Source organism: Eschrichtius robustus, chromosome 9 (assembly GCF_028021215.1).
Source record: "Eschrichtius robustus isolate mEscRob2 chromosome 9, mEscRob2.pri, whole genome shotgun sequence".
In the NCBI taxonomy this organism is placed as follows: domain Eukaryota; kingdom Metazoa; phylum Chordata; class Mammalia; order Artiodactyla; family Eschrichtiidae; genus Eschrichtius; species Eschrichtius robustus.
Window position 1 is genome coordinate 22,828,822 of NC_090832.1, and position 144,179 is coordinate 22,973,000.

General features: G+C 35.5%; 3 protein-coding genes across 4 annotated transcripts; 1 reads left to right on the top strand and 2 right to left on the bottom strand.

The window, feature by feature from the left end:
- Positions 1-300: 300 nt before the first annotated feature.
- On the bottom strand, positions 301-72,978 carry VTA1 (vesicle trafficking 1). 2 transcript variants are annotated; one of them, XM_068551436.1, is made up of 8 exons: positions 72,787-72,978; positions 54,636-54,730; positions 51,967-52,094; positions 51,249-51,324; positions 33,906-34,014; positions 20,064-20,237; positions 8,089-8,169; positions 301-1,396 (listed from the first exon to the last, which is right to left on the bottom strand). In XM_068551436.1, exons 1-8 carry the CDS (start codon positions 72,905-72,907, stop codon positions 1,251-1,253), a joined length of 930 nt encoding a protein of 309 aa, XP_068407537.1. In that variant the 5' UTR covers positions 72,908-72,978; the 3' UTR covers positions 301-1,250. The 2 variants fall into 2 exon arrangements, with proteins under 2 accessions (XP_068407537.1, XP_068407538.1); XM_068551437.1 differs by lacking the exon at positions 20,064-20,237.
- Positions 72,979-83,167: 10,189 nt separating this feature from the next.
- Positions 83,168-85,045, bottom strand: GJE1 (gap junction protein epsilon 1). Its single transcript, XM_068550818.1, has 3 exons — positions 85,007-85,045; positions 84,142-84,324; positions 83,168-83,575 (listed from the first exon to the last, which is right to left on the bottom strand). The coding sequence occupies exons 1-3, from the start codon at positions 85,043-85,045 to the stop codon at positions 83,168-83,170; spliced, it is 630 nt and encodes a 209-aa protein (XP_068406919.1).
- Positions 85,046-116,913: 31,868 nt separating this feature from the next.
- On the top strand, positions 116,914-132,238 carry NMBR (neuromedin B receptor). The gene is given in 4 exon segments (XM_068551383.1): positions 116,914-117,335; positions 128,985-129,333; positions 131,826-132,101; positions 132,104-132,238. Coding segments are annotated over 4 exon segments (1,182 nt in total).
- The last annotated feature ends 11,941 nt before the right edge of the window (positions 132,239-144,179 follow it).

Here is a 144,179-nt window from a genome sequence, read left to right on the forward strand (position 1 = left end):
AGGCCATATAATTCTGCCATCGTGGAAAGCAACCAAACACGAAACATAAATAAATCGATATTATTTGGTTTCAATAAAACTTTATTTACACAAATGGCCAGCCCATGGACCATAGTTTGCTGACCCCTATGTTAAAAGATTCCCAATATTAGTGGAATGAATGAAATGGACCAGATAATTTCAGGTAAATCTGCCAAATTTCTCTCTCTCTCTTTATATCCTTATAACTAAAAATAATGACTTTAGAAAACTGACAATTTTAGCACGCAAAACAGACATTTGGCTCTGTGATAAACTGAATTAGTTAAAAGAATCCTTGTATTTATTTTTTAAACAGCACAAATGCAGGTGACATAGTAAGTCCATAATTCCCACATAACTTATAAACTTAACAACTGAGAGTCTATGTTTTTATAATCTTCTGCATCATTCATAACTATACACTCTATGGAATCCATTCCATAGCAGCAGAGGAGAACCTTAACTCAAAGCACCAAGTTTCCAGGCATTATTACAAATGTCTTGTTTTCACTCTCTAATACATGCAGTCAAACTGCTTAGGAAGCAAATACCAATTCACCTTAAGCGTCAATAAGGGAAAACAGTTGAGCAACCAACATTACTCTTACGTCTAAAACTGATTCTACCTCTTTACCTTATTACATTTCCTTCCATGAACATTTTAACTTTTAATGTAGCTATATTTAACATGAATATAAATTGAAACTTGAACATAATCTCTTTCAGATTCAACTAACAGTTTAGGATGTTCGTATCTGTTTCAGAAGTCCTGAGGAAAACAAAAACATCTCTAGAATATTCTGGCAATCTTTATTATTAAAAGTTAAATTTAGAATTTTATAAGCAAAGTAATGTGGTCTGTTTGTCCAAATTATAGTTTAAAAAATTCCTTAATTTATGTAGATTAAGATACAAAGCTAATTCCCAATACATTTTATAGAAGTGTGTTTTCATTTTTTGAACAAGCAGGGTTCAAATGGGCATTTTTAGGACCTTGCTCACATCAGCCCTATCTACCCAGAGACTACTGAATCCACTAAATGGACAATGAAAACTGGTTGAGGCTGCTGATGAATGCTTCAACAGGAATCTGACACACAGACACAGATTCCATTGTTATAGTCAATGGAACTGAAGTCTTCCTTAAAATATGCTCCTGATAGGCTGAAGATAGAGTAGTGGACTGTTAGTTCTTTAAGCCAAAAATGCATGGATGTTGTACAAAGGCTTCATTCTCTGCCTGTAGTCAGTAACTTGAGGGCCTTCTGTAGATTCTGCACTGCAGTGCTGACATCTTCATACTGCAAAGCACTGCCAGCGTATTTGCAGTATTTCTGAGCTCTAGCAAAGTCCTCTGGTGTTAGTCGGATATCTCCTAAGAGAAAAACAGAGTAATTAAGATATTTACAAAGAATATAGGAAGCGTTCTTTTAGGCTAGGTAAATGCTTATATTCAAGATTATAGAAAATGTTTAAGGTTATATTAAAAAATGGAAGGTTTTTTCCCCCAATCCCCAGTTGTAGTTGAATAAAGTTTCTTTATGCTTTAAAATTTTTAAATTACTAATATAAACCATACAGATGTCAATACATAACAACTTATATGAGCAAGATTTTCCTACCAGAAGTCATAAACTGGAAGCCTTTATATTTTGGCAAATCAACTGCAAAAAAATTATATTCTGTATAAAACAAGGAAAATAGCTTTGGTGTGTATGTTAGAATTGCTGAGCCTCTCTTTTCATGGAACAATAAATACACACAGACTAAACCATTCAACCCTCATTTGAACTAGAATATAAATATAACTCAAAAAAAAATTAAATAACAAACTTTATGTTAAAAAGTTACATAAGTCATCTAACTTTTTTTAAGCATGAAAATAGTTTGCATTTTTGTGCTGTCCATATACAAAACTCTAAGGTTTAACTAAGATATATCATTAAACTACACAATTAAACATGTAAACGACCCTTACCAATTATTTGTCCAAAATTTATTCCAGCAAGTTTTCTAGTTACACATATGATTAATACGGATAAGAGCCCAACTAAATAATTCGGGTAAAAAAAACACACTGAAAACATTTCATTTAATCTAAGATTTGAATATACTTGAATATATATTTCTAAAGGTGAAATTAAAAACTGACTTTGTGTCGTACCTTTGGAAATAAATACCATTTTCTTTAGAAATTTTTATGAGGATTCTAAGGAGAACTGGTCAGAAGGCTGGGGGCATACAACATAACGAAAAGATAATACATTTCGATTCTGTTTCTAAATGAACATATAATACATATCGATCCTGTTTATAAGCTTGTAGTTATAAATACAATTACTTTTTTTAGTTGCTTTTAATTTTGCCAGATAGTACAGCATAAAATGAAAACTCTGACATTCCCTAGGCAAGGACTTCAAAGTATGTAGCAATTCCAGGTACTCTGATACTAAATTCTTATCCAAATTATTATTTTCTAAAAATTTTCAAAAAAGGATACTGAAACAATGTATCCTAAAGCTTCTAGCCCAGTGTAAGTGCTGAATAACTTCAACAAAGGAATATAAAAAAGCTGTCTGTACTTTAAATTCTTTCCCACATTTTAAAAGGAATAAAAAGTTCACATAGATTTAAACATTAATTAAATTTCAGATTTTAAGATAATGCACTTATACAACTACATATAGTAACTAGCCCAGTGTGCTACACATACAAAGCCTTCAAATATTTGTTGAATTAATATTATTAAAGCTTATATTAAGAGTTGGCCCTTACTGTTGTGAATCAGAGATTACACATTCCAATTTTAACAGAACTTATTTTAATTTCCCTGAATTCTGGTCTTGCTTAAAAGTAAGAAATACAAATGAATAAACTAGTAAAATGTAATTATATATTTAAAAAACAAAAAACAGTTTCTCCACAGTTCTATTTTTAGTATTTTAGTGACTTGGCATTTGTTACCCATTAAACCTAAAAAACAACTGTCCTGCAGTTCTTTTGACAATTTAGTCAGGCACACTTCTGCTTATTTTTTTTTGAAAGATTCAGCAATGTTTTTTCAAAGTATATTGAGAGGCTCTAGTCACCTAGATGTATACTATTATCTAGGTGAGTGAGACATATTATCTAGGCGAGTGAGACTTCTTTGAAAATTAAGTTTACCTTAATACTACTCATTTTGTGCTTTAATAGTCCATTCTTCTATCTCCAGGCAATGTTTAAATATGTAAGACATCTATCCAGAATTTACTGGACTTGCTGGAGGAAAGCCCTAATGCTCAGGACTAATTTTATTTTTTACAGCATCAGCTTTAACACTGTTTTGCTGACATACCACTTATTTATTAATAAAATATAAATGTGTACAGTAGTAAGAACTCCATTACTATTTTAGCTTTTATAAACTAAACTTATCTACTAATGATAAAACTATTTTAAAACACAAATATTGCATTTTTTTTTTCATGGAATAACAATTTCAATATTTATAAAATGTGAATAAAATATCTTAGCAGAAAACTATAATTACAGATACATAATATATAGCTTACAGCATGTATGACAAATTATGTAACTATCTTATAAAATGTAATAACTAGATGATAACCAACTTACAGATTTAGAGGCAAAATGTAATTTACAGATTTATATAGATGTTAAGATTTATTTTTACCAATTAAACACATAAATATTTATAAGTAAATATATATTTATGTAGAATATATAAAAATATTCTATATAAATATATAATATATATATAAATATATAAAGAACTTAAAAAGCCATGTCAAATAGTTACTTTTGCTATTTTGTAATATTTCAAGCTTTCTTTCCTTTAAAAATATTATCTATAAGTCATTAATAATAAAACGCATGAATTAAAATTTTATATTAAATAAAAATAAAATCTGCTTCCTAGTTAGGATTCTTTTAAATTAGCATTTAAAAACTAAAAAGAGAAAGTGAAAAAGACATAACAAAGGAAAACACATTTCAGGAAGAGAACAACTGTTCAATTTCAGTTTATCTGATTTTATATTCAAAATAGTAACTATTACTTAATGCACCTAAATGAAAGCTGGTTTTTTTTCTATCATTAAAATTTACCAGAAGCCATAATCAGAACCAGAGAGAGCACACTGTGGACCTAAAAGGTGTTTAAAGAATTAGAAAAAAAAAAAAAAGAAAGAAAGAAAGATCACATACAGCTAATCCAACTGTAAAAAAAAAAAAAAAAAAGAATTAGAGAAGTTGTCTAATTTAATATAATATCTCTTTTTTGAAATCTGTGCTTATAAGTTCCAGATGCCTTCAAGAAGACTGTCTTTATCACAGAGCTGCTTCTCCCCTTCACAGGGCAGGACAAGAACCGGGCAGAGGAGAGGTAGAGCCATCAGTTAAGTTCTCTATTCCGGGGGAAAGAGCCTGGGTCAGCATTGGATCAAAGGTAACATTATTTGGTATAAAGAGAAATCCCTGCATGCTCAGTTGCTAGAAGCATCTATTTCCAAGGTTGATTTATCTAATCTTGACAGAAGATAGAATACTTAATTGTAAATATTTCCAAAATGGGTCTTTAGAGATTTTTTCCTACTTAACTAGAAATTCATGGGAAGGACCTTGGATAATCGGATCCTAGTGTACTCAATTATCCTCTGACTTGAATGGAAGGCATAGGCAAAATCATATGGGAATCATCTGATTCCCTGCAGTAAATCTTGGAGGTAAATACAAAGTACAGTACTGATCCCTTAAATCCAGGCATCGCCAGGACACATCACTTAATAATGGCAACAGCAATAATAATGATTAGAGGCAGAATATTATTATGTCACGAACCATGCTAAATATTTTTCATATATTCCACTTAATTTTTAAAAAACCTTTAAGAGGTAAGTTGTTATTCACACTCTTATACTATCAGGTATATACAAGTTAAAAAAGTAAATACTGTACTTCAAATACCTACCTTCCCAATTCTATTCTCCTCTTCAGAGTGAGCCACAAATTCATTACAAAAGTATTTAACCTTTTAAAATATGTGCACAGTATTCCATAGGACAGATGGACCATAATTTCTCATTAATAGACACTTAAAATTGTTTTATACTAATACAAGTGATGCTGAAATAAAATATCCTTGTAAATACATTTTGTGCTCATGTCTAAATATTTCTCTAAGATAGATTCCCAAAAGTGGAACCGCTGAGTCAAAAAAACATTTGCAATTCTGACAGTGACAGAATGCTACTGAAGAAGGCTTTACCAATTTATATTCCCACCAACAGCATACAAGAGTTATTCCCTATGTTTATTTCTCTGTTTTTTTTTTCCTATTAAGTTTTATTTATTTGCAGGAGCTCTTTATATATGCTCTGAACAGTAATTCTTTATTTTTTTAAGTATTGATTTCCTCCTGGTCTATTAGTTGCATTTTAACAATATAATGCGGAGAGGAAATCTTTTGCTGTATGCAATTTATTACTTTTCATTAGTCCAACCTGTTAAGATACAACCAAATGAGATACAGGACTTGGGGGATAGTATCATATATATTTTTTTTCTAACATCAGTTTTGATGTTTTTTTTTTCTTGCCACACTGATCCAAATGCCACTTTTGTCATTATTTTAATTCCCATACTGTGTGGCCTGATTTCTGGATTCTTTATTCTGTTTCACCGTTCTGTCTAGTCTGCTTCAGATATTTTCACATCATATTTTAGGGAGAGCTTTTACAGGTACATGGGACTATAGAGAGGAATCTGGAAAACAAGTTTAACAGAGGAATATAGTATTTGCTGGGCAGGTTATCTGTCTACTAACAGACATTTTCCACTATGTTCTTGGGTAATTTGCTAGTTTATTATAGTTTCTTTACTCTTCTTACCTTAGCACTATGTTCCCCCATGAAACATACACATACTCGTAAACTAGGCCTTTCAGGATTCAAAGGCCATTGCAGCTCTTGATTTTAGGTTTTATAACTTATCTGCTTTTAATAAAACCAGGAAAAGTAGAATAAACTTAATGTAACTCATACATTTGAATAAGTCATCTACCTTGCCCCTCCCCACTTCACTTTTGAATTATTTCTATTTTTTGTTTTCTCTAGGTTACTTCCCTAACCCCAGTTGATAAGCTTATACCACCATTTCTTGATCTAACAGTTTTTAGGCTTTATCTACTGACACTCTGCTATGAAAGATAAAGAATTTACCTCACTTTCCTCCTCTCCTACCCTATCTCCTTCTAAATTTATTAGTGCTTTTAAATTTCTTAGTTGCTTACTTTTGTCTTCTATTTCTCATTCCATCAACTCTAGAAAAAAATCGCAACATTTCACTTTTGGACACTCGTCCTAATAACAGCTTTCTTTTATTCCACCTTTCAACTTCCAGAAATATCTCTCTACCTTCACTTGTCAGTGTTGATTTATATTCTGCCCTGAATAAAGTATTCTGTTTGTGATAAGCCTATGCCATTTCAAGGAGAATGTTCCTTGTGTCCAAGTCAAACAAAATCCCTTTTCTTATATTTCATAATTCCATTATTGCTCAAAATCATGGCATATTTCACTTTGCTTCTTACTTGAAACTACTTGTACGATTTAAAATGTTTTCTTGGATCTTTTCGTTCTTCTTGGGAAAGGAATTCTACAGCTTCTTATCCATTTCTTTCCCATCCTACAGCTTCTTATTCTATATATTGCATGGAATCCGCTTGATTTTTCTTAAAGGAGGGGAGCTCTGATTTTCTATTCTAATTTTAGAGCAATTGCTTTTCAAGCCTATGGAAAAGCTGTCAATGGAATTTTTCTTTAGGTGACCTAAGATTAATTTCACCATTTCTTGTATCTCATATTTCTTTTCTTGGTTATCATTCTTTTCTTGATGGAGTAACTTCTGATAACTTCCTTAGAAATGGTGTATGGTAGGCAAAACTTCAGAATCCTTACATATTTAATAATACCTATTTTGCCTTCACACCTGACAGTTTGGTTGGGTAAAGAATTCCAGGGTTCTAGTTCTAGATGGTAGACTAAGCATACATAATTGACTATTTTTCCTTCTGAAACTATATTAAAATGATAAGGTAAAACAAAAGGAACTAAATTCTAAAATTGAAGGAAAAGCAGAGAAGAGAAAAGAGTGTAAAAACTGGAAAGGATAATTGACAAGAGATTTAAAGAAACTTCTAGAAAAGCAGAAATTAAGTGAAGGTATGCTGTTAGATAAAACAGTGTCAAAAAAAATCCCAACTCAGAACATGTAATATAGGAGGCAACTGGGAAGCCTATCCAGAGAAACTTGAGAGGGTCTAGCTGTATGAGTGGGACCGGGGGGATCTTTACTGAGTCAGTCTAAAACAATTATCTGCACTAGTTTCACATCCTTCCCCCCTCTATCAACCTCTGCATACCTGCACACCCTCAGCCTTAATGGCTTCCCATCTCTCACATGAGACCTTAGGCAAAAAAGATAGAGAATGTCTCTCTAATATGGTGGAATTAACTCCCTGGACAGAGCTAGGACTGACAAGGTATGTGTGATACACCCTTTGCCATCCCCCTCCAAGAAAAGATCTCCTCATCCACGGCTGAGATGCAGGAGGAAGCTGAATGGCCTGTTCCCACTCACAGGGGAGAACAGAAAAATCAAGTGGGAAACAGACCTGCAGACATAGTATCGGGGGAAATTCAATAACATCTGCTGAAAATAATCAATCAACATCTTCATTCTAAATATAAAAGGACTAATCTCATCAGACATATGAAGAAAACTCTGCATAAGAAAGACCAAATTAAACAAACAGAACAACCAAGTGGGGGAAAAAAAAAGAAGTTGAAAAGATTAAAAAAAAAAAGAGAATGCCTTTGGATTTAGGTATTTTTGATAATAAGAAACAATCTTGGTTTACTGGAGAATCTAGTGTTTATAAAGGCATTCAAAGAAATGTGTTTCAAATTACCTAGACATTCAAATAGACTAAACTCCTAAGATAAAAGTACAAAACAATGCCCCCAAACAGCAGAAACACTATATCTCAAAAAACAGCTGACTTACCCTGGGAAACTGTATTGAAAAGTGCAGGATCAATGGCCGGAATAGTCTGTGGAGTAGGCTGGATAGTGTTACTTGTTACACCTGCAAATCAGAAAACCGTAAATGGGTATAAAAGTGTTACACCTCTCAGTTACATTCTAGGAAAGCGCTCAAAGGATCATGGAGGAATTTCATTACTTCACTTAATTACTTTCTTGAAACCTTAATGAACTGAAATTTGATACACTCATTTGATGGTGGAGGCTGCTACAGGAAATATGCAGAAAAATACATTTTGAGTGTTTACACACATGTATTGGCCACACATTTCTTACCATGTATTTTGCATTTGCTATCCTGTCTAATACTTCAAGTTGCTTCTCAAGTAAAGCTTACCTAATATCTGTCGAAGTAACAGACTCCCTTCCTACCTTTTAATTTCTTAAATAAATAATTAATTTTGGGGATAAGGTGGGATATAATTATGATTTAGTTTAACTTATGGGATGAGTCCCATTTCATCACTATGAATGAAATTACAAATTATATATTCCAGTTTTCCAGTTTATATGTTTTTAAGATAATATTTTTATATATCCAGTAAGCAATTAGTTTTGACTTCCTATTAGAACTTGTCATGACTGTCACATTCAGTGGATAACTAGCATTCTTGACTAATGCTAAGTAATATACTAGAGTTGAAGATTATTAATCATCTAAAAAATTAACACAAATTGTTGAAACTTCCCAAAAGAGACTTAGGTGATTCAATTAACAAGAAAGCAAATGAACAGGAAAAGTTGATTACTCTTGATTAATGGACTCAAATAGAAAACAGGACTCTTCTGCCCTAAGCTAAGAGGTTAAATCTGAATAGGTAATCTGTAGTAAAGGTAAAGTAGGATAGACACTAGGACAAGAAGAAGGGGACAGAAGAGAGGGAGAAAACAAATTGTGACGTTTTCAGGGTCACGGATACATAGCCAATGAGAGTTCTAGAGCTATGGTTTCACAAAGGTTGACTGAAGTTCTGAAATATGTTCTGCAGCTATGAAGTCTTGACTGTGAAGGATCTTCTCAATCCCTATCCAAAGGAAAAAAAATGGTTTAAATATATACTATTTTAGCTCATTTAATTTTGTCTTAGGACAAACTAGTTTCACTTTACAGGCTTGGTGCTATTAAGTCATGAAAATCTTACTTTTTAAATTAAAAATTGAACTAACAAAAATTTTTAAAGTACAAAGGGGTATGGATGAAAAGTCAAGTACAAATTTTAAATAGTAAAAAAAAAAAAAAAAAAAGAAAAAGAGAGAGAGGAAAAAAAAGGGTGAAAAGCCTGCCTCTCATTCCTATTCCAGGTCACTTGAGGGCTATCATTAGTTTTAGGATACCCTTCTATGCACATACAAACATGTGTGTGTCCAGGCCAGTGTGGGCGTGTGTGTGTGTGTGCAAGGAAATAAATGTACTTTGCTAAGAAATTTGTGTTCTAGCCTAAATCAAAACCCTCCGGACAAACTCCCCTCTCTATGGAGAACGCATTATTTGGTATGTATGTTTTGCCAATGGTAATATGTCTGCATACTGTACTATTCTGTGCATTTTTCACTTAATACGCCTTAGCAATAATTCCAGATTAAATATATTTAAATCCGCCTTTCTTTTTTTTTTTTGATGTGGACCATTTTTTAAATCTTTATTGAATTTGTTAAAATACTGCTTCTGTTTTATGTTTTGGTTTTTTGGCCGTGAGGCATGTGGCATCTTAGCTCCCTGACCAGGGATTGAACCTGCACCCCCTGCATTGCAAGGCAAAGTCTTCAACAATGGACCACCAGGGAAGTCCCTAATCCTCCTTGTTCTTTTTAATGGCTACATAGTGTTCCATTCCATGCATGAACCACAATTTATAATGCTATCCATTACTGACGAACATCTAGGTTCTTTCCAAACTTTTGTTGCTACAGCTAATACTACATGAATATTTTTATACACTGTAAACATGTATATGCATGAATATATTTACAGGAAAAAATTACAGAAGTATAACTGCAAAGTCAGGAGACATACAAATTTAAACTGACCAATTCAATGACTATCTTTTGCTTGATTTTGATAAATGCTTACAAAATATATTAAACTTATTATAAACATATGACATAATTCTCCCCAGAAAACTTGAACTTTCAAAGGCACATAATTTACATAACATATATTTTTTAAAGCTAGAATGCAAGATTTGAGAGGGCTCTTGAGACTACCTGGTGAAGTCCAGTGATTTGAAGCAGCTGAGCATAAAAACACAGGTAGGTGACTATATATATTCTTCACACAGATCTTTAGAAAAAAGGATAAGTTGACAACCGTCTCACAGACAATCTGGATATCAGTGCCATTCCTTACTAAGTAATTTGTGCTTCTGCCTGAATTAAAATTCTCCTAACAAACCCTTTTCTCTATGGAGAAGGCATACTTTCTTTGGTCAGCCTCCCGCATTAATTTTTAAATGCTTATTTGTACATCTCCAGATGATTAATTAAGTAGGTAATATTACTTAACAAGAACAAAACAGAATTTACAGAGAGATAATTTAGTTATGTAGTAAAATTTTACTTGAGAGATATTAAAAAAAAAACACAGGTAATCTGCATTTTATTAAGAACTCTGGTCACAGTCATTCAACCAAGACTTGAACTGACAGCACAGGTTGCTCGACGCGCCTCATGCAGCAGTCAGAAGATGCTGCTTCTCATTTGTTTCCACGCCCAGGGACCAAGGCCTGCGTTCTTGGCAGCCATCATGACATGTTCCCACGGGGGCCTAGCATACAGGTTCAACTAAGTGCATAAATATCTGTTAAATCAGTAAAAATGGTTTTTAGTTTATGTTATTTATTTTTTGAAATGCCCAAATCTAGTTGTTTTTCCTTCTTTCTTGATTTGGAAAGATTTCAATTGTCAATTTGTGAATGGGTTGCAGCCCCCTGGACTACAGTATGTTGGAATGATGTCACCATAAAAACACTCCTGGGGGAAAGCAGAACTGTGTTAGAAATTTCCTTCTTTCTATTACTTAACAAAAAGAAATGTTAACAAGTAACTTCTGGTTAATTTTTTAGCGGATGGTTGTTACACAGGCTATATGATGAGATTAATATATATTCAAGAATTAAATGCTACATGATTTCTAATTAAGTACTAAATTGTTCTACTGACTATGTGGTGTGGGGATTCTGAAAAGGGAGAAATGGGTGTTAGTTAGAAAACTCTAGAAGATGTTGTAAAAAGTATTAAACAGAACCCTGAAGGTCAGTAGCATTTGAAGAGGCAGAGAAAGAGAAAGACATGCTAACTACGAGGAACACTGTAAGCAAATGTAAGAAGATTGGGTTAAATAAACCTCAGAATAATCATGGAAAAATAGCACTGATAGAAATGGTTAGGCCAGAATATAAACCACTTTGAAAGCTGTAGAGCAGAATTCAAATGCAGTACTTCTGTCACTTAAAAGAACAACAATAAAAGAGCTAAGTTTTTGATTTACTTATGAGGTGAGCTGCATTTATAATTAAAAGGCTAGCATTAATTCTAAAATAACTCTTTTAATCTATTTAGATTTATTACTGACATCTTCAATATTTACAGACTGTGAAAAGCATGTTTCAAGAGAAAGAAAAAACCATAGGCTGTATTGCCTCTATCTGATATTACACAGTGGTAAAAGCACAAAGAGGTAAACACTTGGCTGTTCAAACAATCACTATCCCCGCCCTCCTTGCACCCTCTGCTTTTCTGTGGAAGAACTAAAAACTGTATATTAGTACATACTATTCTTTTCAGCTATCTTAAGGATTTCCCTTTGATAAAAGTGCATCCTGGACCTTTATATGAGAGAAAGTAAATCATTCTTAAAGTGAGTAAAAGGGGAAACATCTGCTATATTTATAAACTAAAACTGTTATTTCACTTTCTATTAGGCAACTATGAACTATTTTTTTTTTTTTTTTTTTTTTACTGTTTTAACTATAATAGAAAAAAAAATCTGCCAGCAAAGAGGAGATTCCCATATCTCAAGCCAACCTTAAGAGGAAAAATATTATGAGAAATGTAGGTTTTGATTTGATAGAACTTTAGTTCCTTGGAAGGGAAACAGAAGGGAGGTGCCAAAAACATGAACTCCAAAAGACTTGGATTCAAATTCTAGTACTGTCACTTATTAGGTATGTTTCTATGTGTATTTTTGGGGGATAACTGCTTAATTTCTTTAGTTTGTAAATTAGGGATAGCAATATCTAATATAGCTCTGTTAGAATAAGTTTATGAAATAGCTATGATAATTATTTTAATGCTAAGTCTATAAGAATGTACACCTGATGCCCTAAAGCAGTTCCAAGGTTTTTAGTTTTATGTCCCACTCTGAAGAACATAAGAGAGTGAAAAAAAAAAATAAGGCTCATGCCAGATTTAAATGGATCAAAATGAACTGTTCATGCCAGAAAACTTCCTAACAGAAATAGAAGACTACCTCCTGATATCCATCTTTATGTGTGGATATTCTGAGCAGGAGTCTATTAGTTTGAACATACGAAACTACTAATATTTTATCGCTTTTGTTGTACAAAAAGACACTTTGTTTGGTTCAACCTATTACAACCCTCCTACACTACAAGCATATTTTCCCTCTCATATATACACACAGTATGCCTACATATAAAATATATGTATATGGGCCTATACCACAGCTCTGCCCTAAGATACACTGTCTGAGCAATAAACCTTAGGCAATCTTTTTGTAAGGTCAATGTCCTACCCCAACAGTGACACTGTTCTTGATTCACAAAATGATTTTAAGTGTTCATTAACTTGCTATTAAATACCCTTTCTTTGGCACAGAAATAGGAAGGAACACTAAAAAAAAAGGAAGCACAACTAAGGCACGTACCAGGCACCCATGGAGGACCACGGACACCTAAGGGGACGGGAGGAACCCCCAGCGACCGGGTAGGACGTGGGGGCGTGGGGGGGAGTGAAGGGGGAGGAGAAGTGGAGGTGGGCGGGACTGGTGCCCCTGGGGGGGGGGCTGGGGGAGGGGAAGGGATCCCACTCCCGAAAGGGGAAACTGGGGAACCACTGGGAGGGCAGAGGATCAAAAGGGAGTGTGGCCAGGTTTCCCCTGCCCACTTGGGCCCCCAGGAGCCTGCAGAGATCCCGGGCCTGTCCTCTGCCCACTGAGGCCCCCTCCAGCCCTGCGGGTCCTGAGGGAGTGGGAGGGAGGGAAGGGGGAGCAAAAGTAAAGGCTGGACCTCTGGAACCAGCACCCCGAGGGGTGGCGGGGGGAAGGGAGGAGTTCCTAAACCCAGTGACCCACACATGGTTAGGGGTCCCGTGGGGACGGGGGGAGACCCTGGGGGGGACGGCGGGGGGGCCTGGAGGAACAGAAGGGAACAGGGCCAGTGCTTTCCCTGTCCACTTAGCTACCGGGGAGCCTGCTGGGCTCTCAGGCCTAATACTCTGCCCTCAGAGCCAACCTCCTGCCGTGCAGAGCCCAAGCCCCACTCCCACACCCTCACCCAGGCTCTACCTCCAAACTCCTGAACTCCACACTCCAGAGGCCCTCCGTTGGACATGCTGCCTCTCCCCTTCCCTGCAGGTCCTAAGCAGAGGCCCCGTCCCCAGGGCCTCTTCCAGCTGGGTCCTGAGCCTAGGCCCCGCCCCACACTCAAACATCACCCCCCCCACCCGCCTAGGCCTCGCCCCACCCTAAACCCCGCCCCTGCCTAAGTTCCACACCCGCCTAAATTCTGCCCCATACAAAGGCTTTTGTTTTCCTCTTTTAGACTGGGGTTCTGTTTTACCTTGTGGATTCACTGTTGTTGATTCATTTACATTTCTATTTTTCCTAATAAAGATTTTATTTTTCTAAATTTATTTTATTCTTTATAGTTTGTTATTGTTCTCTCCCTTTGGCTTTTTCCCCCCACCCCCCTTTTTTCTTCTGTTGTGGTTTTATTTTACCTTGTTGCGGTTGTTTCAATTATATTTTTATTTTTCCTAATATTTTTATCTTTCTAATTTTATTTTGTTTTCATTATTTGATATCGTACTGCTCTTTTTTTTCTTTCTTTCTTTTTCTTTTTTTTTTTGCTGTGCCATGCAGCTTGCGGGATCTTCGTTCCCAGGCTGGAGGTCAGGCCCTAGCTCCTGTGGTGGGAGCTCCAAGTCCAACACACTGGACTAACAGAGAACCTCAGATCCCAGGGAATAATAATCGGAGTAAGGCCTCCCAGAGGTCCTCCTCTCAGCACCAAGACCCAGCTCTATCCAACTGCCTGCAAACTCCAGTGCTGGATGCCTCAGGCCAAACAACCAGTAAGACAGGAATAAAGCCCCGCCCATCAAAAAAAATTTTTTTTAAATGGAAACGACAAAAAAATATGTTATAGATGAAGAAGCAACGTAAAAACCTACAAGACCAAATAAATGAAGATGAATTAGGCAACCTACCTGAAAAAGAATTCAGAGTAATCATAGTAAACATGACCCAAAATCTGGGAAACAGAATGGAGAAAATACAAGAAACATCTAACAAGGATCTAGAAGAACTAAAGAGCAAACAAACAGTGATGAACAACACAATAACTGAAATTGAAAATACTCTAGAAGGAATGAACAGCAGAATAACTGAGGCAGAAGAACGGATAAGTGAGCTGGAAGATAAAATGGTGGAAATAACTGCCAGGGAGCAGAATAAAGAAAAAAGAATGAAAAGAATTGAGGACAGTCTCAGAGACCTCTGGGACAACATTAAATGTATCAACATTCGAATTATAGGGGTCCCAGAAGAAGAAGAGAAAAAGAAACGGTCTGAGAAAATATTTGAAGAGATTATACTCAAAAACTTCCCTAACATGGGAAAGGAGATAGTCAGTCAAATCCAGGAAGCGGAGAGAGTACCATATATGATAAACCCAAAGAGAAACATGCCAGACACATATTACTCAAACTATCAAAAATTAAACACAAAGAAAAAATATTAAAAGCAGCAAGAGAAAAGCAACAAATAACATACAAGGGAATCCCCATAAAGTTAACAGCTGATCTTTCAGCAGAAACTCTGCAAGCCAGAAGGGTGTGGCAGGACATATTTAGAGTAAAGAAAGGGAAAAACCTACAACCAAGATTACTCTACCCAGCAAGGATCTCATTCAGATTCGATGGAGAAATTAAAACCTTTACACAAGCAAAAGCTAAGAGAATTCAGCACCACCAAACCAGCTTTACAGCAAATGCTAAAGGAACTTCTCTAGGCAGGAAACACAAGAGAAGGAAAAGACCTACAATAACAAACCCCCCAAAATTAAGAAAATGGTAATAGGAACATAGATATCGGTAATTACCTTAAATTTAGATGGATTAAATGCTCCAACCAAAAGACACAGACTGGCTCAATGGATACAAAAACAAGACCTGTATATATGCTGTCTACAAGAGACCCATTTCAGACCTAGCGAACATACAGACTGAAAGTGAGGGGATGGAAAAAGATATTCCATGCAAATGGAAATCAAAAGAAAGCTGGAGCAGCAATTCTCATATCACACAAAATAGACTTTAAAATAAAGACTATTACAAGAGACAAAGAAGGACACTACATAATGATCAAGGGATCAATCCAAGAAGAAGATATAACAATGGTAAATATTTATGTACCCAACATAGGAGCACCTCAATACATAAGGCAAAAGCTAACAGCCATAAAAGGGGAAATCGAAAGGAACACAATAATAGTAGGGGACTTTAACACCCCACTTTCACCAATGGACAGATCATCCAAAATGAAAATAAATAAGGAAACACAAGCTTTAAATGACACATTAAACAAGATGGACTTAACTGATATTTATAGGACATTCCATCCAAAAACAACAGAATACACTTTCTTCTCAAGTGCTCATGGAACATTCTCCAGGATAGACCATATCTTGGGTCACAAATCAAGCCTTGGTAAATATAAGAAAATTGAAATCGTATCAAGTATCTTTTCCGACCACAATGCTATAAGACTAGATATCAATTACAGGAAAAAATCTGTAAAAAATGCAAACACATGGAGGCTAAACAATACACTACTCAACAACCAAGAGATCACTGAAGAAATCCAAGAGGAAATGAAAAAATACCTAGAAACGAATGACAAAGAAAACACAACCACCCAAAACCTATGGGATGTAGCAAAAGCAGTTCTCAGAGGGAAGTCAAGAGAAATACAATCCTACCTCAAAACAAGAAAAATCTCAAATAAACAACCTAACCTTACAACTAAAGCAATTAGAGAAAGAAGGACAATAAACCCCCAAAGCTAGCAGAAGGAAAGAAATCATAAAGATCAGATCAGAAATAAATAAAAACGAAATGAAGAAAACAATAGCAAAGATCAGTAAAACTAAAAGCTGGTTCTTTGAGAAGATAAACAAAATTGATCAACCATTAGCCAGACTCATCAAGAAAAAAAAGGAGAAGACTCAAATCAACAGAATTAGAAATGAAAAAGGAGAAGTAACCACTGACACTGCAGAAATACAGAGGATCATGAGAGATTACTACAAGCAATTATATGCCAATAAAATGGACAACCTGGAAGAAATAGACAAATTCTTAGAAAAGCGCAACCTTCCAAGACTGAACCAGGAAGAGATAGAAAATATAAACAGACCAATCCCAAGCACTGAAATTGAAACTGTGATTAAAAATCTTCCAACAAACAAAAGCCCAGGACCAGATGGCTTCACAGGTGAATTCTATCAAACATTTAAAGAAGGGCTATCCCCTATGTTTCTCAAACTCTTCCAAAATACAGCAGAGGGAGGAACGCTCCCAAACTCATTCTACGAGGCCACCATCACCCTGATACCAAAACCAGACAAAGATGTCACAAAAAAAAGAAAATTACAGACCAATATCACTGATGAACATAGATGCAAAAATGGAAATAAAAACAAAACTAAACAAATGGGACCTAATGAAATTTAAAAGCTTTTGCACAGCAAAGGAAACCATAAACAAGATAAGAAGACAACCCTCAGAATGGGAGAAAATATTTGCAAATGAAGCAAATGACAAAGGATTAATCTCCAAAATACACACACAGCTCATGCAGCTCAATATCAAAAAAACAATCAACCCAATCCAAAAATGGGCAGAAGTCCTAAACAGACATTTCTCCAAAGAAGATATACAGACTGCCAACAAACACATGAAAGGATGCTCAACATCACTATCATTAGAGAAATGCAAATCAAAACTACAATGAGGTATCACCTCACGCCGGTCAGAATGGCCATCATCAAAAAATCTACAAACAATAAATGCTGGAGAGGGTGTGGAGAAAAGGCACTGTTGGTGGGAATGTAAATACAGCCACTATGGGGAACAGTAAGGAGGTTCCTTTAAAAACTAAAAATAGAACAACCATACAACCCAGCAATCCCACTACTGGGCATATACCCTGAGAAAACCATAATTCAGAAAGAGTCATGTACCACAATGTTCATCGCAGCACTATTTACAATAGCCAGGACATGGAAGCAACCTAAGTGTCCGTCAACAGATGAATGGATAAAGAAGATGTGGCACATATATACAATGGAATATTACTCAGCCATAAAAAGAAACAAAATTGAGTTATTTGTAGTGAGGTGGATGGACCCTGAGTCTGTCATACAGAGTGAGGTGAGAAAGAGAAAAACAAATACTGTATGTTAATACATATATATGGAATCTAAGAAAAAAAAATGGTTCTTATGAACCTAGCGGCAGGAAAGGAATAAAGATGCGGACGTAGAGAACGAACTTGAGGACACAGGGATGGGGAAGGGTAAGCTGGGACGAAGTGAGAGGGTAGCACTGACATGTATACACTACCAAATGTAAAGCAGATAGCTAGTGGGAAGCAGCCTCATAGCACAGGGAGATCACCTAGGTGCTTTGTGACCACCTAGAGGGGTGGGATAGGGAGGGTGGGAGGGAGATGCAAGAGGGAGGGGATATGGGTATGTATATATATATATATATATATATATATATATATATATATACACACACATACAGCTGATTCACTTTGTTATACAGCAGAAACTAACACAACATTGTAAAGCAATTATACTCCAATAAAGATGTTAAAAAAAAAAAAGATAACCAACAAGGACCTACTGTATAGCAAAGGAAACTCTACTCAATATTCTGTAATAAAATATATGGGAAAAGAAAAAAAAAAAAAGGAAAAGGAAGCTAATTTGCTGAACACTGATTTTGTGTTAGGCATAGTAGTCAATTTTCATACTTCCTCCCCTTTAATAATTAAAACAACTATGAGAAGTATGATTAATTTCGTTTTAAAAGAGGGAATAACCTCGGTCGGGAACTGAGTAACAGTTGAGTTTGTGGTTTAGCAAGAAGTAGAAACTAATAACTAATACTATGTGACTCCCAAGTGTATTTTATTCTCACTTCACCCTTCTGTAAGGATGCTTGTGTTGGAGGCTCTTGGCCAGTTTTTAAACTTACTACCAATAGTATAACTTGAGCAGTATTTATCAAAGGCAAATACATCTAAATATGCAGCTGGTTTTGCTTACTTCATTCTACCCTGGAAAAACTGAATATTCCCAAAAGATAATAAAATATTTAAAACAGTGTTCCATGAAATTTTACTTACAAAACTAATGGAAATTGGTCTATTAATTCCATCACATAGACCTGAAAGCAATGAAAAGTCAGGCAGGGTAAAATATACAGAATGATGATACTAAAGAGATCAGTGTTAAAATTATCATGTTCATCAATATGCTTAGAGACAAAAATGTTCGCATTATTTGTAGATGATATGAAGTTGAAAGCTTTAAAATAGGAGGAAATAAACTAATCATAATCGCTGCTACAGTGGTCAAAACAGAAAACTCTTAAATGTTATTCAACTCATGCAAAATAACCTAAATGGTTTGGGTGAACTGAGGCTGAAAATTTGAAAGTCAATGAGGTAATGGTGAATAACAAGCAATAGTAGAAATCAAGGCGCAAAGACAACTTTTATTCTATTAATTAAATATTTTGAAATATATAGGTTACTACCATAGATTACCCTTATGCCGAGATAAAAGTTTAAAAACAATTTTTGGAAAAAAAATTAAAATTAATTAAATTTAAGATTTATTTAAACTATGGTTTTAAATGCCCCTCTATTTGGAAGTATGGGTGATACTCTGTCAACAATACAAGTAAACAAGAGTATCTGCAACTTTCAAAAGTTTACCTTATGACCCTGACTTATTCCTGGAGACTAGTTTTGTCAGATCTTTTTTCTATGAAAACACAGACATACAGTACTAATTTATTCAAAGATAGCAGGCATCACTTCCGTGGTGTATTTTTAGACACGTTTGTAATATTAAAAAAACAAACAAACAAACCCCAAACCCCCTCCTTTCACTTGTCTGTGAATCCACTGCTATTGAGATTCTGTGCCTCAAAGCTTGCTCCTTCATCAATAACACCCATGTTGAGGGCGGAGGCGGGGTCCTAAGGGAATAAGTCAAGAGAAGTGAATCTTGCGATCACAGTGGGAACCTGACAGACACATCCTGTAATAAGCCCCACTCACCTCAGTGCTAGTCTTCAACAGTGAAGGGGGAAGAAAGGGAGGGGAAGAAAAAGAAAACAGCCACACACACGAAAAGCACAGGAACTTTACTTATTAATAAAACATAAGGTCAACAGTAGTCAATTACACATAAATATTTTGTCATTTCTTAAGAAAGTAAAATACGACTAATACTAAAACTTCAACAACGAAAAGGATTTAATTTTTTGGTGGGTTCAAACGGAACTTAAAGATCTTGTCATGCTTTAGGACCGTCATTATGAGGCACACATATGAGAAGAAGTGCAGTTGTTACTTATGAAAGGAGAGGTCAAACTCATGAAGCTTCAATTTCCTACCTGTGCTATGAGGCACTTCTGCTGGGGTATTAGCTGGAGCGTGGGCACCGGGAGGAATCTGTATTCCAGCACAGCTGCTCGATGGCATGCTGCTTGGGTCATACGTTGAAGGCGACGGCTGAGGTGGCTGAGTGGGCACAGAGGCTGTTCCAGCATCTTCATTTTCCTCAACATCTATTATATAATATACACGCAACGTTAAACGAGGTCCGGACAGTCCCTGAGTCACGGGTTGTTGTTTACGGTGGTGCAAAAGTGATAGGAATTCAGTAGAAACCATACTTTGAACTTCGATCTTTTCCCAGGCTAGCGATATGCGGTGTAGTACTCTCTGTGATGCTGGGCAGCTGCGGCCACAGCTCCCAGTCAGCCACGCAATCACAAGGGTAAAAAAACCGACACCCTTACAACCATTTTGTCCTTCACTTTCAGTACACTATTCAGTAAATTACATGAGATATTCAACACTTTATTATAAACTAGGCTTTGTGTTAGATGACTTTGCCCAACTGTGGGCTACTGTAAGTGTTCTGAGCACTTTTAAGGTAGGCTGGGCTAAGCTATGATGTTCAGTAGGGTAGGTGTATTAAATGCATTGTCAAATTATGTTTCCAATTTATAATGGGTTATCAGGATATAACCCCACTGTAAGTCGAGGAAGATCTGTATTTTGAAATAGAAATGCCACATATTCTTATTTTGCTATCCAGACATGACAGACATTTGAATGTAATTCTATTTAATGCAATTGATAAGCAGCTTCTCTTAAAATAATTGCTCTAATTTTTTTCCTTTTCTTAAAACACTTAGTTGTGCCTGGCAGTATGATCAACATTTCTTTAAATTAATACTTTCCAACTCTGTAAAATCTTTGCATATATTATACATATATATATATATATATATATTTTTTTTTTTTTTTCTGGAGCATCAAGTTTATTAACCAGAATTGGAAGAACCAAGGAGTTCTTGGAACAAGAACTATCCCCCTCCCCCACCAACACGGAAGACAGAAGAGTAGGGGAGGGGAGACGTGCCCCAGGAATGACAGTCCAGTCTCTGAAGTTTTCACCCAGGCGGGGGTTGAGGGGCAGACCTGCAGCCACGGTGGCCCCGCTTTCGGTCGCCCAGGCTGCTCCGGACCATCCTCTGAGCTGGCCAGGGTCTTGGATACAATGCTTCTGAAGGCCGTGCAGAGAACACACTATCCTCCACTGGACCGGGCCCCAGGGAGCGCGGCGGCCTGACCTTCCTGCCTCGGTCATCCATGGGGTTCACATGGGCTCACTTTATTATGACGCCTCTTGCGGGGCAGCTTGTAACAAAGATGTTTCAAAATAAAGTTCCAGATTCTCCCAGCCACCCCTTGCTTTTTCTGGCTGTGGCCAGAGAGAGTGGATGAGGACACACTCTCAGGCTGCCCAGTGTGGGAGGACCTTCCAGTGCTGGACACACACAGGGAGCAGCTGGTCCCCTCTGGGGCTCCAATCCTGCTGCTGCTGGAGGTGGATGTCCCAGTGCCACACTGGGGGGCTGGGCTGGGGGTGGCAGTCCTCGACTCCAGGCTGGGTGGGGGACAGGCAGACTCACCGGTCTTCTGCCCTGCCTGCTGGTCTTCCTGCAGCTGCACATTTTTTCTCTCGTAGAGCCACCTGGTTTGCAGGGAGGACACCACAGGGCTTGGAGGAGGCTCAAGTTCACTGCCACTGAGGTCCCCGAAAGACAAGGGCTTCACAGTTATGATGGAGACCCCCACGTTGGGTTTCATGGAGCTCACACTGCCTGTTCCAGTGTCCTGGCTCTGGTCGCAAGTCAAGCCCGCAGTCCTCACCATTGTCACCTCCAGGTCCTCTTCACAGGGTGGCTGGAGTGGCTCCTTCTGGCCCATGTTTAACCAAGCATGCCTCATGAGGTCAGGTAAGGTGCCTCTGTCACTGGGGCTGAGGGCAATCATTTTTTGTAATAGATCCCTTATCTCCAAAGACAGATAAGGTGGGATGGGGTATTGCCCTTGTAGGATTTGCTTCCGCAGCTGCTGTAAGTCTTTTCCCACAAAGGGCCGGGACCCAGTTACCATGGTGTAGAGCACTACTCCCAGGCTCCACACGTCCACCGCAGGGCCGCTGTAGCTCTGCCCCAGGAAGAGTTCCGGGGCAGCATAAGGGGCTGTGCCGCAGATCGTGTCCAGTAGGCCAGTGTCATCACACTTGTTGCTGAGGCCAAAGTCTGTAAGTTTGATATTCATGTTGGAATCAAAGAGGAGGTTCATTGGCTTCAGGTCCCGGTGCACGATGCCCCTCTGGTGGCAGTGCTGCAGGGCGGAGACCAGCTGCTGGAACGGGCCTCGGGCCTGCGCCTCTGTCATACGGCCATGGATCTTCAAATAGCGGGACATTTCCCCCCCACTGAGGTACTCCATCATCAGGAAAATTGTCTCCTCTGTGTCAATCACCCCCAGCAGTTTTACAATATTGGGGTGATTCAGAGCCTTCATACTGCACGCTTCCCGGAAAAGTGCCTGGGCACTTGAGAAGCTCTGACGCCTTTTCTTTATGACCTTCACAGCCACCTGTGTCCCGGTCAGAATGTGCCGGGCCAACTTCACTTTACCGAAGGTGCCTTCACCAATGGTGCGGAGGATCTCGAAGTCATCAATATGAACCTCCTTGCCAGCAGAGTTGGCTGTGAGGCCCTGCATCATGGTGATCTGCTAACTACACTGACTGACAGCACTACCTAGCAACGCTAACTATGCTAACTAACAACGCTAACTGTACTAACAGTGCTAAGTATGCTATCTCTACTAACAACGCTAACTATGCTAACTGTACCAACAGCGCTAACTAGTACTAACTACACTAACTATGCTAATCAAGTATTAACTATACCAACAATACTCACTATGCCAACAGCGCTAACGAGTACTAACTACACTAACTATGCTAATCAAGTATTAACTATACCAACAATACTCACTATGCCAACAGCACTAACTAGTACTAACTACACTAACTATGCTAATAAACTATTAACTATACCAACTGTGCTAACTATACCAACAATACTGACTATGCTAACTGTAGAAAGAACAATGAGGCAAATAAAAAAGAGTAGAGAAATGAGAAACAAAAATCAACAAAATGGCAGAAACAAGGAAAAAACAAGCTAACTGTAGGTCCAAGGCCGTCAGGTCACCAAAAGCAGCTTCCTGGGCTCTAAGGACCAAAAACCTGGGCCCAGCTTTCTCTTTTATAGGGCTTTGTGAAGTACATCACAGTGGTGCACTCTGAGGTCAGAGCAAGAAATGAACGCATCACAGCTGGGGATAAACCACAGTGGTTTTCTCACTTTTTGAGTTCAAGGCCCCTTTACACTTAGGAAAAAGGATCCCAAAGACATTTTTCTTTACGTGTGTTATTAGATATTGGTATTCACTTTGTTATAAATTAAAATCTGTAGGATACTTCAGTGGCCTTTTTATTTCTAGTTTGAAAATGGGTAATAATTTTAAAGAGCTCATAATGTCTACACTTGAAATATTCAATTCCTTTTCCTTAAATTCTGGTCTCAAAATAATGTTACAACTTAACTGACTTCACGATACTACACAAAATGTTCTGTTGCATAAGACACGATAAGGTACATTATGAAAGTCTATGAAGCTGAGAGATTTCCCAGGGAGGTAGGTCATGAGCAGATTTCTCATCAGGAGCCTCGGAGGCCAGATGGCATGGCTCAATGTACTTGAAGTGCTGAAGGAAAGAAACCATCAACCAAGAATCCTATATCTAGCAAAACTTTCCTTCGAAAATGAGGGAGAAATCAAGACATTCCCAGTTAATCAAGAGTTCAGAGAGTTCTTAACCACCAGACCCGCCTGCCACAGGGAGTTCTTCAGGTTGGAGTCAAGGACCCTGCACAGTAACTCAAAGCCTTATGAAGAAATAAAGACCTCTGGTAACAGTAGATAGACGGGCGATGAGAAAAGCTAGTACTATTGTAACTTTGGTTTGTAGCTCCACTTTTTGTTTTCTGTTTAAGAGACCAATATATAATAAAACACACACACATACAAATCATCACCTTGTTTCTAATACTGCCTTTTTTAATTTGGGGGAAAAGTCTGATTGGTCTCTAAAATGAATGTATGTGTCTGACCTCAAGGATTGCATTTGGAAATCATAGTGTCTCTGTCTCCAGTACAAAGGTTAACCAAGGTCGGGTCCCTTGGAATGCAGCAGCTCAATAACAAGCTACAAGATAGATGGATTTGAGGCAAGAGGGACAAGAGCAGTCTTCAAGAAAAGGAGCAGAGGAACACTAGTAACATGTGCACAGAAGTCTCAGAACTGGTATTCCAAATACCACCTTGAATGCTATTACAATAAAAAATACCTGGGAAAAAAATTTTCTTAAAAATAAATTTTCTTTAAACCCATTCTTTAAATTTATGAAAAATGGAGGACATTTTTGGCAAAACATGTCACATTTATGCTCTCCATAAGAACTCTACTTTCTGACAGCTGCCTTTTACTCAATATTTATTGTTTACTAGTTATTAAACGATTACCTGTGTGTTGTTCAACAAATTAATCAACAAAAACAAAGGAACAAATTTCACACTGAGCTGTCTATGTAGAAAGGAGTAATAAGAGAGCCACTTTTGGGAATTTTACTAAGTAAAGTTGTAGATGTACGTATACTTTATATACATATCATTTTCTCCCATATTAGAGAACTCTAACACTAATACATCTGGGAAGGAAAAAACAAACAAACAAACAAAAAACCCCCCAACACTTTTTAAAGATACTGGCAAGTGATCAAAAGCTGGTAGAAATTAAAGTGAAGATGGCCCTTGAGGAAGGAAATCTCACCAGGTAAAGTCTGCTTTCATGTGGTTTTTCACCTGAGGGCACCCAAAAGTCTATGCAAAAGAAAGAGTTGCAGAGAAGTGAGCCTTGAAATGTGTGTACGAACTTCAACTAAATATCTATATGGCCCTGAACTATGCATGCACACTCAGGGAAGATTCTAAGGGGCCTGAAGAAAGCAACAGCCTTAAAGCTGAAAGAAAAGAGGGGCAGTGTTTGAGTTCAGGCAAGTTAACCGTCTGCTAGAACAAGAATCAAGACTTTGCAGAGGAAGATAACTGAATGCAAAGCTACAAGATGTTATCAATAATAAAAATTATTAGAAATATGGGGGCGGGGGGGAGGAAAATGTGACCAGAGTCAGTAGAAAAAGAGAACCTACAGAAATAGACCCCAGCATGACCCAGATACTGAAATTAGCAGAAAATAACTTTAAAGCAGGTACTATAAATACATTCAAGGCCGCAGAGAAAAATGTAGTCATAATGAATGAAAGAAGAAAAATTCACCAGAGAAAAGAAAACTGTAAGAGGGAATAGAAGCAGATGGGACTAACAGAAAACAAATGGCAAAAACAGTAGGCTTAAATATAGTAATAATTACATGAAATGTAAATGGCTAAACACTATTTTGAAGGCTGATTTTGAAAGATTGAAAAATAAAAGACACACTTATGTGCTTTAAGACTCAGATATGTTTAAACTGAAAGGATGAAAATAGATACCATGTAAATATCAAGAGGCAAAAGCTGAAAGTGGCTAATTTCAGTAACAGACAAAACAGAATTCATGTCAAGGAATATTAGCAGAGATATAATTGGATGTTTCATAATGATAAAAAGGTTAGGTCGATTTAAAAAAAAAGCAATTGTAGGGCTTCCCTGGTGGTGCAGTGGTTAACAATCCACCTGCCAATGCAGGGGACACGGGTTCGAGCCCTGGTCCGGGAAGATCCCACACGCCGCGGCGCAACTAAGCCCATGCGCCACAACTACTGAGCCTGCGCTCTAGAGCCCGCGAGCCAAAACTACTGAGCCTGCATGCCACACCTACTGAAGCCCACGCACCTAGAGCCCATGCTCTGCAACAGGAGAAGCCACCACAATAAGAAGCCGGTGCACCGCAATGAGCACCGCAATGAAAAGTAGCCCCCACCTGCCACAATTAGAGAAAGCCCACGTGCAGCAATGAAGACCTAACACAGCCAAAAATAAATAAATATACATATATTAAAAAAAAGCAATTGTAAAGGTGTATGTGCCTAATAAAATAAAGTTTCTAGTGAAAAAAAGCTGACAGGACTAGTAAAATCCCCATAGTTGGAGAATAAAATATCAATTAAAATATTAATTAAAATATACCCTTATATAATTCATATTCACAGAACAGCACATCTAATAAATGCAGAATACATTCTTTTCAAATGCACGTGCAACATTCACAAAGACAGATAATATTTTGGGCCATGAAACAAACCTTAATGAACTTTGAGATGCTGAAATCTTACAAAAAAATGTTCTCTGACCAAAACAGAATTAAATTTAGACAGCTAGAAAAGCCCAAATATTTTAAAATTAAACAGTATACTTCTAAATAATCCATTCCCCAAAAAAGAAAACACAAAGAAAATAGAAGTTATTTTGAATTAAATGACGTCACAATTTGTGGGATGACATTAAATCAGTGCCTAGAAGAAAACTGATAGTTTTAAATGTTTATATTAGAAAAAAAGAGAGGCTTATTTATTTATTTTTTTGGCTACACTGCGAGGCTTGCAGGATCTTAGTTCCCCAACCAGGGATCAAAGCTGGTTTCAATAGCCAAAAGACAGAAACAACCGAAACACCCATCAATGGATGACTGATAACCAAAATGTGGTATACACATACAATAGAATATTATTCAGGCTTTGAAATGAAATTCCAGCACATCCTACAACATGGATGAACCTGCAGGACATTATGCTAAAAGAAATAAGCCAGTCACAAAAGGACAGATACTGTATGATTCCACTGAGATAAGTTACCTAGAGTACTCAATTCACGGAGGCAGAAAAGAGAAAGTTGGTTACCAGGGGCTGGGGGTGGTGGGAGTAAAGGGGAGTTATTGTTTAATGGACACAGAATTTCAGTTTGAGAAGATGAAGATCATTCTGGAGATGGACGGTGGTTACAGGCTAAACAGTCTGAGCGTACTTAATGACAGTCAACTGTACATTTAAATGGTTAAAATTGTAAATTTTATAGTGTATGTCTATTTTACCACAAAAAATGGGTAGAAGATTTAAACAGATACTTCATAAATAAAGATATATAAAAAGCCAATACACGCAGAGCTCAGTATCACAGTCATTGGGAAAATGCAACTTAAATCACAATGTAGAACCCTTACACATGGGTCAGAATGGCTATATTTAAACATACTACTGACAATACCAAGTGTAAGCAAGGATACAGAGCAACAGAAACTAATACACTGCTGATGAGAGTATAAGTGGTACACTAACTTCAGAAAATGGTTTGTGAGTTTCTTAAAAATTAAACAGCAATTCTGCTGTAGCTATTGACCCAGAGGAATCGACAATATGCCATGTGTTCACATATAGCATGTGAAATATGTCTGAAAAATATATGTATTTCAATGTCAAGAAGCTTGATTCATCATAACCTCAAATTGTAAACAACAATAATGTCCACTAGCAGATGAAGTGATAAACAAATTGTGGTATCCATACAATGAAGTACTACTCAGCAGTAAGAAAGAATGTACTACTGATACATAACACATGGGTGTATCTCACAGATGTAATGCTTAGAGAAAAATGCTGGGCCCATTTGACATTATGACTCCATTTATACAAAGCTCTAGAACAGGCAAAACTAGTTTTTGGTTAAACAAACAACAAAAGCATTTGCTTCTCAAGGTGGGAATGGACTGGGAAGGAGTACAAGGTAATTTCTAGGGGTAATGGAAATGTTCTAGAGAGCTGTGTGCCAAGTCATTGCATTACACATTTAAGATGCATGAGGTTTTACATTAAAAAATAATAACTAAGCAAACAAGCAACTAATTTGTATGTTTGCTTTTTACAGTGGTATGAATTAACGATTCTGACTCTATCATGTTTTTCCAGACATGAACAAATGAGTGAGTAAGTTAAAGATAAGGATTTGTAGTGCTGAAGAATCAATGAATACTTTCTTGTTCTGTCTTCTGAGAGGGACCAGAAGCAATGATATACCAGTAACAGTGAGTACAGCTAGTGCCCAGGACTTGGCTTCTAAATATCATTCTTCACTAAAAAAGGACTCAGAGCTCTTTAAAGAAAAGGCTCATTCCAGGGGCTGGGGCAAAGAAAGAACTAGATGTACTTGGAGCATTCTGAAGTGTTAGAAAGCAAGGAAGGAAGTACAAACCTCCAAGAAGGATAGGAATATATAAAAAAAGACACATAAGCCAGTTTGGAAAACTACCGCTGTATGATTCTGGCACAATTTCACCATTATAATAAGAATGGATAGTACTGGGTTATAATCACTGCATATAAATTCATGATCACATACTAACATAATTAAATGAATAAATATACAAATGGAGGAGACAGGAAAAGCTCTTCCTTATAGTATAATGCCAATTAATTAATATATAAGGAAGGATGGTATTAGAAAATCATCAGGAGATGCTTAACATAGTGGATAAAGTGTCATAAAAAACAGAATACTTACATGGTTTCAAAGTAACTTCCACAAACTACTTATTAATAACAAAGGAAAAAATAAATTTAAAGTGGAATGATCTAGATGATACCACATTGTCTGAGCGATCAGTTAATATCACCAATATTTCAACAGAATCATACTTCCAATATGGGGTAGAGAGAAATCTATATCATTGTGGTGTATTTCTGCTAAAAATGCACAACCTTAATCGAATTATGAGGCAAAATCAGTCAAACCCAAACTGAGAGACAGACAGTCTACAACTAGCCTGTACCCTTCAAAAACGTCAAGGGAAGAAACACCTAGAAAGGCTGAGGAACCATTTCAGATTAATAAGGAACTAAAGGGACATGACAACTAGATGCAGTGTATGACCCCAGGCTGGATCTTGGAGGAGGAAAAAAAAAGCTACAGAGGGCATTACTGAATCAACTAATCAAATCTGAATGAAGTACTTTTGGAGTAAAAGAGCATATCTCCAATGTATTTTCAAATACTTCAAAAAAATTTATATATGTAAAATGATACCTTCTTGTAGAACCGTAAGCCATTTCCAAGGAGATACTGTTAAAAGTTATGACATTAAAACTAGATTATGACACTTTAAGTTTTAGATTAACCATGTATTGACTTATTTTATATCTCCCATATTATCTAACCAACAATCTTAATAAATATTTACTGAGACTAAAAAATGTTGAAGTTAACTATACCTTAAGCTTTTCCAAAAGAAGGAAACTTTAAATCACTAGAAATTTGAAAGAAACAATTACCACCTTCATTAGTTTTTATTGCTGGGGTATAGGTTAATATTGACCACTTAAAAACAATACCATTTTGCAGATACTGAAACCAAGTGGATATGGAAACTTAGAGTTTGAATGTTAACAGATATCCCTTCAGTTGAGCCTAAATTTTTTCTAGAACACTTTTTTGTACCCATCATATGGCTTCCTTAAGTATTTTCTGACATAAGGGTGACATAGTACTGTTTTCAAAAATGAAGTATGCTTTTTTTTCTTACTCTAAATTAACTAAGGTATAGTATCTATTATTTTTTACTAGCTTTACTAGAATTCAATTCTAGAATGACAGAAAATTAGACTTTTATTAAACATAATACCTTTTACACCTAGAATATCTTATGAAATTTAAAAACACAAGAGAATATAATGCTACATTGAGAAAAAGAAAAATCAGTTTTAAAGAAGAGTTTTCGCATACATATTCAGATTTAATAACATCCTCTTTTAGAGCCGTAAGCCATTTCTGAGCAGACACTGTTAGATGTTATGACATTAACACCTAATTATGACACCAGGGTATTTTTTAAATTAACGGGTTGAAAAGTATACAATGAAAATATTCTCCTTTATATCTAAGAGGATTATTAGTATTCCATAGCTAACAATTTTCTACTATCCAGAAGCTCTATAAAAACTGAATGAAAATAATGGATAAAAATTACAAGCTCAATTTAAGCCAATTTTGGGAAAGCAAAATAAAAATTACATAGATTTAATAATCTATAGTATTATAGAGGGCTTAAAACAACCATTTCAGAACGAAAGAGATCAAGATAATAATCAAAATGTAACACTTTCAAGAGAAAAAGGTTAAAAAGTTTAAGATTAGAGAAAGTCACTGATGCTGAAAGAGTGCCTGAAAAACAAAATTGATCATTTATTAGGTATTTCAGTGTATCTAGAATGATACCTCTGAAATACTACTGAAAAGTAAAATGATATGTTTAAAACAAAGATTTTTTTCATGGTATATTTTCATACATAAGCATATATAAGCAGTAAAGTATCTTTCAAATCAAATGTTTGAGAGTAATTATGAATATTACATGCATTTTTACATTTACTACACATATGTGTATGTACCTTACATGTAATAAGATAACAGAAGTGCCTCTGCTTCAGACTGCAATTTAATATGATTACTAAAGGTGAAAAAAGGTTGGTTCCATCTTTGGTTTTAATTCTTAAGCAACCCACCCCCCTGGGTGATCCAGCATTTTACTTTGGCTTCACTTCTTCCTCTCAAACTGACAACTCCAAAATTCTACTTTCAGCCTTGACCTTTCTTCTGAAATCTTGGGTAGAGTATCTAATCGCGATTGAACTTCTTCAAGTAGTAATCACATTAGCATCTCAATGCCTTCCCTTGACTTTTCCCACCAATCTGCTCATCTTGTATTAGCCATTTCTTTGAATGGAATCACCATGCCTCTGAGCACAAAAGCCCAAAACAGGAATCATTTTCTGTTTTCTCCCTCTTCTCTCATATTAAACTGTTCCTTGATCCTACTGATTATACTTCCTTCTCTTTATTCCTCCCTGGCCAATATCTTACCCAGATTTTCATTATTTATTATTTGGATTGCTGCTCCTGGATTCACCTTACAACCTGCAGAATTATCTTTCTCCAATTCACTCTCAAAAACATTTTTCTTCTTTTTTTTTCTTTCTTTCAGTTCTTACAGTTGGCCAGTTCTCAATCTGCCTCCCTGCCTTTGAAGATGCTCTTCTTTTCAGTTGTAGCATCCTTCCCTTTTTTCTTTACCTGACTTAATTAGTTCAATTTATCTTTTAAGACTCAGCTCAGGCACCACTTCTTACCAACATGTACTATAACTACTTATTAACCTATAGCTCCCCATGAGAATGTAAGCTCTTACAGAATAGGACCATGTCTTATCCACCCCTAGTACCCAGGTAATGCTGACAAAATGACTTTAAAAGAGAAAAAAAAAGTTTCTTAAAAAATGAATGAAAGAAATGTATAAGATTTTAAAAATGCAAGCACAAGGGTATGTCCTAGGAAATGGGAGGTCATTACAAATTTGGGGCTCTATACCATGGCTAAAGCACAGAAGTGTTTCTCATAATGTTGGTACTATGTTCTCAAGGGAAGACTAGATTAAGTTAAGTTGATTGGTTGATTGGGACATTTTCCTGGAAGGCTCAATGGGGAAAATATATATGTATTAAGTCTTGTTATCTGGTTGAGGAAAAAATGCATCCACTTAAATGTAGAATAAGAGCATAGACGTTAGAATTAGAAAGATTTGGGTTCAAATCCTAGGTTCCATTAACTAGTCATTAGAGCTTGGATAGGGATGCCCAGCTACCGACAGAATTATATGGGGGCTAAATTAGATAATATATGTAAAACGTTTATCACAGTGCCTAACACCTAGCATGTGCTCTATAAATTATAAATATTATCATAAATTATGAAAATACTCACTTTATTAAACAATATATATTTTATAAGAAACTATAAATACATACATAAAATAGCTCTGCAGAAATTCACATGAAGGAAGACTTTTACAGATAGGCAGGATTAAGACAGGTAAAGAAAGATGAACATTTTAGGAGGGAGAAATGGTTTTAATTAAAGAAAGAGACAAAGGTACTTTCTTGCTGTTAACTTCTATGGATGTAATAAAGGGTTTATATAGGTGTTATGGACTGAACTGTCCCCCCAAAAATTGTATGATGAAGCCGTAACCCCCAATGTGACAGTATTTGGAGACAGGGTTTTTAGAGGTAACTACAGGTTAAATGAGGTCATAAGGGAGGAGCCCTAATCCAACAGGAATGATCTGCGCTTCTCCCCCTCCTTTGCCCCCTCTCCTTGACACTCCACCATATGAGAACAGAGAGAAGGTGGTCCTCTGAAAGCCAGGAAGTAGATCTTCACCAGAAACCAAACTCTGCTGGACCTTGATCTTGAATTTTCCAGCCTCCAGAACTGTGAGAAAATAAATGCCTTTTGTTTAAGCCACCCCGTCTATGGTATTTTGCTATGGCAGCCTTAGCGGACTAAGACAACAGGAGATAGGAGCAGGAAATAAAACTGGTCAGTGCCAGATCGTGGTGAGTCTTGCTTGGTAGGCTAAGGATCTTGGATCTTTCCTTTTGGACAACTGGAAGTGACTAATGGTTTTGTAAACAGTAGGACTGACAGAAAACATGCCTGACTGTGGTCAGTATTAAAGCAGCAAAGGAAGTATGTAAAACATTCCAAAATATTAAATGAAAAAGTGAGAAATAAGGTTGTAGCAATACGCTTGAAAAAATCCAATTTCACCGCCATGATGTAAATAACTCCAAAACTTAACCGTGTCTTAGAATAGTTAACTTTAAACACTTAGTAACAACTTAATATTACAGTATTCATGCTATAGTGTTAGTAAAAAGAACAAAGGACTTTGAGTAATAATTCAACTTCTGGTTCTCCTTCTCTGTGGTTCTATGACATTAGGCAGGCCAAAACCCAGAACCTCAATTTCCTCTTCTGTAAAACAGAAATAACATCAACTGTCTCTTGGAGATTTTTGAGGGTATGATATACATGAAAATGATCTGTCAGCTTTAAGGCATTATATGAATGCAAGGCATTTATTATATGACTGTAAGAAGCATTCTATGTGAAAAAGGCTACCTCAAGATTAAACAAGGATGTATCATGAAGTGTCCTTCAGGAATAGATAGCAAAAAATTCACTTGAAATGATGCAGAAAAGCTTGCTTCTCTAGGAGAAGAGCTGCAAAAATAGTTTACACATAGTATTTATATGTAGAACTGTAGTGTTGCTTTTTTACTGAGTGGCATTATAAAATTCTAAATAGTCCTCCAAATGAATGAATAAATAAACCAACCAACCAGATGTAGAACAGTGTGTGTATTACCAGTTGTGTGAAAAAAGTGAGGGTATATATTCCTATTTACTAGTAATTTATAAAAAATAATCTCTAAAAATACACAAAAAACTAAAAACATTATTTATTTATTTGGGTTTCAGTAGAATCTGGGAAGATAAAGGGTGTGGTGGAAAGGAGACATTCACTTCATATTTCTTATATACTGTATAAATTTTTAACCATGTGAAAGTATTACCTGCCCCCCTCCCCCAAAAAAACCCACCTCAGGTATATACAAAATAAATTCAGTGTTCTTTGGAAACATTTTATAGATTAAAAAAGGATTGCCTGTCCCACGTAGGAAAGAAATCTGATTAGAGGCAGGAGACAGATATTAGAGCAGTTGACACAGACAGATATTAGAACAGTTTGGCCTTAATTTTTCACTTGTCCCTAAGTTTATAATTTTACACCTGATTTTGGACCTGATGAAGGAAACAAAACTGTATCACTCCTTCTAAAAACTCTGAATAATAATATATTGAGCAATTATGATTCTACTAAATCATTTTACTTAGATAAATACATACCATTATCTTCTTCAATCCCAACAGGCCCTGCTTGAGGAGTCTCTCCATTCTTTAAACAATTGTGAATATATGTTGCCTTCCACCTTGCATACTTTCTGTGTTTCACATTCTAAAAGAAATATTTTTATGTCAATGTTAGACTGCAGTAAATAAGTCAAATAAAAATATACATTATGATGACCTACATCATACTTCTGTGATAAAACCTATTTTTGCACGGTACAGCTCTGAAATATTCTGGCAATCTCCCCACCTTATCACGGGATTCTACCAACTGCCTAGGGCTTGACAGACTTCATGAAAAGCCATCTTCCTCAAGACACATTACCAGTTCTCTTTTGTGGTTTTGTGCTTCAGAAAAGGTCTACAATGGAACTATAGGAGTGTCCTTTCAGCAAAACTTGCAACTTTTATGCATAGGACAGAAATAGGCTAAATTGAATTTAAAATTAAACATAAAATAACAACATACTAAACGATTTTCACTAAAGAGGGAAAAATTAATCTGTACAAATATACGAAAACAAACAAACAAAAAACTAAGATGCTATAGTGGTTACAGCAAACACATGAACATCAGACCGACAGCTACGCAAACTTGACCTTTTAACTTATGTTATTTACCAGCTCTAAATCTCAGTTACCTCGGTTCTAAAAAGGGGAAAATAATACATCACTGGATTGCTGTAAAGAGAAATGGAAAATCAGTGAAGAACCTGCTAGTTGCCTCTTCTATCCTGACTTAAAATTTATGCTACATGCTATAAAATAAGACAAAAATTTGCTTTAAAAATACAGGAGTAGAATCTGTTAGAATTTCGGATGGACTACTGATTTTCAGTTTATATTTTCATTTGACCTTTATTATAATCATGGACCAGTGGCACTGCTAACACCTGGGAGCTTGTTAGAAATGTAGACTCTTTTAGCCCACCCCAGACTTACTGAACCACAATCTGCACTACATCAAGACCCCCCAGGTGATCTGTATGCACATTAAAGTTGGAGAGAACACATGACTTTATTATGTTGAAAACAACTGCAATTTGCCTTTTGTAAAGATCCACTAAGTCATCAATAACTACAAGTACTGCATACAGTCCAGATACTTAGTTGAGTATTCTGTAATGTGAGATTCTGTACATACTACTATAGATAAGTAGTACAATATACAGAAACCTAAAGAAAAAGTAACCCTTCATATTACTGAATTTGTATATTTAACTTTTCTTCTCTTATAAAACAATCCTCTCATATATTCCATTTTTTTAAAAGTTCCATACGTTGATTCTCACTTTCTTCCAGGTACAATTATATTTTGCTCCACTTCCCCTTACCTGGTCCTTACCACAACCTTGAAATTTAGGCAGGTCGTGTTTTACTCACACTAAGGCTCTGAGACATTAAAAGACTGGCTCAATGAAAACACAGATTAACCTGGCATTCAAGGCCTTCTACATTGTGGACATGGCTTCAGTCTCATTTCCTACCATTTCCCTCAATCCAGCTGGGATTCTGCCTCACCTGCAGTCTTTCTCGTGCTATTCTCCCTGTCTCATACGGTTTCCTCTGCTGCCAAAAGTCTCCTCTTCTCTTAGGTTCAGTTCAAATGTTTATTCCCGTATGAGCTACCCTGACTCCCAGCAAGTCAACAGCTATTTATCATTTACTCAAGTCAGGCACTATGCTAAGTGCCAGAGGTAACGGGATGAACAAATTCGGCATGAGCTTTGGAGTCCAATGTGAAAGCCAGGCAATAACTTCCATCACTAAATGTGACACCTGTATTGTCTGAAGTCCATAATACTTTCTTCATCTTTTTCTCTTAGGATTCTATAATCCCAACATTATAGAGATGAGGAAGTGGCATTACAAAAGTAAAATGACTTACCCCATGTCACACTAGTAGTCAACCCAGCCATTCAATTTAGGGCTGTTCTGGTAAGCTACAATTAGCAAACTGCAATTTGCAATTTAGACAGGAATATATACAATAAGGGAAAGTGTGCTTTTTTTAATTATTATTTTTATTTATTATTATTTATTATTATTATTATTTTTTTTTAACACCTTTATTGGAGTATAATTGCTTTACAATGGTGTGTTAGTTTCTGCTGTATAACAAAGGGAATCAGATATACGTATACATATATCCCCATATCCCCTCCCTCTTGCATCTCCCTCCCACCCTCCATATCCCACCCCTCTAGGTGGTCGCAAAGCACTGAACTGATCTCCCTGTGCTATGCGGCTTCTCCCACTAGCTATCTACCTATTTATTTATTTATATTTATTTTTGGCTGTGTTGGGTCTTTGTTTCTATGCGAGGGCTTTCTCTAGTTGCGGCAAGTGGGGGCCACTCTTCATCGCGGTGCGCGGGCCTCTCACTGTCGCGGCCTCTCTTGTTGCGGAGCACAGGCTCCAGACGCGCAGGCTCAGTAGTTGTGGCTCATGGGGCCAGTTGCTCCGCGGCATGTGGGATCTTCCTAGACCAGGGCTTGAACCCATGTCCCCTGCATTGGCAGGCAGATTCTCAACCACTGCGCCACCAGGGAAGCCCTAGCTATCTACTTTACATTTGGTAGTGTATATATGTCCATGCCACTCTCCCACTTCGTCCCAGCTTACCCTTCCCCCTCCCCGTGTCCTCAAGTCCATTCTCTACATCTAAGTCTTTATTCCTGTCCTGCTCCTAGGTTCTTCAGAACCAGAAAATGGGCTTTTAAATGGTACTTTAAATATAAAGAGAGTCATTTTTAAAGTAAATGAATAAATTGCTTAGGAAAGTTTAAGTTACCTTCTTTTGAAGTCTTTTAAAAATGAGACAGATTTTCTTTGGTCTGAAATAATTTAATATTGTCTAAAGACTTAATTGGGTAAGCCGTACTGTAATGACTTTAGAAGCTTCCTTCATTCCTAATTTCATAGTATGAACAGTGTAGAGACATTTAAAACACCTTGGGTTCCTTCATTAGTATGTGAAGTTTAAAAAACATTACTCTAACCTGAAATGGGTTCATTTTAATAAATACATCAAAAAAAATTTCCCCAAAGAAGATAAGTCAACACAACAGTTTGATTTTTATTCCACACTATTTCCAAGACACCCCTAGAAACTGGTGCTTGTATTTTGAGCAGATTTTGGCAGTTGTAACTCAAAACTAATTCACCTTTACATTGTTTTCTTTAAAATAAAGGATGCTAAATATTAAACAATATTTGAAGAGAAGAATTTCAAGATGTCAATATTTTTGAAATCTTTTAACTTCTTTTGGCTGATTAGACATCCTTTCTGGGAAATAGGAATTACAAAAAGAACTTTTACTTTTGTCCCTGGCCTCTATGTTCCTGTTTTGTAACTGGATTGATGAGAGTCACTGACAACTGCAAATTTTAGCCACTAAGTCAGCAGTGGTTAAATAAGAATTTTCATTTAATTTTTAAATCATTTGCACTTGCTACACTGAAGAATGACTGGCCAGCAAACACCAATCATACGTTAAAACAGGGGTTCTCAAACCTGGTGCATGGAAGAATCATATTAGGGTGTAACAAAAAAATAAATTCCTGGGACTTCCTGGTGATCCAGTGGTTAAGACTTCACCTTCCAATGCAGGGGGTGCAGGTTTGATCCCTGGTTGGGAAGCTAAGATCCCACATGCCTCACAGCCAAAAAACCAAAACATAAAACAGAAGCAATATTGTAACAAATTCAATAAAGACTTTAAAAAAATGGTCCACATGAAAAAAAAGAAATTCTTGGCCCAAATTATAGAAAACCTGATATAAATCATTCTCCATTAGCATACCAAAAAGCCACCTTGAAAGAGAATACTTTATTTTTTATTTTTTTTAACATCTTTATTGGAGTATAATTGCTTTATAATGGTGTGTTAGAGAATGCTTTATATTAGCTGTCTCCAGTTCTTCCTCTTGAACCCATCCTAGTCAGGTTTTTACCCCTAGCATGCACTGCAACTGCTTTTGTCAAGGTTAAGGATTACTTCTCTTGCTAAATCCAAAGCTTAGATGTCATCTTACTTGTCCCCATTAACATGGAAAGTTGAGTACTCCCTCCTCCTTGCAACCCCCTTTTCACTTGCTTTCCTGGTTATCAAGGTCTTCTGGTTTTGCCTCACTGGGTGTTCCTTTTCAGACCTTCATAGCGATTTTTTCTCATCTCCAGGGTGGGGAGTGCCACAGACTTCAGTTCTTAGACTTCTTGTCTTGTTTTCAACACTATACGTTGATGATCTCTTCCAGTCTAATGGCTTTAAATACTGTGCAGTCAACTCCCAAATTCATATTCTCTGCTCAGACCTCTCTTCTGAACTTCAGGATGTATACATTCAACTCAGCATTTCACTTGTACATCTGATAGCTCAAAACATCCAAAGTTCAAAACCGATTTCAGATCTTCCCGCTACTCAATTCGTTCCTCCACGTCAGTAAATGTCTTGTAGTTGTTCAAGCCCCAACCTCTGAAGTCATTTTTGAGCCCTCTATTTCTCTCATATTCTACCAATGAATCTTAAATTCTGTCAGTTCTACATTCAAAATGTATCCAGTTTCTCACCATGTCTTCGACTGCAATTTCTGGTCTGAGCCACCACTGCCCTCACTTTGATTATTAATAATATACTAACGGTGCCCCTATGTCCACCCTTGTCCATTATAATGCAAGTAATAACACTTTAAAGATAGCAGTCAAATCCTGTCATCTCTATTTGAGCTCCCCCTCCCCACCATCACCTGCCAGCACTTTCCTCACTCTAGATTAAGCCACGTTGTATTCCTTGCTATGTCTTGAACTTTAACAGGTAACTGTGCTGTTCACAAATCTTTTGCACTTTCTCTTGTCTCTTCCTGGAACATCTGTATGATTCACTCCATTATCTTCTTCAGGGTTTTGCTAAAATGTTGCCTTCTTAGTGAGACATTCCCCAAATACCTTATTTAAATTGACCTTCCTATCCCAACCATGGGATCCCTACCATGATATTTATCATGACATACTATACATTTTATGTGTTTATTTGATTATTGTCTGTCTTCACCAGAGGAATGTGATTACCATGAGGGCAGGGATTTAATCTACTGTTGTATTACTACTGCCTAGAACAGTGTTTGGCATGTAGTAGACATTAACAAATATTTGGTGAATGAATGAATGGACAGTAGATTCTGGAATCCATTTTTTTTTTTTTTAAATCGAGTACCACAAACGATTCTGAAGCTGGCTGTTCTAGAACGGCACTAAGAAAAACACTGAACTGGAGTGAAACACTTTTTGCTAACGAATAAATGTGAACATTAAACTTCAGTACACAGTTTCACTTAAGCTTGCAGGGAGGGGTCAGTGGATAGGGTGAAGGGTGTCCTTGAAACCCCCTGAATTATATGAAAAAAAAGCAATACACATATGCATGGGAGAGAAGCCACAGCTTTCATAACATTTCAAAGTAGTTAGCGACACAAAAGAAAATAAGAATCTCTAAGTTGGTGGTAACATCACAGATAACATTTATACTCTTAGGCCCTCAAGTCTCCCAAGTATATTACACAAACAACAAGGGCTCTATATAACTCCCAGGAACACTGGACATAGCACAATGAGAAACACTTTAAAAATACATATTCAACAAACTTACTATCATGATTCAAATATTAAAGTGGTATCACAAATTACATGTATTTCCTGGAGACTTATTCAAAATTTTTATACCTTTGTATTTTTCAAAGCAACTAGAATTTCATAAAACAAATTTTAAAAATGAGAGTAAAACTGTACCATAAAATCTTAACTATAATACACAAATACTTAAATTTACTCTATTTTTATAATATTTGAAAGGTACACTCCAATTAGCTGAAAGATATCCAAAGAAGGTATGAACATTAACTAGAGAATGGACTTGAGGATATGGGGAGGGGGAAGGGTAAGATGGGACAAAGTGAGAGAGTGGCATGGACATATATACACTACCAAACGTAAAATAGATAGCTAGTGGGAAGCAATCGCATAGCACAGGGAGATCAGCTCTGTGCTCTGTGACCACCTAGAGGGGTGGGATAGGGAGGGTGGGAGGGAGGGAGATGCAAGAGGGAAGAGATATGGGAACATATGTATATGTATAACTGATTCACTTTGTTATAAAGCAGAAACTAACACACCATTGTAAAGCAATTATACTCCAATAAAGATGTTAAAAAAAATAAAATCCACCAGGGCAAGAAAAGAAGCCAATGCTATCTTTTGGGGAGGGGAAAAAAAAAATATATATATATATATAGTTTTGTGAAATAGCTTTACTTTATATAATTTCATCAAGCTTGGAGAAAAGTTTTAAAACTAGCACAGGATATCTTTCACTCAGATCACCCAATTGTTTACATTTTGTATTATCAATCTACTCAAATATGCACGGACTTACTATGCACATATTAATATGCAAAATGTTTACTGCATTTTTTTCTGTACCAATTAAGAGTAAGTTGGAAGTCACTCTGCCCCCTTACCCTTTCATTAATCATTTTCTAAGATCAAGGACAATCTCACACACAACGGTTATTAAAATCAGGAAATTTAACACTTACACAAGAATACTGTTTGATCCACAGTCCCAATAAATTCTGTCAATTGGCCCAATGATGTCCTTGGTAGTTCCTCCCCTGGGTCTATTTAACTTAAAAAGCATCCATTATTTAGTTGTCATTATCTTTTTAGCCCTTAATCTGGAACAGCCTTTGTTAGCGTTTCTTGACCTTGACATTTCAGTTTGGATTTATCTGATATTTCCTCATGATTAGGTTCAGATTATGCATTTTCCACAGGATTTGCACTGAAGTGATATTTGCCTTTCTCCCTTCATCTTATTAGGAGCCACATAATATCAGCTGGTCCCAATATTGATTGTGTTAGGTTTGACGACTTGGGTAAAGTGGTGTCAGACAGGTTTTTCCATTACTGGCTTACTATTTTCCCCTTTAAAATTAATAAGCAATCTGAGGGGAGACATTTCGAGACTAATATAAATATCCTGCTCATCACTAAATTTTCTACCCTCTAGTTTTAAATCCCATTAATCATTTCTAACTTTATCGTCATTTCTCTATTTATTAGTTAGAACGCTACTGTAAGGAGCTTTCTCTGTCCTTCCATTATTTATTTATTCATTCATTTATTTATTCCACGTATGTTTCAGTAGGGACCAATGAATTCTTATTTTATTCAATGCATTACCTATTAATATCATTCATATGTCGATAGTCAAATTGTCCCTGATGCCGACAGTGGGAACCCTTTCAAGCTGGCTTCTGGATCCTTCTGACATGTTCCTGTGATTATGTGAACCATTTCTTTACTTTCTGGCACAGTAAGAAGGTCCAGCTTCATTTAGTACTTTCACTTACCCAGCCCTAGATTCAGTCCTTTCTATAAGAGTCCTGGTTCCTTTTATAGATGAAGGGTATTTAGAACACAAAATCAGGCACTAGAGGTGCTCACTGTTATTGATGCATCATTGCTTCTAGGTTCTTTCAGTACAGAGATATAGGAACTATGTTTTATGTGCATGTGTACACACACCTATGTATATATGCTGTATATACAAATACATGCATATACTGTATATGCACACATTTATAGTATACATACATACTGTTTATAGAAATATATCTATTTTGCCTTATTTGTATATTTAAAAGCATGAGGTAATATGGACATCTCCAACTCCAATCCAACACTATAATACAATCTAGTCTTCGCCCATCCCCCACTGTAACTTCTTTCCCCAGAAGTGAGAAATCTGGCTCCCTCAATATATTTACTCATTTGCACAATCCTCGAATATAGAGTCACAAGTTTTAGAATTGCCAACTCAATACCATCAAGAAAAAGCAAACCTACAAACAATAGTTCAATATTTAACTTTTTTTTTGCAGTAAAACTGATATACCTTGAGATGTATAAATCTTAAGTGTATAGTTTGAGTTTTGACAAAAAGATCTACCTGTGTAAAACATACTCCTATCAAAATACAACATTTCTAGTTCCCCAGGAAGCTCCTTTATATCCCTTTCCGGATCAATTTCCCCTTGCCATACACCAAAAAACTCCTAATTTTCTTCACTAGAATCAAGTTGTCTATTGTAGTACTTTATATGAAGGGAATCATACAGTTTGTACTCTTTTGGGTCCTTTTTTGCTCAACATAATGTCTACAAAATTGATCCATGTTTTAGGGTATATCAGTAGCCTCTTTTTATACCTTAGTAACAGCACAATTTATTTATCAGTTCCTCTGCTGGTGGACATCTGGGCTGTTTACACAGCTTTGGGATATCATGAATAAAGTTCCTATGAGCACTCCTGAACAAGTCTTTTCTGGACATATGTTTTCATTTCTCTTGGATAAACACCAAGGAATTGCTGGGTAAAAAGGTAGGTGTATGTTTAACTTTATAAAAATCTGCCAAATCTTTTCCCAAAGTGGTTATGACATCTAACATTTTCACCAAGCGATGTACGAAAGCTCTTGTTTTCACACATTCTAGCCAATATTTGATGTGGGCAGTCTTTATTCATTTTAGATAATTTTACTGCTTTTAAACTATTTATCCTACCAATGACTGAGAGGGGGGTGTTAAAATCTCCAACCACAATTATGACTTTTTTTCTATATTTTCTTTTATTTTTATCACATTTTGTTTCATAAAGTTTAAAACTGCTATTAGGTACATAGACATTTATAACTGTGATATCTTCTTAATGAATTGTAATATCTTCTTGATAACAAAATGTCCCATTTTACCTCTGGTAAAACATCACCTTAAAGTTTACTTTATCTAATATTAATATGGCCACCTCAGATTTTGCTAACTTAGTATTTGCACTGAATATTTTTTCATCCTTTCATTTTCAAAATATCTGTGTCTCTGTATTTAAAGGATGTCTCTTATAAATAGTATACAGTTAGGACTTGCTTTCTACTTTTAAATTGGAGTGTTACTCCATTTACATTTATAGTATGTACTGATACAGCTGTATGTAGGCCTAAACTTTGCTATTTGTTTTATATTAGTCCTATCTGCTTCTGTTTCCCTCTGTTCCCTTTCCCTGCCTTTTTGGGGGGGCGGATTACCAAATATATATGTATAGTTACAATAAGTTTTACTTAAATGGCATATATATTTTTTTAAAGAAACGAATAAAAGAGGAAATATATAGTTTTTAATGTATTTACTTATACACTGTATCAGTGTACTTTATTCCTTCCTATAAATCCAAGTTGTCATCTGGTATCATTTTCTTTCAGCTTGAAAAACCTCCTTTCTGCTGTTCTTTAGTTCTTTAGAACTTTAGTGCAGATCTGCTAGTAATGAACTAATTTATCTAAACCTGTCTTTTATTTTACCTTCATTATTTGAAGGGTAGCTTTGCTCTACATAGAAGTCTGAGCTGTCAGGTTCTTTTGCTTGTTTCCTTTTTCTTTCAGTACTTTAAATATGCCAATTTCATTATCTTCTTGCCACAACTTTTTTAAAAAATGAGAAGCCACCCATCCTTCAAAGCATTGTTACCTTGTGCGTAATGTGTCATCTCCCAAGACAGCTCCTTCAAGATTTCCTCTTCCATCACTGAACTTTACTGGTTGGACTATCACAACCAGTAAATGCTCTCAGGTATGGTTTCTTTGTATTTATTTTACTTGAGGTTCACTAAGCTTCTTGGCTCCATAACTATTTTTTTCACCCAATTTAGAAAATCTATGGTCATTATTTCTTCAACATTTTCTTTCTAGTGTCTTTTTTGGGACTCCAATAGTACATGCTGGGCCTCCAAATACAGTAGTAATAATACATAATATGCCTATTTCTGAATAAATTTATCTTAATATATTAGATTGAGTAGATGAGGATAGATTCCATTAAAATTTTCATGTATTTTATGTGGATGTCCTCTCTAAATATCAGAACATTATCCATCAACTAATAAAAGCAAAATTAATGATTTTTAAGCGTTTACTATATGCTAGGTACTTTGTTAAAGGCTTTACATGTATTTTCTCATTTAAAATCCAAGACACCTTGAAGAAGTAGGCGTAACAATTTTCTTCATCTTACAGATGTGGGAACAGGCTTACATAAGTCAAATAACTTACCCAAAGTCACACAGTTATGAAGTGGCATATGGGATTTTGAGGCCAATGCCTGCAGTATTCTGAACCACATTATACTAACATTGCATACAAAAATATTTCATTCATTTACAACTATTTGACGATCAGGTACAAGACACTGTTCTTGGCAATTATTATACAGAAGTGAATACAAGATACATGAAATTCCTACTCTAATAAGAGAGACAATACTACCCTCATATCTTTCTATTTATTATTACAATTACTAAGAATGAGACCTTCAGTGTACAGTGAGAGCATGAAAACTTAAGGTATGGTGTATGTACAAAACACAGTTTTGTAAGTAGATGCATTTCTCCTGATCTACCATGGTTTTCTAGGCTCGCGAGAAGATGTTGCTTAATTCTGAACCTTACAGTGCAAATGAATACCTTAAACAGACTACCTCCTTTGCAGACAGCTATTCACGTACTACCTCCTTTGCAGACAGCTACTCATGTACATTATTATTCCAGTTATGTTGCAGCCCTGTTTTTCGAGTAGGGAGAGTCTCTGATTGAGATACAAACAGGATTCTCTGGGAGCTCCCATAGAGGGATGTAGATCAGTGCCAATCAAAATATGGTCCCAGAACCAGAGCTGGCCTGCAAACTGTTTACCACTTTTGTGACAAGACAGTACAGAAATTGAGAGCATTTAGGAAACTTATAGCAAATTAGGCTTGTATTTTATATGTCTTTTTAAGGTTTTATTTTTCTAGTTAATTATTACTTATATTTTACAAAACAATCAGTTTGCAACAGAATGGAAATTAAGAAGAAAAAAATGCTGGACCTTTATCACACAGAGTTTGTTAATACTGTTCTGGGCCATAGCATCTGGGGACAAGGAACTTTTATTTTCTGATTCTGTTTTCTCACTGTAATTCAGGGTTGTGAAAGTGAAACAAGATATATCTAAAGTGTCTAAGCACAGTGCCAGGCAAATGGTAGGACTGGATCGTGTCACTGTATTTTGTCATTACTACACCATATATCATCATACTCAGTTATTCTGCTTCCCTTTCCAAGTTGGAACACAAACCTTGTGAGGGCAGGAAAACATGCCATATTCATTTGACTCCCCAAATTAGCAGAAACTCAACAGATAAAGGCAAAATGGTATCTGCTCCTCAAACATTGCTAGAAGTGAAATAAATCTAAAATACGATAAAAGAAAGCCTATCAATACTGGCCGTAAGTAGTTAATACAAGATGTTAAAGTAGAAAAATAACTTATTTATATTTTGAACATCACTTGCTTTAAAATACAAAATTAAAAATTTTAATATATACTTCTGGTAACTCTATACCTAAAACTGGGAAACTGATTCCAAGACAGTTATAGGAATGGTAGAAGTTTACAATGACAACAAATTTAATCAAATTTTGAGATGGAATTGTATATATAAAGCACAGTTAAAAGAGTTAAATAACTAAACAGATAGGAGTGTTCAGAAACAGAATAGCAACAAAGTATTTTTTTTTTAAGTTGAAGACTAAAGAAAATACAGACTTTTAAAATTTCTGTGAATACTGCAAACTATGAATAATGACATGAAATTAAAAGGAAAAAATGTCAGGAAATAGACCAAGAAAAATGAGATCTATTACATTTTAGATGAGTTATGAAAGAAGTTCCATGTAAACAAGTCTGAACATTATCTTCATCTATAGACTGAAAAATGAAAAGCTAAACTATAGCAACTTTTGAAATATCTATAGCTAAATAGCTACTAAATAGCTACTGTTTTTACTCTGAGATTTTACCCAATGTGCAAATTTACAGCTACTGCCAGAGAAGATGTAAGAGTAGAATGAGAGTCTCCCCTTTGAGGACTTGCAGTGTAATCTATTCCAAAATACGATATACAAAACTTAAGTCAGGGACTTCCCTGGTGGCGCAGTGGTTAAGAATCTGCCTGCCAATGAAGGAGACACAGGTTCAATCCCTGGTCTGGGAAGATCCCACATGGCGTGGAGCAACTAAGCCCGTGTGCCACAACTACTGAGCCTGTGCCCTAGAGCATGCGCGCCGCAACTACTGAGCCCATGCACCGCAACTACTGAAGCCTGTGTGCCTAGAGCCCATGTTCCACAGCAAGAGAAGCCACTGCAATGAGAAGCCCACGCACCGCAATGAAGAGTAGCCCCCGCTCACCACAACTAGAGAACGCCCATGTGCAGCAACAAAGACCCAACGCAGCCAAAAAAATAATTTACAAAAAACAAAAAACTTAAGTCAATACATTTATAGTGTAACACTCATAAAGTTAAGATCCTAAATGAGTTGAGAGAATGGAGAAATGCATATAAGGGCTAGAATAATGGAGCTAAGACTCGAAGAGAAGGTAAGACTTAGACAAAGCAGGCTAAAAAACCAAAGTTTACAACGGTGAAAGCTGAGCGGGAGGTAAGCAGAATAGTCTGACAAACATACAACGGGACTGGTAAGAAGTAGCATAAGAAGGCGTCTGGACTTGCAATGCCAGGAAAGGAAAAGTCCCTGTTAGGTTCTTCAATAAAACAATGACAGAGGAGAATAGGTTCCAGGGTAAAAGAGCCTAAAATAGGAAAATTAATTAGGTAAACTGCAGTAATGTAGCTTGTGAACCAACGACCTTAAAAAAAAAAAGGCTGGAATGTTAAATAAAAGGAATTTAATTAGAAGACTCAATATCTTTACGTACAAATGCCATAAGAAGGCCCCAGATGTTCGTCTTGCTCCCTCCCTACACTGACAACCCCTACATTGCCATGTCATGTTTCTTCTCCTTTCTTCCTACTAGAAATTAGTTCTTTGCTGTCATAATTTCTGGTGGCTCTACTTTTCGTTATCGTTTATATAACTTAAATGGGTAATTTGTCATCCCTCCTTTTGGAGCTTCTAATCTAAAACTATTTTTGCTTCTCTCCTTTTCTTTTTTTGTCTGCTTTTTCATCTTTGCTTTTTATTCTCCTTTTCCCATCTCTTCTTGCATGCTTGGAACATATAATCATACACTGGTAGAGCTGCAAAGGACCTCAGAGATCTGCTCAACCAGGCTTCCCATTTTACAGAAGAAAAACCAAGTCCTGAGAAGTAAAATGACCTCTTGGTTTGGAGTTTAGGCTTGGATCTGACAACCACTGTCACTGTTCTTTTAAATAAATTTTCAGAACTGATAGGGAAAAAGCACACCATTTTTTAAACTTTAAAAAATATAATTAAAAAAACCCCATTATCTTGATTATAAAGATGATAAAATTAAAAGATAATTTTAAAATACACAAATAAAAACTACAAGATAATTATAATGCCTTTCCCTTCCTCATTTTCTGTTATTATAGACTTTAATGTTTCTCAAACAGCATTCTTTGAGAAGCAAGGGAAACAACTCTTTTTGAAGAAAGTTCCAGCTTTATTAAAAAGCTATGGGATACTATGCAGGTAATAACACCACCACATTTCCTTTATAAATGAACAAATAAGAAATAGCAATTCCTGAAATACACCTACAGGAGCATATATTAAAAAAAAAAAAAATCTGCCTACCTGAAATCCTTAAACTTATTCTTTTCCCACCTTTCTGTTTCCTGTCTTTGTCTCTGCTAGTGTTTTCAAAGTATAGGATGAAACTAAAGTGAAAGTGGAAAGGAGGGAATGAGTTACAATGCTTTGAGTAACCAGTTATACCCAGCTTTTAAAACATGTCATGTTTTTAATAGTTATTGTGAAATAAGAAATGTTCTGCTAGTTTGTGTCTTGTTTTAGGCATAGAGTGCTTAAATCACAAGTAAATAAATACAAGCCTGAGATTTCCTCAGACAACAGTGAGGACCTACCAGAGAGGGTTGATGCCGATGGCTACTTTGCTTATCTGTTTTGGTAGGAGCTGTGAAAGTCACAGCTAGAGTGTATTCCTCCCTATTCCACTCAAGTGGAGCATTATTTAAAGTTATGACATTTTAAATCATTATTCTGAAAAACCTGTACCTCAGTGATAATGATGAAGATGCCACTTCTAGAAATGGAAAATGATGGAACAAAAAACCAACATTAAAAGTAAGGGAAAATAGAATTTGAAACTAGGCTGATCAAACTGGCTGGCTGGGGGATTATGTTATTGGTGTATGGACAATCTTGCCAGTATTTCACTTTCCTTGTCGGCTGCCTTTATTTAGTCAACCTTAGTTCATGGCCAAAAACCAGTTCACTAGTCCTATAAGGATAAGATCACTGTTTAATGATGGATATGAGAAATGTCAGCATTGTATGCCAAACAAATTATAACTTTTGATATATACAACTTTCACTGGATGTATAAACTTTGCATGTTATAACAAACATATGTAAGTTAGTGAAGAGCACCCACATATAATTACACATTAAATGTGTGTACATACATTTTCTAATTTAAAATGCAGGATTTACATAAAGGCCCAAAGACTAAACCTCAGCCCAATCAAATAATTATAGGGACTTCCTTTCCATGCTGGCCTTACAATGCCTAATTTCTTTTTCCCATACCATTTCAGACCCCTCCTGCTCTCTGGATCCTTTAATCACCAACACAGATGCTATTTCCTACTTTAATCCCAATGCAAGGCAGAAAAACTTAGGTTGGGTGATTAGACAGGGAAAGAAAAGAGTGTAAACATTTTGGGAAAATGTCCCTTTCACTCTTGGGCCAGGTGCAGTCTTCAGTATCCTCAGTATCTAAACATCTCTTCCCCAGCTCCTTTTGAAGCCCTCTCATTTGTCCCATTAAGAGTCCTTGCCTTAGCTACTATGTTCAAATAACTAAGAAAGCTGTTCTTTGTTAAGGATACCTATATGTAAACTTAGATGTTTTTTCCTTCTGAAATGCAGATGAATTACATGCTAATTATGTGTGGAGGTATTTATGTGTCACTTAAGTAAAACAAAAACAAAAGCAAAAACAAAACAAAACCTACATTACTCACTTAAGACTTCTGGACATTTTGTTCTTTTTCCTGTATCTATTACTTTACCTTTTATCTGGGTTCCCCACTGTTAGCAGTTATAACTTCAAAGAACTGTGTGCTTGCGTCTGAGATACATGGGCAAAAGGAGCTCCTCTAAGTAAGAAGTAGGAGAGGCAAGAAAAGCCATCTCAGAAGTGTCTGGCAAACTGATCTGCTACTGTGCCTTATCATGACCTTCTCTTCTAATATCTTACATTTCTATCGACTTCTCTAATTGTGTTTCTTTATTCACTTCTTCCTCTAGCCTTTTAAATACAGGTGTTTATCAGGATGTTTACCTGACCATCTTCTCTCTCTTTCAAAACTATCTTCTTACCTGAGGGTTTGTCTAATCTCCTAACTTGAACTTTCATCTCTATTTTGCATATTTCTTGTCTTTTTATTTCCGAGAGTCTTGTGGTGATTTATTTTTGGATGCTATACCTGCACCTCACACTTTAAAATATAAGTCTAAACATATTATTTTTCCTCAGGTCAATGACAACCCACTTTGTACGAAGTTCCACAGTAATCATTAACTAGTTCTTTTGCCAAATGACTTGTAGTTCTTTCCTACCCCAGTTCATTCTATAGAGTCTTATCATACCAAGCACCCCAAAGTATAATTCTTTATTCAATAAATCCCCTAACTGAAGATGCCAGGCCTTTTATCATCTGTCTGATCTGGCTTATGACTTACTTTTCTAATCTGGTCTCATTATTCTCCTTCAGCCACCTGGTACTCACCAAAACCCTACTACCTATCTACAGCTTTCCATAATGTCATGCTTAAATCACCTCTATGTCCTCTGTATGCCCTATTTAGTATAGAGCCCCATACTAGTAAAACAGGAAAAAAAATCCAGATCAGTAGTAACAGGAGACAGGAGTAGAAAGGGAGCTAAACAGTGGATCCACAGGGCCTCTAAAATGCAAAAAAGTGAGACGCGTTTGTGGTTTTCACACTCCAGGCCTCAGTTTTCTCTTATATTTCTCTATTTCAAGAAAAGTTAACAGCAGTGGCTCTCAATGGGCATTTCCCTATATACCCTAGCGGGTGTTTGGAAATATCTGTTGGTGGATTCTAGTCATCTGACTGGGGAATGCTGTGTGGGCAAGAGCCAGGATGCTTGATGTTTTGAAAGAAAAGGGACAGTCACACACAATAAAAAAGTGTCCCTCATTCGGCACAATTTTGAAATGTTCTGCACATCTCTGCCAACTCAAAAACTCAGCTTATGATCATCAGGCCTAGAGCTTAACTACATTTTACATATAAACCAAGCATTTATTGCACAGTTTTGATGCACTGTTTTATGAACATGTAAAATATCTCATAGATAGATTGTACTTTGTTTTGTTTGGAACGATACACTGAGCTGCTCACCATTTTGAAAAAATCATTTCATAGATTTCAAATCACTAATATGACATGCCTCTATCAGTCTCATTTGTAACTCTCTTTTCTCCTCCGTTCCTCCCTCCCTTCCTTCCTCTCTCTCTCTCTTTTGTTCTCTTTCTAGATTAATATCTCCCGTCTCAGAAAACAAATTTTCCACGTCAATGGTAAAGCCTGCTACAGTGAAAACAACACTGAACTCACGGCAACAAGTTTGTCACTTAGCCTCAGTTTGCTCATATATAAAATGAATATGTGCTCTACTTAGAGTGCTTATGAGAAACAAACTGATAAAATGGATAGGAAGTATCTTGTAAAATGTCAAGTTCTATATGTATTTTACAATAGAGACAAATCTTTAACAATAATATTCCTGGCTAGAAACAAAATAGGAAAAAAACAGCACTAAAAAGTCTCTGCCTCCAGTAATGTTTACCAAATAACAGTACAGAAATTTAACAGCATCCAGGATCCGTAATATTTAAACACTTAATAAAATCAAACTCTGAACCTGGGGTTCAGAGACCAGTACAGTAGCTATGTACTCACTAAAGTATAAAATACATCCTGGATTTAAAGAACTTACTACAAAAAATAACATTTATTGTTAAAAATAATTCCATCTTTTGTTTTCACTTTTTAAAATGTGGCTAGTAGACAATTTAAAATTACACGTTTTGCTTATACTACATTTCTGATGGACATGCTGCTCTAAATAAACAATGTAATAATAAAACTAATAAAAAGCAACCATACTGATCTCCAGCCAATAAGACAATAAAGAATGTACACTCACTTCATCAGTGAGTTCTCCAAACACTGTTATGACATCTATTAAAAGACTTGCAGTATAGAAGGACTTGATCATGTTTCTGGAAGAGAAAAGAAAAGTTCATCTAATTCAAATGAAAAATGTAAGAATTAGTCTTGTAGCTACAAGACAAAAACTTCCAATGTTTATAAAAGCACTCTGAAATTAATGTTTTAAATAAAATCAGATTTCAAGAACACAATGGAGCTCCTTCTGTAATCTGTTATTAGGAGGAAGTTACAACACATACAACAGGTGACCATACTACAAGGTTTCATAGTATGCTTTTGATTTTAGAAAATGTAATGACAGTACTATCTGAATCCATATCAAGCCATGTGTATTTCTTTGTATTTAAGTATTATCATAATAATGACAAATCACTTGAATCGGTAGGGGTGGGAATTTTTAAAATCAGTATCATTGGACCAGGCTGTTTTTGGCTAAAATCAACACAGATTTTACTAAATGGCTAGTTAGGGTATATTTACTAAGAAAATGAATCTGCCCTGGGTATTCTTCGTTTAGCCATTTTCTTTAAAAAGCCAGGATTACTCTTGTAACCCAAACTCATTCTGAGATTCAAAAAAAAAAAATCTAAATCATTAATCAGGAAGTCTGAGAGTAATCAAGAGAAAACTGGATAAATTCTGGCTATACAGTAACTAAACTTATAATTTTTATTTTATCTATCTTTACTTACTTGTGAAATCGCCCAGCACGATCTTCATTATCTGCATACAAAAACATTTTCAAAGCATAATTCTCCAAATGGGCAGAACCAACTATTTCTTGAGTAACAGCTTCATTATCACCCAACTGTTTCTTAAGCTAAAATAAAATGAGATACAGAACTTATGATTCTGGGCTCACAGAAGTGTATACTTAAGTATAAAAATTCCCAATAATCAAATCCAATGTTCACAAAATTTTGAAGACACTCATGATAACGTGAAAGTATAATTTAGCTCTAAATATCAAAATAATCAAGAATAAAAAACATCCAACTATCTATGTAAAGCATCAGACAAATATTTCAAATGTACTAACAAGTATCCTAAAAATGGAATTAAGAAATTCTTTCCTAACCATACATAATTTAAATTTTTAATTTATTCCTATTTCAATTTCTTCTATCAAATATAGAAAAATACAATGAGAAGGATCATTATATCCTAAAAAAGTATCTCTCAGAGCACATTGCATTAGAGATCTAATTCTAAGTAAGGTATAAGAAAACAAACTTAGAATAGGATTACGGAAGTTTTAAAAATTTAGACAAATATATACCTCAAATCAACACAATTTACAACCATGTAAATTTCCAGTCAGTACATCCCTTTCCTACACATACAATAATTTAAAGTATTTTAAAAACAACAAACTAAATTCCTACATTTTACTCAGACTGTCATACTGGAGTAAAATGACCTTCTGGAATATTAGATCTGAGTACCACACTACTGTTTAAAAATTGCTTTTTTCAAAGAACATTGTAAAATAACAAATTAAATTTAGAAAAAGCAAGAGGATTTTTCATAAAATCAGCAAAGTACATATTCTCATAATTAAGGCCCAGAAGAGATTGAATACTGGAATTTAAGGACGTCTGGGCATGCTTATCCTGAACAAAAACAGAAAAAAAGCCCCACATATAACACTGGTTTACTGTATCCACACTGTGAAATGATTTAATTGTAGGCAATTTATTTCTAGAAAAATTTAGTGGGAGCATGTCCTTTCATCTCACCTTCAGCATAAAATATCTGGCAGCAAAAACATAATATACTTGAAGTGTTCCAACTATAAATATAAACATTATAGCACAAGCAGATATGTTCTCACCACGGAATGAAATTCCTTGTTATTTAATGTAGATTAAATAATAAATTCCTGGTAAGTCTCTTTATAAATGTGATTTTACATTCTGAGTATTATAAAGAACTGTTTGAGTTTTGTCTTATCCATAAACTATTGTTATTTTAGCTATTATTGTTAAGCTGTAAAATTAATAAAGAGATATAGTCTATATAAAATGTCTGTAAGAGATGGTATTGTACAAATGTATTGCTACGTGTCAGACACATTCTTCCTCCCACCTCTTAACCCCACCCTCCAAAAGAAGAGTACTCAAATTCTTCCTGCATCCACAGCAGTGTTAGAAGTAGAAGGCCAGACAGGCTCCAAGGGCAGCTGAGTTGTCATCAGTGGTGCCACCAGGCTACCTTGGATGGTTAATAGTAGCAGATGACAGGATTCCGGGTCAGAAGGCCAGGCACCCAGACAAAGTTAGAACACTACTGCCCATGGCTGCTTAATACAAGTAGGCTTTGATCTGAATAACTTTCAACATTTAAAAAAAGTTCTGGGCTGACTGGTATAAGTGTATTGATTTTTAATATGTCTGAATTTTGTTTCTCCAAACAAAATAATGCAACTGATCAAATAAATATTTAGGTTTCTAATTCTCTTGAGCAGGTCACATAACTAAATAAGCAAATAAAAAGTAAGCCACAGCTATGAATATAACTGCCTTGGAGGAGATGCATTAATGAGAAGTAAACCTTGACATTGTTAAAAAAGACACCGGGATGGCTGGGCACGGGAGGCACAGGGTGGAGCCCTGATTACTAAGTAAGGTTACTATGGTTTAACACTGCCTTCCTGATGCATTGACACCCAATCAAATCCTTCAATTTTCCCTGGATTCGTGCTTCTACATAACCTGTGAAGTTCCATCATAGTTCAAGATGACTTATTAGTCACCTACCACATTTCTGCTGGCAGAGGAAAATGCCTAGACCATAAGAGTATCTTGTTATGGGACCAAGAGTAGGAGGAAGAAACAATAGGCAACTTCCTTCATGGTCCTTTTCACTAAATAAATAGCCCGTTTCTTTTTTTTTTTTGCCATGCCTCACGGCATGTGGGATCGCAGTTCCCCAACCAGGGATCGAACATGCACCCCCTGCAGTGGAAGTGCGAAGTCTTAACCACTGGACCACCAAGGAAGTCCCCGATTTCATTATTACAAGAGCCATTTAAGAATTCCCAAATCAATCATCCGTGTGACTGCATGAAGGAAGGTTAGAAAGGGTTTGTCACTTACGAAAGAATGACTCAAAGATCATCTACAATAACCTGGGACAAGATATAATGTATACGTAAAGATACTGAAACCGACGTACACCTACTTACAACTCCCTAAGCAGTATGACGTAAATGAAAAAAAAAAAGTGTCTTATTTTTCCTCAGCTATGACGTTGCTGATTGCTGCCAACAGGAAGAACTAAAATGACAACACACACACAAATGAAATAAAACGGCATTTTAAACATTAATCAGAAAATAAATTTTCAGTGTTCAACTTACAGCTTCTAACTGATCCATTAGCTTTGATAAAAATTTACGACATTCAGGAGTTTTACTATCAATCTTCATTCCCGTTTGCATCGCATACAAACGACCTACAAAGAAAAATACGATTTGAACAATTTCCAGGACTGAATGTTTAAAATATGTTTTGTCTAATTAATAATTCAAAATTTAAGTGAATTTAGAAATAAAATAAAACTTTGATTTACTATGGCTCTTATTCACAAATATAAAGAACACAAAAATATTATCCAAAGAATGCAAGATGAATGATGATGATAACAAATTTTTATGAAGTAAGGCCTTCTCTTTTGGCATTATGTTTAAAAAATAAAAGGACTAGGTCCTAAGCTGTCAAAGGGACCTGCAATTTAATAGGTAAGTGAGGGCATTCAGAAAAACAACCACGTGTACAGGAGCACTTGCCAAGGGCGAGATAAGTAATACTGATAAAATACACAATATGGGCTGGGACAGTGGGAAATGCCACTCGAGCTGAGGCTAACAGGGAGAATTGTTTTGGTCATTTTTATATATACAAATAAGTATACCATCTCTTTAAAAAAACAGAAATATTAGAGATAAGGCTGAAGCTAAAAACCTCTCTGCTACCACAATCCTAAATAGCTTTCCCAGTGATAAGAGCTGTAAAGTTTGGTGGTAATTGTTGTTACCACTGGTATGTACATATACTGCCTATAATTCACCTCTTACATTCAACAATATGCTCAGGAGATCTGTGTAGCACTACAGTGCTCCACACTATGGCCACATCAAACTAAAGCACATTTGGGTAGTTCTCAGATTTTCATCATTACAAAACATGTTGCGCTACCAGACCTTCTTGAGCATCCATTCAAGAGTTCCCTGAGGGAGATACCAAGAATGAGAATTGCTGGCTCATAGTATATGTAGTACCTTTCTCACTTTAAGAGCTACTCTTAAAACTGTCTTCCAAAACGAATTACCACTATGCAGTTATATCTATAACACATGCAAGCACCCATTTCTCCTAAACTCACAAAAAATTGATATTAAATTAAAAATTGATATTAGACTTATCAATGTCAGAACTGTGTTATCTCACTTTGATTTTGCATTTTCACTACTCAAAAAGGTATTAGAGATTTACTGGATAGCTCTATATCCTCCTTTATGAATTAGGAATAGCTATCAAAATAAAAGGAAAAAATCTGCCAAATTTTCTGTTGGGTTGTTTGCTTTTTAACAAATTGCCATGTGGCAGTCCTTTATACAGTAGGAAGGAGGGATATCATGTTTCCCCCACCAAATGGAATCTTGTGAACACTATCCCCCTTCTCTGCTTTATTTTCTCCTCAGCAGGTAATCATCTTCAATTTTTTTATCCTCTGATTCTACTACAACTCCAACTTAAACTCCATGAAAATGGCGATTGTAGTCTACTTGGTTTGATGTATCCCTGGCATCTGGGATAGTGCCTGGCCTTCGATAAACATTTTCTGAATAGATAAATACATGAATGAAAGAATAGCGCATTCTGCCCCACTGATTTAAATGCCACTTTTATCATTCATTATCATATATTAAGCTTTCATAGGATAAAAGGGCCTAATTCTTTATATTGTCTATCTTGCTTTGTTATTTGTTAGTCTACTGGTCTATCATTGCTTTATTTACTGCAGCTTTAGAACATGGCTTGGTATGTTAGCTACTCTCAGGATTTCCAATTCAATTATGTCAACCCAATCATATCTTCTTTAAAGATGCATTAATATACAAATAATACAGTTATGTATTCTGCATGTATTTTTAATTTCAATAGCTGTATCTGAGGGAACTACTTTTGAAGGCTTAGGCTTTTAGAGCTAACTCATGTTACAGAGCTTTAAGCTTAATTAATTAACGCATTTATTTCTGTATCAAATTTAAGGGTTTGATCCATCTAGGTATTGAGAGGAAAAAAATGGAGTTCTAAAAGTGCTGTATAGATTTACACCGACTTACAGTGTAAAAAGCGTGATGCTTTCATTTTCACTGCACAGTAACCAGCACTGGATATCACTCTGACAAAAAAAAAAATTCTGAGAAGCAAAAAAAGCACTTATTATCCATCGCTTTAATCACAAGTGTGACTAAATTTTGCCTTTTTCTCTTTCTTTTAACCAGTCATATTTAACAACATGTCCAGGTCGTTTACCCATTTGAGTACCAGGTTCTAATCACCTCTCCCCACTCCACGCCTTTTGAAGCATGGCTGAACACCCTCCCTTCTTCGAACCAGTCCTATCTCTTGAGTTGTTCAAGCTCTGCCCCTGTTTCAGTCAGCTTTTGTTGTAATTGTGACTGAACTCCCCAACACCTCCTCTCTGTGAGCTGTTCTGGCCTTTTTTTCCAGCATTTTTGTTGCATTTTTTTTTTTTTTAAATTAAAAGTGCATCACATGAGCTCTTTGGAAAATAAACATATTGGCTGCAAATATTGTGCCATCTTTCAATTTTTGAATATTGTTTTAAAACACAGAAGCTTAAAATATTTATGTACCCAAAGCGATTTTTTCCCCCGATCAATTCTAAGCTTGGAAAGCTCTTTTATCTCTAAGAAACTGGATATTCAGTTATGATTTTTCCAGTTAAATTCCTTTTTGAATTTAACTTTTAATAACATGCATCCACCTCAGTTACTGGCATCTGTCTCAAATACACTCAATAAATAATCCTTTCTTTCTCTAATGATCTGTGGTTCCTTAATATGTTTTTGCTTTTTATATGTCTTGGCTATTTGATTTCACTGAGATCACAGATTAAATGTCATCTCACATGATAATACCTATAACTGATAATATGCTTTTTCTTCCTCCAAATTTAATCTTACTATGTCTTACGGTATTACAAATTTTTTTCTGAAGAATTTTAAGTGTTCTTGCTCTTATTTTTAAGGGGAAGGCTTTTAGTTGAGTGTAGGGATCAACTCTGTGCTAGGTTGCTCCTATTTCCCCTAAGAGTACCCACCTTAAGCTATACTGAGGCTGCAGCCTTTGAGACCTATAAGATCCCAGGGATTGGCAGGAGTGTGGGGAGGAAGATATCAGCATTTCTATTGATACGTCTATCTCATTCTTTATAAGTTCCTATTTTTACATATCTTTTATAACACATATAGTATTTTTATAATACATATATAGTATTAGTACATCAATACAGAAAAGTTATTTATAAATAATTACATAATATTGGAGATTTGTGTTTAATTATTTTTAACTCGTGGGTAGGTGAGCAAAAGGTTAAGAATCACTGCTCACTGCATCCTTACTCTTCTCAACTGTAAACTGTATTTTCTCCACACAGCCTTGTTCCTTCTACCATATTCCCTGGAACTACTGTTTCAGAATCAGCAAACTCCCCTACCTCTCCTCAGATTCCTTCTTCCCCTTTGTCTTAATTAAAACCTGAATGCCACTTGAAAAAATCATTTTATTTGCAGTCCTCTCAAGTAATGAGTTTTAATTCTCTTACATTCCTTCCAGTGTGTAAGAGAATTGAAAAAGAGAATTGGCAAGTATGATTGGTTTTCTCTTTGCATCCCACTATTACAGTGTTCTCTCAATGTTTTCTAAATACGCTGGTCTAGGGCTCATCCATAATTCTCCATAATCCATAATTCTCTTCCATTGGATTGTTATGCTTGTAATTGCCCATGGACCTCAGGGTCTTTCCTTGTCTTTCCACCATCTTGAAAATTTCGCTGTTCACATGGATAATCAACACTTCTGGCAAAGACTGCTAGCTGTCTACCTGCATCCTTTCTCCCCGTGTTCTTTACAAACTAGATCCCTACACATTATTAGGGAGTTGTAACGTAGCTAGCCAAAACAGTGTATTTCCCAGTATTCCTCAAAGCAAGATATGGCCATGTTATTACCTAAGACAAATATCATATAACCAGAAATTGTTGGGAGAGACTTCTGGACCATAAAAGGGGGAATGACAGCAGGGGAAAGACCTTACTGACTCCTTCCCCTTTCTCCTCCTTGCTGCCAAGAATAGAAATGGGATGACAAACTCTAGCAGACATCTTGGACCACAAGGCGACCTTGGTAATCGTGCTAGTTTGTAGACTTGAAATTAGAAAGAGCTTGGGTCCCTGATGACTTCATGGAATTGGCACACTGGCACTGGGTACTGCCAACATCAGACTTTCCTTTAAATGAGGGAATAAATCCTTATTTTACTTAGCAATTGTTAATTTTGAATTTTCTGTGATAAAAAAGCAAATCTATTTCTTATGCATATACAGTGCTGTGTTCTCAATTCTTATCAACAATGATCTCCAATAACTGTACGTACTCTCCTTTACATGCCAGTCACCCCATAACTAAATTACCATCTCAAACTGCTGTACTGTCAATATCAGTATATCAAGCACTCACTCTAAGCATAATTCCTTTTCTTCCAATTTTAATCTCTGCTTGTTACAACAGGCTTCCAGTTCACTGGTGTTGCCCTACTTCTTCATTACAACCAGTCTTTTCTCCTTTAACTTCCCTCTGCAACCAGCTTTGATTTTATGATAGATTTTTCTTGAACTTTATTGCCCTATCTCCTATCCCTGAATCTTTTTATTACATTCCTCTGGCAAAAGCACACTCATATATAAGCCCAACTATCCTCTCTCCCTATGCCTACATACTAGCAACAGAGACCACTGGCAGATCAGCATCACTATAAATACCATAATTATCAACCTCAAATGAGCTTAATACCTTTTTTTATAATTGAATATTTCAGTATTATTTATTCGACCAAAGTAAAATACACTTTCCATCACTATAAACTGAGCACAAGCTACAGTTGTTTAAAATTTTTATGATGTGCCGACATTTTGCATCCTATGTGAAACATTTGGTTTGAAAATATTAAAGTTCTCTATTTTGTTTACCATCTTCTCTCCTGTTTTCTCCATTCTCTGAAGACATTTTATATTAATTGTGTAAGACTGATTTCCTTATCTTCCCAATCTCTCAAATGACTTTTTCAAACATCTTTCAAACAAAACCTCACCCAAACACACACAGAGAAAATTCAGTAGACGTTAATTAATTACTCGCTATCTATATATACTATTAGTCAACACAATAACACAATAATGTGAGGAAATACAGTACTGACAGTTTGATTTCCCTAGGAGGTCTTTCTCCTTACTTTATCAAAGTAGTGAACAATATATGAATCCTACCATCTATGGAGTGTAGTTAGCTACTTAGTGGACCAACTTTGGGCATAAATGGTTATCCAGCATAGGTAACAGCCCATTAAGCAAACATGCAGAAAATTAATCAGCACTTTCTTGCTACCAAGCGAAAGTGATTTATTCCTATGTAGAAAGTACAAATCTGTTTCTGATTTGTTACTCTTAACTACTTCTACTGTTGCTTACAATAAAAATGAAGATTATCTGTATCTCCTTTGAAGCAAAAATCAAATTATTCCCAATTCACTATCACCACAACCATCATCAATCTCCCTCACAACACAAATATAAACAAATGTCAGCTTCTTGTTCTTTAAAAGTTAACCTTAATACAAATGGCTGATACTCAAAATATAGTGTAATGACAACATAGTTTAATGGTTTCACTTACACGCATTTTTTTCTTGGCTTACATGCATATTCAGTCTTTGCAATTACAAAGACATTATTATAAAGCAACACCTTTAATCGAAGGACTGGAAAGAACCATCTCAGACCCGGAAAGATTTAGGATAAAAGTTGGCCTTTTACATTTTTGAATATCTTACATGGTTTACAATTCTTAAGTTGTATCACAAGATACACTTTCTAATATTAATAAAAATGAAAAGACATTAAATCTACTTATGAAAATTAATAAATACACCAAAAGATCTTTTTTCATAATGGATGGAAAAAAGCATCACTTTCATATAGAACTCTGTTCAGGACAAGTAATTCACTGTAGCAGCAGCAGTACGACGAAGAATTAATGTCTAACATGGAAAGTTACCTACTGAAACAGAATAAATATGTAGCTAGAATCATGTATAAGAAAATATATTTGATTTATTTCATCAAGGAAATGTGTTTATTTTTATGAATAAATATTATTTGAAGATGAGTAATGAGGCATATTTGCAAAAGGATTAAATACTTTCCAACCTAACTTTAATGTGAAACATTTAGGAGACAAACATTTACTAATCCGGAAGGTATGAACATTAAATCTAAACATTAACATTCTAACACACCCTTGCTTATACATGAGAAATCTAAAAATATGAAATGCATGATATAAACACACAAAAGGTGTATGAAAACAATTGTGAAGAGTGATGAGTTAATAGGTTAAATTAATGTAGCACTCAAATAGGAATCATTATGCTATACACTGATGTGTAAAGGCAAATTTTATTCCAATAAATAGAACTGAATATATTACTCTACTCATAAGTATATTATAAATCCCTGCTATATGGTTAGTATTATCTTTTGAGAATGGACTTCCAAATCAAAGAATAAAAACAAAGTATGAATGAGTATATATTAATAAAGGGTATTTACTTCACTCATTCCTTCATTAAACAAAATTTTTTGAGCTTCTGTCATAATACAGTAGCTTTAAGAAAAAGTTCGCTATTTCTGAATTCCTACTAAAAGACCGTGCTGGTACTTAGCAAACACTAAGTGATGATTTGATTACTAAAATGAGAACACAGATTCTAATTCTGACCACATGGAGTAGTGAGATTTGCTATCTCACTGTAAACAACCAAAAAACTAGACAAAATATACAAAACAAGTTTTCAGACAATGGAAACAAACATGGTAAGACCAAGACATCTGAAGAAAGGAAACATATGAGGTGACACCAATATCAGCCTAGCATTCTGCCTGGAGGTACATCCCAGTCTAAGGAGTAGGAGGGGAGTCCAAAGCAGAGCACACTCCTCTAGCTGAGTTGAGAAAACAGACTGGAGTTCACGGAGACTGAGGCAGCTGTAAGTTGAGGGGCAGAGTTCTGAAGAGGATGAAGCTATGAAGAAAAGAAATCCAGAAATCTGTATAGGGGTAAACTTGAGGCTCAAGAGAACCCTACCATGTGCATGTGAAGGAGAAAACTCCACACGGCCAAAGAATGAGCAGAAGCTGTGAGCTGGATTGTCCCCAGAGCACACACAGGGCTGGGATGCATTCAAGTTCCAACCAAAAGGAGTGGAGAGAGCCCCAGATGCTTACCCAGGATATTCAGTAGAGACCCCCAAAGGGATATGCTTTAGTGATAGGGTTAACCTGTCCCTAAAGCAAAGACTACTTTAGACCTGCTCCCCAAAGCTAAAAACAAACAAAATAAAGCACAAAAGAATCTAACTGAACAGCAATTAACTTAATTGTTGGTCGCATTAAATCCCTTCAAGAACAGACATTCAAGAACTTAATTCACTCTGTCCTGCTACCAATCAAGAATGACTAATGATGGCAAATAGCAGAAGAATGTGAACCTAAGATAAAACAATAAGATAAGATAAAACAATGACAAAATAATGGAAATAGCAGACAATGACATTAAAATACTGGGGAACTATTATAAAGTATATTTAATGGAAACCATGAATAAAATGAGGAGAGAAATAGAACATACACAAAGGAACACAAATGGACCATCCAGAGATGAAAAATATACTATCTGAAATAAAAAATTTACTGGACAGGATTAATAGTAGTTTAGACACCATAAAAGAAAAAATTAGTGAACTTCAGAACACAGCAATAGGAACTACTTAAAGCAGGGAGAAAAAGGATTGAAAAGAGAAACAAAAACAAACACAAAACCGGAGTTTCAGTGAGGTGTGGGAAAACACCAAGTGCTCTAACATACATGTAATTGGAATCCTCCCCTCCAAAGGTGGGGAGGTGTGGCAAAAACAATTGACAAATTAAAATTTTTTAACCAGCAAAAATATCTTTCAAAAATAAGAATGAAATAAAAGCTTGTTTCACACAAGAGAAGCTGAAAGAATTGGTGGCAATCCTACAAATGAAATGATAAACTTTTCAACAGGAAAGAAAATGATACCAGATTTAAAATGATCTACACAAAGGAATGAAGAGTGCTAAAAATGGTAATTATGTGGGAATATATTAAAAATTGTATTTCCTCATTTTATGAATCTTCTTAAAAAGGATGGTTAAAAAATAAAAAATATATTCTAGGGTTTATGGTTTATGTATAAATAAAACGCATAACAACTACAGGCAAAGGACAGGAGAAAAGAAAGTGAAGTTCTTACCTTATATGTGAGGTGTTATATGATAGTAGACTGTGACAAGTTACTGTAAATGCTAGAGCAACCATTAAAAAAATTAAAACAAAGAGGAATATCTAATAAGCCCACAGTGGAGGTGCAATGGACTCCAAAGTGTTTCCAAAGAGAAACAATTAACTGGGATTAAAAAACACCTAAAAACCAAAAAACCTGGACAAGCCACAGAAAAATACATGATGAACTGAATGAAAGTGAGAATTTATCAAGCACTGAAACCTGTGCTGCTCAAGAGGATGTAAGCTTTCACTTTGAACAATCATAATTGTCATTAAAAAAAAGAATCTTATCAAAGATGGTTTAAACTTGCATGGGTGCCAAACATAAGACAATGACAGATAAGGACAAGTTACTTGACTACACTGATCCTGTCCCCTCAACCTCAGAAACAGGCTGAAAGAGTCTAAAACCAAAATGATTTACTTTACTCAAAAAAGGAGTAATTATTAAAAAGACTATTTTATGATATAAAATGCATGTCTGCACATATGTTTGCAAAAACAAAAAGAATGGAGTACTAATGGATAAGCCAGTAGTCCAGCTTTCTGTGCCTATTTATTAACCTGTCATTGCTACAGTAAAGTATCCCGAGTCAGCTTATAATAAAAAATGATAAGTACTTAGATAAGAGGACTATGGGCTCAAATTAATCGTTACAGGTTCAGAAATAAGCAAAAAAAAAAAAAAAAAAAAAGCCACTGCTTATCTTTATTGGCTTAGTTAAGCTTATCTGTCATTAAAAAATCCAATTTCTATGTGAGTAACAACAAAAAAATAACAGGCAACTGATTATTAATCCTAATATCCACCATCAATCAAAAAATCCAATATTTTTCAGCCTTTACTTAAACTAAATTAAAAATTTACACTTGTGCATCTTATAACATCTTGTATATGAAATATACCATATGTATTTACAACTTCCTGAAAACTACATTTAACTTTCCTATGATCATATAAACATGACTCTGAAAGAACACTTGTACACGTTCACTGAAGGTCTATTAACTGTACAATATCACCCCCTAGAGGAAACTTTAAAAAAACAAACTTGAAACTTTATGTATTTAGTTACTTAAGCAAATTTAAAAGGAAGGAGTCTTTCTACTTTTAGCTTTATCCACAACACCAAACTTCACAGAGTCAAAATAGTTATCATATGGTGCCCATGTTTAGTAGAGACAAGTATTTTCTGGCTTCATTAAGGAAAAAAAAAACAGAGAGAGACATACAGAGCTCAGAGATATGTTAATAACATCAAGCCTGTCCTCCATTTCTTCCACTTATTAGGAATCTTCATTGCTCCCCCTTTCTTTTTCACCAATTTAACTAGTGCCTTTACCTTCACTCTGTAAGTGGTATTCTAATTACTACCTACTATCAACAATTTTACATATAACCATTTCTCATCTAGAATCTGTCATTCAAGTCCTGGCTCCATCACTTACTAATAAAAGGACCAGGATAACTATAAGGTTCAAATCAGATACCCTGAAGAAAAGTATTGTTATTAATGCCAAGAGCTACATAAATGTTAGTCATCTGGCCTCTTTATTCAGTGACAGCTATAAGGCCATAGTTCTCTGTAGGGACCATAGTTGCCTTAAAATTCAGATCAATTTAACATTTTTGGAGCACCTATTCTTTATTGTGTAAATATGTCTAGTGGCCTAGCACTACCTGGTACAATAAATGAATAAAGAGCTCCCAGCAGGGTGCAGCCTTCTTAAGTTTACCATCTAGAAGACACAATAGGCAAATGAAAAGCAATTAGGTAAAGCCATACAAGGCATAATGAGGACACAGAGATAATGCACCTTAAAACTAGGGAGTTTAAGAGAAGGTCTCCCAGAAAAAGTGACATTCAAGTTAGTATCCAAAGGATAAAAATGAAGCGGGGATGGTAGAGAAGGGAAGAGGTACCAGGGGAGAGAGAACAATGTTGGAAGGCTTGGAGACAACAGAAAGTCAGTAAGGTTCTAGAAACGGAATGAAATTCAGTTTGATTAAAACTACAAAAGATGATGCCATGTTCAAATCATAAGTAGCTCCTAAAGGCACTTATATTTTTTCTGATAGTCAGATGGAGCTACCACAAGTACCCTTAAAAAAATTTTTGCTTTTAATAAAGCTTTTGTTTTTTAGTATTTGAGACATGCCCACTTACAGAATAGAAAACATTAAAAATAAAAGACAATCAAAAGAAAACCATACATAAACCTAAAAGCCACAATTTCTTCTCCAAGTATATGTATTTATGTACATATAAGAAAGTTCAAATCGTAGTATATATATAATTTTATATCCTGTATTTTTATATCAATTTTCTCCCATGTTACAAAAGATGCTTTCTAATTTTTAAATGATTACATCACTTTCTATCTAATGGATATACCATAACTTACTTAACCATTTCCACAATGATATATATTTAGGTTGTTTTCAGCTTGCCACAAATGTGTAAATAATCATTCAGAGAATTCTGCATAAAGTTCTTAATATATTAGTGATTATTTCCTAAGCACAAGCTTTTCAAAACTGGAATTACTGAACATCAGATAGTTTTACAATTCCAAACACTCTGACAAAATGCTTTCTAAAACTTTGAACCAACTCACACAGCCACGTCAATGAAAATTTCACCATATACTCATTTGCACTGAGTCATAACTTTATAGTCCAAAAAAGGTATGCCATTTTAACTTACCTGAATGTTAATAACTAGTATTCGCTCCTTTAGTAGTACATACATATTCTTTGTCCATTTATCTATGGGGATCTTAGTTTTGGTTTTTTTTAAATGGATTTATATGAGTGTTTTATATATCAGGGATATTGGTCCTTTGTCTCTCATCTATTGGAAATATTTTTTCCTAACGCAACGTTTTTATAAATTAATTGTACTGTTTGCGTCACATACAATTCCTAAATGTTTAGTTAACTTTATCATTCTTTTATTCTGTGTTTTTTTCCACTAAGCATTTAAAGCAGAACTTTTTAGTAGCAACAGGGATTACCTGCTTGAAGTAGAAGGTAGGAAGCTATGTCAATAGCTTAGATGTAAGGTGAGGGGATGATATCAGAGAAACTAAGGAGATAAGTAAAATTTTAAACGTTTGATGACTGGCTGATTGTGATAGGTATGAGGAAAGGATGGGAAGGTTTACTTTGTAATTTTTAACTAATAAATTTGAAAATCTGACAGATATGAAAGATATTCTAGAAAACTTTAATACATCAACATTAGCTCAAGTCGAATTTTTTTAAATGTAAGAAATTGACAAATATAAAAAAGAACTTCCCCCCAAAACAAAGTTCTGGCTGTAATAGGGTAACATGAAGGATTCTTCTTAGGAAACTGCTCTCTATCTTCACTACGGTGATGGATACATGAACCTACACCTGACAAAACTATTTAGAACTAAAAACACACGCACACGCAAATGAATACATGGAAAACTAGGGAAGTCTGAATCAGATTAGTGGATTGTGTCAATGTCAATGTTCTGGTTGTGATACTGTACTACAATTTTGCAAGATATTACCATTGGGGCACAATGGGTAAAAGGCACACAGGATCTTCTGTATTATTTCTCACAACTGTATGTGGATCTACAATTATCTCAAAATAAAAAGTTTAATGAAAAAAAAATCTAATGGGACTCTTTCCAGGAATGAGGAGATGTTCCAAATATGAGTAAATTTAATAATTTGTTATTACTTACTATATTAAAAGGTTCAGAGAAGTAAACACTAAGCATATTAGTCAAAAAGTAATTTGATCTATGCTATTTCAACAGTCATTCCTGACTTCAAAAGAAAATAAAAGATCAAACAATTTAGAAATGTAGGAATATTAAGGTAACAATTTAAAAAATGATAAAACACTAGAGTATTCCCATTAAGGCCAGATATAAATCATTTTTGGAAATCACAAAATACTGGAAAGGAGGAGGCACAATGGGCACATCCTATGACATATCTATGACTTAATCTAATACCCACAAGTCATAAAATACTGTGTTTTGAAATTCTTTTCATTACGTTTCCTTACTGTAGTAAGAGCATGTGAAAAAACTAAGAATTACCGTATAGTTCATTTATTCAATCAACAGATATTACATGTAAATTACATAATTTACAATTATCCACCATGGCTTAGGTACTGTATTAGGAGTTAAGAGATTCAACTAAGACATACTTCTTGCTCTCACAGAGCTTACATTCTAGTAAGAATGGAATATTCATAATATTTAGAACAATGGCATTCATTAAATATTTATGAATGCCAATTATGTGCCAGGTGAAAAAAAGGTAACAATCCCTGTCCTCCAGGAGAATCCAGGAGACAGAAAGATAACAGTGTTATAACACAATGTGATCAAGATGAGGGACATATGTGAAACCATTTCTAGAGCATTCTATGAGGTCAGGAAAACCAATCTGCAAAAAGTACTGAGTCCGTAAGCATAAGTTAGCTTAAGAGGAAGTCAGAGGGGATTCCAAGCAGACAGCAACATATATAAAGCCTCAGAAATAAAAGAGAATATGGAACTTTTATAAATCAGCAAGTACTTTAGCAAAATAATCTTGAATTTTTTTCTCACAAAAAATTCTTCCTTGCTCTAGGAATTTAGAATATTTTTGTTTGCTCTAAGTTTATAGAAATGTATCCCTTCACACATTTTTCAGTTGACATCTACCACTTTTCATCAGAAGTTTAAACAGGTAAAAAAATGTAATTTCTGTACTACATCAAATATTGACATCTAAAAATTATATCACTCTTTCAACTGTAAATACCATAGCAATTTGGTATCTATTATAATCTATTTTAAGATACAAAAAGCTCTTTTTTTAAGAGTCAGAAATAATACACTGTTGTATTTTCTTTTAACCCATATTTCTATTTACTTATCCTATAGAATTTTATTATAAAAAATGTATTTGTATGCTCAAAAGTCCTACTTGATTATCCTATCATACTGCTCTGCAACAGAAAGTATATAAAAATTGAAATTTTGACAAAACTTCCTGTGAGAGAAGGTACTATGTGTTAAAATGTTTCTTCTGGAATTGAGTTTTGGCAATTATGATTACGTATAATTGATCAAGACAACATGATTATTTATTTTAATAATCATTAAGTATAAATAGTACAATTTTCTTGGAAATGCATGAAATAATGAGTTAAACTGCCTATCTATGAATTAATATGATTCATCCTCATAATGAACCAGGGTAGAGTATTGGTTCTATTCCTACTTTCATTTTTATGAATTTAACAAGGGAGAACATTCATATAAAGCAGCAGATGAGAATGGAAGCTCTGTCACAGCAAAATCACTTTATTCTTTAAACTCCTTCTGGGTTATAGGCTAAAAACCACATCATCACTTATCATCAAATAATATTGTTAATAATCTCTTAGCTGACATTTTAATTAGGTCTGCCTCAAAATTTGTTTTAAGACTAGAAAAGAATCTGTCACCCCATCATTAGAGTATTCATTTTCTCAATTCTTGTGAAGTATTCAGAAAAGATCTTATAAAGAAAGACTCATCATTTTCTTTCAAAGGCTTCTTTTTATCCTAAGACAGTGACACAGGATTGGGAAAACTGAAATACTGTTCATTTCAACATCCGCTGGCAGGAAAAAAATTTTTTAATATTTTAATTTTGTCACTTGTTTTAAATGTATTTCTGAAAAAACAAAACACTTCAGAGCTAAAGATTTACCTCATTTAAGGAGAATGTCCACCATTTTACATAAATGGCAAAACCAGCTGTTAAAGCCAAACCAATCAGCCACTGGAGGCTTACTTTTTTCAGAAAAATATGACTTCTCTAATTCGAATAAATATGTTAACACGTACCCACCTCATTTCTGAATTCTAATTCTAAAATTTTGATAACCTACAGACCTTTACATGAGCTTGTGACTTGGATGAAATAAGGCACTGCCCCACTTCAGCATTTCCCTTTTGTTTCTTACCTCCGGAATGACACTTTAGTAAGGAACAGAGAACAAAAAGGTAAGGTCATATAATGAAAACTCTTACCATTTTGAAACTTCAGAACACCTCAACACAGGCCAATTTTGAACATGAGATGTTACCCTTAACATACAAGTGTAAGAGACTCTGAAATACAGAGAAATTTCCAATGTGGTACGTTCATGTCCTTGTCCCCACAGCTAACCCTTTCCACACCACCTTGCACTTGATCTTGGTCGCAAACTGTCCCTCTGCACTCCTCTGGATAAGATCCAAAATGACCAAACAATGGCTGCTAATAGCTAAGAACAATTCCTCCTTCTTCTGAGTTTCATTCTTGACCGCTCCCCTTATAAAAAGTTATATGTTAGAATATTCCTTTGACATCTTTTCTTTCTCATGCCCAGCATTTTAAAATAAAAGCTTATTCTTTGCTCTGACTGGTTTTCTTCCAAATAAGACAGAGAAAGGTAGGAAGCTCTACCTAATACCTTAATTAATGGGGGTTTCACTAATACCAGTAACTTATTTGAATTGTCCCTTTTTTCTGGACACCCTGGAGTATTTTCCACCTTCTCCTCCAGGGCAATACACCATAAAAATGCTAATGAGGCATCAGAGTATGTCCTTCTTCTTTAAAGTAGGAGAAGGGCAACTGAGAACAGGAGATGATTAAAAAAAAAAAGAAGAAGCATACTACTTTGCTACCTTGACCAAAGGAACTTTGTCAGGAAAGAAACATACAGAAGTTGAGAATTGTGAAAATGATTCCCGTAGAATTATCTGCATACTGAAGTTTGAAGAGCACTGGTTTAGTACGTCTAGAGCATAAATTACAAGGACAAAAAGTCATCATGAGCCATCTTCTGTTAGACAGCAGAATCACACCTAAAATATAACATGCACTGGAATTATCAGACAGCAAATATAAACGTTAAATATTTTTTAAAGCATTTAAAGAAGTAAGAGTGTTTTAAAAACACAGTTAACAAAAGATTATCAGAAATGGCTAGGCTGATTTAAAAACAAAATAAGAGAACATCTAGAAATAAAAAATGGAAATAGAAACTCAACAGATGGGTTCTACAATAGGACATGTGGAGGTGAACACAGACCTAAAGAAATTATACAGAATGTAGCACAGAAAGAAAATGGATACAAACTATGAAAGCATTAAGGGACAAAGAAGCTAAAGGAGAAAAATGCAACACATACCTAATTAAAACTGCAGGAGAGAACAGAGATAGCAGACAAGCAGTACTTGAACAGATGATAGTAGAAAATTTTCTAAATTTAATGAAAGACACCAACCTACAAACTCAGGAAGCCAAAGTCCCAAATAAGGTATACAAAAAGAAATCAAGGCCTAGAAAATCAGAACATGAACCATAAGGAAGAGATTAATAAACTGGCCATATTTTTAAATTAAGAACTTTTGCACATCAAAGGATTTCATAAATCGAGTGAAAAATCAAACTATAAACTTGGAGAAGACAATCACAATGCATATACAAAAGGATCAGCAGCTACATTATTAAGAAAAGATAATGAAATAGAAAAACGGTCAAAAGCAATAAATAGGTATTTCAAAAGGAAATCACAAATGGTTAATTAACACATGAAAAGATGCTTAACTTTATTAAGGCTCAGTGAATTGCAAATTTCACTCGAATGAGACATCATTTCACACTCGTCAGATCAGCAAACATTTAAGTCTAATAGCAGCAAATATAGTGAGTACATTAGCATTCATTTTACTGTTCCTTATATAGATTATATATGTTCTTTAACATTCATATGTTTCATAACAAAAATATTTTTTAAGTGTCACCTGGATTTAGCAATAAAAATGTTTGTTCATGACCCTGCTGAGAGCAATTACAGTGAAATAATGAGCATGAAAACCAGACTGCAATGGGCTGAAAAAGTTCTATGAGATAAGGATGTAAAGACAACTACAGACAATTATTTCAAGCTTACCTTTGAGGCTGGGCAGACAGGACTGCAACTTTAGGGGAATGTCACAGTGGGAGCTCCTTTTATTTTTTAAATAAAGGAAACTGGGGCAAGTTTAGAAAGAAATAGCAAAAGAGGGAAGATAATGACATGGGAAATAAAGGGTCTCTGGGCAGTCACAAAGGTATATAATACAGAACCCATAAACAGGGATTAGTTTTACACAGAATCAAGGGTTCCTATTTCATTGTTATAAGAGATAACCTCTTTGACTTTAATCACATCGTTTTTCTCCTTGCTCTATCACTCCAGTTACAATGGTCACCTTGATCCTCCTTCAAGCAAGACTTTTGTGCTTGTTACCCCCTCTATGGAGAGTACTCTTTCCCCGGTGATGCAAAGCCTGCCTTTCACTCCTTTCAAGTCTTGCTCAGACGTGAACCCAATGAAGCTCTCCCTGACCAGTCTATAAATGAAATCCCTTCCTCACTTCCTACCACCCTACTCCTGGTACTCCCTATACTTTCCCTGCTTTATTTTTCTTTGTAACCTTCTAATATTCTACATAATATACTCATTTTATTGCTTCATCTCCCCACCCCATAGTATGTACGTTCCACGAATGCAGGAACTGTAGTCACAGTGCCTGGTAATGCTCATATAGGTAGAATCTCAATAAATACAAGCTGAATGAAAGACTAATGGTCCCTACTTGAGGAACCTCAAAAACAAGTATAATGGAAAAATGCTGCTACGATTTGAACAAGCTGAGGTAAAGCCTTGAGAGTAATCAACTTACTGCCCACAGAAGTGGTGACATTTGAGTTAGACCCTGAATCATAAGGAGTCTGCCAAGTGGAGAAGAAAGGAAGACGGTCCAAGACAGTGAAGAACGTGGAGGTCTGAAAGGGCCTTGCAATTTGAGAAATGAAAATGGGGTCACCTGGAGTATGGCAGGGATGACAGTGGACCATATTTTAGCTAATCTCATAACGTCCACAATAGAGGACACATTATATTGAGCTTCAAAAGGCTAAAAATCCTTTTCAGAAGCTTTATAGTTGCTTAGCCACGTGTTTTATTTGCAGTAACGTTAGAGTATGGAATATGAAATAAAGTTCACCGGACCTACTCTCTTCACTGCGAAGGAAAAAGTGTCAACAAATTTAATCTGTGTTTTTCATCACCTGTAGATTATAAGCATCACAGTCAACCAAAGTGAGACTATTGCTACCAAATGTCTCAACCCCAGGTATTATTCAAAATCAAGACTATAAATTCTCATTAGTGGAACAGGGTAGTTTGAATGCAGAAGGGGGAATGGACAAATCCAAGTGCTTGTTTTGTAGCAGCTCCTCTCCATTTATGAATTTTTGAATGGGCTTGCATGTTGCCCTAATTCACCTGTACTTATTACTATAGTTTCAACTAGTCAATCTTCCTTTTGTCCACATCACTACTGTCTTTGGGACATTTACCTTCGTTTTAGCTCCAACTCAATTGCTTAACTACCCAGGTTATTATCAGGATTCCCTGGCGGCGATAGGAGGCTCTTGTTGTACATGCAGAATAAAAAAACCTTAGAACAGTGTGTTCCAGAGTTCATGAGCCCAAGTATTCTGTTTAAAAATATTTAAGCACAAGACTGGATAGGTCGTGGACACCATGGTGCTTTTGAAGTTTTGCCTTTCTGGGGCCTTCGAGGGGGCGGAGAGAAGGTGGAGATCCCTGAGGAGGGAGGGGCCCCAAAGGATTCCCAGGGCGGGTCAGAGGTCAAAGCTCAGATCTAAAGCTAGGGGAGCGGGGCCTGCCTTAAGAACCAGGGGGCGGTGTGTGGGCCCCGGAGGGTAAGTAGGGCCGCGGCGACTCGGAAAGACTCACAGTAATAGGCCACCACAGGGTCCCGCTTGTCATGCTCCTGAGCCGTCCTCAGATGATGCTGTATGCTCTTAAACTGTGGGGGCAGCGGGGGCAGCGGGGGCAGCGGAGCAAGCGCCGCCATGTCCACTCCAGGAATAAGCCCTTCTTACTCCAGGAATAAGCCCTTCTTACTCGCCGGCCAGCGACACTTCCGCTTCCGTCTGGGAGGGTGCGCGCACTAACGCGCAAGCAAATCCCGCCCACTTTCCCGTTGCTCAGCGGCACCGAGGCAACTACGGGTTCGCAGCAGGGACAATCTCAGTGCGCCTGGCTCGTAGCAGTTCTAGAGCCGAGAGGAGGTGGAGCAGCTTGGCGGTGATACCGCCTATGGCACCAGCGCTCCCTGCTGGCCGCTGGCCGGAGGGAGAAGAGATTTTGTTTTATTTCTCTTCTGTTTCCAGCCTCGAGCACCCCTTTTGTGGCTGAAGGATGGGTAGAAAGGGAAAAACAAAAAGAAAATAATGTTTGCTGATTGGGAGAAAAGGTAAAGACATGAATTGCCTTTGGCATCCTTCAGGAATTATCGTTTCCAGTACCTCAGATTATATTAATAGCGTCCACAGAAGCTTTTCTAATTTTAGAAACTTTAAGTTCAATTCTTGCGTGAGATGAGAGATGATGTGTTTCAATTTTAAATTACACTCTTCTGTATGGGCACATTGGATAAAATAACCAGATACTTTTTCAACATAAATACTAACACATTAAGCTTAAAGAAAATTGAGCTTTTGTTCTGAGCTGGAGAGCGTATACACTAGTGAATACATAATTTGTAGATCGTTTGTTTCTGGAGAGTAATGAGCGATTTGCAAAGTCATTTGACAGTTACGATCTTGTCAATGCACAGATAAGGCGTTCAGGTAGTAGCTCTTGCTCAATGCTGCCGACTCATACCATTGTAGGTAGGCGTCAACTTTTCCTTCTACCATCAGTGACATCATCAGTTCTTTTTCTCTCCTCTCCAGCCCATACTATCAGGACTTTACACTTTATTTACCTCCTCCAGTAACCTTAATCTTTATTTCTTTATTTTATCTCAGTCCCCAGTTTTGAGAGTTCATCTTAAAACTGGTTTTCATGGGAATCACACCATCTCCAAGAAACAAGATCTCAAGCTCTGAAATTCCCCTCTGCCTGCTATTTTCTAATCAACACTCCACCCTATCCCCACCCCCAACCTCAGCAGAACCTACTCCGTGTCCCTGTATTGTCTCCAGTCCACATTTTTGTCTATCCCTGTTTGCAGAGTACATCACCTCAGTCAGCAGGCTGCCTGTTTTACAAGAAACTTGAGTTCTGTATTCTCCCCGATTTCAGCAACACATTCATTACCAGTTGAGAACGTATGTACTACGGACTGAATATTTGTGTCTCCCCAAACTTCATATGTTGAAACTGAATGCCCAAGGTGATGATATTAGGAGGCGGGGCCCTTGGCATATGATTAGGTCATGCAGGCAGAGCCCTCATGGATGAGATTAATGCCCTTACAAAAGAGACCCCAGAGAGCTAGCTTGCCCTTCCACCATTTGCGGATACAATGAGAAATCAGCAGTCCTCAGCTTGGAAGAGGGCTCCCACCAGAACCTGACCATGCTGGCACCTGAACTTGACCATCCAGCTTCCAGAACTGTGAGAAACAGATTTCTGTTGTTTATAACCTGCCCAGTCTGTGGCATTTTGTTATAGCAGCCTGAACAGACGAAGATAGTATGGTTTCTTTCTCCTGCTCTATTCCCACTATCCAGTCGGAAGTTGCTAGATTGGTAGAGAAATTAATGAAGCAAAGCAGAATCATCTCTCTGTCCTTATGATGTCTCATTTATTCTTTCCTATTAGTTCTTGATTCTCAACTGTGGTTGTCCTTAAAGTTCACCCCAGAAAGTTTATTTTTAATTAATTAATTAATTTTTGGCTGTGTTGGGTCTTCGTTTCTCTGCGAGGGCTTTTTCTAGTTGCGGCGAGCGGGGGCCACTCTTCATCGCGGTGCGCGGGCCTCTCACCGTCGCGGCCTCTCTTGTTGCGGAGCACAGGCTCCAGACGCGCAGGCTCAGTAGTTGTGGCCCAGACCAGCGCTCGAACCCGTGTCCCCTGCATTGGCAGGCAGATTCTCAACCACTGCGCCACCAGGGAAGCCCCACCCCAGAAATTTTTTAAAAGCTCATGTCTAGGTACCCCCGCCCAGGCTTACGGATTTAACTGTTCTGAGTTGGATCCTAAATATCAGTAGTTTTAAAAGGTCTTTAGGGAATATTAATGGCACACTCAAGTTTGAGGGCCAGTGCCCTAGTGAATCATCAGTACATGGCTGATGTTTTAAGCCTTCTCCACTCTCTTCAAGTCAGACCCTCTAGCCTGATTGCCTTGGTCAGAAACTACACTTCCTGCTATTGAAGTTACATTCACCAAATATGAATTGTTTCAACTCTTCCCTGCCACAACAAAGCAATAATAACTAGCTAGCAGTTTGCCAAGCATCTACTGTGTATCGGCCATGTTTCTAGTGACTTTAAATCAACTCATTTAATCTTTACTACAACCCTGCAAAGAAGGTGTTTATCATTTTCATTATTTTACAGGTAAGAAAAATGAGACACATAGAATTTATTTAACTTGCACCAGGTCACAGCTAGTAATTATGAGTGTAAACAAAGTACATATTAACAACATGAAGTTGATTTTTCCAGTTGATGATTTACAATTAAGAATTTACTGATATTTTACTATAAAGAAAGACCTAACTCTCTTCCTTTCAACTCTGATCAGTTGCTGAAGGACCTGATATCACCCTCCAGGTTGGGGCTAGAACCTTGGCAAGTTTGGGGAGGGCAGAGATAGGGGATAGGAGCAACCACAGGAAGAAGAAAAGGGAGAGAGACCAGAACTGACTGGTGTTTTGGTGGGAAAAGTTAAATGTTCTGCACTATTCCCTGGACTGCAGTGTACTCGTGGTCTTCTCACAGCAAAACTTTCTAATTGTGGTCACCAATACTTTGATGCGAAACGACAGGGTTCAACCAATGTAATAAGGGTAGTATATACCTATAGCTCTCTCTTTTGGGTGCACTCTCTATGGTAGAAATTTGTCTTCCAGTATATGAGACTCACATTCTGATTGTTTAGCATCCCCTAGAATAGAGTTGTTTTTTTCTCCCTACAGTTGCTAGCAGAAGACTGAAAGAGAAGACCAATGACTTGGCCAGGTCCATTTACACATCCATGGCTGAGACAGGGGTAGAGGTAAAAAATTGCTGTTTATTTTTTCAACATGGATATCTGGTTGTTCCAGCACCATTGAATTAAATTGGAGAATTAAAAAAAACAGCAACTATATATGTGCTGAACTATTTTTGGTCTCTATTGTTCCTGTAATTAACATGCCTATCTGCATACCAAACCTACTCTGTTTTGATTATTGTACCTTTGTAGTAAGTTTTTAGAATACATAATGTAAGTCGTCTACTTTTACTTTTTTGAAATCACGTTGGCTATTCTAGGTCTTTTCTATCCCATATAAAATTTAAAAGCAGCTTATGAATTTCTACAAAAGCTTTCTGGGATTTTGACTGGAATTGTATTGGATCTACACATCAATTTGGAGTGACCAAAGTTATAAAAGATTAAGGCCTCTAAACCATGAACTTGGTTTATTGTTCCACTTATTTAAAATATCTTTAATTTCTTTTTTTAAAAATAAATTTATTTATTTTATTTTATTTATTTTTGGCTGCTTTGGGTCTTCATTGCTGTGTGTGGGTTTTTCTCTATTTGCGGCGAGCGGGGGCTACTCTTCGTTGCGGTGCATGGGCCTCTCATTGCGGTGGCTTCTCTTGTTGCGGAGCATGGGCTCTAGGCTCGCGGGCTTCAGTAGCTGTGGCTCACGGGCTGTAGAGCGCAGGCTCAGTAGTTGTGGCACACAGGCTTAGTTGCTCCGCGGCATGTGGGATCTTCCCGGACCAGGGCTCGAACCCGTGTCCCCTGAATTGGCAGGTGATTCTTAATCACTGCACCACCAGGGAAGCCCTAACATCTTTAATTTCTCTCAATACCATTTTGTAGTTTTCATTGTACAGGTTTAGCACATCTGTTGTAAAATTTATCTCTACCTGTTTCATACTTAATGAATATTATTGTAAATCTTATTTTTAAATTTAAATTTCATTTTTTATTGCTCTACAGAAATTTTAATCTTGATAACTTAATTACAAATTCTAGTAACTTTTAGCACATCCTTTAGAACTTTTTATTTACATGATTATGTCTGTGACTAAAGATGATATTTCTTCATTTCTAATCTGTATATCTTCTATTTTTTGTCTTACTGCATTTATTGAATAAGTATATATTAAATATATACGTAATTTTTGTTTTGTTTAGTCTTATTGGCCTTCAGTTCAATGTTAAACAAAAGTGGTAATAGTACACATCCTTACCTTTTTTCCCGATTATACGGGAAATTATTCATTCTTCCACTATTAAATAGGATATTTCCAGATGCTTTTTATCAAGTTTAGCTAGTTCCATTTTACAGTGAGAGATTTGGGTTTTTGTTTGTTTGTTTCATTATAAATGGGTGTTATGTAATCAAATGCTTTTATCCACATCTATTAGGATGACTAGGTGATTTTTTTCCTTTATTCCATTAATCTAGTTGAATTACATTAATTGGTTTTTGACTGTTAAAAAAACTTTTCATTCCTGGGATAAACCCCACTTGAACATGATGTATTATCTTTATATATATTGCTGGATTACATATGCTAGACTATTTTTGCTAAGAATTTTTTATATCAAGGTTATACTGGCTTCGTTAAATGACATGGCAAATAGTCCCTCCTAGTTCCTACAAGAGGTTGTGGAGTATTATTTCTTAAACATTTGAAGGAATTCACCAATGAAGCTATCTGGGCCTGATGTTTTTTTTCTGGGAAAGCTTCTGATTTTAAATTCAATTTCTTTAATAGGTATAGAGATATTCATATTTTCTGTTTATTGTTGAGTCAGTTTTTAGTAATATGTGTCTTTCAAGGAATTTTTCCATTTCATCTAACTATCAAACTTATTGGCGTAATATCGTTCATGGCGTTTCCTTATAATCATTTAAATGTTCTGTTGTGATGTTTCTTTCTTTTTTCATTTATGATATGAGTAATTTTCATTTTCTCTTTTATTATCTCAATCTGTCTAGCTAGAAATTGGTCAGTTTTACTAATCTTTTCAAAGACCAGCTTTTCCTTTCATTGATTTTTCTATTGTCTTTCAGTTTTCTATTTCAATGTTTCGTGCTCTTATTTTTATTTCCCTACTATGTAATTTGTATTTAAACTGTTTTTAAAAATAATTTCTTGAGGTGGAAGCTAAAAATTCTTTTTTTCTAACATAATATATAGAACTTTTAAAATGCTGTCGAGAACTGTTTTAATTGCTTTCCACAAATTTTGATAAATTGTGTTTAAAGTAGTTTAAAATTTTCCATGTAATTTCTTCTTTGATCAATGGGTTAATAAAAATGTATTGTTAGTTTCTCAAATATTTGGGCATATTTCAGATATCTTATTTTTATTAATTTCTAGTTTAATTCTATTGTGAATTAAACAAAGTCATTGAGACTTTATCATGACCCAGAAAATGAACTTTCTTGGTGAATGTTACACTTGCACTTGAAAAAAATGTATATTCTGCTGTTGTCTGGTAAGAGTGTTCTCTAAATATCAATTAGTTCAAGTTGCTTATTTGTAATGTTTAAGTGTTCTGTTTCCTTCCTGATGTTTTACTTTGTCAATTGATTACTGATGAGGAATGTCGAAATCTTTAATTATAATTGGATTTATTTCTCTTTTCAGTTCTAGCAGGCTTTGCTTCTTCTGTTTTGGCACTGGTGGCATACACATTTATAACTGTTATGCTTCCTAATGAAATTATACTTTAATCATAATGAAATGTCTCTTTTATCCCTGTCATTATTCCTTGCCCTGAAATCTGCTTGAGTTTTCTCATATTAATACAGCTAATTCAGCTCTCTGATGCTTACTGTTTGCATGATATATCTTTTTCCACTTTTATTATTATTTATTTGTAAAAATATTTAAAATTTTAAATATTAAATATTTAAATATTTAAAGTGGGGTCTTGTTAATAATTTGATCTGGATTTTTTTAAAAAATGCAGTCAGAAATCCCTGTTTTGGTTTGGAGTGCTAAGTTCTTTATATTTATTGTAACTGTTGATTTTTTTTTTTTTAATTAATTAATTTATTTATTTTTGGCTGTGTTGGGTCTTCGTTTCTGTGCAAGGGCTTTCTCCAGTTGCGGCAAGTGGGGGCCACTCTTCATCGCGGTGCGCGGGCCTCTCACTATCGCGGCATCTCTTGTTGCGGAGCACAGGCTCCAGACGCGCAGGCTCAGTAATTGTGGCTCACGGGCCCAGTTGCTCCGCGGCATGTGGGATCCTCCCAGACCAGGGCTCGAACCCGTGTCCCCTGCATTGGCAGGCAGACTCTCAACCACTGCGCCACCAGGGAAGCCCCACTGTTGATATTTTTAAGTTTAGTTCTACTACCTTGTTATTGTTTTCAATTTGTCCCATCTGGTTTCTTCCCTTTTTGTCTTTTTGGTCATCTTTTGGATTAATTGAATGTTTTAATTTCCTTTGTTGGTTTAGTAGCTAAAATTTTGTTGTTTTGTTTTTCTGGTTGTCTTGTATTTAATAGTATACATCTTTAAATTATCACAGTGTACTTCAAGTGATAATATATAACTTCATATATATTATAAAATCTTATAAGGATATACTTCCACACTTGATTTGATATGCCACACTTATAGTTTTTTCAAGAACAATTTTGGATTTATCCATCGTATGCTGTTTGTTTTCTAATTTATTACTTTCTCTCTTTTTATTCTTATTAAATTATTTTTCTTTTCCTTAGTTTTATTTTGAAGTTCTCACATTTGCTGTTTGAATTACATTTATTGTTTATTTTTTAAAAAGAAATGTATTTTCCACTGTCAATTGGCCATGCACTGCAATTTTGGCAATATCTTATAGGTTTTAATATGTAATATTCTGACTGTTGTTCATTTATAAACAAACTGAAAAACTTCAGTTTGAATTACCTTATTTGACCCAACAACTTTTTATGGAATAAGTTTAAATATATTTTCAAGTGGTTAGTTATTTGTTTAGCTTTGACATTCTTATTAATTTTTGCTACATTTGCAGTTTAGTTAGAAAAATCAGTTTTTATATTTTAAACTATATTACATATATTTAAATATATTATATTTTATAAATGCTATATTTTTATGTAGCATTTATTATCCAGGAGTATATAGCTGTGTGCTAACAATCCTGATATAGTTACTAACAAAATGAAATCATAGAATAGTATAGATCATTAAGGAATTGAAAAGACTGTCCAAACCAACTCTCACAGGATCTGTATCTTTACACGTAACAATATGGACTCTTTACTTAAAAGAAGCAGAGGTGACCAGGGTTCCTCTAGTGGCTTAGAAATGCTATCCTTCCTCCTTGTGAGTTGAGGAGAGAGAGTCCAGGGCTAAAGAGGCTAGTTTTCATAGGACAGACTACCTTAGAGGGAGAAGCTACAAAGCATGAGAGCTCCAGAGATCTGTAAAGGGTCTTCGACTGAGTCCTGATCAGTGTAACATCTTTAAACATCTTTGCAGAAAAAGAGCTACCTGAAAGGATTAAAAGGAACAATACCCAAGATTTGCACAGAACTGAGAATAGTTACTTTTTCTAACAGCTAAGGTAGAAATCCTCTTAAATAGGAGCATACTTTGACAATGTCCTAGGATGAATCAGAATAAGAATAAATCAAATTGTTTGCCTGTGCGTGGGCAATGATATTAAAGGGAAGTCTGTTGGTTTTTTTAAACAATGATCTTCCCTTAGAAAAATCCTGAGAGGCAAACAAGAAGAATGTCATTTTGCCCCTTCTCCCTTCTTTCCCTGGGCACAGCAAAAACCTGCTTCCTGTAGCTACAGCAATTTTTGTTGTAACCATGAGTGCAATGGGCCGAATGTTGTGTCCCCCCAAAATTCATATTTTGGAAATCTTAACCTCCAATGTGATGGTATTAGAAGGTGGGACCTTTGGGAAGTAAGTAGGTCATGGGGAGGGAGCCCTCATGAATGGGATTAGTGTCCTTATAAAAGGAACCCTAGGGAGCTCTCTGGCCTTCTTTCCACCATGTGAGGATACAATGACAAGTCTGTAACACAGAAGAGGGCTCTCATCAGAACCTGAACATGCAGCACCTTGATCTCAGACTTCCATCCTCCAGAACTATGAGAAATAAATTTCTTTTGTTTATAAACTATCCAGTCTAGGTATTTTGTAATAGCAGCCCAAATGGGCTAAGACAATGAGTCAATCAGCTTGAGGAAGGAATTCAAGAATTTGAGAATGGTGGAAAGCTAACATTTCCAAAGCACCAAAGAGGCATCTCATAGATCACTCAGAAAGGTTTTGCCTCAGTAACGGGGCAAAATTAGCCTTTCAGTAAGGGCTACACTGGTCCCATCTAACAAAGCTTAAAAGGAAGTACAAAGGATCAACTGTTTCCAAGTAATTTAACTGTGCCCCAGGATAAAATTTAAGAATTATTTATGAGAAGACAAAAATATTCAGCATCCGACAAGGTAAAACACACAATGTCTGGTATCCAATAAAAAATTACATGCCTTCTAAAGATGCAGGAAAATATGACCCATATTGAAGATGTGTGTGTTTGTGGGAGAATTGGTCGGAGCAGTCCACCCTAGGTACAGGCAATAAGGGGTATATTATCTACAGATAATTTAAAAATAAGAATAAAACATACTAGACATTGTTGCTGTTTATTATCACTAAGGGCCAGTGATTCTAAACAAAAACAATGAGCAAATAGTCTTTCCCTTCAGAGGGGGCTATTTCCAACAGCCCCCAGCCTCTTGTCATGCCACTGTGCCCCTCACTAGAATATGATCTTATAAAGGTACTACATCTTGTTTATCTTTGTATTTGAACTTGTAATGTGGTATGTGTTTAATAATCGATACTATGCAGCTATTTGTTGAATGAAGGTAAATTGGATTTTTTCTTGTGCTTTTCTGTGGAGAAAGCCTCAATGATTTAAAAATTAATGTAGAAATTCATGATATCAACCATAGGTTGAATAATGCTTAAGAAAAATATTGAAAACCTCAGTTTTTGACTGACTATACTTATTTCCCTAATAAAGCACCAGTATAAGGCAGCCCTACATAAAGTTTTTAAATGATATCGTATGGACGTGATTCTTGGTAAGACAGGCAGATAAAAAGAAATGCACTGAATTAATATAAAATTACCTTTGACAATGTTATGTGGCAGCCTGGATGGGAGGGGAGTCTGGGGGAGAATGGACACATGTATATGTATGGCTGAGTCGCTTTGCTGTGCACCTGAAACTATCACAACATTGTTAATCGGCTATACTCCTTTATAAAATAAAAAGTTTAAAAAATTGCGTTTGAAATCATTTCATAGCTATTTAGGAAGTCTAGCTTAATATAAATATAACTTACTATTTCAATAATCTTGAATATAGAAACTGTAGTTGTAGGATATCTATGAGCACAGAGGGTTTTTTTTTTTCCAACAAGCAACTAGGAAACCATGCACAGTATTTTCCATAGCATTTTTTATTTATTTGGTGGCCATATTACCATATCATTTAATATTAAAAATTCCAAGAAAACGGTATAAGTATAATATTAAAAATGTAAGTGCTCCATTTCTTCAAGTTAGTCATCAAATTATAGAATAACTCTTTTAATAATTAATTGACAACTTTTGCACTTAAATAAGTTATATTTTACATGAATACAACAATAATTACATCCTCAAAGTTTATGCTGCATAGTTAAGTGGAAAGGGAAATGGCTTTATAGTTAGGAAAGCTGAATCCTAGGATTGCATATATTAATCTCCCTGAGCCTCATTTTTCTACTCTGTGTAAAAGAGTTAATAAAAGTTTCTCTGGCCATAAAATACTGTGATTGATTAAGATGTTGTGTATGAAAGAACTCTGTAAAAGTACTATTTAAAAATGAGTTAACATTAGTTCCATGTATATTTCCTAATGTGTGACAAAATTAAAATGGAACAAAAGTTTTGTTCAAGAATCTCTGCCTTAGAACTGAGTATTGTATTTTATACTAGACATAAATTTTAGACACACTGAGGTTAGTTTGAAAAACAGATATTTATGTTTGAAATTGAGATACTCACTGAATGAGATAAAACTAAATAAAAATGGTTGATAAATAATTTTGGCATGACAGTAGGTAATCAACCTTTTGGTCGTTGCCTAATTAGAACGCATAATCTTCTAAATATTATCTCAAGAATCTCAGCAACACATAAGACTATTGTAATTACAGTAAATGTATACATTGCAATGAGAAAAATGGTCTTCTCAAAGTGTTCTGGCACCATGCATTTTATAGTAGTAAATTTTTTCCCGAGAGACACAGCATCACATAGGTAGAGAGGTTTTACTTGGAAACCAAAGAGGTGAATCTGAAGCCAAAATGCTACCGCTTCTAGACTAATTCTTAATAAAACAGAGAGGATATAAATCACAGTGTAGATGGGCTTTTGAAGAATGCATTCTTGATTGATGCTTTTACATGCAGCATAAAGGTGAAAAATAGCTCCAGGAACCAGGACGATCACTAGCTGTAATGCCCAGAACACCTAAAGTATGTCAGAAATATCTTAGTCAAATCAATCAACACGTAATGAAAAAATACACACACACACAAAAAAAATTCACTGACCCTCAATAGAGGCTAATTTAAAAATTCTAAGTTTTGTAAGTCTTATGAGGATAAAAATAATATAATGAAGGTGGTAATGCTGGACATAATCTCATTTAATTACCAAGATGTTTAGAGTTTAAAACTTTAAACACTTAGTAATTGTGAAAAAGTAGTCATATTTTACTGTCATCACCTACCAATTACTAATAATGATGAAATATATTATTTCAGTATCTACTCAATTTCCATTTTCTAATTACAAGCCTGGAGTATAATTCTAACATCAATAGATAATAGAATGCTGGACTTGGAAGAAACTCTTGACCAACTCCAATTAATTTACCTGAAATATACAGCTAATATGTAAAAAAGGTAATTATTCTAGAAATAATACCTGTTAGAATATTCTTCATCTTATTATGACATTATTTTACATTTAAAAGAAAACAATTTTATCTGGTGTAGAGTAAGGTTTACATTTGTGCACACAGAAACACTTACTTGTGGAGTGATTGGCCTGAACTGATTGTAACAGATGAGGTTTATTTCTCTCTTGTCTGGATCACAACTGAAGTGCAAAGCCTCATTCCCATAGACTGCAAAGCCTAACACCCCGAGGAAGAACATTCGGACCGATCCAAAGAAAAGGGTGTGGAATTGACCGATCACGGTGGGAGGCTTCATCTGTTACAGTTTTAGGAGAAAAAAAAAACTTTTGAGAACAAACATTAAAGGGGGATATTTTAAAGGATGTTTTCATTATCACATTTAAAAAAATTTAAGATTCATGAAGTTTCGAAGAAAGACAGAAACTTAGAGATCATCAAGCCCAATTCAAATCCTGCATTTTGAGATTTCTTACCCTTTTCACTTTGAAAATATGAAGTGCAACAGTCAAATAGGGACTTGTTGCTAATGACATAAATAATTTTGGAAACTTGTAAAAAGCTTTGAATTTAATTAATATCCCTTACCCCTGTAATCCTTTTGCAATAAAATCAAGGTAATCTTAGTATATCTAGTACCTTTTTAAAAAATTGGATAATAAATCCAACATTAAATTCATTAGTATACACACTATCTTAATAAGCAAATAATGTTTATTTAGTTGTCATTACAGCTTCTCTTCTCAATTATCAAATTGAGAGAGTGATCAGCTTTAAAGCACCAACAGCTAAAAGTACGTCCTGAATTATTCTAGTTACAGTTATTTAAATTCAGAATATTTTGAAGTAAATGGTTGATATTTATATTATTCTCCATACATGTAGAGAACCTTATTCATCAGCACTCATGCAGATCAGGTTAAAATAACAGATAGGGCTCATACAATTGTTGTTGCTGCTGCTGCTTGTATAATACTTACACATCCTTCATAGAAGTTTTTGATGTAATTTAGAGACATGTCTCAGGAGATGTTATCCCGGCATCCCTGTGGGTTAATCCTTGACCCACATTGCCAGTTTGTTTCTGCCAGAATCAAACTCTTATTTTCTGTCATAACTTTTACAACAGAAAACACTTATCACTGCACATTTCTCTCCCCTCCTCCTTTTCTGTCTTTTTTTTTTTTTTTTCATAGATCTCTGGGGCTCCAGTCAACTTTCCTCTCTCCCTCCCCAAACAAAACAAAAACAAAGAAACAAAAGACTAGGGCATGTGGTCAATCTGATAATCCCTTGATTTACACTGTCAGCATAGCCAGCCAGACAGACAGGAGTGGCAGTAAAGCAGGAGGCCAGGCCGGCAAGGGTTCTGACACTCAGTGCCTCTCAGTTACCTAAGAATTGTCTGCGCGTAAAGCAGTGGACTCTTTAGCTTAGAGTTTTCTCTGAAATGTCATGTGATCTTTTTTTTTTTTGGTTTCCTTTTAGGTATGTCTGAAAAGATAAGTATGTGGGTAATATTCCTGATTCTTTCTTTTTTACTTCCATGGAATAAAACTGATTTCTGGGAAGTTTAAGAAACTGTAAAGCAGGTTATGATAGCTATTACATCACTGAATATTACTGATGTGTTACTATCTTTGTCTTTTTGATGAATACTTACCACAGACATGGAAAAATCTGCAGTTAGATCTCGATTCTAAGGAAAAAGATAGGATACTGCTAACCAAGATAAGACCAGGATCTAGCATAAATCATGTGAATAATCCCACCCTCCCTTTCTTTTGTCCTCAGTAGACACATCATCTGCTAGACATGGTTATGGGTACTGAGAATGAGCAGGGGCCAAGAACGACACATGGCTGCCTTCTAACTGATAATACATCTGCTTGCTATCTTCCAGCCACCTATAACACTATTCAGCCAATGGTTGATCAAACTTCATTTCTTCACCTGCTTTTCTCATCTTTGTTTTGTTTGCAATCTGTGAAAGTGATAACTCCAATTGACTTCCTTGCTCTTGTCAGCAAGTGGAGAAGTGATTGCATAACACATGTAGTTATAACCAATGAGCAAGAGGCAGTGGCCTTGTTGAACCAGACTGTTGTACTGGATAGGAAAAAATAAAAATGGGCAGTGTAATCACCCCTCAGAACTGCTGAGTAAGAGAAATTGGTATATATCCTCATCTTCTGTGAAACAGAATTCCAGGTTCGCTATGTGTTGATTCCTTTGAAGGGGTATCCAAAAGCCAAAACAATCATTTGCATGAGAGGAATCCTGCTTTGACTTCTACCATTGTACAGCAGTAAATGTTTTTGTTTAGACAAATATATTCAAGTGTCAGACTTGTAAAAATCATCAAAGTTCTTCCTGTGTTTTTCCAGAGATGAATGAAATTGTCTTGAACCTTAATTGCATGTGTAGAAGAGGAAAATGCAGCATCATTTCATTGTTGGGATCTATGAGAGGCAAAATAAATAATACTGGTCTTCCTCTTATGGGTTATGACCCGACTGAGTCATAAGACAAAGGAATAAGGCAGATGGGCACCAAAATGTCACCTTTGTTACACTCTTACTACCATAAAGATTTGGTTGGAAAAGGGACATAGCTTAACTCTTTGGGAAAGTGTGACTTTCAGGCAGACACAGGTGCAGGCCAGGTCAATGCTGTATCATGGCTGCCTTTCTGGCATGGAGCGCCCCCCTCCTGTATAAGATTTATGCATGAAAAGAGCAGAATAGAACTATTGATCTCTGTGGGCAACCTGCTCCCAAGGGGAAGATGCTAAGAAATGAATGATGTATGCCAAGTTTTACTTTCCAAATGTAAGGTGAACTCACCAGATAAGATAGTGAGGTTGGCCTCACATGTATGATACTGGGTAGGGCTGTTAATTAGGGTGACAACCTGAGCTTCCTTACATGTTAATAGTTGCAAGTTTCCAAAAGCAGCAAAAGAGGGCAATCCCCAGTGTGCAAGCATTGTTTAGGCCTCTGCTTGCTTCATGTTTGCTGATGTTACATTAGGCAAGATGAATTACAATCCCAACCCAGATTCAAGAAATAGATTCTATGTCTTGATGGACCTTCAAAGTCATGTTGCAGAGCTGTGGGTACAAGGACAGAAAAAAATCTGTGGCCAACTTTATATTCTACCACAGTGTGTCCTATGATCACATATATTCATATCTCTCCTACACGTCTTCACCTTCATCCCAGGATGTCAGAACTCTCATCTAATTATAGCATTAAAGTTTGAGTCCAGGGTTCTGTGATTTGTCTCATGTGCAAATCTGGATGTGGCTCAGAGGTGACTCTTGGTGATCCAGAATCTAATGAAACAAAAGGAAAAGTTATTTTCCTTACAAAGTCAATATACAATGGTGATAAGGGGTAGGATGATTCCAATAGATGCTTCCACTCCAGCAAGAGGCACATCACTGTCACTGGTCCATAACAATTTTGAAATCTTGAAGGGGAAATGTTGCCAGTTCTTCCTATTCTGGAGTCAGAAAATGTCCGTGATTAAGGTATAGTAGTATTCCCCGAAAGCTGCTCCCTAGTTTACTGTACTCTACCGCTTAATGGAAGTGGGTCCTTGGCTGAAAATATCTTCCCTTTTGCATTTAAAAGAATGGCTGTATTCAAAGCTGATTATCTTCCTCAAACTGCTTCCTGTTAGAAGAAAGTTGGGGCACCAGAAGTCGTTTCTACAATTTCACCACTATTTTATTTTAATTGAAATTAGTAGTTCTTTTACTCGTACAAGTCTCTTAATCACTTTTTGAGTTTTCTATGTATTAGATTTAATGCAATCAATTTGGAAAAAAAAGTTACACCCACAATTATTTTACAGATATTTATTTATTTATTTATTTATTTATTTATTTATTTACTGCTATTTTTGGATTAAGCTTCTCTGAGACCATGCTTTTAAGATTTTTAGAAAACTTTTGTCTAATTGATTGAGATGATCATTAGTCATGCCTTAAGCATTTGAGTCTTATCAAGGCTGTTATAGTCACATGAATGATTTGTTTTTTACCCCCAAACCATGTTTTACATGAGAAAGTTTTACTGGCCAACACTAGGGATTAAAAAAAAAAAAAAAGAAAGGAATTCCTGTGTAGCAAGTCCTGATCCCTCTATATTTTCCCCAAATTTTCTTTGCAAACTCATCTCTAGGCTCCTTCACTAGGTAATCTCTCTCTTCTTATACCTTATAAAATGTGGCCAGGAGTACCAAACTGTTACCTTTAGTATTCTCTCTGGGATGTTACTTAGTCAAATCCAACATTTAATTAATACATTTTTTACCTTCCAAGTTATTTCAGGTGACCGTTGTGCTAATTGTCTCACTACATATAATAAAGGTTACCATATTTCCAGCCTGTCACAGTAGTTTCCTCACTGCTTTTCCAGCCTTCACTAATAGTTTCTCATTGCTTTCCCTGACATTAGTAATAGTTTCTTTGTTACTTTTCTACCTTCTGCCTCCTGCCTGGTCCCAAAGATGATGTCATGTTTTTTTAACATATTTGTTATAGTAGCCCCTGATCCTTGGTTGCCAATATCTATATCAGTTAAGAATTTTTTTCATAGCAAGCCACTCAATTAATGGTCAAACAGCAAACACTTATTTAGCTTATGGTTTGGGTGATTATTTTTCCTTGTCTGGGCTGGCTCAGTTGACTTCTGCTGGATTCTCACGTGTATGTGTGGTCAGTATGCAGATAAGCTGCCAGAAGGATTATCTAGAATGACTTCACTCATGTCAGGTGGTTGGCAGGCTTTGGGTGGAGTGATAAGGGTGACTATGGCACATGTTTCTTGTCGTTTTGGGGACTAGCCCAGGCTTCTTATTATGGTGGTGATTGCAGAGTTCCCAAAGCAGCAAGTAATGGAAAAGCCCAAATGGGCAAGAGCTTTTCAAGTTTCTGCTTGATTTATGATTGCTAACGTTCCATTGGCCAAAGCAAGTGTCACCGCAAACTTGGATTCCAGCTCGTAGTGGGAAGATCTGAAGTCACATTCCAGCGGCATGGATGTGGAAAGATGAAGAATTTGCCGTAATTTTACATTCTACCACATGACTGGGGGTGTAAATCGAGTAAATCTAATATTCAAGAATCTTGGCTGTTTCAAAATGCAATTTGAGAATCATGGATGTGTACTTTCTTTCGTAGAGAATCCTAGAATCAATTTATGAGAACTAAAGTTTGAGGTCAGGCTTGTGTGCTGTTACATTGAGCCCCCACTTCCTGATGTGAAAGGAACATGAGAAGGACTAGAACAGATGGGAAAAGAACTCTCCTGTAGTTAAAAGCTAATAATAATGCATTGCGCTTATTGAACGGTTTCTATTTGCTACTAAGTGTTTTAAACAAATTCTCTCTCTAAATTCTTACAACTCCGTAAAGTATGTACTCTTATTGATCTGTTTTGCAGATGAGGCTTAGAGGGTTTAAGCAATTTATCCAAAGTTACAGTTAGTAAGTGGCAAAACCAGGTAGGGACAGACAGTGAATGAGTTACTTGTTGTTAAATGACAAGCTAAAGGATATTATTGAGGATATTAATAGGTTGATTGCTAGGATCCTGAAACACAGGGAATGAAGGGGAAATAAGCTCAGACATTCTTATTTTCTCCTGAGAAGAGCTCAGAGAGTTATCAGGGCACACAGCAGCTGGATGGTTCTGCAGAGCTTGGCCCTTATCCCATGCTCCTGGCCAGATCTCATTGTGAATATGAAAGGCCATGCAGAGAGCTAACCAAGTATAATACATGCTGGGGGAGTACTTGAGAGACATGAAGGACTCCACAGAAATGAATTCAGCCAATGTTTCTTTCCCATTTGGCCTCAGTGTAAGGCGAAATGACCACATGGTATCTGGGATCAGGGGCTCTGGAGTCAGAAAATCTACACTGGTTTCACCATTTGGCTAGATTTGAGATCTCAATCTCAGCTTCTTTACCTGGGGATGACAATAGTATTTACCTCACAGGGTTGTTGCATGTGGATTATTAAAGCATTTGGAGGACTATTCCTCCTGTCTTTAATGAGAGCTTGAACCATCAATTGTTTTCTATTCATTTTTCCTTGTTGTGGAGACTACAGGATATTAACATATTAATAATCTTTCTTAAACAAGGAAGAACCACTACTTTCTTCAATGTAAAGAAACTTCGTGTTGGCCAGAGTAAGAATGTTTCAGGGAAGGATAAATAACATGCAAATGCCATGTCTATTTTCAGTGTCTCTCTCTTCATCTCTGTTTAATCTATTTGGGAGGCGTGTCTCTTCTGTTAGGGTCTATTACTAAGATGACAAGACATGGACTTTTGCTCAGCAAGGACTAGTGGGATTGAACCCCAGTGGGCTTTGAGTAAATTTAATCATTAAAAGCTACCTCTGCTCTCCAAGCCTCAAAGATTTTAAAAAATGACCAGGACACCTCTATCAATTTCCTGAGTAAATGGCCAAAAATTTGAGGCAACCATACCAGCTTACTTGCTCAAACTTGCTTAAAGCTTTTAACTTCAGATAGAGGGGTGAAGGCAAGCTCAGATTTAGCACTACTACTGCTGCTACTACTACTATACACATACACACAAATTGCTGGCATTTATTGATCGCTGTTATCTTCCAGTACTAATCTAAAGTCACATATAATCTTTGACAGATATTCTTGATGTCCTAAAATTTCTGAGATTAAAAACATTTAAGACCTTTGTGGTCTAACCCGGAAGGGGGATAAACCTTTGATTCTGTGCAGAACCCAAGACAGTATTGAATAAATTAAAAGTGTAGAAAAGCACTATTCATGACAGCTTACACTTGAAAATCAACCCATATGTTATTTATTATTACTATTTAATAATCTGCTCTAAGTTAGTACTTTAAAATTGAGTTATATGTATTGCTCTAGGTCTATGCTTTTCTATGTGTTTGTGCTTTTTCACCCATTTTTCTCATTCATACAATAAATATTGAGCACCTACAGTATCAACTGCTGTGTAAGGTACTGGTAATATGTAAGAACGTTGTGGCCCCTGCCTTCATGGGGCTTACATAAGAGCATGTGTGCTTGTGTTGTATGTACATATGTACATTTGTATACATGCATGTAGTTGACGTGTATACTGCTGAGAACTTGCTTAAAATGAGGCATGACATATTAAATCCTTCAGAGTAGTGTCGTAAACTATCTTGGCTTATTTTATATCTGGCAAACAAGAAGAAATGATCTCTATATAAGTTTTGTACTGTTATAGTATTTACCCCCCTCCACATGAGCTATCCAATGACTGTTGAATGGGATGGAAGAGAGGTCAATTTAGGTGCTCACAAGAGCGTGCTTCACAGAAGGACAGCTGAGATAAGGCAGTCTGGATAGCTGCCTCAATTCATAAATCACAATCCTTAACCAATTCACATCTCATTGAAACCTCTGACCTGCCAAAACTGGGTTTGTCCTTCTGCATGAATAATTTGTATTTTCTGGAATGCAATTGGGGATGGCTTAGAATAAAGGGTCAGTAACCAATGATGTTATTTTAGGCAAGTTATTTAACCTTCTGGGGTGTGTTTCCATTTCTCCAAAATGAAAAGACTGGATTCTATGATTTGTAAATAATTTCACAATCTATGTTTTTGTTTTTTGTTTTTTGATTCTAAGTCTTATAACCATACTTGGAGCTATTGTACTAGCTCTGAGATTTATTGTCAGTAATTTTTATGATGCCAGTAATTACTTGACCTAATGTTTAAATTGAAGGCCTTGTTTTCCATCTTTATCAATGAGTTTGTATTTTAAATATTCCTAAACTACATGGTTTCTAGTTCTATAATATGTATGCTTTACTTCTTTTTTCAGATACTCCATCCATATAGCCAAGCTCTATAGGAGAACACAGCCTGTAAATCCAGAAGACCTGAGTTCATGTCTTTTTCTACCATTACTGGTTGTTATTTAAACTTTCTGTCTTAACTGTGAGTTTTAGTTTTTCCATCTGTAAAATGGGGAAAATTATTCTTATCTAATAGAGATACTGTAATTAGATGAGAGAATATAGGCGATAACATGAAGCACAGTGCTTGATGCATATTTGGCTTCTCAATAAATATGATCTTTGCTCTTATTATGGAGACTAGAGTCATTCTATCAAGTTTGAGAGGAAGCCTACCAAATACGTAAAAACTTGGGTTCTTTAAACAGCAAACATGAATTTGAATCATAGCTTGTAATGAAAATACATTGGCAAAATTACCTAACAACTCTAAACCTCAGTTTCTTCATTTGCTTGGAATTTGTTGAGCTCTCTGTATCTGTAGATTTGTTTTCAACACATTTGGAAAAAAAAATCAGCCATTATTTCTTCAAATATTTTTTCTTTCTCCTTCACATCTTGTTCTGGGACTAGGAATATGTGTATATATCAAGACTGCTTGATATGTTGCCAAACATACCTGATTCTCTCTATAAATCATTGTTCTCATGGTGTTTCATTGTGAATAGTCACTATGTTAATTTCCCTGATCTTGTACAGAATCTTATCTGAAGCTAATCCTATTCAGGGCATTTTTCATTTCTGATATTTTTATCTCTAGGACAGGGGTCAGTGAACTATTTATTGTCCATGGATCAGCCCACTCCTTTTGTAAAATAAGGTTTTATTGCAGTGTAGTCATGCTCATTCATTTATGTGTTGTCTGTGGTTGCTTTCGTGAGAGTTGAATGTTTGCAATAAAGATCATATTGCCCATAAGCCCCAAATATTTACTATCTGACCCTTTAAGAAAAAAGTTGCCAATCTTTCCAGAGCCAACCCTGCTCTAGAGGTTTGTTTGTTTTTTTAATGTATTTATTTTACTCTATTTTATTTCTTTTTGGCTGTGTTGGGTCTTTGTTGCTGTGCATGGGCTTTCTCTAGTTGTGGTGAGCGGGGGCTACTCTTCGTTGCGGTGCACGGCCTTCTCATTGCAGTGGCTTCTCTTGTTGCGGAGCACGGGCTTTTGGTGCGCGGGCTTCAGTAGTTGTGGCTCGCGGGCTCTAGAGTGCAGGCTCAGTAGTTGTGGAGCATGGGCTTAGTTGCTCCGCGGCATGTGGGATCTCCCCAGATCAGGGATCGAACCCGTGTCCCCTGCACTGGCAGGCGGATTCTTAATCACTGCGCCACCAGGGAAGCCCTGCTGTAGAAGTTTAATTTGGGCCTTTTTTTAATCTTCCATTTCTCTGAGCATCATGTTCATATTTTTCTCTACCTTTGTAAATGTAGATGGAGTATATATTTATTTTACTTTTTGTCTTAATTGACAAATAACATTGCATTATTTTAGTTTCAGGCATACAGCAGAGTGATTTGATATTTTTGTATATTGTGAAATGATCACCACAGCAAGTCTAGTCAACATCCATCACCACACATAGTTACAAATTTTTTTCTGTTGTGATGAGAACTGTTGAGATTTACTGTCGTAGCCACTTTCAGATATACAATACATTATTATTAACTACAGTCACCATTCTGTACATTAAACCCCCATGACTTGTTTATTTTATAACTGGAAATTTGTACATTTTGACCCCATTCACCCATTTCACTTACCCCCCCACCCCATGTCCCACTTCTGGCAACTAGCAATCTGTTTTCTGTATCTATGAATTCAGTTTTTTAAAAAAAATTTAGATTCCAATTATAAGTGAGATCATATCATATTTGTCTTTCTCAGTGACTTATTTCACTTAGTGTAATGCCCTCAAGGTCCATCCATGTTACAAATTGCAAGATTTCCGTCTTTTTTTATGGCTGAATAATTTTCCATTGCATATATATTCTGCATTTTCTTTATTCATTCATCCACTGATGGACACTTAGGTTGTTTCCATGTTTGGCTATTGTAAACACAGATGCAATGAACATAAGTGTGCATATATCTTTTCAAGTTAGTGTTTTTGTTTCCTTCAGATAAATACCCAGATGTGAAATTGCTGGATCACGTGGTAGTTCTATTTTTAATTTCCTGAAGAACTTCCATACTGTTTTCCATAGAGGCTGCACCAGTTTTCCCACCAACAGTGCACAGGCGTTCCCTTTTCTCCACATCCTTGCCAAAACTTGTTATTTCTTGTCTTTTTATGATGGTCCTTCTAACAGGTGTGAGGTGACTTCTCATTTCTGGTTATGATTTGCATTTCCCTGATGATGAATGATGTTGAGGATGGAGTATATTTTAATAGCTGTTTAATGTCCTTATTTTCTAGTTCCATCATTTCTGTCATTTTTATGTCTCTTTTTAATGATTGATTTTCTCCTCATTATGGGTTATATTTTCCTGGTATTTATATAACTGATAATTTTTAATACTGGATGCCTGACTTGTTGGTTGCTGTATTGTATTGTCATCCTTTCAATAGTGTTAGAATTTGTCTGGCATGCAGGTAGGTCACCGGAATCAGTTGGATACCCTTGAGGCCTGATCAAAGCATTGCAAAGCTGAGTTTAGATTAACTTGTAGTATATGGCGTATTTAGGCTCACAACTCAAATAATATGTTTCTAAGTATTCTACAGGGTACACATTGCTTTACAAGGTCTTTCCACTCTCCTGTGGGGACACAAATTACTCTCAGCCCGGCTTGTACTTTAAATCTTAGTGGGTAGTTCTTTCTCTAGCCATGGGAAGTTTCTTCTCATGCATAAGCAGATCAGTACTCAGTCAAAGCCTTAAGTGGAACCCCCTGCAGATTTCTGAAGTTCTCTCTGTTTAGTTCCCACCTCGGTAGTACGCTGCCCTACAAATTCTAGCCATCTCTGCCTCCTCAGATGCTGCCTCTGGTTCCTAAATTCAGGGAGGACTTTGGGCTCTATTAGGGTTTCCACTTCCTGACCAGTGACCTGAAAACTGCCTCGAGGAAATAAGTTCTTGTGTTCAAGGCTCCCGTGGTTTGCTTCCCTCTTCTCGGTGATTATAGTCCTGTGCTGCTTGTTTTCCAATGGCTGTCTCATATTTTACAATGATGGTTACCTTTTTGGATCCAGTTTTCTAGTTGTTGTTATGAAGAAAGCAGAAAAGAATACCCAATCCTCATTACCCCATTTCTACCAGAACATAAAAACTTTTACACTGGTTTCATGGTTCTTGACAATGTTCCGAAGAGTTAAGATCATATGAGCTTTGAATAAGTATAATGTCAATTTTGCAATCTTTGTAACACAGTAGATCTAACTTTACATTTAAAATTAAGAAGTCAACAGAGTTCTTTTCAAGTGTCAAGTAGTATATGGTTAGTAATAAGTCAAGTTGTGTAGATAGTTTCGTAAAGTTCTTACAATGATGGAGTGTGAAACCCTAAGTTGCATGACTTATCAGTCATGTGATATTAAATACATTTGTCAGGTTTTTTTTCTAGGTTTCAATTTTCCATCTGTAATATAAAAATAACAGTACACATCTCATAGGATTGCTATTAAGATTAAGTAAGATAGATTAAATAGAAGTATTTAACATGGTACCTAGCACTGTATGTACCAAATTAACATAAAATACTATTTTATTATTGTTGTTGATGTGATTGTTATTGAGAAGTTGTACTGAAGATGAGTCTATAAATATTTAAGTACCCGTTTTGCTAGAGTCCTTGCTTTATGTTTTGGGTGAAAGCAGGCCAATTTACTTGGCTTCAACAGACCGGACAAGCTCTTAGGGCACCAGCTGAAACTGGCCATGAGTAGGTATGGTAGAGAAGGCCATGCCTAATGACGTGTTCTTATTTAGTGGAAGTAACCTGATTGAGTCAGAGCTCTCTTCTTGGGGTGGTGAACGCTATGGCGCTTTGCCTTTGCACCACACCCCTGCTGCTGGGAATATTGGCTGGTGGCAATGCATATATTCTTCACTGAACACAGCCCTCCATTGCAGGGAAATGCCTCACCCAAGCTTGTGTCCCCTCCCAGAGGGAAGGGATATGTGGCCAGAAACTGGCTGATGCAGAGCTAAGAGGCCTGCTCCCATCCCATTTCAGAACAACTCTAAAGGGCCATTCCAGCTCTGGAGCAACCCTTGGGATTGATGGAGACTTCAGTTGCAACCACATGGCAAGTGTTTCTTCATCTGCTCAGTCCTACTTTCCTCATTTGCTTACAGTGTCAACTCCTGAGAGCACTCTTCAATAAACCTTCTGCACACATGTCATCATCTCAAAGTCCATTCTTGTGAAACCCAATCTAAGACACTTGGGGAGCATGAATATGAGACATACCCAGGTGAGAGAATGGTAATTTGGCATACAGATGATCCATTGCTCTGGCTCTCTCTGAGACCAGACATAGGCCTCTGAATCAGGAGTATGGCGATCAAGAGTTACTGAACATCTGCTAAGATGGTTTCCTATGCCTTCCTTCCCTGTGGTTCTTAACAACCTTCAGCCACCCCAGTGAATCTGGAAGTGTTTTTTCTTTTTAAATTGGAAACCTTTATAATACATGTGTTCCTGAATACATTTCAATCTTAAAGAGGAAGGAAGGAAGGATATGGAGAAAGTGCAGAAAGAGAGGCAATAATTAGACCAACTTGCACAGTCGCTTTTGGAAAAAAAAAAAAAAAAAAAGATAGCTCTAGGTAGCTGAGGTGTTTATCTTTCAGATGTGCCGGAAGATGGAATATTTCTTAACTCTCAGATTCACATTAACTTCCCCAAAGCTTCCATGCTTCCTGACACTTTTTGAATAGTCCACATATTCCAAAAGATTTTCAGACATGGCCATTTCTCCTAAAAGTGATTCCTAGCTAAACCTGAAGGTGTGTTAGTGTAATTCTTCAATTAACAGATTCTCCCAATATGAGACAATCTGCATCAATAGACCTGACTTTGGAGGGCTCTTATCTGAAGTTATTACAAATTGCCATTAGCAAATGAGAAACTTAGGTATTAGGGTTGGCTATGTGCACAGGATTAATATTCTTAGTAATAACTTAGTGATGACTACAAATATGAGTGTATTAGCATATGCCTTTAACATGCCCAAGTTTTCATATTATTTCAAATTACTTCAATACCAAAGGAGTTAGTGAGCATTATGGCACTGTAACGGGACCCTTTAGATTTATTGATTGGAGGCTTTACTCATCTTCCTGAGAAATACTAAATTTTAAAATTCGTTCATGCTCAGTTTTATTAAATTATTTTCTGTTAACCAAGTATCTGCAGGGAACTAAACATCTGACAGTCAATGGGTTTTGTGAAATTATTTGCTATAGAGTCAAACTCAGAAGCCCAATCTTAATATTACTCATTTGTCGGTGCTTATCCTTGATTTCACCCTGATTTTCATCAGTATAGGTTCTATAAGTGATCAATTTGCTGTAATTTTCCAATGTTGGACACAATGAGAAATTGTAAGTGCTTCTGTTGCATGCTTTAGTGTGGAGAAAAGTAATGATTCTTTTATATTTGGCAAAGCAGTATACTCCAACTGTTTATTAATTTCAGTATATACTGAATCATATTTTGCATTGTTGAAATACATAGCATTCCTTTAATTTATGAAATGCTTGCAGAATCAAACTTTGGTGCATATAATCAGTCTTATGTGCATAAACTCCAGATTACTGAATTAAAACCCTGTGCTAAATTGCTGCGCTATCATTAGAACTTCCATTCTTTATTCCCTTTGTGACATGTTACCAGGGAAAATTCATTGCTTTGAATAATAATGAGCTTGAGACAAATTTAGCTTTTGAAAGTTGATTAATGCCTTTCCCTGCTATGAACACCTAATATATAAACCATATTTTCTCCCTTTTAGAAGAAAATTTTAACGTCCATTTTTCTATGAATTCCTACTTATTAAGTATTAGGATATGCTAATTTACCTTTAAAATGTTAATATAGATCTCAGGATGCAAATGTACTGGAGCTGGTAAAATATGAAACCATATGTGAGATGATTATATAACTATGCTACTGACTATAATTATTCGAGTTTTATGAGTCAGATGAACTAAAACCATCACATAGTCTCTGATAGTTTTAGAAGGAATGATTTATCCAGCTTTATATGTTCAGGGTACATACTTTTCAAGATGTAGTGAAAGGTTTTGTGAATGTCTAGAGACCTTTAGTGACCTTATCATCACAAGATCCTTGTACACTGCAACGAATGGAAACCAGTCCCATCATTTATGTTTTTGAGATACAAACAAGTTAAGATGAGTTTATGGGCTGCAAGTTCCTAATAACACTTTTTATCTATAAAATGTATGTAAGGCAACTTACTTTGGGTGAGGTGGCAGGTTTCTAATGATGATTTTATAAGTTAATTTGCTTAAAGCAATTATGTTAACAACAAAGAAAATAATTATGGGGTTATTTGCCTCACTGGATAAAATTTACAATAATAATAATCTAAAAAATGATTTTATGCCAATAGATCTTAAATCTATTGAGATATGTAACAGTTATGAATGGAGATTTGATGGATAAGAAAATAAAAGAATGCCTAAGTCACACCTGGCTGAAAATTGCTTATCAATTGTCAAGTGACACAAGGAGATCTTGTGAAAAAGCAAGACCCTGGAGTTGGTAGACAGAGTAATTTGGAATCAAGTGGTATCACAGATATGATATAGAGACCTTCCCCTGATTCCTGCTATGTCACAACTCAAAAGCATCAACAACCTTCTAGAATTTCAAGACTGTTAGTGAAAGTACTGTTTGAGCATGAGTTCTTCATAAAAGGTTCTAAAAATAGAACCCCTTGAAGAACTTTATCTGCATTCAAACAAGGTTTTAATAATGCTACACACTCCCTTTGAGCCAAATATTCTATGTACAGCTTCCTATAGTAATTGTAGGCTGAAGATTTCTTTTTGTGTGAGTGTGGGTGTGGGTGTATGTGTTTGGGTAGGTATATGTTTTTGTGAGATTAAGAGAATACACAGAACAATGGGTGGATCCTTTGCATGTTCCAAAAAATGTCCTGCTTTACCTTCCCACTCTTCATCTTCCTAGTTAAAATTCTATACTTTTTTTCAGGCTAAGTTTAAATTTTATGTGTATGATCCTATTTCTGATCAACTGAGCTAAAAGCAAACTTCTCCCTGAAGTTCTAGAACATTTGCCACCACACGGGGCTGGTACTAGATCCCTGGACATTTTTGTATAAATGAGAAAAACTCACTCAATTTGGGCAGACAGTCCCACAGGCGCATAGCTGGGTGAGCTGACTCTGATTCTAAGTGAATTAGAAAAAAGTACTTCTTAATCCTATCACATGTAGCTCCTTGCCATGATGCATTTTTCCTAGTGAATGGAGATTCACTAGACTTCAGTTCTCTCTTCTGTCACTGTCTAGCTGGATGACCTTAGATATGTTAGTTTACCTCTCTAAATTTAGTTTTCTTCCTGGTAAAACAAGCATAATAATATGGAGTTCATAGTGTTGGTAAGAATACGACATGAGATAATGAATGTAAACTGTCTAGCAAGTTATTTGGCATAGAAACCCTAATCAGTAAGTTGTACTGACCTTTGCAAATATTATGTTTTGTGCCACCATCCTTAGTCTCAGGACTAGTCTATTTTCTCCTTGAATTAAAGTTTCTGCTATGGAAATTAAATGTATTTGTAGACACAAGTACATTTTTGTTTTTTTGACTGAAATGTTTTCTGATGATCATTAGCAAGTCAGTACCTCTTAAATAAATATTAACAAGACTGCATTTCTTGAAACATGATGTTATTTTCTTCTGCTGTTGACATTAGCTAGACACAGACTGACATACAAACCTAGAGAGAGGAAATAAATATGAGGAAGGTAGAAGTCCTATTCATACCCTGACCTTGATTTAAAGTCATGATGGATTTTGAGAAAGACATTTGTTATCATGATCAATCATTCCCATTCAACTAAAGAGAACCCTTTCCATTTTTCGAAAGACAATTTGTGAAAAAATAGCAAATTACTGACCACAAACCACCTAGTTACGTGGAGAAAAAAAAGTGATAGAGATAATTCTCCACACAACACCAAAGAAAAAGGTCTTAGCCTTGACCCAAGGAGATTGCCTTCACGGCAACGAGGTAATTTATTTTTCCAACCTACGTGCATTCAAATTCTTGTCTTCTCTAGCAATATCACTGCAGGTTATATTCAGTGGACCAAATTCTTAGCAGTTTTTTAACCTCTCCAGAGCACTTTGTAACTGCATGTATAAGCTTTGAGTGGAGTTTTGCCTATTTCATAATTGGGCTCTTCATGCTGAGAAACCTCTGGGGCATCACCAGAGGTTTACAGCCAGGAAAATGTGAATGTAGGAAGGAATTGGGCCAAAGGAAGATTTCTGCTAAACATTCATGTATTTGCATTTGGAGACTACTAGTGACTTCAATATTTTGTCTATGTTTATATTTTCAAAACATCAACGGCTCTACGTGAAAAGGAAATGTTCAGACAAAATAGAAATTTCAGGGAAAAGTGGCAAATATTTAAATGTTTACAGATATTTAGATGCTTTCAAATTTAGTAAGCTGCTTATTATACGATTGGAGACTGTGGATGAGAAAACATGTAATGGGAGCATTGTTTGATTCCTCAATCCTGGTGTTCTACCTGCATTATGCATATGGTAGGAAAAAAACATGTAATGAATGTATTTAATCAGATATATGGAATTATTTAATTTTAATTTTATTATTAGTTATTATTTTATTATTTATTGTTATTTTATTACTTCAGACAAGATTTCCAGGAAGGTGGTAAAAGAGGTAAAGTTTGTGAGAAGAACTCTTTCCAAATAGAACCACTCTGTTTTATAAGACTTACCAACAGCTGAATATCAATAAACTTGATACTTAACCACTTTGAGTTCTTCATGTGCTTCCTGACTCTTTCAGTTGTTTCAGCGAAGTCAGAAGTTTGAATTACCACTCCATTTTCATCAATTGAGTCTTAATACACCATGTTCAGTGTGTATGATTCAATGCATTTTCAAAACTGAAAAATAAAATATGACTTTAGGCTATAAAAATACCCCTCCCTTTATTTTTAGATATGAGAAAATACTAAGAAAGGGGTTTAAACATCAAATATGGAAAATCTCTTTCCAGTGAAATATTTCAGCTTTCCCAAATTTTTTAATTAATCAAAGTTAAAGTAACAGCCTAGCTTAGATCATAAGTTCAGTGGTAGCATTTTAAAGTTTTTTGAAAAAAATTAAAACTGAAACTGGCATTCCATTTTGGGTTAAATTGTATAGAATGTTTTAAATTTTTTAGTGTTTTGTGGTTTGCAAAGATTTTTCACATGTATTTTTTATATAATTTTTATTATAATCCTGATGAGTAAGGCTGGTATGGCTTAATATCTGCTTTTGTCAAATATTTTAATCAAATTAAGTGTCATACTTATATAAATGAAATTTAAAGATAATTCTTTTTTTTTTTGACCTGACGGTCACTGCTCTGGTTACTGCATGTCTATTCAAATAGCGTGGGTTAAAAGAAATGCTGAGATACAATCATTCTATTGTCAGCCTTCTGTTACTTTGATTTGGTTCCTTTTGCATTTACTTGTAACTATTTCTGAAATGTGACCAGCACTCAGTAGGTGGAGCTAATGAGACACAAAATATTGAATTGTCAACTCCTATTGCCCATGAAGATACGTTATAGTTTAGTAATAAGAATTTAGGGGATAAAGACATGCTAGTCATCCTGTCTCTTATTTGAGGAGTGCTGATGCCACATCCAATGATTTTCGAGATTTATTCAATTCTTACCTTATATTGAATTTGAAGATAATATTTATTCTTTCATGTTTACTTCATAATATTTGAAAAAAATAAAGCACCTTCTACTGAAAACTAAGTCAAGTTGTTTGCCTGTATGAACTACTTTCCAGTCATATGCTGCAAGAGGGGAAAATGTTGAATCACATTGTGGTGATTCCTTTAAGCACAAAATTCAGAATTCAAATGAAATTCTTGGGAGCTACTAACTCCCAAGAAACTATAATCCTGCCTATTTTTGAAAGACACCTAGCAGATTATTTACCAGTTTCACATTCAGGCCAAGTTTTCCAATTTGGAATTTTTTTGTTTCGTTTTGTGGCTCTACTGAGCATTGAGAATGAAAACCTAATGTACTGTGATAATTAAATGGGCTTTTTAGAATAAGAAAATATCATTAAGTTAGAAAGAATTGAAGTATTTGCTTACTTTGTCAATTTAATAATTAAGCTGTACAAATCTCATTTCCTCGTGTGTTAGGTAATGCCTTGATGGTTCCTGAGCAAGTTATTTGAGAAATATCCCACCAAGAGAGAAACAACTTCATCTTAAATGGGGAGTTTCAGTGGAGTTTACTAAGAGCATATTAATGCATATTCTTTGAAGTCATATTTCTACACAGATTAGTTACTGACATTTCTGGTACCCTAAGTTTTTCAATCTTCAACTTTTTCATTAATATCCAATCTCATCCCAATTCTACGTCCTAATTAGCATAAAATGATCTTTTTCACATTTTTGTGAATCCTGTTTGAAACCAGCAGGTGGATAAAACTATTTCAAAGAAGTTTCTTCTGAATGACTAAGGTGAAGGCACTGCTACATAAGTGGCAGTCTAGTTAATTTTTTTACAAGTAACATTAACTGGAAAACTCATAGAAATCACCTTATTATACAACCAAAGCAAAGTTTTCTCATTAGGAAAATTATTTAATTTTTTGGTTTTAATCTACAAATCAGAAATTATAATGGTTGTATTCATTGCTCCTTCCTAACAGAAATGACCTCTTCCCAGGTACCAGGTTTTGCTGCATACGGTGGTGTAAACCAAAAGACATACATGGGTGAGTTCAGGATACAAGTATTTTGTGGCATAACCACAGATCTTTTATCATTTTACAGGACTGAGTTGAAATACTTTCCCAATGGGAAGGGTCTTCTAAAACAGCCAAGCCATTTCTCAATGGGATAATCTGAGAGAAAAGTAAAATATTTCCAGTCCCCACAAGGTCAGCAATGGGGTATGACTTATTTTGATCTACCCATGAAACCAAAACTGTCAAGGAGACTGATGTGAATTATATTCCCCATTTAGAAACTTCCATAATTCAGAGGGTTCATAGATTTTCCCTAAATGGATGAAGCAAGAAACACAGTAAGCTAATGAGTCTCCTCCTCCTTCTCTTCCTCCTTTTCTTTCTTCTTCTTAAAATCTTTAGTGATACATAATTCACAGACCATGCCTTTCACCCACTTAAAGTGTACAATTAAATGGTTTCTGATATATTCACAGTTCTGTGACCATTACCACAATTAATTTAAAAATATTGTGTCCCCTCCAAACAAGTCCATAGCTGTTAGCATTTCCCCCCATTTCTTCCCAACTCCCAACAGTCCTAGGCAACTGCTAAAGTACTTTCCATCTCTGTACGTTTGCCCATTCTCAACATTTCATATAAATTTCATAAATTCCATTTTATATAAATGGAATCATGCGTTATGTGGTCTTTGTGATTAGCTTCTTTACCTAGCCTAGTATTGATATTTTCAGGCTTCATCTGCATTGTGGCATGTATCAGTACATGATTCCTTAATGCAGTATAGGAATACCATTGTATGGATATATTACACTTTATTTATCTATTCATTAGTTGATAGACATTTGAGTTGTTTCTACGTTTTGGCTCTTATGAATAAAGCTAAGATAATTTGTGTAACATTTGTTTTCAGTTCTCTTGGGTCTATGCTTAGGAGTAGAATTGCTGGGTAATATGGTACTTTATATAATCTTTTGAGGAACAGCCAGAGTGTTTTCTACAGTGAATGCACCATTTTTCATTTCTCTAAGGGTTTGAATTTCTCCACATCCTTGTCATAACTTGTTTTTGTCTTTATTTATTTATTTATTTATTTATTTATTTATTTATTTATTGGCCACACCACACGGCTTGTAGGATCTTAGCTCCCTGACCGGGGATTGAACCTGGGCCCTTGGCAGTGAGAGAACATAGTCCTAACCACTGGACCACCAGGGAACTCCCCGTCTTTATTTTTTATTATAGTTAACCTAGTGAGTTTGGTGTGGTATTTCATTGTGGTTTTGATTTGCATTTCCCTGATGATTAATGATGTTGAGCATCTTTTCATGTGCTGATTGATCAATTATATATCTTCTTTAGAAAAATGTCTATTTGGATCCATTGTACATTTCTAAATTGGGTTATTTATCTTTTTATTATTGAGTTGTAATGGCTCTTTATATTTTCAAGATATAAGTCCTTTTTCAGATATATGATTTATAAATTCCATCCTGTGGATTGTCACTCCACTTTCTTGACTGTGTTCTGTAAAACACCAAAGTGATGCCACTCTTTCATATCTGATTTTGGTAATTTGGGTCTTCTCTCTTTTTTTCTTGGTAGTCTAGCTAAACTTTTTTCAATTTTGTTGATCTCTTCAAAGAACAAAGAACAAACTTTTAAAAAATTGAGGTAGCATTGGTTTATAACATTATGTAAGTTTCATGTGTACAACATTATATTTTGACTTCTGTATACACTACAGCATGCTTACCACTAAAAGCTTAGCTTCCATCTATCACCATACAGTTGACCCCTTTACCCATTTTGCCCTCTCCTCAAACACCCCCCTCCCCTTTCTCCTCTGGTAACTACTACTCTGTTCTCTGTATTTATGAGTTTGTTTTTGTTTGGTTTGGTTTGTTCATCTATTTTATTTTAAAAAATAGACCACATATGAGTGAAATAATACTGTATTTGTCTTTCTCTGTCTGACTTATTTCACTTAGCATGATATCCTCAAGGTCCATCTGTTTTGTCATAAATGGCAAGATTTCATCTTCTTTATGGCTGAGTAGTATTCCATTGCATATATACCACATTTTCTTTATCCGTTTATTCAAATATGGACACTTAGATTATTTTCATAACTTGGCTATTATAAATAATGTTCATGATGAACATAAGGGTGCCTATATCTTTTTGAATTAGTGTTTTCATATTCTTCAGATAAACAGGTGGATCATATGGGAGTTCTATTCTTAATTTTTTGAGGAACCTCCATATTGTTTTCCATGGTGGCTACTTCAATGTACATTCCCACTTATAATGTATGAGGGCTCCCTTTTCTACACATCCTCTCCTTTTGCCTTTTTGGTAATAGCCATTCCAATGGGCATGAGGAGATATCCCATTGTGGTTTTGATTCACGTTTCCCTAATAATTAGTGATGTTGAACATCTTTTCATGTGCCTGTTGGCCATCTGCATGTCTTCTTTGGAAAAGATGTCTATTTAGGTTCTTGGCCCATTTTTAGATCAGATTTTTTGTTGTTGTTGTTGAGGTGTATGAGTTGTTTATATATATTAACCCATTATCAGATGTATGATTTACAAATATCTTCTCCCATTTTGTAGATTGTCGTTTTGTTTTGTTGATTGTTTCCTTTGCTGTGAAGAAGCTTTTTAGTTTGATGTCCCATTTGTTTATTTCTGCTTTTGTTTCCCTGCCTGAGGAGACGTATCCACAGAGATATTGCTAAGACTGATGTCAGAGAATGTATTGCCCATGTTTTCTTCTAGGAGTTTTATGGTTTCAGTCTTTACATTCACGTCTTTAATGCATTTTGAATTGATTTTTATGTATTGTGTGAGACAGTGGTCTATTTTCACTCTTTTGCATGTAGCTGTCCAGTTTTCCCCAATTCTATTTTTTTTTTTTTTGACTGCTTTGGGTCTTTGTTGCTGCAAGTGGGCTTTCTCTAGTTGTGGCGAGTGGGAGTCACTCTTCATTGTGATACACGGGCTTCTCATTGAGGTGGCTTCTCTTGTTGCAGAGCACAAGCTCTAGGCACATGGGCTTCAGTAGTTGCAGCACAGGGGCTCAGTAGTTGTGGCACACGGGCCCTAGAGTGGGCAGGCTTCAGTAGTTGTGGCATGTGGGCTCTAGGGTGCATGGGCTTCAGTAGTTGTGACACTCAGGCTCAGTAGTTGTGGCTCGCGGACTCTAGAGCGCAGGCTCAGTAGTTGTGGTGCACAGGCTTAGTTGCTCTGTGGCATGTGGGATCTTCCCAGACCAGGGCTCGAACACTTGTCCCCTGCATTGGCAGGCAGATTCTTAACCTTTGAGCCACCAGGGAAGTCCCCCAACACTACTTGTTAAAGAGATGGTCCTTTCTCCATTGTGTGTTCTTTGCTCCTTTGTCATAAATTAATTGTCCATATATGTGTGGGTTTATTTCTGGGCTCTCAATTCTGTTCCACTTATCAGTGTGTCTGTTTTTCTGCCAATACTATGCTGCTTTGATTACTATAGCTTTGTAATATAGTTTGAAATTAAGGTGTGTGATACCTCCAGCTTTGTTCTTTTTTCTCAAGGTTGCTTTGGCTATTTGGGGTCTTTTGTGGTTCCATAAAAATTTTAGGATTTTTTTTTTTCCATTTCTGTGAAAAAAATATTGTTGTGTTTTTGATAGGGATTGTATTGAATCTGTAGATTGCTTAAGGCAATGTGGAAATTTTAACAACATTAATTCTTTCAACATGAGCATAGAATATCTTTCCATTTATTTCTGTCTTCTTCAATTTCTTTCGACAATGTCTTATAGTTTTTAGTGTACAGGTGTTTCACCTCCTTGGTTAGATTTGTTCCTGGGTATTTTATTATTTTTGATGCAATTGTAAATGGGCTTGTTTTCTTAATTTCTCTTTCTGCTAGTTCATTGTTAGTGTATAGAAATGCAACATATTTTTTTATATTGATTCGGCACCCTGCCCTGAAGCTTTACTGTATTTGCTTATCATTTTTAACGGTTTTTGGTGGCATCTTTAGGATTTTCTATATATAAAATCAAGACAGTAGCAAATAGTGATAGTTTTAGTCCTTCCTTTCCAATTTGGATGCCTTTTATTTCTTTTTCTTGCCTAATTGCTCTGGCTAGGACTTCCAATACTATGTTGAATAAGAGTGTCAAGAGTGGGCATTTTTGTCTCATTCTTGATCCTAGAGGAAATACTTTTACCTTCTCACTGTTGAATATGATGTTAGCTGTGGGTTTGTCATATATGGCCCTTATTATGTTGAAGAATGTTTCCTCTATACCTTCTTTTTTGAGAGTTATCATAAATGGATATTGACTTTTGTCAAAAGATTTTTTGCATCTATTGAGATGGTCATATGATTTTTATTCTTCAATTTGCTAATGTGGTGTATTATGTTGATTTATTGGCGATATTAAATCATTCTTGCATCCCTGGGATAAATCCCACTTGATTATGATGTATGATCCTTTTAATATCTTGTTGAGGACTTTTGCATCTATGTTTACCAGAGATATTGGCTTGTAGTTTTCTTTTTGTGTGTCGTCCTTGTCTAGTTTTGGTATCAAGGTAATGTTGACCTCGTAAAATGAGTTGAGAAATGTTCTCTTCAATTTTTTGGAAGTGTTTGAGAAGGACAGTTAGTTATTAAATCTTTGAATGCTTGGTAGACTTCACCTGTGAATCCATCTGGTCCTGGAGTTTTGTTTTTTTGGGAGGCTTTGATCACTGTTTCAATCTCCTTACTAGAGGTTGGTCTATTCAGGTTTTCTATTTTTTCATGGTTCAGTCTTGGAAGGTTGTATGGTTCTAAGAATTTTCTATTTCTTCTAGGTTGTCCAATTTATTGGCATATAGCTCTTCATAATATTTTCTTATAATCCTTTGTATTTCTGTGGTATGTGTTGTTATTTCTCTTCTTTCATTTCTGATTTAGTAGGCTATAAATGCTTTCTGATTTATCTGAACCTTCTCTCTTCTTTTCTTAGTGAGTCTACCTAAAGGTTTGTCAACTTTGTTTCTTTCCAAAGAACCAGATCTTAGTTTCATGGATCTTCTCTATCATCTTTTTAGTCTCTATTTCATTTATTTCTGCTTTGATCTTTATTATTTTTTTCCCTCTACTGATTTTGGGCTTTATTTGTGCTTCTTTTTCTAGTTCCTTTTGTGTAAGGTTAGATTGTTTTTATATGAAATTTTTCTTGTTTTTGAAGTAGGATAAACTTCCCTCTTAGTATCACTTTTACTGAATCTCATAGATTTTGGTAGGTTGTATTTTCATTTTTATTTGTCTTCAGGCATTTTAAAAATTTCTCCTTTGATTTCTTTATTGACCCAATAGTTGTTCAGTAGCATGTTGTTTAGTCTCCACATATTTGTGGTTTCTCTGGCTTTCTTCTTATAGTTGATTTCTAGTTTCATACCACTGTGATCAGAAAAGATGCTTGCTATGATTTCAATCTTCTTAAATTTATTTATTTATTTATTTATTTTGCAAATTTTTACTTGGTACATTTGTTTTTGGTTTTTTTTTTTACGTTTTTATTGGAGTATAATTGCTTTACAATGGTGTGTTAGTTTCTGCTTTATAACAAAGTGAATCAGTTATACATATACATATATCCTCATATCTCTTCCCTCTTGCATCTCCCTCCCTCCCACCCTCCCTATCCCCCACTTCTAGCTGGTCACAAAGCACCGAGCTGATCTCCCTGTGCTATGCGACTGCTTCCCACTATCTATTTTACATTTGGTAGTGTATATATGTCTGTATATACACTACCATTCTCTCACTTTGCCCCACTTACCCTTCCCCCTCCCCATGTCCTCAAGTCTATTCTCTAGTAGGTCTGCATCTTTATTCCCGTCTTGCCCCTAGGTTCTTCATGACCATTTTTTTTTTTTTTTTTAGATTCCATATATATGTGTTAGCATACAGTATTTGTTTTTCTCTTTCTGACTTACTTCACTCTGTAGGAGAGACTCTAGGCCCATCCACCTCACTACAAATAACTCAATTTCGTTTCTTTTTATGGCTGAGTAATATTCCATTGTATATATGTGCCACATTTTCTTTATCCATTCATCTGTCGATGGACACTTTGGTTGGTTCCATGTCCTGGCTATTGTAAATAGAGCGGCAATGAACATTGTGGTACATGACTCTTTTTGAATTATAGTTTTCTCAGGGTATATGCCCAGTAGTGGGATTGCTGGGTCGTATGGTAGTTCTATTTTTAGTTTTTTAAGGAACCTCCATACTGTTCTCCATAGTGGCTGTATCAATTTACTTTCCCACCAACAGTGTATGAGGGTTCCCTTTTCTCCACACCCTCTCCAGCATTTATTGTTTGTAGATTTTTTGATGATGGCCATTCTGACCTGTGTGAGATGATATCTCATTGTAGTTTTGATTTGCATTTCTCTAATGATAAATGATGTTGAGCATTCTTTCATGTGTTTGTTGGCAATCTGTATATCTTCTTTGGAGAAATGTCTATTTAGGTCTTCTGCCTATTTTTGGATTGGGTTGTTTGTTTTTTTGATATTGAGCTGCATGAGCTGCTTGTAAACTTTGGAGATTAATCCTCTGTCAGTTGCTTCATTTGCAAATGTTTTCTCCCATTCTGAGGGTTGTCTTTTCGTCTTGTTTATGGTTTCCTTTCCTGTGAAAAAGCTTTTAAGTTTCATTAGGTCCCATTTGTTTACTTTTGTTTTTATTTCCATTTCTCTAGGAGGTGGGTTGAAAAGGATCTTGCTGCGATGTATGTCATAGAGTGTTCTGCCTGTGTTTTCCTCTAAGAGTTTAATAGTGTCTGGCCTTACATTTAGGTCTTTAATCCATTTTGAGTTTATTTTTGTGTATGGTGTTAGGGAGTGTTCTAATTTCATTCTTTTACATGTAGCTGTCTAGTTTTCCCAGCACCACTTATTGAAGAGGCTCTCTTTTCTCCATTGTATATTCTTGCCTCCTTTATCAAAGATAAGGTGACCATATGTGCGTGGGTTTATCTCTGGGCTTTCTATCCTGTTCCATTGATCTATATTTCTGGTTTTGTGCCAGTACCATACTGTCTTGATTACTGTAGCTTTGTAGTATAGTCTGAAGTCAAGGAACCTGATTCCTCCAGCTTCGTTTTTCTTTCTCAAGTCAGTCTTCTTAAATTTATTAAAACTTGTTTTGTCTCCCAACATTTGGTCTATCCTTGAGACTGTTTCATGTGCATTTGTGGAGAATCTGTATTCTGCTGCATTTGGATGGAATGTTCTGTAGTGTATCAAATCCATTTGGTCTAATGTTTTATATAAGGCTGCTGTTTCCTTATTGACTTTCTGTCTGGATGATCTATCTATTGATGCAAGTGGGGTGTTAAAGTCCCCTACTCTTTTCTCTACTGTTATTGTGTTGCTGTCAATTCCTCTCTTTAGGTTTGTTAATAATTGCTTTCTACATTTTAGTGCCCCTATGTTATGTCCATATATATTAATAACAATAATGTCTTCTTGATGAATTGTCCCCTTTATCATGATATAATGTCCTTCTTTGTCTCTTGTTACCTTTTTTGGCTTGAAGTGTATTTAGTCTGATAAAGTAGGCTATAATTGCTTTCTTATGGCTACGATCTGCTTGGGGTATCATCTACCATCTTTTCACTTTGAGTCTATATTTCTTTTTTAGAGCTGAGATGAGTTTCCTGGATTCAGCATATAGTTGAGTATTGTCTTTTAATCTACCTAGTCATTTTGTATATTTTGATTAGTGAATTCAATCTATTTACATATAGGGTGATTATTGATAAATGTGAATTAATACTGCCATTTTATCTTTTTTTCTGGTTATTATCTATTTCTATTATTTCTTTTTCCTTCTTTTTCATTCTGCCATTTTAGTTTGGTGGTTTTCTATAATTTTTTTTTTTCAGTTTCCTCTTTTTTTTTTTTTTTTGGCTGCACTGTGTGGCATGCAGGAATTTAGTTCCCCGACAAGGGATCAAACCTGTGCCCCCTGCATTGGGAGCATGGAGTCTTAACCACTGGACTGCTAGGGAAGTCCCATTTTCTTCTTTTTTTATGTTTTGTGTCTCTGTTCTAGATTTACATTTTGTGGTTACCATGAGGTTTGTGTAAACTGTCTCATAGATAAAATAGTCCTTTTTCTGCTGATGGCATCTTATCTTCATTTGCCTATATGGGTTCCATCCTTTTCCTCTTCCCCATTTTTGATTTTTTTGTCTCAAATTTTCCCTTTTCTTGTTGTGAGTTTGTTACCAAATTGAAGTAGTTATAGTACTTTCACTGCTTTTTCCCCTTTAACCTTTGTTCTACAATTAAGTTTTTAACAACCTATTCCAATACAGAGTTGCATTTTTTCTGTATGTCTATTTATCATCTTACTCAAAGTTTTGTGTGCTTTTCCCTTTTTGTTTCAGATAGAAGAGCTTCTTTCATTATTTCCTGTAAGGCAAGTCTAGTGTTGATGAACTCCCTCAGCTTTTGTTTGTCTAGGAAATCCTTTATTTCTCCTTCATATCTTAAGTATAATTTAGCTGCGTGGAGTATTCCTGGCTGAGAGTGTTTATCTTTCAATACTTTCAATACTTTGAGTGTGTCATTCCACTCTCTCCTGGCCTGTAGAGTTTCTGCTGAAAAAATATGCTGATAGCCTAATGGAGGTTCCTCTGTAGATTACCATCTTTTTTCCTTGGCTGCTTTTAAAATTCTTTTGTTGTCACTAACTTTTGACAGCTTTAATATTATGTGTCTTGGAGAAGACCTTTTTGCTTTTAGGTAATTCGATGTTCTCTTAGTTCCATGGACTTGTATATTCATTTCCTTCCCCAGGTTTGAGAAGTTCTCTGATTTTATTTCTTTACATAAACTCTCTGCTCTCTTCTCCCTCTTTTCTCCTTCTGGGATACCCATTATTCTAGCATTGCCCTTCCTAATGGAGTCAGATAACTGTCATAGAATTTCTTCATTTTTTAACATCTTAATTGTGTCTCCTCTTCTACTTGTCTCATTTCTATATTTCTATCTTCGAGCTCACTAATACTCTCTATCATATGATCTTCTCTATTTCCAATGTTTTCTAATGTGTTCTTCATCTCATTTATTGAGTTCTTCAACTCCAGAATTTCTGTTTGGTTTGTTTTTAGACTTTCAATCTCTTTGATAAAGTATTCCTTCTGTTCATTAACTTTATTCCTGAATAAAAATTTTTTATTTTATTATATCTTGAATTCTTTATCAGTTAGATCATAATATTCCATGACTTTAAGTTTGGTTTCTGGAGAATTGTCTTTTTCATGTGCGTGTGACATCACATTACCATGGTTCTTCATGGTGCTTAATGATTGGTTTCTCTGCTGGGGGCAGAAGGAGTCTTGTGTTCGTGTTGCACCCACACAGAGAGGAGTTTTTGTCATGCAGAGCTAACAGTGTGGGGGATAGAAAAAGAGGATCGAGTCTCAGATGTCAGACTTTGGATGTTTTCACTTAGATTTAGTAGATAATTTTGAATAATATTTCTTCAGTTGCTGTATGTACTTTGGACAATTTCTAGAGACATTAAATGATTATATATGTTTACTTATAATTTTCACCAAGTATAGTTGTTTCACTTGGGAGAATGTCTGTGGACTCTTTGCACTGCCATTCTAGACATTGTCCTCCCATCCTGGGCTACTCCTGCTTCTATTTGTAGTAATATATCTAACAGCTCTTTTTGATTCAGAGTACAAGCTCCTTCCTACCATTTTGTTCATTCACATTTTCTTAACATTTCTTCCCTTTGGAAGAAATTTAGTTAAAGCTTCTTTACCAGACTAAGAAGCTTACTCTCATTTGCCTTCTCCCTAGAATAAGATATCATGGGGCACCATACTCTTGCAAGAAGGTTTTATCCTCTGAATGACTCTTTGCATTAAAGGTGAATTCTGTTTGTGTTGATTTACCTATGCCTAGTCTCATTTCCCCTAATGATCTCTTTGACCTGGTTGTCCAGTTTTGTTTTATCTACCATATATGTTGTATCCATTGTATTGTAACTGCCTGAGTGAAATTAGGAAACGTATTTGCACAGAAAATTTTTCCATTTCCCAAGACAAACTCATGTGGGAGTGGTTACCCCTAAATATACCTTTACTTGTGTGTGCCTGTGGGTCTCCCATAGGCCACCTTGATTGCAAGTAATGTGATCTGCAGTATCTGAGCCCAGTTAGGTTCCCAATGGATTCATCTGCTTTAATAATCTCAGATCTGGTACATATTTTGTCAGATTTACACCTAAGTATTTTATTTTGGTAGGTGCTAGTGTCAATGGTATTGTGTTTTTAATTTCAAATTCCACTTGCTTATTGCTGGTATATAAGAAAGCAATCGACTTTTATAAATTAACCTTATATTCTGCAACGTTGCTGTAATTGCTTATTAGTTGCAGGAGCTCTTTTTGTTGTTGTTGTTGATTTTTTTGGATTTTCTACATAGACAATCATGTCATTCCCTAACAAGGAGTGTTTTATTTCTTCCTTCTTAATCAGTATACCTTTCATTTTCTTTTTTTTCCCTATTGCAGTCCTAGAACTTGCAGTACAATGTTGGATAAAAGTGGTGAAGGAGGACACCCTTTCCTTGCTCCTGACCTTAGTGGGAAAGCTTCTAGTTTTCAATCTTGGTAGAGTTTTCTTCATGCTTCTTCTGCCTGGGATTTGCTTTCTTCAAATTTGAAAAATTTGGGGCCATTTTTTCTTCAAGTATTTAAAAACCTTTTCCTTTCTTTCCTTCAGCGACCTAGTTACAGATATAGTGTGCTGATACTCTGTTCATTATTTTCAGTCTTTTTCCCTCTGTATTTCATTTCAGATAGCTCCTCTTACTATACTATCAAATTCTCTACCTTTTCTTCTCCAGTGTTTGATCTGCTGTTAATCCTGTAAAGTTTATTTTTCATCACAGACATTGTTTTTATCTCAATATAAATTCAATATATTTATTTTTATATGCTCCATGTCTCTCCTTACATGCTAATGCTTTCCTCTTCCTCCTCAAAATGAAATAAGGTTTTGCTAACATTTTTAATGTCTTTATCTACTTATTATATCATCTGTGCCATTATTGGCTTAGTTTAAATTGACTGATTTTGTCCTTATTTTTGGTTGTGGTTTCCAACTTATTTGCATGAATTTGAAACAGCAAGAAATGTTTATATATAGTTCTGAAAAGCATTTGTTCAGTTTAAGGCAATGAAATGTATAATGTATACTTTATAAACATTGAATGCCTTAGTACTAAAAATATATCCTTCAATTATATAGAAATCACATTTTCCCAGGCACTTTTATTCTCTGGGAACAGTGAGATACAATAGACTTTGAAGTCAAATATAATAAGCTTTAAAATGCAGTTTTTCTGATGTCTTTATAAAATTAAGAAAGTTATCTTGTCTCTATGAGTTTTGATTGTCTCATATGTAAAATTAAGATTCAAATACCTACTTCATAGAATATTTATAAATGTTAAATTAGACATGATGCTTCCGGAATCTAATATAGTGTATGACACATTGATTTCAAAAAAAAGTTTGTTCCTTCAATAGATATTTATCTCTGATGTATATTGATTCTATACAAATGTGACAACACGTGTACCTATATGTAACTTGGTGATGTGTCTAAATAACACATACATAGTGACAATAACTTTATAACATATTTTAATAAAATATCAGGAAGGCCATCATTATTAACACATTTATTATACTCTCCACTCCTACGAGCCCAAGCCTTTCAGTAAATGCATATGGATTCACTTGAAATGGAAAATATCAGTAATTCAGATGCCTTATTTCTACAATGCTAGGCAATTGGATATTTATTAATCCAGTTTTAGACTAGACATTTTTCTTATCTAAATCCTTAGCATCATCCAGACACAATCAGAAGAGAATACAGCTATGCATACAGCAATTTAGACTAAAATATGTTTTCATATAAAATAGGTTAAAATGTATAGTTGCAGTTTGAAAGGCTGAGAGATTTCAGAATTTAGAAGATTGCTTTGTAGTTAATTTACTTTGCATAATGAGATTGGATGCTAAAAGTGAAAACTTAAATAACTTTGAAGATAAAATTCCTAGAGACATTTTCAACTTATATGTAATATTAATTGCCTTGATATCTATGATATATAAAGTTCATTAACACATATTCAAATGTATAAGCATTCTATTTAGCCAACCTCAATAACAGACTATTTTAAGTAATGAAATCCAAGAAGAGTATAATTAGCACTTGTAATTGTGTTAGAAAAACATAAAATTGATTACAATGCAAATGTTTACCTTGTCTAATTAAACTATGATAATTGAATGCTGTTCTTGGTCAGCAATATCTGAAAAAATTACTTAAATTTTACAAATGGCTTGGCACTTTTCATCAGCTTATGACTAGATCATTGTAGGTAGTCCTTGACCAATTTTCTTGTTATCATACAATTTTATCCTTTAACCAAGAATTAGCCAGATGTTTTTTCCTAACGTAAATAGTGTTATTTGGCTAACTTCAGAACTGTGCCACTCCTGAGAGGTTTATATTAGACTCAAATGGTGTTAATTTGGAGAGTTATTTTGTTCTTAAGGACATTCTATTTAAAACAATGTATCAGATATATATTGAGTATATAAGGGGTGGCATTGCTCGGTCATAGACATGCATATGTTCAGCATTAATAGGTATTGTCAAGCAAGTTTCCAAAAGAAAAAAACTTGGAATTCACTTTGAAAAATTGTTAATTTCTGCTCAAGTTTAAAATAATCATTGTGACCTAGCAAATCCACGTCTGGAATTCCAATGTGCACCAGAAGACAGGCACATGGATATTTACAGAAACATTATTCAAATTAGCTAAAGCTATAAAGAATCCAAATGTCAATCAACATTAGAAGGGATACCCGAACAGTGGTATATTTATACTGGAATAGTATACAGCAATGAAAAATACTGCACACAAAAATGTGGGTGGATCTCACAGATATAATGTTGAGTAAAAGAAGCTGGACAAGAGATTAAACATTTTATAATTTCATTTATATGATGCTCAAAAGCAGGCAAACTAACTTTAGATTATAAAAGGCAGAATGAATAGTGGTGACATTAGGGGATAGTGGTTAGATTGTAGATTCTGAATGATGGTTAGACTGAACTTACATTTAAGAACTGTGTGCCTTATGCATGCTATATTTCAATAAACTGTAAGTTAAAAAATAATATGCCAGCAGTAGGAAAGTTTCTATACTTGGGGTGAGAAAAGTGGATCAAGGAAGAAAAGTAGGGAGGGAATTCCATTCATTTACCTCCTCTTTTGTCACTCCTTTTCTTTCCTAACTTCAGTGCGAGAGCCTCAGGGACTCACCAGCTCAGCCCCCAAATCTTCAGAGGTTCACAGACTTCTGTCTGGGGCGCCTCCTACTCGGAGGCGGGTAAGAATAGATCTATATAGGGAGGCAGTGTGCGAGAGAGCCCCTCCAATCCGACACAGTACAGCAGGAACTGCAGAAACAAGAGCAAAGCTGTGGGACCAGCAAAGTGCCAGCCGCCCCAAGCTAGCTCCTAGCTTTTCAGCGGCGGTTCGCTGGACAGCGACAGGATGACGTCCTCCCCTCCCCGAGAAAGGTCTGGCAGGTATTTTAATTAATTCCAGAGGGATAAATCTTTGTTCACAGAAAGGCTGTTCTCCGCTATCCATAAGCGAGAACAAACCATTGAGGACTGGAACAAAGACTCAACTTCTTTTTTTTATTTTTTAAATTCGGAGCCAGCAGGAGCCAATGTGCGTGCCCCTTCTAAAGGTGAAGGGCTGGAGCCTGCGGACAGCCTTCTCACCCGGCCCGGTCCTCTTCGGGACAAGGCGGTGTGTGACGCGATCCCCGCGGGAGGTGAACTTGGCAAGAGGGAAATCCATTGAGCCCAAGAGTGCGTTGCACTTTTCAGGGCACCTGGGTGCGTGAAAACTCCAGCGGACTCTCCTGGGAAAGAGACCATGCCCCCCGAGTCTCTTTCCAACCTCTCCTGGACCGCGGGCGTGAATCAGAGCGGTTTCGTTCCAGAGGTCTCCGAAAGGGATTTCCTACCCGCCCCGGACGGGACCACTGCGGAGTTCGTGATCCGCTGCGTGATCCCGTCCCTCTACCTGCTCATCATCACAGTGGGCTTGCTGGGCAATATCCTGCTGGTGAGGATCTTCATCACCAACAGCGCCATGAGGAGCGTCCCCAACATCTTCATCTCTAACCTGGCCGCTGGGGACGCGCTGCTGCTGCTCACCTGCGTCCCTGTGGATGCTTCCCGCTACTTCTTTGACGAGTGGATGTTCGGGAAGGTGGGCTGCAAACTCATCCCGGTGATCCAGCTCACCTCCGTGGGGGTGTCCGTGTTCACTCTCACTGCCCTCAGCGCCGACAGGTAAGGGCATAGGTAACGGTGGGTGGCCTAGAAAAGCAGTAGAGAGGGGCAGGGAGTGTACCTGGGGAGAGGAGGGAGAAAGGAAGGGCTGGGAGGAGGAAGGGAGAAGAGAGAGACTGTATCTGGGAATTAGAGTAAAAGGAGTTAAAATTGACTGATGTGACGCTTGAAAAATATATAAGAAAATCATTATTTTAAAAATAATTAAAATTGCATTAGTTTAAAAGTAGTTTTAAAATTGCATAGCCTAGCCTTCCCCTGCCCTCCACACACTCTAGGAATCTTTATTATCCATTTCACAGAAAAGCTATAGAATGAATGTGCAACAATCTTGTAGAAGCTTTTTGTATGTCCCTAAAAGCTTAGAGGTGCATTTTTCCTTATTTGGTAGTTTAATAACCTGATAGGTAAGACTGTCTGTCTTAATATTAGGGAAATGTTTGATTTTGATTTTTTTTTTCAAATAAGGAGAAACATCATTTACACTTACTAACTAAATTCTGCTATTTATTTGAAGCAAAAACAACTAGACTAGTACATGTTCTTCAGACATGACTTTATACATTCTTCTTGTTTTAATACCTCAGGTCTAGTGATATATATATATTTTTTCCACAAACAGGTAGGTACTAAATTTTAGCATTAAAACAGTGCTGTAAAAATACATCTTTGACATCAAGTCTGCTTTCCACGTATTATAAGGGTGGGAAATATCTATTCTGCTACCTTGTAGATCAACTAGTTCAAATGTGTTATTTTTCAGGTGAGGATATTGAAGCCCAGGGAATGTAAGTTCCCCTGGCAGAGCTGAGAGGAGAATCCAGTCCTGCTGACTCTTGATCCAGTGCCACTATCCCAGGCTGTCTATAATCATGATTTTGGGCATTTCAGCAGACGAGATGTCTGGATGGGGGTGGGGGGAAATGTATAATTAGGCATCATTGTATGGAGTCCTGGTCTAATTCCTTTAGCGGTGCGGTGTTGGCTTAAGCGATTTAAACAATTTAACTTGGACGATTAAGATGGTGTTCATGGCCCTCCTCTTTAATTTACATATTAAATTATTAATGAAAAATGAGTCCATCTAAATTTCCTGGTATTTGCAATAATACCCTTACTTCACTTTGGCATTGAGGAGTTAATCTTCATTGAAGGAAAGACAATGGAATGGAGTCGAGAGCAATTGTCTTTTTAAACTGAATACTATTGACTTTTTAGTTCCTGTAATATTCTTTCTAAAACCACAGTCCTACAAAAACGGGTGACTTTGGGTAAGTTATGCACCTCATTTTGTTTCTATGACACAATTTCTATTATCTTTTAAAAAGTTTTTTTGTATTCCATAATTAAAATGTGACTTTTTAGTTTAGTTGCCCTTCTTTATGGGGCCCATTTTAATTAGAAAGTTAAAAAAATTCTATTTGATGATTAGAATAAAACTTAATGAAGAGCTATCACTATAATAGTTAAAATTATTCTCATTATGCTTTCATTTTTAAAGGTGATATTCGTAGCAAGACCCAGGGCTTGAGTTTATTTCATACTACTTTTCTCAACCTATTTTCATGGAGATTGGTAAATTGGCTCTTACCAAGGTCAGATAAAATGCTATTTCTATATTTACTGACTTTTTCAGTTTATGTGTATCACGTACTTCGTAAACACAGCACGGATACTTTAATAACAATGATAAAGAAAGGTGGGTTGTGTCTTCTACTTGGTCCAGAGCCTACTCTTGCCTCTCAGTGTGCATTTTGGAAATTTAAATCAAGGAACTGGAATTACTAGTGATGAAATTACACATTACATTCCAATATTCACTTAAAATTGTTTGGAAATGTTTTGTTATATGTTGTCTACACTTCTATTTTTCTTCTAGAACATAGTAATCAAGTGTTGATTAGTGCTTAATCTCACACTTCATCTCACTAAACGTTTTGATTTCTTGTGGATTTGGAAACAAGTATAAGACTAATTGCACTTAGTACTGTGCTAAATTCTTTTGTGTGAGTTTTTTATCCTCACAACACTATGAAACAAGCACTATAATTATTACCATTTTAAAGTGAAGAAAACTAAGGCTTGAAATTAAGCAACATTTTCATGATCTCACAGTGATGGAGACATCATCTGAACCCAATTCAAAACCTGGACTCTGTACCATTAAGCCGCATTATTACTTTCCCAGGTATAAGAAATTCCTGATGGCTTTTCTTATTTAATGGCAGACTGAAAAGTTAAGTTTAAAACAAAGCACCCCAGAGTAAAAACAGAAAAATGATTGCAAAAGCTGATTCATTAGATTCAATAGGATGAAAGAATCTTGTAAAATGCAGCTGCAAATAAAAGAAACACCTTGAATTTAAAATAAAGTAGTTGTAGCAATGGAAAAGTAAAAGCAAAGACCCACAAAAACTTCCTATTAGAGGTTTTAAACAACAAATTCAATTGTTTCTTAAACCAAATATCCTATGTTCGTGTGATGGCTTAAATATCTTTGCCTAAGAAAATAAAGGTAGAGAGTTTAGAGACAGAATTACAATAATGTAGAGAAAGAAACAGGAAGATAATTAGATTTTGGAAAGCATATCACAATGTGAAGTGGAGACTTAAATGTTACATAAGATTGATGACAGCACTACTGGACAGTAGAGACTTGAAACAAACACAATATTTGTGAATCTATCTTGAGGTTTGAATCACCTTGTTTGATATGGCCAAAGGGTGGTACAGGTGACACTTTTTGGTAATTGTGATTATTAATTCTTGACATTCCATACTTTTTTGAGGAGCTTCAGCTGATACATCCTTAGGAAAGATCATTTGTGTCCCCTGTAGATGTGCCTCAGAGGCTTATCATAACGAGAATGGGAGGAGGAGAGACAGTGAATGATCTGAAATGGTGATAGTGGTGCTCTAAGTTAATTTTTACTTTTATCTTGGTGAATTTTTTATTACTATTTTGAAAATATACTTCTTTTTCTTGCTTACATTAAATAGCTGCCTAAAAGTATTTGCATATTCTCTGTCGTATCATGTTTCTAACAGTTTTACACACACACACTTACACACACACATTCCCACCCCCTACTGTTGGGACATGTGTGCTGTGATACCGTGTAGGAGGGTCCTTATAAGCCCTACTTTTCTTATGGTTGCCATTTTCATATCTCCTTCATTATCTATTATAATAGCTGTATTTCCAAACTTAGAATATTATTTCTTTGATTCCTGAAGACCTTTTGGTGTCTAAAAACCCGTAATTAAAATGCAAGGAACTTTTAAGAATTTCTCCTTTTTCCTTTACAGGAAAAAATTTTCACAGATTCCTAGAGCTAAATTATAAACTTTTAATTTTATATATTTACAAAGGTAAAACTAAGTATCAACTTCTTATTTTGCTTTTTATAAAACTGTTAACTAAAATGCATTTCTAAGTTAAATTTTAAAAATCTGTAAGACAATGAAAATGAAATTAATATTAATTTAATGTACCAGGTTATGTTGTTTTTCTGACACTAAACAGCCAATGTTGGATTAAATGCAAAAATAATAGTGCACCAAATCTAATGTGCTCATGTATTTATAATTTCAAGCTTTTGTTTGCTAGTTAGGATAATCTTATTTAATTCCACAACTGAGCTAGTTCCCTTAACTGTGAACCTTGAATTGTTAACATTATTTGGATATTATACCTATGCAAACAGTTTTCTTTGGTATAATTATTTATTAAAGTATTGAAACATATCAAATGTGGCCCCTAGGTCTAACACTCCCTAGCACTTATGAAGTTTTTTCATCAGTCTCTGTCCAGTGGTGAGAGGGAGTGCCGTTATCTGTTTGCTGGTTTCTCACCAAAACTCCTGACTGAAGCTCAGATCTGATTAACCACCTGGCCGTGATTGGAGATGCTTTCTGCTTTGGTCCATAGCCCTGGACAGTACCCTGAGAAGGCCTTGCCTCTCAGTGGATTCTGAGATTGGTGCTCAGAGTGTGCTTCTAAGCTCTTTTGGGGAGAGTTCTGATTGACCATACATACCCAAGAAAATCACTTGCACTCACCCTACAGATAACCCATGTTAACAGAATGGTGACTTATTTATTTTCAACTTGTTCCAAAAGAATTTAAGGCAGTTTAAAAATAAAGATACAAACAACATACAATAGGAATAAAAAAAGGGAGGAAAACCAGATATAGGGAAAATAAAAGGTGAAAAATATAAGGTGACCCATACTTTGACAAAATTTGACCCATCCATTTGTCTGAGAGCTTTCTAGCTGCCAATTCGAAAAGGAAAATTTGTTTTGCATAACAAGTGCTCAGTTGTTATTTTTACATAACCATAGAGACAGGATGAATTGTAATCTGCACAATGTACTAGTTTTTAATTTGAAAAATAAACTGAATAAATCTTCAATAAATCAGATTTCTTTTCCTCATTAGTCTCAAGTACTTCTAGAATATTTCCCTTTCCTGTCTCCTTAGAAGGAATCTCACATATTGAGTGGGAGAGATGCTGTATAATTCTCACAATATTCCCACTATTGCCATAATTTATATATTACTTTACAGTTTCTGAAGATTATTTATCCAGCTCAATCTGAAACCTTTGGGACACTATAAATAAGGAAGAAACACACCAGGTTGGGGGTTATGGCATCTTGGTGCTAGTCCTGCATCTGTTATGTCCAAATGTTCTAGTTGGAAAAAAATGATAAAACAGCACAAAACTCATGCCCATAAGGCAACATTTTCCCCATTTGCAAAATAAGAATAATGTCTTTAACTGTAGAGGTGAGGGACCTAAGATAGGATCCTATTGTCTCCTTGAATACTGAGCAGAGAGAGACCCAAAGAAGAGAAGGGACACTAGTAACTGGTGGGGCCGCTCAGTGCATTGCATCACTGCTCTGCCCGTCGCACTGTTCCACGTGACCACATCTCAGACAAGTCTCTCATTTAACCATTTATGCTGGTTCTATTTGCCTACTTCTCTCTGGAAACAAGGCCCTTCTAAGATATACCTTTCAGTCTTTTGCCTGTAGCGATGCATTTAAGTAATGACATCTGTTCTGGCTGAGCCATGAGGTCAGAGAGTGAAGTTCAACACTTTCCTTATTGTTAGTTGTCACAAGCAGTACAGTTCCCACTTGCGTGTTTCAAAACCCAAAATAACAGTTTACTCTGGTCCTTCCAATTACTGATTGCTCAGGAGGGTTTGACCAATTTCCAAGGCCTTTAATAATTTTAATTGCATTTTTTATTTGCTCATTCTTAACAAGTTCTTAGTTAAAAGTTTTTAGTTAGTCCTTATTTGTTTATTAATTGCATTTTTGGAAAAATTGATGCTGATATGAAGTGTAGAGGATTTTCTTCTGGAAAGAGTTTATCCAATATTTAGCACAAGATAAATAGTAATATGCTATACTTGTATATTTTCAGTGCATTATTATTTTTACTTTTGAATCAACGTATAGGTTTAAACAATATTTTATGTAACCGTTAGATTATCTTCAGCTCTTTGGAGAACCCCACCTACATCCCAAATGTACTGACAACCTGGCATTTGGAAAATTCATTTATTTTCTATTCAAAAGGACATAAGTCTTCATTAAATTTCCCTTTTTATTGCTTGCTGTTATTTTCTGTTCTTTTATCCTTATTTATTTCCATTTGACCAAGGTTATTTTCAGTTTCAATCCATGCCCTAAATATTAAGATATTGCTGGCTTCAAACTTAATGAGCTGTTTCTTAACTCATTGTTTTAATTATTGACACAAAATATTAAATGTCATTAGAGCCATAACCTACTCCTCATGAACACTACTGATTTATTAAGGTTCTGGGCAGTAGTTTCCATTTTCAGTTATTCATAGGTCTTCATGGGGAGCAAAAATAAACACTAAACTTTTACTTCTTCCTAGCACTTCCCTTGATTCATCTATTTGTCATTAAGTTTTTATTTTTTCTTATGGAGATTTTCATTAAGAATATTTTTTCAACTTCCAATGTAGACCTTCTTCTCTACTTTCTTTTATTATTTGTGGAGATTTGGGGGAACTCTTTTGAAAATTAAAACTTTAATGATTGTGATTTAATTCAAATTAATTTTTGGAAAAGGACCACATTTTCTGAGAGAACCAAACATAAAACATCTCATTAGGAATCAGTTTTGGATTATGAAAGGACAACCTAGAGTTGATTATAGACATTTATATAGATTCTGTGAAAATTCAGTTTTTAGAGATAACTTAAAAAAATATGAAATGTTATTTGCTAGCACTGTTGAGGCTTAGTTTGTCCACCGTAAAAACGTCTTTCCTGTTAAAAATACTATTGACTTTAAAAGGACAAGGAGGTCAAATGTCTAAAAATAGATAGATTAGATAAAGCATTTGATTCTTCAGTTGCTTTGATTCTTCATATTCTCTGCAATGTGCTATCGTTGAAAAAAATATAGAATCTGTAGTCACAAGATGTAGGTGTGAATCCTGAGTCATCTGCTTACTGGCTCTGTGATCATTTGAACATCATTTAATCCCTTAGTTTTGATGAGTTTTTCTGCAAAATGGGTACACTAATCAGTTGTACTGCACAGAATTATTTTATCAAATTAAACAATTCATATGAAAGCATTTTAAAACTGTGGGTTGCTGTGTAACTACTTCTACTGTATTACCTATGTGTCAGATGACAAATGACTCATTAATTCAAATCAATATTTACTCACACATGCAGTTAATTATCAGGATACAGGCATTGAAGTGGAAAGCAAAATGAGCTTATTGTAAAATTATAAAGATGATCTCTCTGCCTTCTATAGTCTTCCTTCAATTCTTTTAACCATAGACTGGCTAGTTCCAACATGTTGCCTTCATCAACATGACTTGTCATTGTCATTCTTCTTATTAAACATTCGTGTCATTTAAGTCATACATTTTAATGGGTTAAAAACAAAGTGATTTTTTTTGAAGAAAGAACAAATAAAATTTCTGACCCTTCTGTAATTGGATCCAGTATTTTTCAGCTTTTCCAAAGTGACATCCCACATTTTACATTAATTTTAAATGGTTATTTACAGTATTAGACATTTTATTGTAAGAAAAAACGTATTTTTAAATGAAAATTTTAGTAATTTCATTCAGAATAAGTTTTGCTGTGGATTAATACTCTTAAAACATTTGAACATTATTTAATCCCTTAGTCGCATTGAGTTTTTCTGTAAAATGGGTACACTAATCAGTTTTACTGCACAGGATTATTTTATCAAATGAAACAAATAATGTGAAAGCATTTTTAAACTATGGGTATCAATACTCTTAAAACATGATGTGACATGTACAGCAGAAACTAACACTACATTGTAAAGCAACTATACTCCAATAAAAATTAAAAAACAGAAACATGATATGACATACTGTAAAGGGTAGGCAACTGAATCTTCAAACACCAAACTTCTGCTGGATTCTGGTTACTCTCCACCCATTGCACTAGAAAACCTCACGTTGTGGAAAGATGCTCACCGCGGAAGTCCGTCTCGAAAGGTGGTTTCTAAACCTGGCTTATGTTCAGAATCCCTTGAAAACCTTACAAAATGCAGAATCTCACATTTTACATCCTAGAGACTCTGCACCAGTAAATCTAGGGAGAAACCTAATACTCTCTGTCTTTTGTCAGTTCTCTGGGTGATTCTGAAGATTGATCCAGCTTGGATATCACTAGACTAGACTGCGTCTTCATCTTCCACTTCCATTCTCACCTCGACCTATTATGCAACTACCTCCATTCTCTTACCAAAACTGCTCATAATACGTGATCTCCTTGTTGCTTAGACCACATTTCCTTATTAGTTCAACAAACATTCATTCAGAACCTACTGTGGGTCAGGGATTGTGTTATGTTCTTTAGATACAACAGCGAACAAGACACAGGATCTGGTTTCAAGGAGTTTTCTCTTTACTTTTAGAGTATTGGACATAGAGGTCTACACTTCTTTTTTGAAATTTTCTCTCTCTCTTGCTTCCACAATACCCTTCTCTGCTTCTGTTTGTCAGATTGTTCACATTTAGACTCCTTGTTGGTCTCTGATAGATAAAATTCTGAAAAAGAAATAAAAAAGGATGGGTAGTGTAACTAGAAAGGTTTGCAGAGATGTGTCAATGGGGATTTTGAGATATTGCAATGAATTTGTATGAGCTAAAAATGATCTAATTTTCATTATATATTTTGTGATATGGTTCAATTTAATTATCTCTTCACATTAAATTTAGACTGTACACAGATATGATAAGCAAGATTTAAAACAGCAATTAACGAAGAAGCATATCTATTTATTGATATTTAATATGTGAATCATGATTATGCTCTCTTTATAAGTCTTTTTGTTGGCTATTGTCTAGTTTTCAGTTAGGGATATCTTTCCAATACTATCTGAAAGAAAAGTTCCAGCTTTTTAAACCTACCTATTAACACTACTAGATTCAATGAGATAGTTTTTACACTGAGGGACTGTTTCATCCTTAATTTTTTCACGATTATTTGAAGGAAGCATGACTAAACATGTTCATGTTAATTTGAATTGTACTGTTTTACATTTTGCTTCTTATCCTTTTAAAGATGCAAATAAAACATTGATTGGTGTATAACCTATTCTCTGACAATTTGAAGCTATGTTTTAGTACTAACAATGACACTTCAGTAATCTGTTGTTTTAAACTACAATTTCTGGCTTTATAGAATTTGTAGTCCACCCCTATCAGCCACATGTATGTTATTTAGGGGAAGGTCCATTTTCCCTTTCTTGCAGGGGGTGGCTAAGAATCATTCCTGTTGGAAGGCCTTCTCTATCCATGTCCTGTGCTCCCACTAGGCTTCTTACTTCTAAACCAAGAATTCTGGATCTGTTGCTAGCTCTACTTTGGCAATCTTATCAGAATGAGAGAGTTATAACTTCCCTTCCTATCTGAAGTTTCCCCAACATCCTTTATAGTTGTAGTGCTTCTGCAATAGCATATGCTTCTGCGTGGGGTGAGAGTGAGGGTAGGGAGTGACGTTTTTCTCCTCCTTTTTAAATCCATGAAGGAAAATTCAGAATATTCTTTGTTGATTCTGACTAACAAGGAAGGCTAGTCAACCAATTTGTGGTGATCAACAGTCCCCCAAATCTCTCTGTTCTTTCCCTTCCTCTTCCACATACAAAAGAATTTATAGTTAGACTTTGGTAATTTGATCTTAAATATGAATTGGAAGGCAGCAAATATATAACTTTTGAGGCAAGATTCTAGCATAAAGAGATCAAAGAAATAAAAAAACCTTGGAACTATTCTAGAAAGAGAAGGAAATTAAACACCTTTTTGTCTTAGTTTCATAGGTACATAACAAGAATATACATCCCTAATGTAAGAATAAGGTCTATGCAAAGAAATGGCTTGAAAACTAGAAAGAACTTCTAGGAATTATAAATATGATAGCAGAAATAAAAATTCAGAATGAAGAATGGAAGTTAAAGCTAATAAAATACCTCAGAAAGTAAAACCAAGAAAAGGTGACGATGAGCTTGATAAAGTGAAAAACTAAGAAAGAAATAGTACTGAGATTCAAGCACCAGGGCTCCAATTATTCATGAAGGTGGTAAAAAGAAAATTTAGAGAAAAAATAAATTCAGGTACTTGGAAAACCATGCAAATGAAAAAAATGACCAAGTAGCAACTCTGGGAAAGTCAGAAATGTGTATAAGAAAGAAAACATCATCATAATATACTACTTAACTCTGCAGTTAGCAATATTTGTTTAGCCATAGTAATATTGTATTGGCTATTTTGTAAATATTTAATATATCTTACTAAATCAGGAAGTCAGGAATGAAGGGAATGAAGGTAGTATAAGAGAAAATAATCTTCAATTACCATAATTGGATGTCAAGAGCTAATGTCTATAATATTTAATTCAAGAGACAATGGCAGAAGTACATTTCTTAGACATAAGGAAGTAATGATTTGAAATTTGTTTTAACTCAGGAGTGAGACCTGAGATGGAATGAGAGACTTCTACTTTTCTTTTTAGGACTCTTAGTGCTCTCTGATTTAAAAACAAACCAACCTTTTTGAATTTATTCATCTGATAAAAAGTTTAGAAAAGCAGAAAAAATAGCTCATTCTAGTTACTGATTGTAATTCATTCAGCTTCTTAAATACATGCAGTTAAGCAGAATAGGAGAAAGGAACTCATGCCTGTTGAGTTCTGCCATGTGCGAAGTCTGGGTAAAATGCATTATGCTTGCAACTTTATTTAATTTGGGGTGGAAGCCGCTTGCTCTTGCTTTGCTTTAATTTCTATATGTTTCTTGGGAAGACCCTGTAGATGAAAATGTGAACTATCTTTCTCCTGTTGACGGTCTGGGAATGACACTTGGTGCAAGTCAAGGAGAAAGAGAGGATCCCCTCGGAAAGGTATTGAAGCTGGGGGCTGCTCCTCTCCCGTGGGCAATGAGACGCATCTTTACAGAACCTCAGAAGGAGAATTTATCTGCTTGTTATGTAGCTTGAAATATTCTGAATTTTTAGAATATCAGACTAATTCAAATGTAAATAAGGAGAAGGTACAGGGTCATGGCATGGCTAATATCTGCTAGGTGCCAGGCATTGTAATAGGTGTTCTATACAGTTTTTCTAATCACAAAACTTTGAGGGTGGTGTTTTTATCCCCACCTTACAGATGAAGAAAAAGATCTTAAGTGATTTTCCAAAGGATATCAGAGATGAGATAGCAGTGCAGACTTGTCTGACTAAAATCGCTTTCTGCTGTATCTTGTTAACCTCCTAGGTATACCGTAACCTGAAATACTTTTAAAGACAGATATAAGTAATTTGAGGTTTACATACAATTTTGCTCGGTTTGTATTTTTATTACCTTGCTTAATAGTCATGTGTAATTGAATGAGGTGTAGAGGCTTGGATTGTTTAAGCCATTGTGTCCTGGAGTGTGGTTCATTTACCACTACGATGGTGTTAGGTGGGAGGAGAGAAGACTGCATGAGGTCTTGACATTAAAGAAATTTGAACTGTAAAGACAGAATGTTATTCCATTTCAGTTCTTTTCTTCCTTATGACTGAATTAGGGAGAAAATCCCAGTCTGGATTATTCTCTAAGATTTCTTAATGTCCTTAGGAAAAAAAAAGTAGGAGACCCAGCCTCAGAAGCTCTAGAGGAGTATCCAGGTAAATTTTAATAATACTATTTTGTGAACATTTTATATTTTATGGTTATTGTATATTATAGCAATTTCAGTAGTAATAGATTTTTTGGAAATAAAAGTATTTAAATAAAAATATTCAGTATACAATGATACTTGTAGTACGTGTAGATTTAGAAAATACTTGTGAAGGAGGTAAGCAAATTACTGCAATTTGGAAAATGACAATTTAAAATATTTGCTTTTCTCTTCATGTCTTCTGTGCTAATAAGCAGTGGAATGACTTGTAGACAGAGGGACACCAAGGATCTTAGTTATTCCACACACTACGTAATGGCCTGGGGATAAAGGGGTGTTGGCACCTCTCTTTTAGTAAGATCTCTCTCTCTCTCTTTTCCTTTCTCTTTTTAATTTTTCTTTCTTAAGAGAGTAATTTGAAATGTATTATCTGCCCAGGTACAGAGCCATTGTAAACCCCATGGATATCCAGACATCAGGGGCGGTGCTGTGGACCTGTGTGAAGGCCGTGGGTATCTGGGTGGTCTCGGTGCTGTTGGCTGTTCCAGAAGCCGTGTTTTCCCAAGTGGCGCACATTGGTGGCTTGGATAACGGCAGCTTCACGGCGTGTATACCCTACCCTCAGACTGATGAATTACATCCAAAGATTCATTCAGTGCTCATCTTCTTGGTCTACTTCCTTATACCACTTGTTATTATTAGCATTTATTATTATCATATTGCGAGGACCTTAATTAAAAGTGCACATAATCTTCCGGGAGAATACAATGAACATACCAAAAAACAGGTAAGCTCGGTAGGTGTGTGTGTTGGGGGCAAGCTGGTCAGAAGCAGTAAGTGCTATTTTGAGTTCTATTTCATGGGCTTTCAATATCAGGAATGATTAGAACAGTCAGAAGGGCACTGGGACACGCACTAGCCTGAACTAGAAGGGATGTTGGGGGTTCTCTAATATGTGGCCATGTCTTAGCTCTAAAAGCCCACTGCGGTCCAGCTTATCTGACATCTGGGTCTAGGCTCATTTGAAATTAATGTCTCTGGTGGCTTTTCTTTATGTGCAAATGTTTATGCAAAGAAACACATAACAAACCAGAAAAGAATTTCACATTGTAAGTATATATTTATTCAATTATTTTTTCTTCTCCCATTAGCTCACTGAAGATGACAGAAAGTCTGGGGGAAGGATGCATCAGGAAAAGACTGCAGGACACTGCTGGGGTCTGGGGATGAGGTTTGGCTAAGATGCCAAAATGAGAGCCTGGGAACAGAGGGCAGCAGAGCAATAGTGAGAGTGATCAGAGGTGGGCTGGTGCTGAAGTAGGACTTGGTCTAATTCAACTTTATAGCTTTTCCGATAAATAAATATTATATACTAATTTTAAAACTATGACCTGCACCTTACGTACTTTTTCTTCTCTAAAGAATACATAGTACTAATATAAGGTAAATCCAGCTGCCTTAATCTACAAAAAGATGGAAATACTGCAGTTATGGGACAGTTTCAAGTTGTACATTTGTGCACTCCTAGTGAGGAACTTCTTCCAAAGGGTTCTGTAGGTACGGGGAGGTCATGGGTGCCTGCTCCCCAGTTTGAATGATAATTAGGTGAATCACAGATGATTAAAATTTGATGGGCTGTAGATGGAGGCACAGGCTGGGGCTTTGGGCACTAAATCTGGTTAAGGTATTTCTGTGCAGATGGTGACCTCTATTTATTGATGTCCATAAACATCAGTGATCCACATCTGCTTTAAAGGCTTAAAAAATAACCAGTCATTAAAGTAATTATTAGAAAAAGTAATATATTTATTACCTCAATACCTGGCATCATTGAAGCAAAAATGTCTGGGTTACAGGCTCACTGTACTTTTCCCTTTATATACAATCCTTTTATTCAGAGCTCTGTGATCCAATTTGTATCTCAGTTTGGGTATCTGAGTTTTTGCTTTGGTTTCTAAAGTTGAGTTCCTCTGACCGTCCCCACCTCCACTTTTTTGTTTTTCAGTGGCCTTAGTTCTGACTTTTGTGTGTGTGTGTGTGTGTGTATGTGAATTTCCCTATTGGGACTTATAAACTCTGGCTGGGTAACTGGGCTTGACATCTGCCAAGAAGTAATCTTAATGCTAACAGCCTACCTATACATTTGAATCTCCAAGTATAGACTGCTGTGAAATTCTTGCACCTATGCTCCACCTGCTAGGGAGGACTGTGTTTAGTAATGTAAATTTCACATCCACCTCATTTATAAGGCCAAGTTGCCTAATTTATGCCACTGGGATACATCTGGAGCACCACATTCTGCTTCTTGAACTAGATTCCTTTTCACTTGCACCTTTGTTTACTGTCACCATTCACTACTACTTACTCCCCAGTGTCAGATCTGTTTCAATCCTAAACCTTTCCAGACTTCTCTGGTATATTCTAGTTAACCACCAATAGTTTTAGCTCAGAAAATATGTTGTCTACTATAAATATCTTGGTAAATTATGTTTTCACTTTCATGTTGCCTTATTTAAATATTCAAACAAATTAAACAAATGTGAGCTAAACTTTGGACTCTAGATGTTAGAAAATGATTTTGAGATTTAAAAAGATTAATGTCCCATATTTGAATTTTGTCTGTTTATCACATTCCTGAAGACCTTCTTATAAAACAGTAAACATAGGAGGTGAATTTTATGAAAAGATAGAAAATGTTTTTATTTTTATTTTAAGGTTAGACAGCCTAACATAGTAATGTTTATAGAAATGACAATTATGTCAGATTCTTTTGATTTATGAGAGTCAGGAGTTTAAATTAAATCTCAAGGTTTTTTTTTTTTGTGGATAAGGGTTTTAAGAAAGTCATGCCCTTTTTCAATAGGTCAGTATTTCTTATTTAAAATAGTCTGATTTAAAAATTTTCTAAGCTTGAATATATTCTGTGGTTTATTAATTCAATGGATTTAATACAAACAAATGATTTATATTTATAGTGATCACAATAAGACTTTAAGCAAAAGAAAAAGAGTTAAAAATAAGAAATTTTTCAAGATCACAGTTTTAACATGAAGACATACCCATTTATAAACTGTCAAATATTTTAAAGTGAAATTAGTATAGTGACCAAAATAGGCTTCATCAAATTGTTAAGATCATTACTTTGACTAGGAAAATTCTTTTTGTGATTTTGGATGCATTTGCATGCTAAGTTTTACATCTTTGTACCATGATGTGTTTTAGAATGTGTCTGCCTCCGTTTCCATTTTAATCAGTGGGACTATTTCCTTATATTTGCAGATGGAAACACGGAAACGCCTGGCCAAAATTGTGCTGGTCTTTGTGTGTTGCTTTGTCTTCTGCTGGTTTCCAAATCACATCCTTTACATGTATAGGTCTTTCAACTATAATGAGATTGACCCATCTCTAGGCCACATGATTGTCACCTTAGTGGCCCGGGTTCTGAGCTTTTGCAGTTCTTGTGTCAATCCATTTGCTCTTTATCTGCTCAGTGAAAGCTTCAGGAGGCACTTCAATAGCCAGCTCTGTTGTGGAAGGAAATCCTATCGAGAGACTACCAAGTCCTATCAAGCACCTACCTACTCAGCTCCTCCGCAGTGCGCGTGACATCCCTGAAAAAAAATTCTAAGAACATGGTGACCAAATCTGTATTACTTAGTGGGCACAATGTGAAGCAGGAAATGGCACTGTGATTTTGGCCATTCAACTCACTACCTGAAAAGAACTTACTCTCGTATCTCTATTGAGTAAAGCAAAACTAAACAACTTTTTTTTCTTACTATATCTCAGCTAATTCATTAAACAGTTTAATGATTGACTCAGAAAAGGCAAGTCAAACAGAGTTACCATTTTTCACTGAACAAGACTTTAAATGACATTAAAAATATATGTATTACTCACATTAAAAGTGATTCAAAAAGCAATATATCTGTATTGCTCTATGTGTATAAGTCAATATTGCTTCAATATTGAAGTTGTTCCTAGAGCCAACCTAGCACATTTATCTTAAATTTGTTTTATTCGGGAGCATGAAATAAATTTCTTTATTGACTCAGTGATTCAATGAGTATAATATTCAAACTCCAAATATCTGAAATACAAGTCATATTTTCCTGGTGAATTTTATTCATAACTAGTGCCTGTATATATCTCCTTTGTTTGAATAAACTAATAGAAAATTCAAAAGGTGGAGCCAATCTTTTTATGATTAATCATAATTTATAGAAATAGTTTATATCTGTAACTTCTCAGTATGTGATTAAAATGTATGATGACGTTTGTATTATGCATGGTGAAATAGATATCATCTGAATATGATCTGAATGTAAAATAGGTATCATATGTCCTAAACTGTAAAACTATGACTCAGAAACTGGCATGGCCATCTTTGTATACATTGCTAAATCCCTGGATATTTGGGTCATTCTGTGTAGCTGTGATGAGATATATGTAATTCTGCTGAGTTCAACCATTTAATGAGTTCAATCATCCTTTTTTGCAATAGCACCTGACAAGTGTATATAAAATCTATTTGGGAAGTTTACTCTGCATAGTATCACAGTCATCTCTGAATAATTTTGGATTAAAATTTTAAATAAAGGAACATTTAAAATATTTACGATGGTCTTTCAAAAAATACACAAAGTAATATGTCACACTTATACAGTGTAACATTAGTAGCATTTGTCAAACATTAGTAGTAGTCCTAGTTCATCCAGTATTACTCACCTAACAATTACATGGAAGGAAAGACTTAAACAAAACATGAATCCCTAATGTTTTCATGTCACCTGTAATTTGATGAATAAGTTATAATTTATTAATATATTGTCAATATTTAATATTACATTAATTAGTTCTTATTTGAAATATTGCAAGATTTGGAATCCAAATAATTAACAAAACATTTTCCATTTTAATAAACATCAATTGTTATTAAAATTAAACAAAAAATAAAGAAAGCTAAAGAGGATTCCACAGCCATGTGGGAGAGGTAGGATTTAAAAACCAGACACCATACTATGGTGCATGCACCCACTATTCCATCATCTCTCAATTTCTTTCTTTCTCTATTGACTTTCTCCTATCTCTAATAGTTGTTCTTAACCTTTAGGAAAGTTGGAGAGCCACTCATCAGAGAGGTGTAAAATATCGCACACAAATTTTATATTGACTGGGTATTTTATAAATCTTTCAAGTCTCATCCATTAAAATCTAAAGAACCATGGGTTTCTGGGTGAGAATCCTTGGTCAATGCAGAACCATTCTCCTTGTTAATAATGTGATGGTAGAAATAGGTATATATGAAAAACTACAAGATACATGCATATCAGATTACATAACAATATTATTCTTTCAAGCTCTAAATTATCAGAACCTTATAGTTAAGATGTGCCTATGTCCCTTTAGTTTCAGATATATGGAATACATATTATAGAGTATATATTCACTATATATATAAATATATACTATATTGGACTGTATATATGAATACATATACAATACATTGCATATGTATTTAGTTTCACATATGCTATATCTATGAGAAACTAAAAGGACATACATACATATTAACTATAAGGATACAATAATTGAAAGTTTAAGAGAATAATATTGACATATACTCTGATATCTGATTTGTTTTTTAAGAATGAAAAAATATTTATTTATAAAATATCTTAGAAAATTTTTATTTTATTAAGAAACATTAAAAATTTTTGTTAAAAATGTTTTTCTGTAATGATACTAATGGAGTAATAATGGCACCACAAATTTCAATTTTCCTTTTTTTTAAAAAAAGAATTTTAACAATAGCCACATATCTGATTATATAATGTTATCAATATTATCAAATTTTGACTGCATTTTAGAATTTTCTTTCTGGTTACTATTTATATTAATACTGAAAATCAGATTGTCTGTTAATGTTGAGCCCTGCTCTTTGGAGATATGCTCAATACTCAGAGCTCTCTTCATGAATTAAGCAGTTTGAGGATTATCTGTACAAACATTTTTGTGAATCTGACTGTTGCATTCTACAACTGGGTTATAATTTTAATTCACTCACTAAACTTTTATGATTTCTCATTTTCAAGAAGTTCTGTGAATCGCACAATTTTTTCAAATATTTCCTTTCTTTGGAATAGAAACCTGAGAGTTACTATATTAGTATACATTCTATGATGTATGATCATACTATATATAACATGATGAAGTAAATATTTAATGTTTACTTTTATCATATATTTTCCAAGTCAAACAAAACTTCATGCCTTATACACACATACATATACTCACACATGTGAGATTTGGTTCATATTAAAATTAGAGTTTCAACTTTGGCCTTGATCAGATCTTATGTATACTTAGCTTATTTATAGTTATTGTACGTATATTGTGAAATATTTCTATTTATTTCTGGACATTTAAAATTTTTATTATTATTATTAAGGAATGAAGTTAGAGGATATAAGCTTCAAATTTATCATCTCTGAAATCATACAACAGAAACAAATCAAACTGATTATTAGCCAGAAGTAGAACAAAAATTCCAGATTCCAAATCTGTTAAAAAATGTAGGGTGAAATAGATCTTTAAAAAACACAATGAATTGATTTATATAATTTCATCTAGTAGTATTGTAATTCATGGAAATATTAGGAAAAAAGCTATGTCTAATGTGGTAATATCTGCCATAATGGAGGGAAATTTCTCACCAAATTATTATTTTTAATGTAGATATAAGCTATGTCTTTTTCTCTGAATCTCCTCTTTAAGCCTAGAGTAGTTCAAAAGAGATAAAAAAAATATAGTATATTTGAAATGCTTGGGACTAGAGAATGTTCCCTTAATTGCTTTGTCTGTGAAATGGGTTAACAATGTTGTAAGGGTCAAGTTAGATAATGCATGTAAAGTACTCACATGGTGCCTGGCATAACAGTACATGTTCAGGAAATATAGTTTTTATCATCATGTTTTAAAGTCATCTTTCCGCATGCAGTAAAATAATAATAAAATTTATTAAGCATTTACTATGTGGCAGATCTTGTAGTATATCCTTTGCAGGAATGCCTTATGTCAGCTCATAAGGAAGGCATTATTCTGGTTCCCATTCTGTGGGTGAAGGAACTGAGGATTAGTAAGCAGATAAGTAAAGGATGGAAGAGCTTGGTGTTGAACTCTCATCTACCTAACTTTAAATTTGTATAATTTATCTATAGTCAATACTGTCAGGAGACTGGAAATCAGATAATTCACCGGAAGAAGAAATAAGCATGCAAGTTTTCCTCCCTGGAATGTAGAGCTTCCCTGACAATAAAGGACAAAAAAGAATAGTTCTCTGAGTTTACCTTTCTCATTCTGGGGTAAGGATAATAGCTTAAATTCTGGTTACCCATGTGAATACTTTTACAGAAATAAATTTCATATATAACAACGTGAGAACATAGTTTCTGCCCCCGAATTTCTTTCTCCGTTTTGTGCATGTTATACAAAAAAGGGAGAAGAGAAATAAAAAAATTAATGGAACACCTTTTGATACCAAAACATATATTTTATTGGACTATTTGCTTGTTAGAACATATCTTAAATGTTTATAATTCTATAGAGGTGTAAAATAGTTAGTGGATTTTGAACAAGTACAATTTTCCACTTACTAATATTTTATTACTGTCTTCATTGCACACTGAGGCACTGTTTCCATTAAGTTTCTGAGAAATGAAATGCATGTGCATTTCAACTTCAAATAAATTAGCATGTGTGCATGTTTTCATTAGACTTTTTTGAACAAGGAGCAAGGTGTGAGTAAATAGGTGTGAGCAAGGGGTGCACAGTTTTAGTGCAGAAAGCCATTTTTGTAACGTTACAACAGAATAAAATAAGAGTGCTAAAGAAAGTCTGATTATAACTGCATCTTTAATGGTTATTGGAGGAAACGTTACTTATATACTGTGGTTACAGCATTTTACACCATTTCATTTTCTAAATTATTTTACCAAGTTACTTTAAGAGCTCTATTTTTTTCCATATGTTGTGTCTTACCAAAATTTCAAGCAGGAAATTTTCTTATACACAAAGCCAAGTCTTAATCTGTTGTGGGTAATTTGTACTTGAAGTAGTGTACAGCAGAATTTAACCAAGATTTTATTTCTGGGAACTAATTCTCCTCTTGGGCAATAAACAGATAATAATTATCCATTATTACTCATAGTAGAAGATAATATAAATGTAACCCGCTTAGGGACCTAAAAAGTATTTTACAAAATATTTAGTGGTACTTAACAGAATTAGTTGAAATGGGAAACCTGTAATCATTTGAAGTATTTTGGCATTGTAGATAATCAAATCTGAAAATCAAGCACTTAAATGTTCAAATTGTTGTTTGCATATGTTGCAAAAATTTAATGGTAAACAGGAGTCTATGCTTAAAATTTCTAATTTTCTTATGAATTAGAAATTATCTATTTGCTTTGAGTGTGTGGTATTCTGCTGCATTCTTCAAACCAAGAAGTGTAAGCCCTCATCAGTATGATCCATTTTTTCCCCATTTTGCATGTTTCTTTACGTGCATGTATGAAAGAAAGGAGAGTATAAAAAAGCATGGTGTTATGAGAGTGCTGAAGTAGGAGGAAAAAACCCACAAATTATTTTAATATGACTGCTTTCTCCATTAGACGTACTCATCCACCTAAGTTCATGGTTTTCAATGGCTAAAACTTCTCCACCTCAAAGCAGGAAGAATTTGGTCAAACAAATATGTGGTATCTTGTAGATACTTAATAAAATTCAATAGGAAATTGAATTTAGTGTAGACTTCTAACTTATTTTAAAAACATAAATTTACCTAAATAACCAGTTATCAAGAGCAGTGTTATTTCTGCTTATGTGTTTAACCAAATAAACCTCTTGGAATCAATAAGGACCATATAAAAGTGCATGCTGAATTTCAGAAGTACTTGATCTGCCTGCATTCGTTTTGTATTTCAGCCTAGGCTATAATAAGCTGTCTAGAGTATTTAAAAATTAGAACTTGTTTCTCCTCTCCAGGCAGTTTGCCAAGAAGCATATTAATGAAATGTATCATGTTTTAAATAGAATGATTTGGCATACCTCACTGCACAGTACAGGAGAATACATTTTCTTTAGGAGAATTTATTATTAGTGAATGAAATCAAGACATAGAAAATAAAGATAAATGTTTGAACACTTTTAATGCTTTTTAGTTCATTTTATATTGACCTCAGATTTAAAATACCATATTGACTTCTCTTTAATTAATAAAATATTACTTAATAAACTCAGGGTGCAAAGTTACACATATGAAGACAAAAATCACAAAGTTCTGGAGTTAAGTTCTACAGTCTTCTTAGAACACTGTTTTGGTGTCAAGTAGGGAAATTTCTATTTAAATTATCTAATAACTATATTCTTTCCTTTATTAATATTTCCTTAAATCATTCAAAATCTAAATATCACTATATATACAATTTTCTGTTAAGGTAATTGTATAATTATTCAGTTAAAACTAAAATCTTGCTAAATATTTTTGAGGAATATTTTATTTCCTCTCTGAAATAATTCAAAATATCAAACTAGCAATAAAGTCACAGATGAACCAATTTCACTACCCTCAAGTCCACCTGCCTCTCAGCTTCAAATATAAAGAATATTTTTCTTCTGTTAGAAAAGAATGACGTTTTTGAAGTTTGCAAAGTGGTATTTATTCCATTTTAATGACATACCATCCTATCCCAGAATTATTTAGGGCATTAGTGTGATTGTTTCAATCAGAATCTGCTGTTTAGATTTCTAAGGTGCATATTAGGACAATTTGCCTATGATTTTGAGACTTTGGCTCAAAGAAGGAAGCTATTCGTTTCTTCTGTGTTATGTTTTTCATATTGATGGGGTTAGATGAATGCCAACTTGAAGTATTTGTTCGGAAAAATAATACTATAAATAAAAAACCCATATTGTGATTGTTAGAATTTTAAACACCTGATTTTAACATGTTTGCTGTTACTATTAGTTGATATTCATTCTATTATTTGAAACTTTAAAGAATTAGATGTCATGATAAAGGATATTATGGTAATTTTCTTTAAATTTTGAGTTATGATTTGGCAGCATACAGATTGTGGGAATGTGCAGAATTGGGGAATTAATAATTCCATTTAATATATTAGTATGACTGTTCACTGTTATTTTAAAGGGATAATAAATTTAATGCAAGTTAAATTAGAATCAGTTCTAACATGAGTGTTTTTTTTCTTTTCTATCTCAGAATCAATGACATAATTGAATAAATAATCTTGGATTTATTTTGAACCTTGTGCTTTTCAGTGAGTGAATTTTCACTGAGGGACTGGCCAGAGATTATTGATTGCAATTATTGTATCTCTTTAAGTATGTGTGATTACTTTTTATATTCTTTGATTTAATAAACAAAAGAAGTCAGTGCATCATGAATAAATTTATTTTTTCTTATGATAGCATTTGTTCATAAAACTCAATTATGAGCAGTATTATCCAAGAGAAAACACACAAAAAAGTATAAAATATATAGCTGCTTACAAAGAGGAGGATGTCATATGTCAGAAACTTGAAATCTATAAGGATTACAGAGAAATGAAATGAAGTTGTTATTTCAGACATAAATACTTTGACTGAAAAAAACTTGGGTTTAATTTCAACTGTGTATTCTAAGAAAAGAGAAAATCTTGCCCTCTCAGTATACTTGTTGAGAGCTTTTGCTTCAAAGTTCAAGATGTGAGAAGTCTCTTTGGCTTTAACAGCTTAATTGGTTGGTGCATCATGATGTCTGGTATTTAAATTACTTGCATGGTTTTCTGTTGCAGTAACTGTGTTCTGTACCAATTGAAACCACCATTAGAGGAAGTGTTTCTGGGCACATATTCTTCAGAACTGTATTATAAGATTTAATGCATATTAGTATCTAAACCCGTCCTAATAGAAAGACTGCAAAAGTGGTGACAAATGAGAGGGTCTTAACTCAAATTTTCATAAAGTAATGCATTGCAAAGTGAGAGATGGGTCTGGAATCTTGAAGCAAAAATTGCTGCACTTGATTAATCTTTAAAGGGTATTTTTCATTCCTTTTTGCACATGTATTTTATGGTTGGATAGCATTCTTGTCCACTAGAAACATACAAACCAATGGTATTTCAACAGAGTGCCAAACATCTGGATGCAAAATGAAACTTCCACACAATCACCTTACTGTTTCTTATTATTTGGTGTTCAGATGAAATATCTATATGATTATGTCAATCTTTCATCTTGTTGCAATATTTTAGTGTTGTTACAGCTTAAACTCTCATAGTAGATCTTAGTGGCTAGGTTAACTATAAATGTATTATTTCGTTAGTATAAGTTTCTTATGCTTTTCTTAAATTGTCAGTTACCTCAAAGTATATGAAATCAGTATTTTTCTTAATGTTTCCGCCTACTTTTTAGTCATGATGAAAGAAAAATTATGCTTTCATAGTTTCTTTATCTAAACAAATGAGAATTTTGTCCTGAGCTCTTAGCAACAATAATAACCACTGCAAATATTCAGTGAAAGCCTCTGTGGATTTGCTTATTAGATATAGAAGGTAGGAGACAATAACTAGGTCAGGTGTAGCAAAAGATTTGCCTTCTTATATATAATTTCTTATGAAAAGGCAGATATTGGCTTTTCTTAGCTAAGAATATTCTAGAGTAAGACAAAAATCAGAAATATAATTAATGGGAACTTATTTTACTGGGTATTTATCAGAGAAACAGAGTCAAAATGTTTTATGATAGCTTTTATGTATTTCAGAGAGCATTCTCTGTGTCGATATGGACTATTTAGACATCTTTAACGTATTCTTTTTTTTTTTAATTTTTATTTATTTATTTATTTATTTTTGGCTGTGTTGGGTCTTCGTTTCTGTGCGAGGGCTTTCTCTAGTTGCGGCAAGCGGGGGCCACTCTTTATCGCGGCGCGCGGGCCTCTCACTATCGCGGCCTCTCTTGTTGCGGAGCACAGGCTCCAGACGCGCAGGCTCAGTAGTTGTGGCTCACGGGCCTAGTCGCTCCATGGCATGTGGGATCTTCCCAGACCAGGGCTCGAACCCGTGTCCCCTGCATTGGCAGGCAGATTCTCAACCACTGCGCCACCAGAGAAGCCCTTAACGTATTCTTTTATGAAGGTTCCAGAAAACTTTAAAAACTGCTCTTTTAATGTTGCAGTCAATAAATTATTTCATAGGATGCCCCAGAACTTGTGAAACAAATCAAAGGGACATTGTTTATTACTTTGTAGTGAAGACTTTGAAGAGGAACCTAGACTTCAGTTGAATCGGCCCACTAAACTAGAGATGCAGTGGGTAAGGGTTTGATTTGGAAGTGACTGTCAACAGTTGGTGCATTAAGGGGATTCTGATTAATGAGGACTCACCATCAGTCATTAGTAAGAGAGCAGACATAGGAATAAATTCTTTTGGTAGAGTGGGTATGTTTAAGATCAAATACAGAATCATTTAAAGTCCCAAAGCTATGCTGAATTGTGTTACAGTGTCCTGGGATAAACAGTTTAACTCTTGGGAGTAAGAAAAGGAAGAGTTCCACAAAGGATGAGAAAATAAAAGAGGAGAAAAGGGGAGGGATTCTTGAATCACTGTAAAGCTCATTTTCAAGTTTTAGCTCAGAGACTGATTTGCTCAAGAGCAAGGGACGTAGGTTCTGGATGGGCCTTAAAGAGGGCAGCAGCTATGGTCCAGACCTGCAAATCACACTGTCTGTATGAATATTTCAAAGTCATCTCAAAATTAATGTGTCTGCAGCTAATTCATCATTCCTAAACTTGATCCCTCCTTCTTCTGCATTTTGGCAAATATCATGACTTCCACACTTTACTGAAGGGAAATAAACCCAGGAGTGTCTTAATTCTTTCTTTGCCCCTCCACATCCACTCCATCAGCAAAACCTGTTGATTCTACTTCCAAAATATATCTTGAGTCTTTCGCTCTCTCTCCATTTCAATTGTTACCACATGCTCTAAGCTACCCTCCTCTTTTGCCTAGATTAATGCAGTAAATGCTTAACTAATCTCCCTGTTACACTCTAGTTCACAGTAAAGGCATTCTCCACACTGCAAACAGAAATCATGGTAAACTTAAATTAGGCCATGTCACACCTTTGTTTCCCAATAGACTTAGAATAAAATAAAAACTACTTGCTTAGATCCCATAATCTGGTCTCTGACTACCGTTTCAAATTCACTTCCCACTTAGCTCACTGAACTTCAGCCTCACTGGCCCTCTTTTTTGTTCCTCTAGCACACAGACAGCTTCCCACTTCAATGTCTTTGCACTTGTGCCTTTTGACTAGAAGTCTCTTTTCTCAGATATTCGCATGGCTGACTCTTGCCAGAGAGGTTGTCTGTCACCAAACAATTCATAGAGGCCACTATCAGATCATTTCATTCCATTACCTTGTCCTGATTTATTTTCCTACGGCATTTATCTTGTTTCTTTTTTTACTCACTTGTATGGTCCTTTTCCTTCATCTTAAATAAAAGTCCTATAAGAGCAGGCACTTGTCTGTGTTAATGTCTACCATATCCTCAGGGCTTAAAACAGTTCCTGGAATATAGTTTAATGTAGTTGGTGCTCACCAAGTAACTACAGACGGAATAAATGAAGAGTTGAATGGTGCTGGGCTGGGAGATAAAGAGCGTCCCTGGAAATAAAGAATGGAAGCATTTTGTACAATGCCTCGAGGGATCATCCTGTAGTTCTCTTTCTTACTGAACTAAATGGGAACCTTCTTTCAAACAGGAATTGGAAGACAATTGATTCAACTCTATGAAGTATTGGGTTCATCATAATGTTATACTCCGACTATATCCTCTGCACTACTATGCAGCCATAAACATGGCTTTCCTCACGTCAGGCAAAGCTTGGAGTGTCTGACAAAGTATCATTTGGATGATACCTTTCAGGGGAAATGCCAAGGGCATAAAGCATAATTGAACCCTTTTTTCTGAAAGCTTCATGAGATACTCATGCCTTTAGATTTGCCTTATTTTTAAATGTCCAGTAGTTTGAAATGAGAAGAAAGCTCACAGTTGGTCATCAGGAAACAACTCTTAGGGTACCCTGAGAACTCTTGCAGGTTAAAGCAGCCACTTTATGGCTGTGGGACCATGATTCTACTATAGCTGGGAGGTAATCCACTGACTTCCATTGTTATCTGCATGAAAATTTACTTCCATTTTTAGGGATTTATAACTAAAACCTGACTGCATTCTGTTCTTTTTGAAGGTTCCACTAAGTGAAAAAAATGAAAGAAAGAGTCATTATATAATATAATCTTAGATAGTATTCTTAATACTATAAGTAGTACAGATAAATGGTTTTCTAATACAATGTGTAAAATTCATGAAATATCTGTCAAATATTTTCCAATTTAAATGATTATGGTTGGATATAATTGACTGGTTAGGATGAAAAAGCCAGAGACTTTGGGTGAGCTGTGGGCATTTGCTGTCGTGAGTGTCTGCTTTTCTGATCTAGTTCTTGTATTGAAAATTCTAAACTCCTGAATGCTGTAAATTCCATACTTTGTATGATTTACCACCCTCTCACCCCTCCAGATTTGGTTCTGTTATCCATTGGGATGCCAGTTGCCTAAAAAGGCTGAGGAGTAATGTAGTAAAAGCACTGAGAAAGGCTAGACTTACAATTCTTGTTTTTTTTCTCCAGCTGGGTGCCAGATGTTTTCTTGATTGAGAGAGACTGTTTCATTGACTTATATTTTCATTGAAAATATAGGTGTGGATAAACATGGCTGGTCTTTTTTTTTTTTTTTTCAGTCTATGGTTAGTAACAAAAATGAAAATAAAGTTGCCCTGGATGTATTTTACATTGGTGAAACACTAGTAAGCGGGAAAATAATCAACCTTGGGACAAATGTGAAGTCTAACACATCAGGATGACCAGGTACTATACTTTGCTGGTCCAATGTAGGTTCTGATCCTATTCCTATCTCTAATTTTTTCATGGTAAAATGGCATTTAAACTGTAACTTTGATGAGCAATTTCAAGTATGGTGGTTTCTTACAGGTTTATTGCATTAACTTCTGAACAACCGTAGATCACTAGAATCATAATCTGTACCAAAGCTTTATCTGCTGTAAGATGACATCAAAACCACTAGTAAGAGAACTGTGATATCTCATCTTTAAAGTCTCCATGAGAAACAACTGCACAGCTTTCTTGGTAATGTATAGAAGTGTACAACTTCAGTGTCAGAATATTTTTCTCAGTAGTTTACCCTTCCTTTTCTTTTCCTATGGTTCAATTAGACATGAAATAACTTTTTTGGCATCCTCAAGTTTAAGTTTCCCAACACAGCATTTTTGCACTTTTTGTGATAACTACTCAGCAGACCCAAATAGTAAAGAAGGTGTGTATAAACCATATATATATATATTTTTTTTTAATATTTATTTATTTATTTATTTGGCTGTGCCGGGCCTTAATTGTGGCATGCGGGATCTTTTTAGTTGCAGCATGTGGGATCTTAGTTGCGGCATGCAGGATTTAGTTCCCTGACCAGGGATCGAACCTGGGCCCCCTGCAT

Coding starts and splice junctions, on each gene's coding strand:
- VTA1 (XM_068551436.1), bottom strand. CDS start 72,907: ATGGCGGCGCTTGCTCCGCTGCCCCCGCTGCCCCCGCTGCCCCCACAG. Junction 51,325..51,966: donor CGTGCTGGGCGATTTCACAA/GTAAGTAAAGAT, acceptor TTTCTCTTCCAG/AAACATGATCAAGTCCTTCT. Junction 1,397..8,088: donor TTTCAATACAGTTTCCCAGG/GTAAGTCAGCTG, acceptor TTTTTCTCTTAG/GAGATATCCGACTAACACCA.
- GJE1 (XM_068550818.1), bottom strand. CDS start 85,045: ATGTCTCTAAATTACATCAAAAACTTCTATGAAGGATGT. Junction 84,325..85,006: donor AAAACTTCTATGAAGGATGT/GTAAGTATTATA, acceptor AAACTGTAACAG/ATGAAGCCTCCCACCGTGAT. Junction 83,576..84,141: donor TCAGGCCAATCACTCCACAA/GTAAGTGTTTCT, acceptor GACATACTTTAG/GTGTTCTGGGCATTACAGCT.